Genomic DNA, 144179 nt, shown 5'->3' on the forward strand with positions numbered 1-144179 from the left:
CAAACTCATATCCATTTCATACACTACACATAACCAAATTCTTCAAAAAAACAACAAAAATGAATCCTAGAAACAACTCGAACCACCCATTCCCTCATTTCGGTCAATTTCATGGTTCGCAAAACCAACCGAACGTATACATGCAATGGAACCCGAACACCCGAAACCAACTGAACCAAAACTATCAGCTTTCTTTTCCCGACCCGAACTTAAACATGTATGCCAACTACCTCATGCCCCAAAACCTCATGCCGGCATTCGGGTATACCCAACCGAAGCCGGAGCTGGAGATATAAACGACACGGGACTCCGGTTCAAGCCAAAAGCTGGCGACCCATAAACACAAAAAAAACAAAAAAGATCCATACAAGCAATGAACCGAGGAGGAGGAAGTAGCGCTAGCAAGGGCTTGGATCGTCGTTTCGGAGGATCCCGACGATGAGTTGAAAAAAATGCACGAATATTATGAATATTAGATTTTTTTTTTGTATTTCTTTTTTAATTTTAATGTATTTTTATTTAATTATTTAATTTATTGGGTTTTTATTTGTTTAGTTTAATTATAAAAATAAAATAATAATAAATGGTGATGTGGCAAAGGAGGGGCTATAAAACCATTACACCCTAAAAACAAATGTTTACCCTTTGCTGACTGCGCCCACGTGTCGCAATTCCCCCCAATTGTAGCTCCTTCACTACACATAGGCTAAGTTTGAGTTTTTCTTTTTAATTTACTTTTCTAATATGTGGGGATCCACGTGCAAATCTATTTACCCTTCGGGTTCGACTTCTCGACCGCCATGATACAATAACTTCTCAATGCATGAGAACCGGATGGAATCCGTAAACTCTCGCTCTCTGTCGAATTTGAACCTGGGATTAAAGCCCAGACTCGTCACTTTACCAAGATCTCTTTCTAACTAACCCAAATGAGAATCGCACTTACGTCTCCACTTAGGAAGGGTAGGCATCTTACCATTAGACCAAATTCTTAGGACGCTTGAGTTTGGTTAGAGCCAATTTTTTTATAAACTTGAGTTTAAATGGTTTATTATGATTAATTAATTAATTTATTTATTTCTAATGGTATTAATTAGTTTTACGTATTTTAAGAAAATTCTTAAACGAGTCTATGTTTGGCTTGAGTTCGTCTAGTACCATAATTTATCACAATCTTAGCTTTAGCTTTAGCTTTGCTATGCGAAATGTAACTAATATATAGAAGTCTAAATGAGATTAGCTTAACAATACACGAAGCTCGATAACTAAACGAGTTTCATTTGAGGCTCGAGCTTGAAAAAAACTCGACTCGTCTCGAGTTTTTTTTGATCGATTTTGCCAGAGTAGCTCGCGATGTGCTCGATTCATTTGCACCCCAATAAAGAGTAGGAAAAACTTTTGAAAACCATACAAGTAGTTTTTTCACAAAGTCAAACTAGTTAGGGTTAAAACTTTTCTAGTCAAAAAGATATTGCTATGTTGCAGTAACGGTCCACCGGTTCAACATGTAATCATCATAACCGGGCAACTAATTTGAAGACTACTCAAAAGGGATCAACACGAAAATAGGTATCTTGATGCATGGGTGAAAGTATGTGTTTATAGGATGTAATCTCGTGCGTTTTATTTGTTTATATGTTTCGAACACGAGTACTTTGAGTGGTTTAATCTTTACAGGTGTGCGGAGCTTACAGAACTAATTTGGAGCATTTATGATGAAGTGTAAATGAAATTAATGATATATTATACGATAGAGAATTGAAAGACGAAAATGTGGCCGCAAATAGGGAGGAAAACGGAGTTGGAATGAAGATATTAGAGTAGAAGGGGCACTCATGGGTATTACCCATGCACCGGTCAATCACGAACTGCCATCTCATTTCTACCCTCTTGTATCCATAAATCACAATATCACTGGCGACACCTACCCACAAATACCCTAGAACATTTATATGTAATAATAATAATTAACACACATTTATGTCTTCCAACATTCATATATTCTTCATGGCAAAGGTTTTCCATGAATTGCAATTTGGCAATATACCCACATGGGTCGGGGTGGGTTTCCTTTGTGGGTTGGAACCCATAAAGCTTACCCTTGCATGTGCCCCTTCCCCTCTTATAAAGAAAATGATGTTCGAAAGTGATTCGTGCTCACCTAAAGTAAAACGGGCATATCAGGTATAGAAATTGAGTTACAAAACCCATAATATATGAATTTTGGGTTTCTCAACGAGAAGAATATGAAAATGGTATAATGGGAGCCGTGAGGCAGTGATTAACGTAGGATACGGTGGCCTGGCCTTAACCTTTGGCCAGGTCTGACAGGAATTGCTTTTTGGGCTTGTTATCTACCATATTTAAGCCGGGATAAACCCTAAATCGAGAATCCTTCATACCCTAGCCACAGATGACGACTTTAGAGCAATTCTTCACCATATTAACACCTCTCAATCACCCAATCATCCATGGTTTCATCCTTTCTATCGATATTCAAGTCAATCATGATGCATAGGCAAGGCTAAACCACTTGTGACCACTTCAGGTCTAGGGTTTGCATATGAACTGATTATTTTTATGAACATTACATGCATTCAGATGTAGTTTTGATTAATATTTTGGTTGATGAATCTATATGTTTATTGGAATTGATTAAACAATTGTGTTTTAGGAACTTTCGTTTATCATCAATTATTTGGTTTGTGTTTGTCACACCCCGACCAAAGGCGGCGGAACATGCCGGGGTGCAATGGATTGCCCAAGAACACAAGACACTATTTAAAGTGACAATATTTAATCAACTCATTTAAATTCATAAAATCATAAAAGAGTCACGTAACCTGATCATACAATAACCGAATTCAATCATAGCAAATAATATATTGTTGGTTTTGCTAATATCCTAATGGTCTTGATAACGTTTTTCTTCAAGTTCTCGAGTCAACCTAAAGTCAAACATGTAACATTGCATAAAATAGAATTTGTCAGCACAATGTTTGGTGAGCAATTATATAGTTTTGAACAATAAGTATATAATAGGAAATTCCACAACTTGCATACAAAACAATAAATAATAGCAACAATTTAGATAATGAAATCGCTAATAAGAATACATTAGCGTGTAACATCCCGAAATTTCTAAGATAATGTTAATTATATTATTTAATAGTAGGGGGAAGTTTACTCGGGTAAGCGGATAAATAAATAAATAGAGTAGGAGCTAGTATGGGTCGAGCTGGTGATGGTTAATAGATATGGGTTATGGACTTGGGTCATGAAGGAAAGAAGAATGAGACCATGGGCTTAAGCCCATGATCCATAATTATAAAAGCCTTAATCACCCAATTATCATTCATTTTTCTCATACTCCATACACCACCCAAAACACACACTTAGCTCCCTCTCATCCTACTCTCTCTCTAAGCCGAAACCAAGAAGAAGAAGAAGAATTGATTTCTGACCCGAGGTAATGATAGTATGATATTGTAGAGATACAACCCGTTAGATTTAGTCACGAAACGACGAGCCGACACCGTTAAACCATTGAAGTCACAAGATCAAGATGGAATCGGGTATAAACCGAACCTAAGATGAGCTTAGGGATTACCCTAGCTCAGATCTGGATCGAACGGGACGAAAAACGGTGGCCAAACGAGTGAGATCACGCTTTTCCGGCGAGATTCACGTGTTTCCGGCAACGGCGGCGCCGGAGGTTATGTCACATCAGATGTGACGTCTGACAAAACCCTAACCCTAATTCGTTACGGAATTCTAACGAATAAGCGGTAATTCGTTAACGAAAGGGTAGCCAGTTCGTTATGGCAATTCGTTATGGTGGGGGAACGAACTAGAAGCAGCTCGCTAAGTTATTCGTTAAGGAGAAATGACGAATGAGGGTAACGAATCAGACCATGTTAGCTGATTTGTTACTCGCCCATTCGTCATGGCAAGATAACGAATTAGCTCACTCAGTTCGCTAAGTCAAGATAACGAACTAGGCAGTATTTTGATAACGAATTAGGCAGTATTTTGATAACGAATTGATAACGAATTAGACAGCTCGACCCCAGCCAGGGGCTCTGCCCCTTGGACCCTGCTAGGGGCTGTCGCCCCTAGACCCCGCTGCCAGGGGCGCTGCCCCCGGACCCTCGTTCGTTGTGGGTTATGAATAAACGAGAAACGCGATATAGATAGTGATAGTTAATTGATACGTGTAATTGTTATACAGTTAGTCGTGCACGGCTCAAGAAAGGAATAACTACTGTCGGTGAACGTAACAGAATTCAGGTGAGTTTCTAGCCCCACTTCCTTGCTATGTTTTCGGGGCTGTGTGCATACTCGATGTGAAGTGTGAATACACTTACCTTAAGTGGTAAGTGTATGCTATAGTGTAAGGCCCCGAACCCGGTGACCCTACTTTAGCGTCGGATTTACTCATAAACACAGTTCTTCAAATCAGAGTTTATTAAAACTTTTCGCGGAATATAAAACATCAATCATTTGTTACAAAACATTAAATCTTTTTTTGATACCATAACACAAAACTTTATATTTAAAACATCTTTACTTCTTTCTTCAGATGCCAGCCGTTCAATCCATGCCGTGTGTCATCCTCATGCTAACTCTATAATCAGCTCACCTGCGTGCATACTAAAAGTCAGCTACGCTGAGTGAGTTCTAGTTAATTGAACGCCATACAATACATACACATACATACATATCCGTAGATACATATCCATACTTCACTAGTTACCCTTCTGTTCTACATACATACTTGCTACCATACATACATACATATCTACAATCACTAACCTCAGTCTACCGAGAGTACGTTCATAGTTCACCGTCTATACCTGTACTCAAGGTCGTGAACACGTACAAGGTTCGCAGTCCTTACATATGTTCACCATTTATGGTACGTACAAGGATCGCGGTCCTTCCCTATACCATAGTACATCCACAACACGTACAAGGTTCGCAGTCCTTCCCTATGTTGCAACCTAATTCATAGCACGTACGAGGTTCGCAGTCCTCCCCTATGCTACAAAATCAGCACGTATAAGGTTCACAGTCCTTTCCTATGCTGAAATACATCCACAACACGTACAAGGTTCGCAGTCCTTCCCTATGTTGCAACCTAATTCATAGCACATACGAGGTTCGCAGTCCTCCCCTATGCTACAAAATCAGCACGTATAAGGTTCACAGTCCTTTCCTATGCTGACACCTATCTACATTACGTATAAGTTTCGCAGTCCTTATCTACGTTTACATATATCATCTACTTCACGTATAAGGCTCGCAGTCCTTAACTACGCCATCACCAGCCGAGTCAATGCCCGACAGAAGCTAGAGGGATTTGCCATCCTAACTTACTATGTCGAACGTAGAACTCACATGCCATTCGTGTACCTAAATACACATACTTACATTATAACATAAGAACACTCTAGGCATTCTTTACCTCATTCATTTAACAACCATACCCCTTGTCGTTACGTGCAATATCCGAAGATCGTTCACGCCCCGACAAGTATTCATTTGAAATATTCATACATCTACGATATATAATATTCGTACCTTTATTTTTAACCTGACAGTACGCGCAATATCCGAAGATCGTCCGCGTACCGACAAACAATCATTCATATCTATCACACATATCACATATGACATACACTTATCACTTAGGATAAATGTATTAACAACACATCGAGTATGCACACAGCCCCGAAAACATAACAAGGAATGGGGCTAGAAACTCACCTGAACACGGTTACGTTCACCGTTAATCGTAATCCCTTTCTTCAGCTGTGCACGGCTGACTGTATAACAAGTACACGTATCAAACAACTATCACTACTCATATCATCTTTCCAGTCTTAACTACTACCCACAACGAACGGGGGTCCGGGGGCAGCGCCCCTGGCAGCGGGGTCTAGGGGCGGCAGCCCCTAGCAGGGTCCAAGGGGCAGAGCCCCTGGCTGGGGTCGAGCTGCCAGGTCAGCTTGGAAAAATTTTATTTACATTAACTGTCTTAACATATTTTCCATTAGGTTTTAATTTATTTTCTAAGCGAACTTAACTTTAGGCGAAGTTAAACCTTAAGCGAACTTAGCTTTAGGCGAAGTTAAACCTTAGGCGAACTTAGCTTTAGGCGAAGTTAAACCATAGGCGAACTTAGCTTTAGGCGAAGTTAAACCTTAGGCGAACTTAGCTTTAGGCGAAGTTAAACCTTAGGCGAACTTAGCTTTAGGCGAAGTTCATCAGGCGAACTTAGCTTGCAGGCGAAGTTGTCGTCTGCAGGTTCTGTTCGCTCTTAAATCCTTCGTTCCTTAACCAAATAACTCGATTTAGGTACCCATGGAATCGTCTGACCAGCGCCTACAAACCCCAACTATCAAATCGACCTAACATCGATGTTTAGAGGGTGCGATTTAGGCATATAGGTTACGGGTCCTTTTTATCAATCTATTAACCCATCAAATCATAACCATTTTCAGTAAGTTTAGCTTTGTTGGATTCGTTTTTACCATACAAACTCAGATCTACCATTTCTCAAATCAAACCGAACCTATACGAACGATTTCTAACCATAAACGTACCTTGAACGAGTCGAACTTACGAACACGAGCTGGTCTTGTTGCTTTGGTTCGTCACGACGATCTAGCACCAACTAACGTTTACTCTCTCTCGGATCCTGCTCGTTTATGGTGTGTGTGTTTTTGAATGTGTAGAGATTAGAATGGAAAGAGATGAGGTTTAGGGTTTTATAGTGGTTTAGGGGATATTTATATCCCTTAAAGCCCATGGACCTAAGGCTCATTCTCATTTAACCCATCTCAATTAATCTACACTAGCCCGACTCATACCAACTCCTACTCTATTATTTATTTCCCGAGTCAACTTTCCCTCTATTATTAAGTAATATAATTAATATCATTTTGGAAATTTCGGGATGTTACATATAGATGTTATACGAGGTAGCTATTATATAATGCTTGTCGGTACGTGAACGATCTTCGGATATTGCACGTATCGCCAAGGATAGTGATTGCCAAGTGGTTGTTAGTGTGTATGAATGCTATGATGTGACTTGCTTATTATGTAAATAATGTATTGATATGAAGTGTGATGTAGACAAGTAGAGGTAGAGTGTGTTAGAAGTGGCAAGAGTCTAGTAAGAGTGTTAGTGGTATGACGATAGTACGTGGTAGGGTAAGCCTATACGTGACTTCGTTATTAAAGTGGCATAACGTTGTACGTTATTAAAGTGGCAAAGTGGCATAACGTTATTCGTTATTAAACTGGCTAAGCGGTAGGGGTAAATAAGAGGTTAAGTGGTAAGGTGAGCAGGTTAGATAGTGGGCTATGTGTCTTCGGATACGTATATAATTGCATGTAGTGGTTGTATGATAAGTTGCTTGATTAACTAGAACTCACTCAGCGTAGCTGACTTTTAGTATGCACGCAGGTGAGCTGATTGTAGAGTTACATGAGGATGACACATGGCATGGATTGAACGGCTGGCATCTGAAGATAGAAGAAAAGATGTTTTATATAATGTTTTGTGTTATGGTATCAAAGAAAAGATTTTATGTTTTGTAATAGACGGTTAAAGTTTTATATTCCGCGAAAGTTTTAATTCACTCTGATTTGTAAGAACTGTGTTTATGAGTAAATCCGAAGTTAAAGTAGGGCTACCGGGTTCGGGGCCTTACATAGCGACACCTTTGTTATAAGGGGATGCCAAATATACTCGGATTTATATAAAATCGTTAATATGAATACATTAACGACACCTTGTTATAAGAGAATGCCAAATAGCCTCGAATTTATATGAAATCGTTAATAAGAATACATTAACGACACCTTTCTATAAGAGAATACCAAATAGCCTCGGATTTATGAATCAACCAACCAAAAGCGATAAACACATTAGCAAGTAAAGTATACGATAAAGTTTGTGGTTTTAGACTCAAGTATAAAACATTAGTTTGAATAGATATGCAATATCACCCCCAAAACGAAAGATAGAAAACGGGGAATGAAAGTACTCACATTCAAGTAACAAACTTGATTGGTAAAATGACTAGTAACTGGAAGGATGAGGTTTAACGAGCAAAGCCTAAATGATAGGAAGTTTTGTATTAGAAAGGTTGTCTAGGAAGTCTTTAAATAAAGTAAAAGAATAGGAAATACAATCAATTTAAAGTTTTAGGTTTAAAATGTAAATATTTAAGAAATTATAATAATAGTCCTTTAAAATATAAGTTTGCTCGAAACCGGGTTAAAGTATCTAGCCCTTAATTTTACTCAACCTATGTCAAGTAATAAGGTGAGTAAAAATGCAAAAATGCAAGTCCCTTTATAACATAGATACTAAAACAGGTTTTAACGAGTGTTCGGGTTGTTGATTCGGGTCTTGGTAATTGGTCAAACCAAAAGTCAACTTTTCAAAATAACAAATGTTATGAGATAACTCAATAAAATTTAAGAAGACTTAACCAAGTATGTAGATATATTGTCTTAGAACTAACAATGTCCGTTAAGAGGGTGTTCGGTTTTGTCGGTCCAAACTTTGTTATAAGAACAAGTTGGATTCAACATTCCAAGTACTTTGAGAAAATAATTAAAATCAGTTTATAAATGATTTTTAAATAAATATACAAGTCTTGATAGCTATAAACACACTTGTGTGTCTTACGCAATGTTTTCAGACCCGGCCCGGACGTCGACCCGGAAGCCTTACCGGGTCAAAGGTCGGACCGACCCGGGAGGGCGAACCGGTGCTTGACCCGGATGACGTCATAAATAAATTAAATATATATTTATTTTTATATATAATTCATATACATATAAAAAATAATTATAACAAAAAATAATAATAATAACAAATTTTAATGTTTATTTATGTTACATACATTGGATTTTGAGTATATATGATTTATATTTGATCAATAAAAATAACAAGGAAGCTTGGTTGGTTGGCTACTAGGTAATTATTAAAGTTTTTGTCTAGGAAATGACTCAAGTTCGAATCCCATCATCCACATTTCATTTTGAATTTAAGGAATATATAGGTTTTACCTGTTGGCCCGTCGGGTCACCCGGTCCGGGCCGACCACCACCCGCATGACCCGGCCGGGTTTTTCAAAAACGGCCCAAATACCTCAACCCGGCCCGGTTTAGAGACCGGGTCCCGGTCAGACCGGTCCGACCGGCCGGTCCGGGCCGGGTTTCAAAACACTGATCTTACGCGAGTGAAATCGGTTTAGTTCGGTTTCCAACTCGGAATAAGATCAAGAATGGTTACCATATGCGCAAACATCAACGAACTTGTATAAAGTTTAAAATGATGACACTTCAGTTTTACAACCAAAAAGTCAATAATAAAGTCTTTAAACGAAAGTTCGGTTTTCAGTTCAGATCTTGTTTCGAGTTAAGACCGAGGTTAGATTCTACAAGCCCATAACCATGGAACTCATAAAAAATGATTTTAGAAAGTTAAATTTAACATAAAGCATGTTTATAAAATTATTTAACAAAACTAATAAACAAAGTTCGGTTTACGGTTTGAAGCTATTTACGGTTAAACCGAGGCTAATCTCTACAAACCCATAACCATAGAACTCAATAAATATGATATACAAACTAAAATGAGTAGAAGTTAAGCAAGGTTAATAAGCATAAACAAGTTATATAATATATATATATATATATATATATATATATATATATATATCAAGGACTACGTAAGTCCTCCATGAAGCCTTGCCTTACGAGGCCCGACACTCCACCGACCGAGACCGAAGAAATGACCACCAAAGGTAACAAGGGGTATTATATTATATATATGTTGTGCCATAAGTTATAATTAATAATATGGTTGTTAAAATCAAGTATTATGGTCAGTTTGACTTTTGAAAGTCAAACTGCTAAGAACAATGAAAACAACCTTGTAGAACCTTGAATTTGAGAGAGAAGATTAAGTATGAGCAGGGATTAATGAGGTAGGAGGGTGTGTGTATATAAAGGATAAGCTTGAAAGGGTCTAGCAAGAGATCTAATGTATAAAATTCGGATTGGGTAATAGGATGTAAAGTATAAACAACAATCAACAACAAGTTGCTGATCTGATGGGCTTCGCGCTACGCGACCAGCCTCCCTGCCCTGACTGCGCAGCGCGGCATGATCCGGGGTGGGGTGGGTTGGTCCAGCTCGTCTTGCGTGGTTCGTTTTGCGTCCCGAAAGTGCATTTTCAATGTAATTTGAGCGTTTTAAAGGCGTTTTCGAATCCGTAAAAGGGGTTTTTCAAATTGAATAAGCGGGAAAGATTTAGTAACAAAAAATCCAATATTTTATGTATTTGAAATGTTCGGGATATAAATCGGGTCGGGTTACATGATAAACGAATACACAAACGAATAAAAATAGGACCCGAAATTGACGAATGTCACAGTGTTCATCAACATTTAGGGTTAAGTTTTTATCGTCATTAAACCGTTTACCATTAATTATTGATATATGCTAAGTTTTATATTAATGAACTGGTAATTAAGTAGACCATGTTCAGTTGTGTCAATTTTTCGGATTAAGTTCTATGAATCATCATAAACAAACTATTGAGTCTAGTAATCATTTATATATTCTAATACACGAATCATGTCTATGTGATTTCCCGATTTGTATAAATAATTGTCAGTCAGTATATTGCATATCCCGAACCTGAATTATGGTCATTGTTTTCATATTATTGTTTTACAAACTACTCTTAAACCGCTTGACATTGTTGAACTTGAAAGTACTGAAAGTGTAAAATCGGCTAACCCCTAACCTGAATGGTTTTACAGCCCTATGATAATACAGTATACCATAGGAGTGTGTAAAACCTCAGTGATTGAATACCAAAATAATCTATCATCTACTTCATACTCTTCAAATTTTCAAATAATTAAACTAATACAACAAGTACAAAGTAAATCATAATCGATTCTTACAATGCAGATGATGTAGTTGTAGTCATCAGTACAGTCACATCAGGTCTCCGTTCAACACACCGCTTAATCATCGAAACCACACACATTCCTTCACCTGTTAACCATTTTCACAGTCGTAATTAAGTAACTCATGAACATCATTACATTAGGGCTACAAGCAAACACAACCGAACTGAACAAGGCCTTGTTTGTCCATTAAGGTTTTATCAAAAAAGCAAACGGTCCACGAACACAAACAATACTTTATTTAATCTGGCTAACCGAAAATGGTGAATGTCAATAGTTAGGTCTGGCTACCAAGTTTGTGTTGGTGTTTTTTCTAATACTCATATTCATACGTTAATTTTACATATAAATTAAACACATAATACTCTTTTGTTTTATAGTTAATATCAATGTTGTAAAACTCGCTAGGTGGTTCCTAGGCGGTCGACCCCCTTGTAGGGAGTACTCGACTTGTACTCGGACATGATAAATATAACATAAATTAATTGTTGGATATTATATGTATGTTAAGATAAGTATAATTAATGTCAAAATAAGCATAATTCATATGAAAAAAAAACATAATTTAAAAAATTCATGTTTTGTTTTTATTTTTAATTATATTACTAAAAAATAAAAATAAAAAAGTTAAAAAAATTACAAAAAATAATAAATAAATAAATTTTTTCGGCCGAGTTGACCTTGGAGGCCGAGTAATCCCGAGTACTCCGACTTTTGACCGAGTTGGACCTTGGCGAGTAATTGCGGCCGAGTTGGGAAAATGCGGCAAGGTTGATGTCTGAGGACCTTGGAATCGCCGATTCCAAGGGCTTGAAACCCGACTTTTACAAAACTGGTTAATATCTTTGCTTAAATGTATTTGATAAGATTAGAAAAGTCATTAACAAGTATTAAATATCTTGCGAACAAACAAACAAACATTAACATGCATAAGAACAAATTATCGAAGGTTCACAAACACAGTTGAATAAACATAAAGTTGGTAAAACGTTCAGTTCGTTTGCAACCATAATTACACTATGACGAACTTGGAGAATCAAATTCTTATTGAATTAGAAAAGGTATTAAAAACCTTTAATGAAGAAACACAAACAAGCAAACATTAACGAACACTTTTTCAAACGTTCACAATGTTCATTTATTACCTAATCGAACAGTTCGCTGAACTTTCTGATCGTTTACATCCTTAATTACACTTAAAAATAATCAAATATAATAATATGAAGCAAGTAACTGATAATAATAATAAGAAGTGGTAGAACCTAATGAAACAGCGTGGAACCAGATGAGTGAACCATTAGGACGACAGAGAGACGGTTGACCGAGCCACTCCGGCCACCGGAGAGGATGCTTGAGGCCGCGGAACTTGCGCCATCGGAGATGAAGGTTAATTAGCGGTGTTAGGGCATACGTCGCTGCTCTGTAGATCCTATAAACCGTTTCACCTCTTTTACTCGCGACCATTGTTGAATTTTGTTTTCAGTTCCACGACTAATAACGCGGAATTTCTGTTATTCCTCGCGGTCAGGCTCGTTTTGATCTTTTTTTTTCCAACTATATGTAGGGTTTGGATTAAATATAAATGACATTAACGTGTTAATTTATAATTATATATACAAAATTAGCACGTTAATTCCATTTGTACGCTAACTTTCCCGTATATATTACTACATTCGTCCCTTTAAAAGTGTCCATATTTTCTTTTTAGTTTGTCTCATTACAAATGTCTACTTTTAAAATTTATTAATTAATTTTCAAATTTCTAATAAAAATGCAATTATTCAAACTTTTTTAAATTTTGTCTTTTTATATATGTTAAGTGTGCGATATAGTAATTTGTTACGAAAAAAGTGCTATCATTCAAACTTTCTTAAATTTTTTGTTTTTCAAATCTTGACACTTGTAGAGGGACGGATGGAGTAATAATTAATAACTGATATATTTATTTTCTTTGTTATGGTTATATAGTTTGAGAAAAGCAATAAATGAGTTTATGTTTGGCTAAAACTCGTGTAGTATCTTATACAAGTCAAAGCTCAAGTTCAACTGAATTGTGCGGTTTGAAATTAATAAATAGTTCAAAAAAGGAAAATTTAAAGCCATCAGGCTCGCTAACGCTTGACGAGCCGAAACGAGCATCCCATACAAATCTCAAGCTTGCGCGTGATAACCAAATGAGCTTCATATGAGGCTCGGCCTCTTAAAAGCTCGACTCATTTCAAGCCTTTTATCAATCCGATCCTGAGTAGTCCGCGAATAGCTTGGCTCATTCGTACCCCTAATAAAGAGTTGAAAAGGTTTTAAATATCATACAAGTAATTTTTTACCAAGTTAACCCGGTTAAGATTTGGGTTGAAACTGTTCTAATCATAAACGATATTGTTATGTCGACGTAACGGTCCATTGGTTCAACGTGTAATCGTTGTAACTGGCTGGCCAATTTAGAGACTACTCAAAAGAGCTTAACCAAACTATTGGCCTCTACGAGTCTAGGTTTAACTAGTTCAACTGATCGGTTCGGTCTCACTAAAGCATATGTTAGTGCATCATTGAAGCGACCGGTAGTCACTTATCGTACCTTTAATTGCATGTATAACAAAATTCATTGTTTTATTAAGTTTTATTAGAAATTCATATTCATTCAACATGTTGTTTCTCCATTTGTCCCATCTGTAACTAAAATGGAAACAAGTATTAATCATTTTCATTGAATAATTGAATAGCAAGTTCTGTCACTAGCCTTTTCAAATAGCAAAACTAAGTTATTTAAAAAATGCATTCATAGATCTTATGTCATAACATTACTGTCGATCCCGATTATAGTTTGTATATATTAAAATTTGAGTTATGTATTTCTAACACATTTTATAAAATAAAATAGTTTTTTTTCAGTATACTTATCAATATGTGTGAAAATATAATTTGTTTTATCAATGAGCTATCTTGACGAACTTTTTATGAGTCAAGTTAAGATCAACATTTTAGCTCCACTAGTTGAGCCCTAGCCCAGTTCGACTCGTTTGCAGCCCTACTTCAGTAACCGGGTGATCATACTGCTAGACATCTTTGTGTTTTAATCAACTCATAACTACCCATGCATGCACCGTTATGACTTATGAGTACGCTTTATAATAAATGAAATCAAAACACCAAGTTAATTTATTAATAAAAGAAAACTCAAGGGACGTCAAGAGTGATGGCAACGTATGAGATCTTATGTCCTTAAAATCCACTTGCTCATGCATGCTATATAAATCATATTACATCCAAACTCATCCTTCATCCAAAACCATGGCATCCAAAGATTCCATAATCACCAAAGAAGTTGAAAAACATGCAGAAAACAAGATCGTTGCCGTTGCTACTGATGACAACACCGCCACTGAGGAAGATGTTGTGAAAGATGCAAAAAACAAGATCGTGGTTGTTGCTTCTGATGACAACACCGCCACTAATGAAGAAGTTGTGGAAGACGTAAAAAACAAGATTGTGGTTGTTGCTTCTGACGACGACGTCACCAGTAAAGAAGACGTTGAAACAGAAGCAACAACCACCAAAGTCGTTGCTTGTGACAGCAGTGATCGCATCAGTGAGAAAGAACAAAAGGATGAGAAGGAAAAAGAAGTTGATTTAGGTATGTCCATGGATAAACTTAACCTTGGTCCCAAAAAGAAACTACTTCTGCTTCCTATCGGCGGGTTTCTTGTTCACCGAGCTCATCGTCGTAGGCCAAAAACCATCCCAAGAAAACGCCAACCGGATTTCTCCTCCGGAAATTTTATGAGTGTGTAAACAATTTATATTATTCATTTTTTATGTTATTTGGGAATATTTATATTTTTGTGCACTAAAGAGTTTATATGTTATGTGTATATGTATATACATTCTACAAGAGACCTTTCTGTAAAGAGTTTTTGAAGTTTTGTTTTGTGAGATTTGAAGTTGGAATTTGGTCATCTGCTATGGAGTAAGTATCACAAAATATATGTTTTTTTTCTTTTATTTACATTATTTGGTTAGTGTTTGTTCATTTAAGTTTAATTGAACAAATAAGTAAACACGATAACTAAACCAATTTTTGTCTTTTTATTAGAAAATACTTGTGTTCTTTAAACTTAACAGATAATAGATAAACGAAATCAAAGGAATAATATAATAAATAGTATAAATCTAGTATTTTTTTTCTTATATATATGATAGTTTGCAAATTTTGTGTTTGGTTACTTAACTAAATAAGATAAAATCTTGTTCATGTTGGATATTCAGTTTTAGTCTATACAAGTTGTCATTATTTTTTTTCATATATATATATATATATATATATATAAATATAAATATATATATATATAGAGGTTTAAGTTCAAGAAAGAAATCAAATTATTGCAATAAATGAGATAAATGAATATGAGCCATTAGTTTTATTTTAGATTTTAAATATTTAAAAATATATAAAAAAGGTAAATGCAATAATAAATGCACTCTCTCTCTCTCCAATTAATACAACTAATATAACCATAATAAATCTAATTAATATATCTAACTAATTTAACTATAATAATTAAAAAGATAAAAACACTACTTTAGTTTTATTTTTTATTTACGCATTCTTCATTTTATTCAACATAAATACAATTTATTCATATAAATACTATTCTTTATATTAAAAAAATAATTTCCACTCAATTTATTAGCATGTTTTTTAACACTAAATATCAAAACATAATATATATATTTTTTCAATTGGTATGCCTTTAAAAATTATTGTCATAAATAATAATAAAAAAATATCATACAAATGTGTCTATTAAATGTAAACAATAAATATACAACCTACACAAAGTTATATAACCTACACTTGTTTTGAGCGATAAAAATGTACAACATAAAAAAAGCATACAACTTACATATGTAATTCGACATCAACAATTATATAAACTACACAAAGATACACATATCCTACACATGCGTAGGTTATATGTTTTTCATATGTAGGTTATATGTTTTTTTATTCTTAGAACAAGTGTAAGTTATATGTTTTTGTGTAGGTTGTATATTTTTTATTGACATTTAATGCAAACATGTGTAAGATAGTTTTTTGTATTATTCATCACAATGTAATTACGTGTTGATGGATATTGATATGTTGAGTTTGAAGAAATTGGTTTTGAATAAAAAGAAATTATTGTATGAATAAATTGTATTTGTGTAAGATAAAATTTTCGTGTGTAGGTTATATGTTTTTTGTGTGTAGGTTATATGTTTTCGTGTGCGTGTGTATTTCATTGATGATAAATTTGTGTGTAGGTTATATGTTATTCGTGTGTAGGTTATATGTTGTCTTATTCTTAGAACAAGTGTAGATTATACATTTTTATGTAGGTTGTATGTTTTTTGTTGATTTTTGATGCAAACACATGTAAATAGTTTTTTGGTATTATTCATTATAATGTAAGTATGTTTTGATGGATATTAATATATTGAGTTGAAAGAAATTAGTTTTGGATAGAAAGAAATTTTAATGTATAAATAAATTATACTTGTGTAGGATAAAATTCAAGACACAAATAATAAGTTATAAAATAAATGAGCTCTTAATATTTTTCAATTATAATAATTTAATTAGTTATATAATTAAGTAAATAAGTATTATGGTTTATTAGTTATATTAATTGAAGAAAAGAGAATGATTAATATTTTCTTTATTTAGCTTTAAACATTTAAAACTTAAAAACAAAACTAGTGGTCCATATTCATTTCTTGCATTTCTTGTAATAATATCAATTTCTCTCTTGACCCATCCCCTATATATATATATATATATATAAATTAATTTATGGTTTTTTTCAGGCATAACATAAGTGGAGTTCTAAGCGAAGTAATGGGAGAACTCAAAGGCAAATTGCTGTTTACTTGGGTGAGTTAAAAATCAACATGATTACAACTTAGACCAGTTTTCTTGTTAATTATCCATTAATATTATCTTTTTATGATGGTTTGGATGTTTTAACGACACTTGTTAGGATCAACACGAGTGCACCGAGACGGATTATAAGTGTTTGGACGACAAATACAAGCCAATTTTCTTTAAAGAACTCAAGGATGTATGGGGGAAAAAATATATGAATCTTCCTTGGTCTAATGGAGAATACTCGGCGTCTAACACGTTGTTGATCACCGATCCTGTGAAGGCCCTTTTGAATCCCGTATCACTCTTTATATACATCTTTCATTTACTTACAAAGTTACAAGATTAGTTACATCTATATACGTATGTGTGCTTGTGCGCTCATGTGTTAATATTGTTGACACTTTTTTTATGATGCATTTGTTTTTTTTTTCAGCCAAACACAGCAATTTCTCTTGCAGATTACAATCCAAGAAATAACCAAGATGATGTTTTAGGTAGTTAATTACGTGGATTTGTTTAGGGGTGTTCATTAACCGTTAAATACATACTAGCCAAATCGTAAAAAATAAGCAAAATGTTTGGTTTAATATCTAAACGGGTTTTAAGTTCACATTTGGTTCATTTTACAATTTTGAAATATTATAGATGTATTATATCATATTACATCTATATTATTTCAAAACTATTCTATGAACTTTAGTATTGAAATCTTAAAAAACCAGTTCAACCATCAAAACCGAACTATTAAACTTAAACTTCTGAAAGTATAAAACCGGCTAACCCCTAACTAACCTGACCGGTTTTATGATATATTTGGCAGGACCGAATGGTGAGCTGCGGGCATTCTTGGACTGGCTTGCAGAAGCTAAAGATGTTCAGACATATGTGAAAGCTCACCCGATCGGGGAGCCAGCAATAAAACCGTCTCATGCTGATTGGGACTTTTATTCCGAGATAATCAGTGTTTACGGCAAGAACAAGTGATCTGAATCGTTCAGCTCGAGAGTGGTGTTTGGTGTTCTCATAGTATTTTGATTTGCCAGTTGTCTTTTCCTTTTGTTTGTTTTTTTTTGATTCAAACATGGTATATGGTGAAGTTCAGGATCTGAAACTTTTGCTACTAAGTTTTGTTGCATCAGTTAAATAATATAATTGTGGTGCATCATGCATGAATACACTGTTGGATTTTATGGACGTTTCGGGTCAAGTCAATGTGACCGACCCGAACGTGGCCCGGACAGAGTTACACCAGGGGTAACGAGATAAAGGCCTACTTAAAGGTTAATTAGGCCCGACACATAAAATAATGGACAGGGTTATGGACTAGGCTTTGTTTGTTAATTGGGCTCAAGCCCAATTGGTTAACTTGGATAAAACTCTAATAATAATACTATATATATAATAAGATATTATTATTTTAAGATAACCTTAAAAAAAAGCAACCCTAGCTGCCCACTAAAAACCGGCGCCGTTTTCCGGCCACCGGTTTTCCGGCGAGAACTTTCCGGCCACCGCATACATCACACAGCCATTACCTATCATACTTCAGTCACCACAAGCTTCATCGCCGCTCTAACCTAGCCCCAGTGCTGCTAAAACACCACCCACGTTTTTCCGGCGAAGCTGCAGTTTCGGCGAACCTGCAACTCCGGTAAACCCGGCTTTCCGGTGACTGTTTGCTGCTGATTTCTGCTGCTGTGCTGCCGTTTGCTGCTGCCCGTTCTTGTCCTCAACTGCCGTCGCTAAACAACCCATCGGAATCTGCCGCCGCCGTCGTTCACAACCGCCGCCGCCGCCGGATTTTGTTTGGGTGTCTATTGTGTCATCTAGCTCTCATTGTTAACCCCTAGGTGTCTTCCCGGTTTGTGTATAACCGAGGTATATCGACATACCTTAACTATGGTTGTTTATTTACTCGTTTATTCGTACTCGTATTGTTGTAATCGGATCCGGGTTCGGGTTTCCGTTTATGGTTCGTATACTCGTTTATATCCGCTGCGTTTTATTGTTCGTTTATGAGTTTGATTATTAATATTGATTAATAATTATCGAAACGAAATTATTACTAAAACGGGTTCAAATAGTTTAACCGTTTTGTATCGAACCACCGTTGGAACCCAACAGTGGTATCAGACCGCGGTTACAACGTACGAGTCGATCCCGGTTCGTTTAAAACCGGATCTACATCTTAAACTTTAAATCGTTTAAAGTTTATAGATCTAGAATTATTTTCGGGTGATTTTGGATTGGTCAAAGTTTTGTTTATTTTATTTGACCAAGTCAAAACGACCCGAAATTCGTTTATTGTGAATATGTAAATCCGGCCCCGACCTATGTGATTGATTGGTTGTGTTTGGTGTTTGAGCTTGTTTTGGCCATATGGTTGGTTCAAAAGTTGTAAAAGGGTTATTATTTAATTTTCGGTTTTCTTTTGGCCATAAAGATGGTTCAAATTTGTAATAGGACATATTAATGTTAGTTTATAAATTTGTAATTAATAAGACGCGAAGATAACCGAGGACGAGCTCGAGGACCATTTTGGAGTTAGTGGGAGTTCGGGCAAGACGACGGGATGCACGGCGTAGTCCATCCTTGTGGTTGTTTTTGTTGTGACCCCTTGACCCGATTGGTCTCCGTAATTGGCTCTAGCGAGACCGATCAACTTTTGGCCATAAAGGATTTACATATTTTTTATTTGCTATTGTGGTTGCTTGGATTGTTTATAATAGGATTATAATATCACCGACCTAATACCAAATATATTTGAAAATAAACATTTTTTTTATTAACCGATTTTGTTTTGCAAATTAAAAGCGTTTTGATTTCCAAAACTAATAAGTTATTGTAACTTAAAATTGGTTAGTCGTATCGCTACAAACTTAGTTTTGATAGGTTATTTAAAACTAAGTGTCCTGAGAGATGAAAGGGTTCATCTATGCGTCGCGGTAATAAATACAGTAAAATTTGACTTTTACTCTATTTGGTAATTTTAAAATTTATCCCAATTTAAAACCAATAGTTTATGCCAATCCTACTACAAGTCACACTTGAGGCATACTGCGAAATTTCGAGTGTTTGGAGTTACAGCACCGCACTTGTTTTCTAGCCTATCCCATCAAAGTGAAAGCGCTTCGTTGACACATCCGGCCCCTTTCACACGTCACGGTACTAGGACAACTATTATTTTACTCTCCTGTTACGTGCTAAAGCTGCCTGGAGACTTAAAATGGGCAAAGATGAGGCTAAACGTATCTATACAGACAATCGTTGTCTCTATAGGCCTCATAACCGAGAGTTGTGCTCTATTCACAATTGGCAATCGTTGTCAGTCTGCCAAACCACTTATTAATGTTGTGTGCTACAGCTTCCTTTAATAACTGGAAGCCAGATTCTCATACTCCTAATTAATTAATGTTATTGGGTCATTAATAATAGGACTACAACGTCGAAAAACCTATTAAATTTACTTTTGCTTAATTAATCAGATGTCGTCAAACGAAATTTCACCCTACGCCCTTAAGACTATCCTTGAGAAGGATAAACTGAATGGTACCAACTTCATCGAATGGCACCGCAACTTAAGACTTGTTCTCACCATGGCAAAGCGCCTGTATGTTCTCGATGGACCTGTTCCAACCGAGCCTGAAAACAACACAGCCGCTGCACGAAAAATTCTTGACAAGCATAAGGACGACTCAGCTGAGCAACTCAAGGGCATGTTCCAGAAACAAGCCCGTCAAGAACGTTTCGACACCATGAAACAACTCATCAGTTGCAAGATGGCAGAGGGGTCTCTCGTCAGTGCTCATTTTCTAAAGATGAAGGGGCACATCGATCAGCTCAAGAAACTTGATTATCCCATGCCCGATGAGATGGCATCGGATTTCATTCTCAACTCTCTCCCCAACTCATACGACCAGTTCGTAATGAATTTCAACATGAATGGTTGGGTGAAGACAGTGTCGGAGCTTCATAACATGCTCAAGACGGCTGAGATGAACATTCCTTCTAGGACCAATCAAGTTCTGATGATTCGATATGCTGGTGTCAAGAAGCCAAAACCAAAGAATCAAGGTTTTAAGGGAAAAGGCAAGAAGAAAGTTACTGTTGCTGCCCATGTTGCCACCAACACTAACAAGGTGGTTGCAAAGAAAAAGTCGCCACCCTTTGAGGAGCGCAAGTGCTTCAAATGCAACCAAATGGGGCACTGGATGAGAAACTGCCCCGAGCACATTGCTGAGATCAGAAAGAAGAGAGCCAATGGTGAAGGCTCTTCTGGAGGTATTTCCATATACGTTATTAAACTTTTCACTGTCTCTAGCAACACATGGGTATTTGATACCGGATGTGGTTACCACATCGTTAATGTCTTGCAGGAGCCTGAGAAGTGGAGGAAACTGAATAAAGGCAGCATGGAACTCATCGTTGGAGATGGGAAGAGAGTACCAGTTCTGGGAACTGGAGTATTTCATTTTGCTTGTCCATCTGGCCTAGTTTTTCCTTTAAATAATTGTTTGTATGCTCCTGGCTTGACCAGAAACATCATTTCAGTTTCGTTTTTATTTGAACAAGGATTTAAGTATGTTCTTATTGGCATGGCTATTTCTGCTTACTTAAATGATATCTTTTATTTTGAGGCTAAACCTCGAAATGGTATTTATGAGATTGATGTTCAACCTGACAATAACGTATATCATCTTTCAAAACGTATCAAGACTAGTGTCAATGATACTTTTCTATGGCATTGCCGACTTGGCCACATAAGCAAGGCAAGAGTTAAAAGGCTCCAATCCGAAGGTATTCTTGAATACACAGGACCAGATTCTTTTAACACTTGTGAATCTTGCTTAGCTGGCAAACTCGCCAAAGACTCATTCACTAATAAAAGTGAACGAGCAAATGATCTGTTAGGACTCATACATACTGATGTATGGGGACCTTTCAGAACCATGACTAGAAACCATGAAAGATACTTCGTTTCTTTTATCGACGATTATAGTCGATACGCTTATGTGTATCTTATGAAACACAAGCACGAAACTTTTGAAAAGTTCAAAGAGTTTCAAAGCGAAGTGGAAAAACAACTTGATAAAACCATTAAGATACTTCGATCAGATCGAGGTGGAGAGTATCTCAGCACAGAGTTCATCACTCATCTAAAAGAGCATGGAATTGTTTCACAGCTCACTCCACCTGGCACACCCCAACTTAATGGCGTGAGCGAGAGGAGAAATCGAACTTTGCTAAACATGGTTCGATCGATGATGTGTAGAATTAACTTACCTCACTCCTTTTGGGGTTACGCCCTTATGACCGCCGCCCGCATTGTCAATCTAGCTCCAACTAAGAAGATAGACAAAACACCATATGAGATATGGCATAAGGGAAAGAAACCCAAATTGTCTTATCTTAGAGTATAGGGATGTGATGCTTATATCACAAGTGTGTCTGATGACAAACTTGATCCCCGCGGCGAGAAAGTTATTTTCGTCGGATACTACTACAAGAGCGGTTATTACTTCTTTCATCCTGATACAAATACAATTTCTGTCAGGAGGAAGGGCTACTTCCTTGAAGAAGAATTTCTTAGTCAAGGAACTAGAAGTAACATTGTCGATCTTGAAGAAATTCAAGAACCACAACCAACTGCTGAGGAAGTTGGAGAGTCTGATCAACAAGTTGTTGTTGCTGATACATCAGACGTGAACACATGCGTTCGCAGAAGTAGTAGGACTCCCGTACCAAATTCTAGATACTTATGTCATCTAGATGGTCCTGAAGTCTTATTAGTAGCCGAATCTGGGAACGAGCCTACTAACTACAAGTCTACAATCTTGGATCCGGAATCCAAGAAATGGCAAGATGCCATGAACGCTGAGATGCAATCTATGCATGATAACCAAGTTTGGAACTTGGTTGAGCTACCCCCCGATAGTCGGGCAGTAGGAAGCAAATGAATTTTCAAGAGAAAAACCGACATGCATGGAAATGTGCAAACCTATAAGGCACGGCTAGTTGCGAAAGGTTTTACTCAAACTCAAGGTGTTGACTATGATGAAACCTTTTCGCCCATTGCTATGACTAAGTCAATTAGGATATTGCTTGCCATTGCTGCATACTATGATTATGAGATATGGCAAATGGATGTCAAAACCGCTTTCCTTAATGGACATCTTTCTGAAGATGTCTATATGGTTCAGCCTGAAGGTTTTGTCGATCCAAAATATCCTAATAAGGTTTGCAAATTGAACAAGTCCATTTATGGACTTAAGCGGGCATCTCGAAGCTGGAATCTTCACTTTGACGAGAAAATCAAAGAGTTCGGTTTTGTCAAAAACGAAGATGAACCTTGTGTTTACAGAAATGCTAGTGGGAGCACTATATCATTCCTCATCTTGTATGTGGATGATATACTAATCATTGGAAACGACATTCCTATGCTTAAGCAAGTTAAGCAATGGTTGGAATCTTGTTTTGCAATGAAAGATCTTGGAGAAGCCGCTTATATTCTGGGAATAAAGATCTATAGAGATAGATCTAAGCGGATTCTAGGGCTAAGTCAAAGTACTTACATAGACAAAGTAATGGCACGCTTCTCAATGGAAAACTCCAAGAAAGGAGCTGTTCCAATGACTAAGGGAACCGTGTTGAGCAAATCGCAATCTCCGGCAACGGACATTGAATCTAAACGTATGCAAGCAATTCCATATGCTTCTGCGGTTGGCTCTATCATGTATGTTATGTTATGTACTAGACCTGACGTCTCGTATGCCTTGAGCATGACCAGTCGTTTTCAACAGAGTCCTGGCATTGCCCATTGGACTGCTGTGAAGAACATTCTAAGGTACTTGAATAGGACCAAATACATGTTCTTGGTGTTTGGGGGAGTGGAAGAGGAGCTCACTGTAAAGTGTTACATTGATGCTAGCTTCCAGACTGACCGAGATGATTCTCGCTCACAGTCGGGTTTCGTTTTCACTCTCAATGGAGGAGCTATTTATTGGAAGAGCTCCAAGCAGAGTGTCATGGCGGATTCTACCACCGAATCTGAATATATAGCCGCATCTGATGCTGTTAAGGAGGCTGCTTGGATGAAGAAGTTCATCACCAATTTCGATGTGGTTCCGAGTATTCACAAACCAATCGAGATATTATGTGATAACACAGGTGCTATTGCTCAAGCCAAAGAGCCAAGGTCTCATCACAGAACCAAGCACATTCTAAGGAAGTTCCATCTTATTCGAGAAATATTGGAACGAGGTGACATCGTGATAAGCAAAGTAGACACAGATCAAAATCTAGTTGACCCGTTCACTAAGCCAATGACTCAGGACAAACATGATCAGCATAGAGATGCTATCGGGCTTAGACTTACTAGTGATTTATTTTGATTTAGTGTTTGGATGTATGAACGTTTAATCAGTTGTACTTTTATGTTCACTTTTGATTTAATGGTTAAATGAAAACGTTGAATAATACAACTGTGTTCATTTTAATACGTTTAATCCATGAATATTGTATTCTAAATTATCCGTAGTCGATCAGACTCGTGGTAGTGATTCTGAATTAAGACTATTCTGACTTTGGACTCAAGCAGTTGACTTCCAAACTCACAGACCTCATTAATGACGTTGGATGTAACTCGCATCAAGTCATCTTCATGGATCTTGATCATAAGATGTCTTGATAATAGTATGCTCATTTAGTATCCTTAGACCTGAGATACATATTAGAACTTTCGTTTACCGAGTAATATTCTTTGATCATGTCAACCGTTGTTGCGTAACTGCCAGCCATAAAGGCATTGGTTGGGAATGTTCTGGAGTTCAGTGGGAGTTATATGTAGTCAAAATGGGATTCTGTACTCTTACATTTAAATGTAACAGTTAGACATATTGACGCCCTCGATGATTCAAACTGGTAAAGTGTGAGGCCTCACCCAAACTTACTGTGTGTTTGAATTGACCACTTTGACTCTATATCGAGAACTAAAATAATTGAACACTATATGAGATTGATTTGATCCATGTCTCATTGTTCAATTAATGTCTTATACAGAAAGGATAGATGACAACGATTACTATAAATTCATTATCTTGCAATAAGGTATTCCAAGATACTTTGGTTATGGATTTAAAATGTCATATTCGGTTGGGGACAGTTATGTGTAGCTAGAACGCCTCTGGCTGTCATCGTTGTGATACTTGACCCAAATACGTCCAAGTGGGAGACTGTTGGATTTTATGGACGTTTCGGGTCAAGTCAACGTGACCGACCCGAACGTGGCCCGGACAGAGTTACACCGGGGGTAACGAGATAAGGGCCTACTTAAAGGTTAATTAGGCCTGACACATAAAATAATTGATAGGGTTATGGACTAGGCTTTGTTTGTTAATTGGGCTCAAGCCCAATTGGTTTACTTGGATAAAACTATAATAATAATACTATATATATAATAAGATATTATTATTTTAAGATAACCTTAAAAAAAGCAACCCTAGCTGCCCACTAAAAACCGGCGCCGTTTTCCGGCCACCGGTTTTCCGGCGAGAACTTTCCGGCCACCGCATACATCACACAGCCATTACCTATCATACTTCAGTCACCACAAGCTTCATCGCCGCTCTAACCTAGCCCCAGTGCTGCTAAAACACCACCCACGTTTTTCCGGCGAAGCTGCAGTTTCGGCGAACCTGCAACTCCGGTAAACCCGGCTTTCCGGTGACTGTTTGCTGCTGATTTCTGCTGCTGTGCTGCCGTTTGTTGCTACCCGTTCTTGTCCTCAACTGCCGTCGCTAAACAACCCATCGGAATCTGCCGCCGCCGTCGTTCACAACCGCCGCCGCCGCCGGATTTTGTTTGGGTGTCTATTGTGTCATCTAGCTCTCATTGTTAACCCCTAGGTGTCTTCCCGGTTTGTGTATAACCGAGGTATATCGACATACCTTAACTATGGTTGTTTATTTACTCGTTTATTCGTACTCGTATTGTTGTAATCGGATCCGGGTTCGGGTTTCCGTTTATGGTTCGTATACTCGTTTATATCCGCTGCGTTTTATTGTTCGTTTATGAGTTTGATTATTAATATTGATTAATAATTATCGAAACGAAATTATTACTAAAACGGGTTCAAATAGTTTAACCGTTTTGTATCGAACCACCGTTGGAACCCAACAGTGGTATCAGACCGCGGTTACAACGTACGAGTCGATCCTGGTTCGTTTAAAACCGGATCTACATCTTAAACTTTAAATCGTTTAAAGTTTATAGATCTAGAATTATTTTCGGGTGATTTTGGATTGGTCAAAGTTTTGTTTATTTTATTTGACCAAGTCAAAACGACCCGAAATTCGTTTATTGTGAATATGTAAATCCGGCCCCGACCTATTTGATTGATTGGTTGTGTTTGGTGTTTGAGCTTGTTTTGGCCATATGGTTGGTTCAAAAGTTGTAAAAGGGTTATTATTTAATTTTCGGTTTTCTTTTGGCCATAAAGATGGTTCAAATTTGTAATAGGACATATTAATGTTAGTTTATAAATTTGTAATTAATAAGACGCGAAGATAACCGAGGACGAGCTCGAGGACCATTTTGGAGTTAGTGGGAGTTCGGGCAAGACGACGGGATGCACGGCGTAGTCCATCCTTGTGGTTGTTTTTGTTGTGACCCCTTGACCCGATTGGTCTCCATAATTGGCTCTAGCGAGACCGATCAACTTTTGGCCATAAAGGATTTACATATTTTTTATTTGCTATTGTGGTTGCTTGGATTGTTTATAATAGGATTATAATATCACCGACCTAATACCAAATATATTTGAAAATAAACATTTTTTTTATTAACCGATTTTGTTTTGCAAATTAAAAGCGTTTTGATTTCCAAAACTAATAAGTTATTGTAACTTAAAATTGGTTAGTCGTATCGCTACAAACTTAGTTTTGATAGGTTATTTAAAACTAAGTGTCCTGAGAGATGAAAGGGTTCATCTATGCGTCGCGGTAATAAATACAGTAAAATTTGACTTTTACTCTATTTGGTAATTTTAAAATTTATCCCAATTTAAAACCAATAGTTTATGCCAATCCTACTACAAGTCACATTTGAGGCATACTGCGAAATTTCGAGTGTTTGGAGTTACAGCACCGCACTTGTTTTCTAGCCTATCCCATCAAAGTGAAAGCGCTTCGTTGACACATCCGGCCCCTTTCACACGTCACGGTACTAGGACAACTATTATTTTACTCTCCTGTTACGTGCTAAAGCTGCCTGGAGACTTAAAATGGGCAAAGATGAGGCTAAACGTATCTATACAGACAATCGTTGTCTCTATAGGCCTCATAACCGAGAGTTGTGCTCTATTCACAATTGGCAATCGTTGTCAGTCTGCCAAACCACTTATTAATGTTGTGTGCTACAGCTTCCTTTAATAACTGGAAGCCAGATTCTCATACTCCTAATTAATTAATGTTATTGGGTCATTAATAATAGGACTACAACGTCGAAAAACCTATTAAATTTACTTTTGCTTAATTAATCAGATGTCGTCAAACGAAATTTCACCCTACGCCCTTAAGACTATCCTTGAGAAGGATAAACTGAATGGTACCAACTTCATCGAATGGCACCGCAACTTAAGACTTGTTCTCACCATGGCAAAGCGCCTGTATGTTCTCGATGGACCTGTTCCAACCGAGCCTGAAAACAACACAGCCGCTGCACGAAAAATTCTTGACAAGCATAAGGACGACTCAGCTGAGCAACTCAAGGGCATGTTCCAGAAACAAGCCCGTCAAGAACGTTTCGACACCATGAAACAACTCATCAGTTGCAAGATGGCAGAGGGGTCTCTCGTCAGTGCTCATTTTCTAAAGATGAAGGGGCACATCGATCAGCTCAAGAAACTTGATTATCCCATGCCCGATGAGATGGCATCGGATTTCATTCTCAACTCTCTCCCCAACTCATACGACCAGTTCGTAATGAATTTCAACATGAATGGTTGGGTGAAGACAGTGTCGGAGCTTCATAACATGCTCAAGACGGCTGAGATGAACATTCCTTCTAGGACCAATCAAGTTCTGATGATTCGATATGCTGGTGTCAAGAAGCCAAAACCAAAGAATCAAGGTTTTAAGGGAAAAGGCAAGAAGAAAGTTACTGTTGCTGCCCATGTTGCCACCAACACTAACAAGGTGGTTGCAAAGAAAAAGTCGCCACCCTTTGAGGAGCGCAAGTGCTTCAAATGCAACCAAATGGGGCACTGGATGAGAAACTGCCCCGAGCACATTGCTGAGATCAGAAAGAAGAGAGCCAATGGTGAAGGCTCTTCTGGAGGTATTTCCATATACGTTATTAAACTTTTCACTGTCTCTAGCAACACATGGGTATTTGATACCGGATGTGGTTACCACATCGTTAATGTCTTGCAGGAGCCTGAGAAGTGGAGGAAACTGAATAAAGGCAGCATGGAACTCATCGTTGGAGATGGGAAGAGAGTACCAGTTCTGGGAACTGGAGTATTTCATTTTGCTTGTCCATCTGGCCTAGTTTTTCCTTTAAATAATTGTTTGTATGCTCCTGGCTTGACCAGAAACATCATTTCAGTTTCGTTTTTATTTGAACAAGGATTTAAGTATGTTCTTATTGGCATGGCTATTTCTGCTTACTTAAATGATATCTTTTATTTTGAGGCTAAACCTCGAAATGGTATTTATGAGATTGATGTTCAACCTGACAATAACGTATATCATCTTTCAAAACGTATCAAGACTAGTGTCAATGATACTTTTCTATGGCATTGCCGACTTGGCCACATAAGCAAGGCAAGAGTTAAAAGGCTCCAATCCGAAGGTATTCTTGAATACACAGGACCAGATTCTTTTAACACTTGTGAATCTTGCTTAGCTGGCAAACTCGCCAAAGACTCATTCACTAATAAAAGTGAACGAGCAAATGATCTGTTAGGACTCATACATACTGATGTATGGGGACCTTTCAGAACCATGACTAGAAACCATGAAAGATACTTCGTTTCTTTTATCGACGATTATAGTCGATACGCTTATGTGTATCTTATGAAACACAAGCACGAAACTTTTGAAAAGTTCAAAGAGTTTCAAAGCGAAGTGGAAAAACAACTTGATAAAACCATTAAGATACTTCGATCAGATCGAGGTGGAGAGTATCTCAGCACAGAGTTCATCACTCATCTAAAAGAGCATGGAATTGTTTCACAGCTCACTCCACCTGGCACACCCCAACTTAATGGCGTGAGCGAGAGGAGAAATCGAACTTTGCTAAACATGGTTCGATCGATGATGTGTAGAATTAACTTACCTCACTCCTTTTGGGGTTACGCCCTTATGACCGCCGCCCGCATTGTCAATCTAGCTCCAACTAAGAAGATAGACAAAACACCATATGAGATATGGCATAAGGGAAAGAAACCCAAATTGTCTTATCTTAGAGTATAGGGATGTGATGCTTATATCACAAGTGTGTCTGATGACAAACTTGATCCCCGCGGCGAGAAAGTTATTTTCGTCGGATACTACTACAAGAGCGGTTATTACTTCTTTCATCCTGATACAAATACGATTTCTGTCAGGAGGAAGGGCTACTTCCTTGAAGAAGAATTTCTTAGTCAAGGAACTAGAAGTAACATTGTCGATCTTGAAGAAATTCAAGAACCACAACCAACTGCTGAGGAAGTTGGAGAGTCTGATCAACAAGTTGTTGTTGCTGATACATCAGACGTGAACACATGCGTTCGCAGAAGTAGTAGGACTCCCGTACCAAATTCTAGATACTTATGTCATCTAGATGGTCCTGAAGTCTTATTAGTAGCCGAATCTGGGAACGAGCCTACTAACTACAAGTCTACAAGCTTGGATCCGGAATCCAAGAAATGGCAAGATGCCATGAACGCTGAGATGCAATCTATGCATGATAACCAAGTTTGGAACTTGGTTGAGCTACCCCCCGATAGTCGGGCAGTAGGAAGCAAATGAATTTTCAAGAGAAAAACCGACATGCATGGAAATGTGCAAACCTATAAGGCACGGCTAGTTGCGAAAGGTTTTACTCAAACTCAAGGTGTTGACTATGATGAAACCTTTTCGCCCATTGCTATGACTAAGTCAATTAGGATATTGCTTGCCATTGCTGCATACTATGATTATGAGATATGGCAAATGGATGTCAAAACCGCTTTCCTTAATGGACATCTTTCTGAAGATGTCTATATGGTTCAGCCTGAAGGTTTTGTCGATCCAAAATATCCTAATAAGGTTTGCAAATTGAACAAGTCCATTTATGGACTTAAGCGGGCATCTCGAAGCTGGAATCTTCACTTTGACGAGAAAATCAAAGAGTTTGGTTTTGTCAAAAACGAAGATGAACCTTGTGTTTACAGAAATGCTAGTGGGAGCACTATATCATTCCTCATCTTGTATGTGGATGATATACTAATCATTGGAAACGACATTCCTATGCTTAAGCAAGTTAAGCAATGGTTGGAATCTTGTTTTGCAATGAAAGATCTTGGAGAAGCCGCTTATATTCTGGGAATAAAGATCTATAGAGATAGATCTAAGCGGATTCTAGGGCTAAGTCAAAGTACTTACATAGACAAAGTAATGGCACGCTTCTCAATGGAAAACTCCAAGAAAGGAGCTGTTCCAATGACTAAGGGAACCGTGTTGAGCAAATCGCAATCTCCGGCAACGGACATTGAATCTAAACGTATGCAAGCAATTCCATATGCTTCTGCGGTTGGCTCTATCATGTATGTTATGTTATGTACTAGACCTGACGTTTCGTATGCCTTGAGCATGACCAGTCGTTTTCAACAGAGTCCTGGCATTGCCCATTGGACTGCTGTGAAGAACATTCTAAGGTACTTGAATAGGACCAAAGACATGTTCTTGGTGTTTGGGGGAGTGGAAGAGGAGCTCACTGTAAAGTGTTACATTGATGCTAGCTTCCAGACTGACCGAGATGATTCTCGCTCACAGTCGGGTTTCGTTTTCACTCTCAATGGAGGAGCTATTTATTGGAAGAGCTCCAAGCAGAGTGTCATGGCGGATTCTACCACCGAATCTGAATATATAGCCGCATCTGATGCTGTTAAGGAGGCTGCTTGGATGAAGAAGTTCATCACCAATTTCGATGTGGTTCCGAGTATTCACAAACCAATCGAGATATTATGTGATAACACAGGTGCTATTGCTCAAGCCAAAGAGCCAAGGTCTCATCACAGAACCAAGCACATTCTAAGGAAGTTCCATCTTATTCGAGAAATATTGGAACGAGGTGACATCGTGATAAGCAAAGTAGACACAGATCAAAATCTAGTTGACCCGTTCACTAAGCCAATGACTCAGGACAAACATGATCAGCATAGAGATGCTATCGGGCTTAGACTTACTAGTGATTTATTTTGATTTAGTGTTTGGATGTATGAACGTTTAATCAGTTGTACTTTTATGTTCACTTTTGATTTAATGGTTAAATGAAAAAGTTGAATAATACAACTGTGTTCATTTTAATACGTTTAATCCATGAATATTGTATTCTAAATTATCCGTAGTCGATCAGACTCGTGGTAGTGATTCTGAATTAAGACTATTCTGACTTTGGACTCAAGCAGTTGACTTCCAAACTCACAGACCTCATTAATGACGTTGGATGTAACTCGCATCAAGTCATCTTCATGGATCTTGATCATAAGATGTCTTGATAATAGTATGCTCATTTAGTATCCTTAGACCTGAGATACATATTAGAACTTTCGTTTACCGAGTAATATTCTTTGATCATGTCAACCGCTGTTGCGTAACTGCCAGCCATAAAGGCATTGGTTGGGAATGTTCTGGAGTTCAGTGGGAGTTATATGTAGTCAAAATGGGATTCTGTACTCTTACATTTAAATGTAACAGTTAGACATATTGACGCCCTCGATGATTCAAACTGGTAAAGTGTGAGGCCTCACCCAAACTTACTGTGTGTTTGAATTGACCACTTTGACTCTATATCGAGAACTAAAATAATTGAACACTATATGAGATTGATTTGATCCATGTCTCATTGTTCAATTAATGTCTTATACAGAAAGGATAGATGACAACGATTACTATAAATTCATTATCTTGCAATAAGGTATTCCAAGATACTTTGGTTATGGATTTAAAATGTCATATTCGGTTGGGGACAGTTATGTGTAGCTAGAACGCCTCTGGCTGTCATCGTTGTGATACTTGACCCAAATACGTCCAAGTGGGAGACTGTTGGATTTTATGGACGTTTCGGGTCAAGTCAACGTGACCGACCCGAACGTGGCCCGGACAGAGTTACACCGGGGGTAACGAGATAAGGGCCTACTTAAAGGTTAATTAGGCCTGACACATAAAATAATGGATAGGGTTATGGACTAGGCTTTGTTTGTTAATTGGGCTCAAGCCCAATTGGTTTACTTGGATAAAACTATAATAATAATACTATATATATAATAAGATATTATTATTTTAAGATAACCTTAAAAAAAGCAACCCTAGCTGCCCACTAAAAACCGGCGCCGTTTTCCGGCCACCGGTTTTCCGGCGAGAACTTTCCGGCCACCGCATACATCACACAGCCATTACCTATCATACTTCAGTCACCACAAGCTTCATCGCCGCTCTAACCTAGCCCCAGTGCTGCTAAAACACCACCCACGTTTTTCCGGCGAAGCTGCAGTTTCGGCGAACCTGCAACTCCGGTAAACCCGGCTTTCCGGTGACTGTTTGCTGCTGATTTCTGCTGCTGTGCTGCCGTTTGTTGCTACCCGTTCTTGTCCTCAACTGCCGTCGCTAAACAACCCATCGGAATCTGCCGCCGCCGTCGTTCACAACCGCCGCCGCCGCCGGATTTTGTTTGGGTGTCTATTGTGTCATCTAGCTCTCATTGTTAACCCCTAGGTGTCTTCCCGGTTTGTGTATAACCGAGGTATATCGACATACCTTAACTATGGTTGTTTATTTACTCGTTTATTCGTACTCGTATTGTTGTAATCGGATCCGGGTTCGGGTTTCCGTTTATGGTTCGTATACTCGTTTATATCCGCTGCGTTTTATTGTTCGTTTATGAGTTTGATTATTCATATTGATTAATAATTATCGAAACGAAATTATTACTAAAACAAGTTCAAATAGTTTAACCGTTTTGTATCGAACCACCGTTGGAACCCAACATACACATCATAAATTAATCTTACAAATTTTGTAACTTATAAAACCACGTACTTAAATAATTATGAAAATTGGCTGTTAATTACTCGTTAATTGCAACATGATTATAAACGAATGACATATTCTATCATATTGTACAAATTATAAAAGAAGATAATTTAAGCTCCGTCTCCATTGTGAATAAATTCATCTACCCGTTCCTCACCAACTCCATGCTAAAATAATTAAGTGCCAGCTTATTAAAGCTGAGCAAGATAAAGTGATAAGAAGTGAAACAATTAACCATATTATAATTGCAAGTTATGAATCAAACAATATATATACAACATATTCAAACGCTCATCCTAAGGCCACGCCTAGCTTTCGTTAAGCAATATATATAATCGTTATATTTTCATCGAATAGTATTAATCCTTTTCTTATCTTTATCACGTTGTATTATTTGTTATCATTTCATAATCTTTGCATCGCCATAAACCGTCGTGGAGGCTAGGTGTGGTCCTTGGGTCACCTGATCAGAAATCCATGTGTAACAATATATTTTTTTATTTAAATAAAAAATGACCTAGCTTGACTAGCTTTTTACAAGCCAAGCTAAAGCTCAACATTTCAGTTGGTTAAGATAGTGAGTCAAACGCGAGACGAGACTGGCTTAACTCATTAGCAGCCCTAGCTAGTTAGATAAGCGGGTGATCGAAAACCTAGCTAAATAAGGGAAAGGGGAGTACGTCTCAACAATGAATATTATTGTTCATAGAATATTAGTAACCATTGTCTAATAGTTCATGTAGTACTTGAAAAATTATTTTGAAACTGAGCTAAACAAGTACAATCATTAAACTTATAACTTTATTTAAAAACCTTTATATTTTTTCTTATAAACCAAATATCACATGTTTTGATCAACTCCATCACTACCCATGCACCGTTAATAAATGTAATTAAATCACCACATTAATAAAAAAAACTCGTCAAAATTGATGGCACCGTATGAGATCTCATCTCCTCAAAATCCAGTTGCTCATGCTATAAATCATATCACATCAAAACTTATCATTCATCGAAACCCATGGCATCCAAAGATTCAATAACCACTAAAAAAGTAGTTGAAAAACATGTAGAAACCAATAATATTCCCATCAGTAAAGAAGATATTGTGAAAGATGCAAAAAACAAGACCATGGTTGTTGCTTCTAGTAACAACACCACTGCTAAAGAAGATGTTGAAACGGAAGCAACGATCACCAATATCGTTGCTTCTGATAACACTGATCGTATGATCAGTGGAGACGAAGATAATGAAAAGGAGGCATTAAGTAATTTAGGCGTTTCCATGGATAAACTTAACCTTGGTCCCCAAAAGAAACTTCTTGTGCTTCCTGTCACCGGGTTTCTTGTTCACCGAGCTCGTCGTAGTCGGCCAAACAGCAACCCTAAGAATCGAAAGCACGATTTCCGTTTAGGAAATTATAAGAGTGAGTGAACAATGCTATTCACTTTTGGATGTGGGAAATCTAATATTTCTTGTTTTCTAACACGTTTATTATGTTATGTGTGATATATATACAGTTTACAAGAGGCCGTTTTGTTAAGAGTTTTTGAAGTTTTGTTTTGAGAGATTTGAAGTGGGAGTTTGGTCGTCTACTATTAAGTCAGTATCACAAATTATCTATAATTAATGCTCTTTTATCTGCTTCTTATTTTGTCACTGTTTGTTTATAGACACTCATTGTTATTTCTATATAATTTAAAAATTATTTTATGCTTTCTTAGGGATAACATTGGTGGAGTTCTGAGCAATGTTTTTGGTGAACTCAAAAGCAAGCTGTTGTTTACTTGGGTGAGTTAAACATCATCTTAATCTTTTCTTAATTTGAACGGCAAAGCAAAGAGTTTTATTAAAAAGACGCCAAAGCAAGTCATTAAGACGCAAAGATCCGTTTATAAAAATGTACAAGTAATATGTTAATGAAATAATTTCTTTATATATAGAGGTGTTACAAAGACTCAACTGATAACCACAACCAAAAATATATGTTAACTTGCATTACTCTCTATATTATTCATGCAACACTTGTATACTGTCTATTATCTTTTATTTAAGATTTTTTTTTGTTTCAACTACTTTTGTTTGGGTCAAAACCAATGTACCAAGACAGAGTTCATGTGTTTGGACAACAAAGACAAGCCAGTGTTCTTGAAGGAAGTCCAGTCAATATGGAATAAAGAGTTTAACGGATCATACTCTGCGTCTAACACGTTGTTGATCTCTGATCCTATCAAGGCCCTTCTAAATCCCGTATTAATCTCTATATACTTTTGTTTATAAGTTACGTTAGTGTGTGTGCACGTGTCTAAGTAGACGTTATTGTTGATGATATATGTGTTATATGGCAGCCAAACACTTCGATTTCACCTAGGAATTATGATCCTAAAAACAAGGAAGATGATCTTTTAGGTCCAAATGGCGAGTTAAGGGTATTTTTGGAAGGGCTTGTGGATGCTAAAGATGTTCAGAGTTATGTGAAAGTTCACCCGATAGGGGATCCGGCTATAACTACTTCTCATGCTGACTGGGACTACTATTTCAATATAGTTCGCGTTATGAGCACCAGGGATCAATCCAATCAGCAATCTACAACTGACCTGCCCATGGCCGAGCCTGCCATTGATCAGACCGTGACCAAGCCTGCCATTGATCAGCCCTTGACCGATCCTGCCAATGATCAGCCCGTGACCGAGCCTGCCATTGATCAGCCCGTGACCGAACCTGCAGCCCATTGCCGAGCCTGCAACTAATCAGCCCATGATCGAACCTGCAACTAACCAGCCCATGCCCGAACCTGCACTTAGAAGGAGCACCAGGCTAAGGAAGCAACCGGCTTATTTTAATAATTATGTAACATATAATAAAAAGTAATCATTCAAATGAGGACCACTAAAATACACATTGTAAGAAAAGTATGAGAGAGTGAGTTTGTTATGAGTATTGTTATGAAATTGTTTTCTTCTTGTTTCATTGTTTTGTAATTCTCTTCTCAAAATTTCCATTAACTGAATTAAGTATTCTCCTCATCAAGTTTATTCTTTTGCATTGTGATTGCTCATTATCACTTCTATTAGCTGATTATACCCTATACAAGTCCTCGATGATAACCGCAAAGCACTTCAGGAGATTTCTAAAATTTTCCGCCACATCGTCATGATCACTTTTTATTTAAACACAAGTGTAATGGATAATGCCCTTAATGCTCTGACGGGTGGTCCATTGGACAACCCTTAAGTGATTTAAGACCGTTAATAATCATGCATTTAATCGGCTTATTTTGTGGAATTAGTTGACTATGTTTACTCGTATAATTGCAGGTAGGAGAAGTTAGAGGATGAAATTACGAGAACGTGAGCAAAAACGATGAAGAAAACGGACTTGGAACGAGAAAATTATGACGAAAACAAGGAAGCTATGTTAAAAGCCACTGTAGCTTACGGTAGTCACCGTAAGCTACGGTGGGATCTAAAGAAAAGCTTACCGTAAGGCAGTTTTGGCTACCGTAGGTGTTTTGAAAACCAACGTAAGCTACGGTGGCCACCGTAGCTTACGGTGGGCCCGATGCTGAACCTTGTAACGACTTTTATAACTCGTTTTTCGGATGGCTTTTGGCATTCTTATCATATCTTTTGATCCTAGAGGCGATTTTAGGGTGAAATAACATTATTGTGAATGTGGTAATCATTAAAGACTCGATTTTGATTCATATGCAAACTCTAATTGAAGGAATGATGAACCGAATCATGCTCGGCTAAATCCCTTTGTGTTTTCCCTCGGATTGTAAGGTTTATTTATGAATGTTTGATTGAATGTTTATGCAATTTATGAGATAATAGTTTGATCTTATTGATTTCATTATTATGGTGTTTATGAATTGATTGATAGATTGTTAATTTATTGAATTCGTGTTCTTAACCGTCAGTTCTTGGTGCTTTAAGAAATCGAGATTAATCGGGAGAGATTCGGGGTTGGATAAACTAACTGGTTTTTGAGTGATTACCTTGCGTTGTATAATCCAAGTACTTGATCCTCGATTATCGCAATCGTTTACATAAGCACGAACTTTATTTATTGTTTATCTCAGTTTAAACATTAACTTTGATATTCATAGAAACCTGAAACTGAGGGAAGACATGTTTTCTCTTATTGTTTTAAAAGTCGTTAAGTTGTTTTCAGTTCTTTTTGTTAATCAAATCAACTAACAAAATACTTGAATTTATATTCTGCATTTAGTTTAATATAGATTAATTACAAAGCTACTTAGTAACACATTTTCCACAAAGTCTATGTGTTCGACACTCGTTTACCTCTATCTAATTAGTTGTATTCGGTTTATTTTTGAGTGAGTCTTCGACCTCACGTCAAATTTTGGCGATGTTTCCGGGGGGTAGTGCGCAACGTGTGTTAGATTTAGTCGTTTTTGTTTGTTATTTTCGGGTTTACGCCGGTTGTATTTGTGTGCAGGTACTTACAGGTGTATGCATACTAGAGGCTCTAGCAGGTCATCACCACTAGTTATCGATCTTAATATTGAACGAACACTTCGAAGAAACTGAGTCCTACTTAGGGAGAACAAGCTTCTTGGTTCTCCAACTGCATCGAATAACATCATGGAATCACCAATTCCCACTTCGGGTCAAACATTGCCATCTACACCTCCACCAATTTCACCTCCACCAATTACTAATACCATACCCATTACATCAAGTGAGTTGAAACCAACTCACACAACCGAACCCATAAATGCTCAATTCACCTACTCAACATTATCAACATTGCCACCTCTTATTAACCCTTTTCCTACCTTTGATGCATCACCATCATCTCAACAAAACCAACAACCAACCTTTCAACAACCACACTCAAGTTACCAATATCAACCACCACCCAATATTCAAGAACACAAGGTGATGGTTACGAGTATGGTTTTGATAGTGAATATGAGGGGTATGAAGTGGAAGGTTACTATGCGGGAGGTGATGGAAGTCAAAGGGTAAATCTGGGAAATTTTGCTTATGGTCAAGGGCAACAACCGGAACCGGTGCAAGAACTTAATAGACAACCACCGCCAGTTTTCCAACAACAAGCTCAACAACAAGTGGTTATTCAACAACAACAAGCTCCACAACAAGTGCAACCACAAGGGCAACAACAAGATCAACAATTTCAACAACAACAAATGCCCCAACCACAGTTTCAACAATTTGCACATCCATCCAAGGCCCGTTTATAGGCAAATGGGTCAACCGAGAGTACCAATGAGGGTACCAAGAAGGCATGCAAGAGAGATGGTAAGGGGGATTGAAGCTCATTTCTGACCAATAATTACTAATAATCCATCTTCGGTGGTTATTCCTCACAATCAACAAGGCAGGACATTTGAGGTGAGAACAAATTCCTTCCAAAGTCCACCAAAGTATAAGGGTCTAGCAACGGAGGAACCTTACTTTCACTTGGAGGCATATGACTCCATTTGCAACACTATTGGGGTCAAGGTTTTACATCGGATGAGGTTAAGTTGGTCTTATTCCAGTTTTCGTTGGAAGACAAGGCAAAGAGGTGGTTTTACACTTTGCCTTCAACATCCATCTATACTTAGGCCGAGATGCAACAAAGATTCTTGGAAGAATTTTACACGGCTCAAAAGACCAATGATGCAAGACGAAGTTTGAGAACTTTCCAACAACAATCGGGTGAGATGTTTCATGAAGTATTTGAGCGGTTTAACATGATGATTAAGAATTGTCCTCACCATTGTATTGCTCTTTGGGAATTATTGAATGCTTTTCTATAAGGGTTGAGCATAGAAGATGAGCGGGATTTGAGATTGATTACAAATGGTACATTTGGTACTAATTATGAACAAGATGATTGAGCATTTTTGGAGCAAATGACGGTCACATTAAAGAGAAAGGCTCAAACTGGAAGAAGAGAAAGACCAGTAATTGGAAGACCACAAGTACATGCCGTGGAAGATGGAGGGGTACAAACCACTAATGATGTTTGTACGAATTATAATGAGTTGGGTCATGCTTCGGAGGTATGTGTGGTAAGTCAAGTACAAGTGGAGGAGGTGAATGCACTTCAGGGGGGAGGTGGTAGGAATTACAACATAAACTCCAACACTTACCACCCCGTGTTGATAAGTCACCCAAATTTTCGATATGTAAATCCGGCTACTCAATCCAACCCGAATTTCCAAGGGAATCAAGGAAATTATGTTCCTCGTCAACAATATAACAATCTAAGTAATGTTTATGGCGGGAATAATCAGGGGTTTCAAGGTCAAAGGAGTGGTGGTCAAAGTGGGTCCGCGGGTCAAAGTTCCTCAAGTGGGAATGAAGTTATGGAGATGCTCAAGGTGATGCAATAAGACATGCAAAGGAGAAATCAACTTGATGAAATTCGCATGCAAAAGGATGAGGTCCGTGAGAAAGCCATTCAATCATTGACCACTCAAATGGGTCAACTTACAACCGATGTGGCGAATTTGAAGAAAAACATCTCGAGCTTAAAGAAGGGGAACAACGTGCATATCAATGCAGTAAGTCTTTTACCTAATTTTGGAATTTCTAGTGTTCAAGTTGATCCAACACCACAGCTTGTTGAGGGGTGGTGGAGAATATTAGTGATGAGATTGAAAATGTGGGTAATTATGAAACAATTTTTTAAAATAACTCTGAACTAAAACCGAATGAAACATCTTTTTGTGAAAATTTTCCTTGTGATAAATATTTAAATGACAAATTAACCAAAATAAGGGATGAGAGTGTTGATAATAATACTATCTCGAGTAAACTTCAAGACCCAGGAGTGCCCCTTTTATCAATCCAAATTAGTGAATTTAAAACTGATCGGGCATTGATAGATTTTGAAGCTTGTGTTAGTATCATGCCCAGTAGTTTATATGATCAGTATGAGTTTGGTCCGCTACAAAAAGTAAACACCACCGTGGTTTTAGCGGATCAAACCCATACACAATTTTTCGGGGCATGATATATAATGTGATGGTACATGTGGAGGATTTATGTTACCCAGTTGACATTCTAGTATGTGATTATGATAAAAATGTAACTAACACGCAACCCATGGTCATATTGGGTAGACCCTTCCTTGCCACTTCACTTGCAGTGATTGATTGTGCTAAAGGGACATTGGGAATTAAATTTGGGAATCGTGATAAACAGTTATTATTAGTTGAAAATACTGCTGACCCTCTTGTTGACAAGGAAAGCTCGAAGGCGGATTTTGTTACCAAGTGTGTATCCTTGACCAAGGATCACACGAAAGTGGAGTGTTTTGTGATTGACAGGTCAGTTGAGAAGAAAGAAGTTGAGCATCAACAGAGTGGGAAGGTGGCAGAAAAAGGTGGCCGACCAAGGAAAAAGAAAGTGAGACATCCACCTAACCTAAATGATCCAGGGCGGATAATGGGGATGTTTGGGCCTGACCCTGGTTTGCCAGAAGACTGGCAGCAGTTTCTTGAAAAAGAGCGTGCTTATAACGAGAAGGCTGCACGGGAGTGGGCCAGTCACCAACCTTGAATGTTATAAAAGTTTCAAAAAGGTGGTAATTGTACATTTTTCATATTTTTATTTTTCTTTTATAATTTCTAGTTTGTTTGTTATTAATGGTATTTTAAGCATACCATCTTAGCAAAAACCAAGTGTGGGAAAATTCTTTTGGATTTCTCTTCAACACGGTGTTGGGGACAACACGGGTTTTTCATGGGGTAGGGTAATTTAATATTAAAAAAAATGGTTCAGATTCTTTAAAAACCATACATTGAGGACAATGTATCCCAAGTGTGGGGATGTGAAGAAATTTTTAAGAAAATTTCACATTTTTTGTTGGTGGTTCAAAAGATGTGTTGAGATAAAGGTCTCTTTTCATGGTCATAATTCCCTTGTGTGAGCGTGGCAAAAGTTTTAAAAGAAATGGTAATATATTTACAGCCAAGAGTGACATGTTTTTGTTTATTTATTTCACGTAACATGTCGGTAACAAATTTTAGGTTGGAACTTTATACCACAGATTTTCATGGTTGGCATTATTTGAAGATAACAGTGTGACCCTTCTTGTTAGACCTTAGCTTGGCATTAGTGCAAAAATGATAGAGGCATTTAGGTATAGGCTCGTCTGGATGAGTGCGAGTGTGGGTTTTGGGGGTTGGGTCTCATACATTATACATATGAGCGTGGTTAATGAGAGGGGCGGGGGTTGGTTCCTTTAGAAGCAATTTCTTGGGACTTATTGTTTATCAATCAACCCTGTTGTTACATTTGCGAGACGATCCAGCTTAGTAGGCTATTTCTTGTAATTGCATTGTTGTTGGTAATTGATATGAGTATTTCGTATTATGTTTATTAGAATGTTGAGATTATGCAAAAAAAAAAAAAAAAAAAAAAAAAAAAAAAAAAACCTGAGATTCATTATTCAAAGTATGGAGATTCAAAAGAAAAAAAGAAAAGAAAAAGAAAAAAAACGTTAGTGGTGTATATAGTTGTTTATTTTATTTTTATGTTTTCTTAGAATGTATGTAATAAGCCGGATCGGATCGCCTGAGCAACTTTCAATATTCCCATTCCATACCCGAACATCTAGCCCTGTTACAACCCATGATAAACCCTCTTGATTTGCACGACTGTCTATGCATTTATTAGGTGGAGGTTCGATAGTTACACAAGCCTGTTATAGTAGATTGGCACACGTGAATTTGGGTGGACTAGCACATCTTGCTAGCTTTGAGAAAATTTATTGAGTAGAAAGTTCAAGAGGGTGTGTTGCGTGAAAGAAAAACAGGAAACGTGTTAGGTTTGGTTGGATTTCTATGTTTGATAAATAAATGTGTTAATAGTGCAAATACGAAACATGTGGGAATAAGGTATGACTTGGGACCTTACTCGAGATGTGTTTTGTTGAATGAGTTAAAGTTTAACTTTGAATGATTGAGTTGCTTAAGGGCGAGCAACGGGTAAGTGTGAGAATGTGACGGGTGGTCCATTGGATAGCCCTTAAGTGATTTAAGACCGTTAATACTCATGCATTTAATCAGTTAATTTTGTGGAATTAGTTGACTACGTTACTCGTATAATTGCAGGTAAGAGAAGTTAGAGGATGAAATTACGAGAACTTGGGCAAAAACGGTGAAGAAAACGGACCTGGAACAAGAAAGTTATGACGAAAACAAGGAGGCTATGTTTAAAGCCACCGTAAGCTACGGTGGGATCTGAAGAAAAGCCCGCCGTAAGGCAGTTTTTGGCTACTGTAGGTGTTTTGAAAGCCACCGTAAGCTACGGTGGGCCCAACGCTAAAACTTGTAACAACTTTTATAACTCGTTTTTCGGACGGCTTTTGGCATTCTTATCATATCTTTTGATCCTAGAGGCGATTTTGGGGTGAAATAACATTATTGTGAGTGTGGTAATCATTAGAGACTTGATTTTGATTCATATGCAAATTTAATTGAAGGAATGATGAACAGAATCATGCTCGGCTAAATCCCTTTGTGTTTTCCCTCGGATTGTAAGGTTTATTTATAAATGTTTGATTGAATGACAATAGTTTGATCTTATTGATTTCATTATTATGGTATTTATAAATTGATTGATAGATTGTTAATTTATTGAATTCGTGTTCTTAACCGTCAGTTCTTGGTGCTTTAAGCAATCGAGATTAATCGAGAGGGATTTGGGGTAGGATAAACTAACTGGTTTTTGAGTGATTACCTTGCGTTTTATAATCCAAGTACTTGATCCTCAATTATCGCAATCGTTTACATAACTATCGCAATCGTTTACATAACCACAAACTTTATTTATTGTTCATCTCAGTTTAAACATTAACTTTGACATTCATAGAAACCTAAAACTGAGGGAAGACATATTTTCTCTTATTGTTTTAAAAGCCGTTAAATTGTTTTCAGTTCTTTTTGTTAATCAAATCAACCAACAAAATACTTAAATTTATTTTCTGCATTTAGTTTAATATAGATTAATTACAAAGCTACTTCGTAACACATTTTTCACTAGCTCTCTGTGTTCGACACCCGTTTACCGTTATCTAATTACTTGTATTCGGTTTATTTTTAATTGAGTCTTCGACCTCACGTCATGCTCTCATGCATATGAGCTTTATTTTATAAACGCTCATACCCTTATATAGTGTCCCTAGGGATGGTGTAGAGGCTTTATCCACCCATATAATACTATCCTCGATGGTGGTTGGGGGGGCATCAAAACTTCTCCATAGTGCCACGTCAGTGCCACGTAAGCACTGGGGGCATCGATGCTCCAACCATTAATGCCCTGATGTGGTTAAAAGCCCATTGGCGCCCCTATTTTATATATATATACACACATATATATGTATGTGTGTATGAGAGATGAAGGAGAACGGTTCCGGGGCTTCCTGACCACCCTCACCAAGGGCGCCCCTTGGTGGTGTTCCGCGCCTAACGGCGCCCCGCCAACCACTCTTCTGCGGCCATAGCGATGGGTCTAATGCCTCTGTAATGCCTCATTACACATGGTTTTATAAGATACAAAGAATGAGATTAAAACCCAATTAACATGTGCTTTAGATCCAACTCCAAATGACCGACCTTGTTATAGATACCCTTAATACTTTTGTACAAGAAATGACAAAATTAAATGAATCTAATTTATTACCTAATTCAAATCATGGGTGTTCATGAAGGATTAATCTTGATAAATGCTTAAAGTTTACAAAGTTTGAGTTTGAGTCGGTTTAGTTTTTTAATTAGGAATAAGTTTTGGTTATTTTTATTAATTTATTTGGTTTCCTAGTTTGAGTCTAATTAGGTTTCTTGGTGAGCAAGTCATAGTTTTAGTATAAATAGATGGTTTAGGGTTATTGTATTTTGTGTGGTTTTCATTCTTAATAATATTGAAAGAGTCGTAAGGAGTTCTTACAAAATTATCAGTGTTGTTCATGTTGCTCGATCCAATTAAGTCCAACAATTGGTATCAGGGCGCATAAGAAGATTTTTTGTTTGAAAATCAACTCATCAAAGCTTGTGAAGAATTTATCATTCGAAGCTGTGTAGAAAGAAAAAAGAAAAGTTCACTTTTCTTTGTTAGTTACAATTACCTAGGATAAGAAAAGGTGATTAAAGAAAGTTGTTTTTTGTTTTTTATATATATTTTGTTGATCTTGCATCAGAAAAAAAGTTGGGAGGTGTGATTGGTGATCGAGAATTGGGAAATAATCAAGAAGGTATGTGACTTTATTCGGTAGAAGAAAATTATTATAAAGAACCTTAAAAGTCAAAAGGCTATTAATTGAGCAAGCAGAAGAGTTAAGCAACCGAACCAAAGATGAGAGAAACAAACAAGGAATAAGATCGAACGCACCTGAGAAGACAGATTGCAATAGTGTAGCAATCAAACATTGAAGAAGATGATCGTATCTGTATGAACGATCAAGAAGAAGAAGAAGAAGAAGAAGAAGAAGACTGTATTTGTGTGAACGATCGAGAAGCTTAAGCAACATCAATCTATGTGATTCGTTGAAAGAAGAAGACACAACGTTAATCTGTGTGATTCGTTGAAAGAAGCAACAACGTAAATCTGTGTGATTCGTTGTGATCGTATCTGTGTGGGCAATCATAGAGGACGATCTGTGTGACGTTAAGAAGATTCGAAGAAAAGAATGGCTGATAATCCAAACAATGCAAGGAATGTCCGGTTCGAGAAAACAACAACACCTCGTTTCAAGTACCAAGGTTGACAACAACGAACTATAACACTTGGACAATTCTAATGGGGTCAGTTTTGGATGCATAGGGGTTGTGGGAGACAATTAAGTCGGTAATCGGTGGGGCCGTTGATGAAAAGAAGAACAAGATTGCAAGAGCAATTCTCTATCAAGCTTTACCAGAGGATATACTTCTTCAAGTTGCTAGGAACCGAAGTGCGAAAGACATATGGGTAGCTTTACGTGTAAGGTTTCTTGGTGTTGATAGGGTCCAGAGTGCACGTTTAGCAAGTTTAAGAAGAGAATTTGAGCAACTCTGAATGAAGGAGACAGATACGATTGAAGAGTTTGCTGGAAAGTTAGCCGGATTTGTTTCAAGATATACTAGTCTTGGTTCAAATCTCGAAAATGAAGTGTTACTGCGAAAGCTGTTAGATTCGATGCCAAAGAAGTATCTTCAGATTGTTGCTTCTATTGAGCAATATTCAGATCTTCACACCATGCCATTCGAAGAAGCAATAGGCAGGTTGAAGGCTTATGAGGAACGAATCAGAGAGCAAGATGAGACAGGTGATAGCGGACAAAGTAAGTTGTTGCTAACTAAAACTAATGGACAGGAAAGTTCGAAGAAAGAAGAGGATGTTTGTGAATGTTGTGGACGAGGGAAAAGTGACCATGGACATGGCCGAGGTAAAGGACTTGGCGTTGGACGAGGTAGAGGTGGTCGGTTCCAACCCAGTGAAAATTAAAAGGAGAATGGTATGGGTCGAGGTAAAGCTCATATCAGATGTTACAATTGTCTCGAGTATGGTCATTTTGCATATGAGTGCGCAGGCCAAAACCGAAGGAAGAAGCTACTAATTTGGTTCGTGAAGATTTGGATCCAACACTATTTTGAAGAGTAACGAGTCCATATCAAGATTAAGGGGGTGAATGAAGAATTAATCTTGATAAAGTTTAAAGTTTAAAGAGTTTGAGTTTGAGTCGGTTTAGTTTATTAATTAGGAATAAGTTATGATTATTTTTATTAATTTATTTGGTTTCAAAATTTGAGTCTAATTAGGTTTTTTGGTGAGCAAGTCTTAGTTTTAGTATAGATAGATGGTTTAGGGTTATTATATTTTGTTTGGTTTTTGTTCTTAATAATATTGAAAGAATTGTGAAGAGTTCTCACAAAATTATCGGTGTTGTTCATGTTGCTCGATCCAATTAAGTCCAACGGTTCAGTATTCAAAGCATACTCAATATTTGATTTGAATTGAACACGTATTAGGTTTTTAATTATTCGGATTCAAATCAATAACCCATTTTCGAATATTGAATTTTGAAAATCGAATTCAACTTATGTACGTGGTTTATTTCACATATAAATATTATTAATGATCTATGTATTTTCAGCTTTTATGTTTTCCAAAATTCAAATAAACCTAATAAATTATATTAACTTTTCAAAATCAATATATAACAAAGAAAGAAACTCAAGAGTCGAAGCGTACGGTCGGTTAAAAGAAACTGCTTCATAAGATCCAACATCTCCTTTAAATCCCAAAACAAACTCATACGTCATCAAAAAACCATGGCATGCAAGATTCCACAATAAGTAATGAAAAACATGTTCAAAAAGATTCAGATTCCAAGAATCTCGATGATTCTCACAACACTGATCGTGTCAGTAAATAACAAGAAGATGGAAAGGTAACTGGAAATGATTTAAGTATATTCATGGATAAACTTAACCTAGGTCCCAAAAAGAAACTACTTGTGCTTCCTATCGCCGGGTTCCTCATTCACCGGGCTCATCGTAGCCGGCCTAACAACAGCCCTAAAAACCGTCTGCCTGATTTCTATTCAGGAAATTTTAAGAGTGAGTGAACAATATTATTGCTCACTTTTTGGTGTGGGGATATTTATATTTTTGTTTACTAACATGTTTATATGTTATATATGTATATATAGTTTACAAGAGGCCGTTTTGTGAAGAGTTTTTGAAGTTTTGTTTTGAGAGATTTGAAGTGGGAATATGGTCATCAGCTATGGAGTTAGTATCACAAATTATTTAAAATTAGAATGTTCTTTTATTTACTTAAATGAACAGATCGATTTATGTGTTCTGTGTTAAGAAAATATTTTTGTATTTGTTAATTTTATAGATGAATGAACACTAAGAAATGAGTATAAATTAATGAACATTCATGAAAAAGTATAAACATTTTATGTTGTTTTTTTCTGTTACAGATGTATTATATACGGAGTATAAATTTTATAATATGTGAACATTTAGTTTAATAGAATGTTAATGGAATTTTTATCAAAAGGATTATGATCTATGAATGGTTTTTCGGTTTGTTTACATATGTTATTAAAAATTGGTTTTGTGTTTTTATTTCAGGCATAACATTGGTGGAGTTCTGACCAATGTTTTTGGTGCACTCGAAAGCAAGCTGTTGTTTACTTGGGTGAGTATAAAGTGATTAACGAAATATGTAATTTACTTTTTAATATATATATATAGTGTTACAAAGGCTTAAATGAATAATTACAATCCAACAAATAAATAACTTTCATTGATCTTAATGTTATTCACTGAATCACTGTAACACCTTTTTGCCGTCTAATCTTATATTGAAGGTTTTTAACAACTTTTGTTAGGATCAAAACCAATGCATCAAAACAGATTTCATGTTTTTGGACAACCAAGACAAACCGGTGTTCTTAAAAGAACTCAAGTCAATCTGGAAGAAATACAATGGAGAATACTCTGAGTCTAACACTTTGTTGATCTCCGATCCTGTGAAGTCCCTTCTAAATCCTGTATTACCATATATATACTTCATTTATATACTTACAAGATAAGTTATATATTTAATGTATTGACACCTTTATTGATGATATATGTGTTTTCTTGTAGCTAAACACTTCGATTTCTCCTAGTAATTATGATCCTGAAAATAAGGAAGATGATGCTTTAGGTCCAAATGGCGAGGTAAGGATGTTTTTGGATGGGCTCGCTGATGCTAAAGATGTTCAAAGTTATGTGAAAGCTCACCCGATAGGGGATCCGGCTATAACCTCTTCTCATGTTGATTGGGACTACTATTCCAAGATTGTTTGTTTTTTTGGCAAGAAAGAATCTAGAGCTGGCTAGAGCTTATATGACTCGTTAGACCAAAAGGGTGTTAATTTTTGCGATTTGTCTATCAGTTTTATCTTTTATTTTTGGTTTATAATTTCAAACATGGAACGGTTAGGATTTGAATATTTTGCTTCTAAGTTTGATTGTCAAGTTCATTACACTCCCAAATATGTGTTCATACTGGATTTCAAAATGAACCGAAACTGTTTAAAACCTGAATCTGAATTGGTGTTTTTTAAACTGGTTCTGGAAATCTAAATTTGTGCCAATCTTATCCAATAAAAGATAACAGTTCGGTTTTTTTATATGAACCAAAAATAAAGCGAATTCAAATTCGGGCTCATTTGGGGTTTGAAATTTTTAAATTCGGTTTGGTTTGGTTTTCGGCGTTGACAAAAAAAAACACCTTCAAACCAAACCAAACCAAGTTCGGTTTGGTAATTTTGAACTTCCTTAATTCAGTTCGGTTCAGTTTTTGATATTGACCAAAAAAAACTTTCCAACCGAAATAAACAAACATCAAACTGAATTTAAATTTGGTTTTTAGTTCGATATTGAACTTCCTAAATCTGGATGGTTCAATTTTCTGTGTTAACCAAAAGAACCCTCAACCTAAAACCAGATAAACCCAACTACTTACTCTAGCTAGCATAAGATGGTTACTACAATACACACTTTCCGTTTGTTTAGAGTTTCGACACTGATAAGTAGGTCAATGATTCTCTTAATTGCATAACATTTTGTCCTAAAAATAACTAAAGTTAAAGTAATGGCGAGGTAAGGGGAGCTTCTTTTTTCCTGATAAAGGTGATAAAATTCTCGTCACACATTATTTCAATGTACATTTTAACTTACAATTGACCTGCCCATGGCCGAACCTACAATTGACCTGCCCTTGGCCGAGCCTGCCATTGATCAGCTCATGGCCGAACCTGCAACTAACATGCAGCCCATGGCCGAACCTGCAACTAATCAGCCCATGATCGAACCTGCAACTAACCAGCCCATGCCCGAACCTGCGCTTAGAAGGATCACCAGGCTAAGGAAGCAACCAGCTTATTTGAATAATTATGTAACATATAATAAAAAGTAATCAGTCTAATGAGGACCACTAAAATACACATTATAAGGGTATGAGAGAGTGAATTTGTTATGAATATTGTTATGAATTTGTTATCTTCTTCTTTAATTGTTTTGTAATTCTCTTCTCAACTTTTCCATTAACTGAATTTAAGTATTCTTCTCATCAAAATTATTGCATTCATTGACCATTGCCACCATGCTTAATTGCTGATTATACCCTATACAAGTCCTCAATGGTAACCGCAAAGCACTTCAGGAGATTTCTCAAATTTTCCGTCACATCATCATGATCACTTTTTTTTAGTAAAATACATATGTAATGGATAATGCCCCTAATGCTCTCACACATATGAGCTTAATTGTAAGCACGCTCATGCCCTTATATAATGCCCCTAGGGATGATATTGGGCTTTATCCACCCATATAATATCTCATTACACATGGCTTTATAAGATACAAAGAATGAGATTAAAAACCAATTAACATATGCTTTTGATCCAACTCCAATCTCCATCATTACCGACCACGTTATAGAGACCCTTAATAATTTTGTCCTAGAAATGAAGAAATTAAATGAATCTAAAATCTAGTTATTAAGTTTCACCTAAAATCAAATCAAGGGTGTTTGGTATTCAAAGCGTATTCAATTTGAATTGAATACAACTTTGTATATAGTTATTCGAATTCAAATTCAAATTCAAATTCAAATTCACTAACCGAATTTCGATTCCAATATAAATTTCAAATATCAATTTCAACTAATGTGTTTTTTTTAATCTAACTATACTATTAAACCAATAGACTTTAAGTCAACTTGTCCTATTCCTATTGGTGGTTTCCTAAACTTTCCATCTATATCTACCACTTTTCTAATTTTCATGTGAATAAAATAAATCAAAATTAAACTAAAATAATCTACAATCAATTTTCTTTAATGATTAATAATTATAATTATTAATTATGAATTTGTATTATTTATATTATTTCTATTATTATGTATTCATTATTCATTATAACATAATTAACCTAAAACCGAAATCAGTTATCTCCTCTTTCACGTCTCCATCCTCTTCCACCGATCTCAACCTTCAATTCATTTATCCGGTCAATTCACCGTCCACCATCGATGAAGCCGTTCACCAGCCGGACATTTAATCTACAACATATCGGCCTACCCATGACTGTGTTCACAATCCATCAAAGTTACCACTGGTCACTTAAATCATCAGGTTTTATTATTTGTATTTTGATTTAATTGAAACTATATTCTTTTTTTTTATTTCATACAATTTAGGCTTCCCACCAGGTTTAATTTATTTTACTATAATTGGTTTTAATTTTAGATTTATGAAATTTGACCGATTGACTAACTAAAATTTAACCATTGAAGTATAAATCTAGATCCGTAATGAATTTTAGATATCAATTTTAATTATTTTGTATTTATAACATAATTTAACAACATTACATTCAAGTATTTCAAATTTTGAAAATCCCCTCATTAAGATCTCCTAATTTCGTCCATAATTTAAGCTAATTCAAAATCCCTAATTTTATGTTTTTAATTAATTACATTTGTACATTCCTTCTTTATTCAACTCTCCAAAAATTCAATTATTTACTACTTATGTATAAATACTATGACTTTGACACAAAAATTCTTACACTATCACACCATATTTAACAAAAACGAATTTGTATGTTTGTAAGGTTTTTTGTTGTGCTTATATAATTCATTTTGTTTTTTAGTTTTTTTTTGTTAAAAGTGTTATTGTTCCGAAATTAATAATTTGTTTATTTTTAATTTGTCACCATTAGGAAGATGGAGCCGACAAACATCACAATGTTGAACTAATTGGATGTGCTAAACAGTGATTGTGTCCTCAAGGTGCGTATTTTGAAACTATGGTGTCTCAAGATAATTCAAAGCCCGGAGAAGATTGATCGACAGAAATGATTTTGCAAGACGATATGGTTTTGTTACACATTCATTAATTTTACTATATCATTCATACGATTTTGTATTAATGTTAATAATAATGTATCAGGGTAACATAATTCAAGCTTATGCAAGGGAGGGTTGCATCCCCAAGCATGATGTGTGGCTTGGAGAGAATAGGTCGTTGATTGTTATATTGATGTTCCATTTACGCACGCAAATATAAGTTTGGCTAGACGGAATCCTGGGTATAAGCCGATGACGGATTTGGCGACCGGGTTGAAGAAGTTTGTTAAGTGGTATCTTTGGTATTATGGCCATGATCAAGGAAAACTAAATCTGTACATTCATATTTTTGATTTGTGTTTTAGTTTAGGATATTTTTAATTTTATGAAAGAAGTAAAAGATCTCATGAGCATGATTCATTGCTTAAAATGAGGATGGCTCAAAACAATATTCTCATTTTGTTTTTCTAATTTAACCGAATAAATATTAATTGGTGACTGTTAACCGAATATGTATTAACCCGGTCAAACTCGATCATTTCCCTTCAAAAACCGGTTTCAACCCTAACCAGCTGCGGGAAAAGTCGGGTTTGACTTTTTTTGACTTAACCGAACTGGTTTCAACCTGACTTGCTTTGGTCCCAGAACTCGACTTAAACACCAAAATGAACCAAATAGGTTCAATGTCACATGCAACTTATATTAAATCTTGGTAACTGCCCGATTAATACTTTTTTTTATGTTTGCATACACATGTCTTTTTTACTCTAGTATTGTCTTTGGTTATTAAATCACCAGTTGAATGACCTAACCCAGAACGAAGCTAAGTTAGGAGCATGAGGTAAAATACTATTTGAACGTGTTTAAAGCACCACTTTGAATGATCACTATGAATTTGTTGGTTAGAGTTTAGAAATATATTTTTTTTAAAGCCTTGACTTTTTTTTATTGTCGGAATATACTTTTGGCCACTCTTGACATTTTAGAGTTATTAATAGAAATCCATATTGGTCAAATGTTTCTTATATGGTACACATTCTCTATTGAAATTCAATGATGTTATTGTCTTAATGGAGGTTGTCAAATATCATGGTTTGTTATTTCATGATATTGAAAAGGGTAAATGGTCAATCACTTTGTTTGGACTTTTGGTGAACTTTTAAAGATCGGAAGTAATTTAGTAGTTTATGAGTTTTATATTTTCAAGTTTTAAATTATGTTTATAAACATTGTACTATGCAGTATATGAATTCTATATTTTGTAAGTTTATGTTTTTTAAGTATTTCCTTTCCATACGAATATGAATTTTAATTAAATATTATCTTGTCGTTAAATAAAACATATTAAAAAATATCTTGTCGTTTGAAATTATATGTGTTTATTGGACGATTTTTATTTTTCCACTCGTGACGTCCACGGGTCAATAACCTAGTATTCAAATAAATCTATTCAATTACGTTCACTTTTCAAAATTAATTCAGTTGTTTAACACCAATAACTCAAACACCATTATAATAAGGGAAAATTCTGGACATGGTCCAAAATAAGAGAAAGAAATTGAAAATAGTCCAAAGTATGTTCCATTCTGAAAATAGTCCTTCCAAATCTATCTCCCACGTGAGATTAGGATTCGTGACGTGAGATTTGGGTATCCTATCACAAACTGACACGTGTCCTTTCACAGATAAAGTTTCATAGAAATTTGACTTGGCCGATAGTTTTCAAGTGAAAATAGTTTTATGAAAAGCCATAGGTTTGGAATGAAAGTTGTCCGTCACGTGAAGTTTCAAAGTCATCGTTATCCGCGTTTTTTTGAAATGCATCTTCTCGGACGCATTCCAAATGAATTTCGTCAGCTACGTTAAATTTCAAAAAAGTTGGAAAAAACGATACGTTTACAAAAAACATAGTATTTGTCCGATGATTTTTAATAAAGTAAAAAAAAACCGATTAGTTTACAAAAAAGTTTAATACAAACGATAATTTAGCTCTGAATTTTATCTTCTCAGTTGATTTTCATTAAAGTTTTATAAAATCTGAAAAATTTGTATTTTCCTTAAATATTCTCCCACTTCAACCAAATTATATTGTAGAACAATGAAATTCAAAAGGACTTTCAAGAAAAGACAAGATATCCATCTCCATCATCTTCAAACAATCAAGGTTCATACACATTTTATGGAGCAGATTCACTCTCATCATCAATATGTGGTTCAAGATACTTGAAACCAACTCAGTCTTTACTTGAGGAAATGGTTGGAGTCAGTGGGAAGGATCTTGAGTCAACCAACAAGTCATATGTTAGGAAGTTATCAGGTTCTGATGAACATGGGTCGTTAAGTTATGATCCGACAAACCCATCACCCAGATCAATAACTTCAACCTGATCACCTCTCTTGAATTTCATTGTTCTACAATATAATTTGGTTGAAGTGGGAGAACATTTAAGGAAAATACAAATTTTCGGATTTTATAAAACTTTAATGAAAATCAACTGAGAAGATAAAATTCAGAGCTAAATTATCGTTTGTATTAAACTTTTTTGTAAACTAATCGGTTTTTTTTTTACTTTATTAAAAATCATCGGACAAATACTATGTTTTTTGTAAACGTATCGTTTTTTTCCCACTTTTTTGAAATTTAACGTAGCTGACGAAATTCATTTGGAATGCGTCCGAGGAGATGCATTTCAAAAAAACGCGGATAACGATGACTTTGAAACTTCACGTGACGGACAACTTTCATTCCAAACCTGTGGTTTTTCAGAAAACTATTTTCACTTGAAAACTATCGGCCAAGTTAAATTTCTATGAAACTTTATCTGTGAAAGAACATGTGTCAGTTTGTGATAGGATACCCAAATCTCACGTCACGAATCCCAATATCACGTGGGAGATAGATTTGGAGGACTATTTTCAAAATTGAACCTACTTTGGACTATTTTCAATTTCTCTCTCTTATTTTGTATTATGTCTAGAATTTTCCCTTATAATAATCAAATTTTAATTTTTATAATAACAAAGAAAGAAGCTCAAGAGTGGAAACGTACGGCCGGTTAAAAGAAACTATTCATGAGATCCAACATCTCCTTTAAATCCCAAAACAAACTCATACTTGATCAAAAAAACCATGGCATCCAAAGAAAAACATGTTCAAAAAGATTCAAATACCAAGAATCTCAAAGTTGTGTCTGGTAACAACACACCTGATCGTGTCAGTAAACAACAAAAAGATGAAAAGGTAACTAAAACCGATTTAGGTATATCCATGGATAAACTTGACCTTGGTCCCAAAAAGAAACTACTTGTGCTTCCTATCACAGGGTTTCTTGTTCACCGGGCTCATCGTAGCCGGCCTAACAGCAACCATAAAGTTGACCGCTTGCCAGATTTCTATTCAGGAAATTTTAAGAGTGAGTGAACTGTATTAGTATTATTATTATTATTCACGTTTTTAATTTTGTTTACTAAGACGTTTATATGTTGTGTATCTATAGTTTACAAGAGGCCGTTTTGTCAAGAGTTTATAAAGTTTTGTTTTGAGAGATTTGAAGTGGGAATTTGGTCATCTGCTATGGAGTTAGTATCACAACTTTTATTTTTAGTTTACTTGTTATTTTGTTATGTTTGTTTAAGTTTAATCTAACAAATAAGTTATAAACACGGTTACTTAAATTAAAGGATTTTTGTGGTGTGTGTTAAGAATATACTTTTGTTTGTGTTTGTTAAGTTTATAGAGGAATGAACTTTAAGGAATGAGTATAAACAAACATTCATGAAAAAATATGAATATTTATCAAAATAGTTTACCATTAAAGTATAGTAAGTTAAAATATACGTGAAATTCATTTCTTATATAATTTTTTATGTTGTTTTCTGGTAATTTATGTATTATAAAATTCTATATATGTATGGCATATGTGAACAATTAGTTTATAGAACGCAAATGAAATTTCTGTGAAAAGTTTATTAAAGCGATTATATGATTTTTCCAGGCAGAACATTGGTGGAGTTTTGACAAATGTATTTGGTGACCTGAAAAGCAAGCTGTTGTTTACTTGGGTAAGTCAAGCATCATCTTGATTACACACCAGATCAGTTTTGTTGTTGAAGTGATTAACTAATCAAACCTAATTTTATTGTGAGATGTGAAAATGCATGAATTTTTTTTAAAAATATGAAATATTGGATGTAATGGTTTATAGGAGAGAGAGATTTTTTTTGGGTTTTTAGGTGTTCCGCCATTTCAAATGGCGGAACCGACCATGATAACATAATCTGTCAGAAGCTGTCTGGTGACATGGAAGTTAATTTTGTGTTCCGTCATTTCAAATGACGGAAGTGAACAGTGACTTTATGACACCTTTTATAGCATGTTTTCTTGACCACATATTTAAACTAACACACTATTCACTTCCGCCATTTGAAATGGCGGAAGTGAACAGTGACTTTATGACAACTTTTATAGCATGCTTTCTTGACCACATATTTAAAAACTAACACACTATTCACTTCCGTCATTTCAAATGGCGGAAGTGAAACAAAAACCACTATTTAATATGTGGTCAAGAAAGTATGCTATAAAAGGTGTCATAAAGTCACTGTTCACTAATTAACTTCCATGTCACCAGACAGCTTCTGACAAGTTATGCTATCATGGTCGGTTCCGCCATTTGAAATGGCGAAACACCTAAAAACCCAAAAAAAATTTCTCTCTCCTATAAACCATTATACCCCTCTAATATTTCCTATTTTTAAAAATTTTTCGAAAATGCATATGTATTATTTTGGTGAAATATATAAAAGTTACTTCTTTTTATGTAAGGGTGTTACAAAGACTAATCTGAATAATTACAATCTAACAAATCCTGTAACTTGCTTGAGTGTTTATATTATTAACTGTAGGTCTGTAACACTTGTTTACCTTTTATTTAAGATTTTCTTGTCTTAACGACTTTTGTTAGGATCAAAACCAATGCACCAAGACTGATTTCATGTGTTTGGACAACAAAGACAAACCAGTGTTCTTAAAAGAACTCAAGTCAATATGGAAGAAATATAATGGAAAATACTCTGCATCTAACACGTTGTTGATCTCCGATCCTGTGAAGTCCCTTCTAAATCCTGTATTACTACTCTATATATACGTCATTTATATATGTTTACAAAATAAATTATATCTTCATGTTGACGTTATATGTGTTTTATTGTAGACAAACACTTCCATTTCTCCTAAAAACTATGATCCTGAAAACAAGGAAGATGATCTCTTAGGTCCAAATGGTGAGGTGCGGATGTTTTTAAATGGGCTGGCAGATGCTAAAGATGTTCAGAGTTATGTGAAAGGTCACCCGATAGGGGATCCGGCTATAACATCGTCTCATGCTGATTGGGACTACTATTCCAAGATAATTCGTTATTTTGGCAAGAAAGAATCTGGTGATCACTAGAGCTCATCTGAATCATTTAAACTAAGAGGGTGTTTTTGTCTACCTATTTATCTTCTTTTTGTGTTTGGTTTATAATGTCAAGACATGTAACGGTTAGGATTTCAGTATGTTGCTTCTAAGTTTGATTGTCAAGTTCACCACACTCCCAAGTATGTGTTCAAATATTGGATTTCAAACTGAACCGAAACTGTTTAAAACTAGAATTTGAATTGTTTTTATTAACTGGTTCTCTACATCTAATTAATTTGTACCAACCCAATCCAATAATAAACAACGGTTGCTTAATTTTTATGTCTAAACCGAAAACTAAACCAAATTCAAATAAGTTTCAAATCACGTTTGAACTTCTTAAATTCTGTTTGGTTTGGTTTGGTTTGGTTTGGTTTTTGGTGGTTGGCCAAAGGCGAAAAAAAACCAGTTAATTTGGTCTGGTTGAATTTTTTGTGTTGATAAAAAGTAAAAAATAAAAAAATTCTAACCGAACAATACCAAAACACCAAATGGAATCATAAATTCGGTTTGGTTCAAAATTTTGGTGTTCACCAAAAAACCTTCAAACCGAAAACCAGAGTAAGCACTCCTACTACTTATCAATAATACAATTCACGCTTTATGTTTGTTCAGCGACATTGAATAGTCGGTCAATGATTCTTTTAATAGCGTAACATTTTGTCCTAAAAATAACTAAAGTTAAAGTAGTGGTGGGGTGAAGGGGACCATTTTTTCCCTGATAAAAGTGGTAAAATTCTCTTGTGACAGTATTTCAATGTACTTTATAACTTTAGTAAAATATAAGAAACAAACACAAATGCATTATTGAAGCCAGGAAACTTGAGGGACTGAATATGATATGTTTGATAGTTAAAGGTTTAAAGTTACAAAGGTGTTGATATAGTTACACAAGTCGTCTCACTCGTCAAAAAGATGAGATATTTTCAAGTTTGCAAATGTATTAAATCCTTGAATTATTTCTTCTTAAATTATTGTTACCAATTTTATCAATGATGAAGAAGATGTTGTTTCTGATAAAGATAACACTGATCGTGTTAGCCAATACGATAAAAAATAAACAGGAATCGGTTTAAGTATATCCATGGATAAACTTAATCTTGGTCCCAAAAAGAAACTTATTGTGCTTCCTATCGGTGGGTTTCTCGTTCACCGAGCTCATCGTCATCGGCCAAACGCCATTCCTATAATACGCCATCCGGATTTCATAACTGGATATTTTAATAGTGAGTGAACAATATTATTCACATTTTAATTTTGTTTAGTAACACGATTATATGTTATGTGTATGTACAGTTTACAAGAGGCCGTTTTGTCAAGAGTTTTTGAAGTTTGTTTTGAGAGATTTGAAGTGGGAATTTGGTCATCTGCTATAGAGTTAGTATCACAAATTATTTAAAATGTTCTTTTATTTACCTGTTATTTTGTTAGTATTTGTTAGTTTAAGTTAATTTAAGAAATAAATAAACGGATGCTTGATATAACGGATTTTTGTGTTGTTTATTGATAAAAAATATACATTTTTTAAAAAACGGCTAACTCTCATAGTCTTTAGATCGATCTGTTTCTAAATCTAGGACAATGTTTTAATGTTTTTATGAGGCTATAACTCTCAACATTATATCTTGATATCACTGAATTACTGAAAATGTATTTGTTTCTGTTGAAAGATAATAAAAAAAATGATTAATGATAAGATATAAATTAGTGAAACAAGTATTTTACCTTAAAGAACCTATTAACTAAAAGAAAATGAAACAAATATGAAAAGAATTGATTGATTGGTTACACTTCTCTTAGTTTTCTTGTAACCTTGTGGTTTTCTCCTGAACCCTCCTCAAAAGATGTACATGAACGAATAATTTATAGAACACAAAGGATTAAACGAATTTTTTTGTTCTTTTATAAATAAATAACATAAAATATTGTTCATATTTATATTATTTAACAAATAAAGATAAATGATCTTTCATGTCAAAAGATTCATGAACGATTTGTTGAATGTTTGGTTCGTTTATAGATATACTCTTATATATTATTAAAATTAATTTATGTCTTTCTTCTAGGCAAAACATAGATAAATTTCAGACCAATGTATTGGGAGAACTCAAAAAGAAGCCTTTGTTTACTTGGGTGAGTTTAAAATCACCAATAATACAAACATGACAAGTTTTCTAGTTTATTAGTCTACTACGACTATTACTATCACTACCACTAGGGCAACTTTGATGTTTTAACGACACTTGTTAGGATCAAGGCCAGTGCACGGAGACAGGTTTCATGTGTCCGGACAACAAAGAGAAACCGATATTTTTGAAAGAACTCAGGCATATATGGAAGAAAAAGTGAATTTTTTTCAAAATTGGTGTGTTTGTTAAAGTTGTTTCAAAAATGGTATGATTTTAAGAGGTATTTGAAAAATGGTGTAACCGTGGTTTGAAACCACGGTTTGGGTATTTATTTTTTAGAGTGTGTCAGATGTGAATTATACAAAACAATATTTTAAATAAAATAAGGCAAGCTGTGGTTTTAAACCACGGATTGCATAAAATATTAACCTAATACCACATATTGAGACCACAAATTTGGCTACAATCCGTGGTTTCAAACCACGGTTTGTATTATTTTAATCAAAATGTATTGTTTTATGAAATTCCATCTGACATGCTAAAATAAAAGAAGACAAACCGTGGTTTCAAACCACGGTTACACTATTTGTGAAAAGGTTCAAAAACCAATACCATTTTTGAAACAATTTATGTAAAAGAAACCATTTATGTAAAATTTTCAGAAAAAGTATATATCTGGTGCATGGCGTGATAGAAATTACTCCGCGTGTAACACATTGTTGATCTCTGATCATGTGACGGCCCTTCTGAATCCTGTATTACTCTATATCTACTATACTTTTTATTAGATACTTTAAATATAAGTTACATCTTTATATGTATGCATGTGCGCGAGTCTTTCCTATTTGATACCTTTATTGATGTTTTGTTGCAGCCAAACACTTCGATTTCTCTTGCGAATTATGACCCTGAAAACAAGGAAGATGATCTTTTAGGTCCGAATGGTGAGATGCGAGTGTTTTTGGATGGGCTTGCGGATGCTAAAGATGTTCAAAGTTATGTGAAAGATCACCCGATAGGGGATCCGGCTATAACATCTTCTCATGCTGATTGGGACTACTATTCCAATATAATTCGTTCTTTTGGCAAGAAAGAGTCCAGTGATCACTAGAACATATCTAAATCATTCCGACCAAGAGTATATGGTTCGTATTTGACTACCGCGGTGCCTTTCTTTTTGTTGTTTTTGTGTCTGTGTGTGTGTGGTTTTCTTTTGGTGTTACAAGTTCAGGTTCTGAAACTTTTGGTTTCCGTATTATCCTTGTAATTTCTTAACAAGAAACACGAGATTCTTGACCTTCTAAAGTTAACTGTACGGTTAATTGTCTAGCATTATATTTTACTTGCAAAAGATACATTGTGATTATCATCTAGGTCATAACATAGCCTAGCTAGCTTCAATCACATTATGTGACTGATTTCTGGCGAAAGATTAGGGTCATCTTGAATAATTGTCATTGGGGGTATAAAGAGATTACTAATTTTGACCAAATATAATACTTTCAATTTTTAACAGCAACAACAATTATAATGTGCGTATATTTTTAAAGGATATATATAGTTTTAAACAAATCTAGTTTTAACTATATAAAGTGATTGATATGTCAACCAACTAAACACCATAGACAAGAGTATCTATCGACTTTGTACAGTAGTATAATATTGTTATAACCTAGTATCCAACCAATGGGCACGGTAGCTCCTAATACTCAATTTTTTCTATTGTTTGTAGAAAAATATATAGATAAATGGTGAAGAAACACGGATCCACTCCCCGGGTATGGGTCCTGGATCCAATGAGTCCACAGGGTACAATACGGTAACTACTAACACGATATGAGTAAGACTTCCCAAAGTCCAGTGACCGGAACCTGCAAAACAAACACAGTGAGTCTCGTTACAGGAAGGACAAGAGGGGGGGTCTTCCTGTAACCACCCTCCGGCGTGAGAATCAGTAACGTTCGTTATGAAGAAAGTACTGAAGTAAATAGACTAAGTGTAGTCAGAATGTAGGTGAGTGAATGAATACCTCATACCATTTGACAAGGTATTTATAGTCGAAGGATGAAGGAAGATGATTGGGGCAGCTGTCCTCTTCTAGAAGATCTTTGATAACCGCCTGGGCACGTGTCCTCTTGTGATAGGTTGGGCTATACGTCTCATGTGCATGAGTATAACAACCTGGACACGTGTAGCCCAATTATAGGATTGATCGCACCCTGGCCATGTGCACGGTTATAACAACCTGACCAAGTGTCCTTTGTTCATTGGTTGATATGTCACGTATTCCCCAAGTAAGAATCATGAACCTTCTTCTAGAGAATTAATTGGTGACAGCTGTCCCGCTGGCATTGTCCTCCGGTTGTTTAGGCGGACAGATGTCCTGTCCTGCGGATGACTTTTGAGGACGCCAGGATGCTTCCGCGTGTGTTATGAGGACGTTCCTCCTCACTCGTGATATGCGGATGATTAATGTGTCCCACGGGTGGCTTATAAGAGGATTCTCTGTGACCCGCGGACGGTACTTAAGGGTATTTGGGTCTTTTTGGTACCCTACCTCTACAAGTCCCCCCAGTCCGGTGTTTCTTCCGTGTGAAGTCTTTATGCGAGTGAAATTCTGGACTTAATGTATGTTGGGGATTTTTGTCATTCGGACTTTAGGTAGAAAATATCTTCTGTTGGTAAAGATAATCATGAAAAAAGGACAAGTTGACCACTCGCAGGCGCGTGAACAGATGATGGAACGTTTTTGACGGCTGTCACTGTACCCGACTGTACAACTTTTTCTCTTTTTCGAATTTCCCGCGTGACGTGGCAATCACTGGTTGGGTGATGATGTTCTCTCTCTACTGTTTATATCCCATTGCATTAATTGCGATGGGTATAAATAGTGAGAGATATCTTCTAATTGAAGTTTTATCGTCTTTATTTCTTAACCATCTTTTTGCTTTCTTTCTGATAAAGCACTGAACTTTCTTATATCCTCTCATCAAATCTTCTATAATGTCGAACGTTCAAACTGAGGTTGACGAGATAGAAGTTTCATGGGACTATTCAGAGTATGAAAAGTTGTTGGAGACGTACGGTATTCAACCTGAATGGGGACCGGAATTTCCATCTCCGGGTTCTATAGCCAGTTTTCCACCACCTGGGAAGATGGCTTTGTATGCTGATTATTTTGCTTATGGGAATTTTCGTTTACCCATAACAAAATTTTTTGAGAGATTTCTGACTGCTTATGGGATCTATTTATCCCAATTGCACCCGCGTGCTATGATGCGAATTCGTCATTATGAATTTGTATGTATAGCACGTGATACGGTTCCCCACATAGATCGATTCCCATTTTTTACCGTCTTACTAACCGTAATGGTTGGTATACGTGTCAAGGGTTTTCCGACCGAAGTCTTGGGTATGAAGGTGAAAAGTTGCCTACAAACTGGCGTAGCAAATTCTTCTGGATATCTGAGGATGTGGTGCCACTGTCCATGGTTCGTCGTCCTGTGAATTCCGCCCTTCTGGAGGTTATCACTGATGCTTATGAGGATCAAGTATGGTATCGTGTTCTTACCATGGAACCCTCACCCATGCGTGCGTTGCCGGAGGAAGCTTTAGTGTGGGCAGGCATGAGCCGGTTGTGGCCAACGGAGTTTATGGAGCCCATTTTTGTAGATCTGAATGAGCGTAAGTTGCCTTTTATTGCCTTTTCATTTTTGTGAATACTTTTATGATCAAGTTTCTATCTTTTTCAGGTTGGAGTTCCATGTTTAACGTTCTTTTTGGGAATCGGGGTTGTGTCCGCAAGAGTATCCGCGAGGCGGGGGACCGACCTATACTTGAGAAAACCAAGTCCCAATTTTTGTTTCCGAAGAAGGTTCGAGCTGAACCTGTGACTTCCGATGCCACCTTTGAAACAGGTGCGTATGTTCTAAACCCTTTTCCCCTTACTACCATTACTTACGACGGAACGCTTGCCATCCTATCATCAAGTGATGATGATGGGGATGTTTCTCAGTCTTCCGCTTCGGAAGAAGAAAGAGACTCTGATGAGGGTGCTTCTGAATTTTCCTTTGTCTCGTCTTTATTAGTAGAACTGGAGAAAAAGAGAGCTTTCTTAGCTTCTCAGACAGGTCGAACAGGTATGAAGGCTGCGGATGCTGAGGTGAGACCATCAAAGAAAAAACGAAAAATTCACCGTCCCAAGAAGCCGCAGTACAGCCTTGTTGAGCGTATTGACATTGTTGAAGGTACGTGTCATCTTTAAATACTGTGTTCTTGTATGAGTGTTTGGCTAAGTACGACTTTGGTATGTAGATCCACTGATCTTTGGTGAGGATACGTCTGAGAAGCTATCTACCCCAACTCCTTATACTGAAAAACCATCATCTCCTTCTCCAAGGGAAAATGATGAGATTAAGTTGTCTACTCCGCCAAGTGACCTTAATATAGAGGGTCAGTCGACCCTTTCTCCAACTGAGACTATTGTGGAAGATAGGGTGTCGACCCCGCCAGCTGATACTTCAACGGAGGGAGCTAATATTTAGTCTGAAACTGATACTCGTTTTGACTATCTTTTTCAGGCTAGAGGTGGTACTGCTGATCAGCAGAACAATCCTGCTGTGAATGAAGAAAATGTTAGGAATGTGGAGTCTCCTCCTCCACAACAATCTTTTTCTGCCCCAGCTCGCCTTAAACCTTCGGGTTCTCGGTACTACGGGGATACGGGCCTAGGTGACAATCATGAACTGTTTGTTCCTCCATGGAATATTACCAATGGGTCCCGATTTTCTTATCCTAGGACCTGTATGGACTTTGTTGAGCATTGTACGCCTCCTGCCGATATGACGTATCAATATGACCTTTCCCGCCATGACCTTCATATGAATGTTGCTTATCATCTGGCTAATGCCTTAGCCGGTAGCCAGGAGGTCTTAAGTGAGTGGCGTACTCTAGGCGGGAAGGTAGGGGAAGCTCGCCGGGCGGCCGAGGTTGCCAAGAAAGAAGCTGAGGAGCATCGTATTGCTGCCCAGACCGCTAAATGGAAACAATCTGACGTGGAAATTGCTCTTAAGAGTGAGAAAGATCGCAACGCTGAGGCTGCTCGCCGATGGAAGGAAGCGTGTGAAAAGCAAAATTCTGTTCTTGAAGCTGCTCGAGCTAAGGCTCAGGGGGAAAGAGACGAGTTGACTCGTGCTCAAGAAGCTAACTCTTCATTAGAGAATCAAGTAGCCCTTCAAGGTGCACGGATTCACGATCTTGAAGCGGAGCTAAAGTTGCAGAAGGAGCGGGCCGAACTTAAGGATCAAAGTGCTACTGAAATCCAGGCTGCCTATGAATCTCTCCTTCAAGCTCATGAGGAAGCTACTGCGGAAACAAGGAGTTCCGAGCGCGTGCAGAACAAGATCGTCAATGGTTCCTTACTTGGGGAGTTGACGCTGTAAGTTATGCTTTATCACTTGTTTTACTCTCACCATTTGATACTGGGAACTCATGCTTTTGTCTCAACAGGTTGTCCGCCATATCAAAGGAAGTAAGGAGCTAAATGACAGTTTTGCCAATGTGATGGCTGCTTCTTCATCACTTGGGCGTGTTACGGGTTTCCATGAAGGAGTGAACTACGCGCGAGGTAACCGCACATTTAAAGATCATCCGCTCTATGGCGTAAACGTCAAACAAGATCGTGTTAATCGGGTTAAGGAGCATGACACTTTAGTCTTTCCTCTACAAGATGTGCTTCCGGAATTTGCTTCCGCATATGACGGCGTACAACTTTTGAAGACCTATCTTGGGGAAGACTCTGAGGATGACTCTTCGGAAGACACGTCATTGAAGGCTCCGGAAGGCCCATCGGCTTCAAACCCTTAGGATAAGCTTAGATGTTTTGTATCTTGTAATTTTTTCTTTTCCTTCTTGTAATTATTTTTGGATAATTAATGAGGACGGTTTCTTTTGTCATTTGTGGATATTTTATCTGTCTGGTGGAAATATCTTTAGAAAATACTTTTAATATTTTACATCTCTCTTTTGAGTGTTTGAAAGTTTTGGATAACTATGTTGACGTGGCGGAGAGAGAAAATTCTTGAGGGCAACTGACAAGACATGTATGACGTCGTTTAACAGCCTTTTTGCACTATCTTGAATTTCCCGCCTGACGTGTCAGCCATCCGGTGGTCCGCGGTTTCTCTCTCCTCTGTCATTTTATGGATCGCATTAATTGCGATGAGTATAAATACAACCCTTGCGATCTCCATTTAAACTTTATCACTTTCAGATTTCTTCTAAACATTCGAGACTTTTCACTCTTCTCTGAGATTTCTTCCTCCTCCGAGGTTTTCTTAATCTTTTTAAAATTGAAATGGCTAAAGAAAAGAAAGGTACTCCTACTATCAACGAGGTTGAAGTCTGCCTTAAAGAAGAGGATTATAATGACGTTGTTAATGTGTACGGACTAACGACGGAGTGGGAACCGGAGCGGCCTGTTAGTGGTTCTATCGCCACTAATCCTCCTCCGAAGAAGATGGCTGTCTATGTGGACCATTTTACCACGGGAAACTTCTGGATTCAGATTACCAAATTTGTCCAATCGGTCTTAACAACTTATGGGATTCATCTTTCCCAGATCCATCCCTTGACACTTCGAATTCTGTTGCCAGACTTGCAGCCTTGAACTGACTGTTGGCATGTTCGTCGTTTTTTATAAGATGACCTTCCGTGACGGATGGTACAGCTTTGCGTCTGTGGAAAAGAGGGTTATAGGCACGGAATGGCTCCGTAGCCTCCATGGCTGGAAACCCAAATTTTTCTGGATTCGGGAGGATGTCATTCCTTTCGCGATGCATAACCGAAAGGCGAAAGAGGTTATGCCTGTGGTTGCGGCCTCCGCTCATGAAGATCAGTCATGGTACCAAATGCTGATCTCCACACCAACTCCCATGCGCCCAATCCACGAAGGAGCGATGGTGTGTGCAAAGATGAGCCGCCTATAGCCGTTTCCAAATCTGGAACCGTACTACGAGGAGACCAACAAGAGTAAGTTTTTTGTTATCTCTGTTTTGTCATCAAGTATTTTCTAACTTGTTTTCTTGCTTTGCGTAGGTGAAGGTTCCGCCTTTAGCACTTTGTTGGATCGCGAGGGAGGAATGATGGTGCGCCGTCCAATCGATAAAAGGGATGCGTCCTTTCTTGAGCGCACCCGTTCTAATTTTGTGTTTCCTACAGCTTTCCGCCCGGAACCCAAAGTTTCCGAGGCGATGTATGCCAAAGGTGAGGCATATGTTAAAGATTGCATCCAGAAAGGTGAGGGCATTTTGAAACCCAAACCTGTGACTGCTAGTACTTCTAGCGGAGTGATTGTGCTCTTCTCGTCTAGCGAGGAGTCATCACTTTGCGGAGAAGTATGTTCAATTGATGTTAACAAAGTTATGGGCTCAGCTGCAGGTCTCACCCGTCAACGAGCTGCGTCCCACCAGACATGTAACACCCCGACCGAAGGCGGATTATACATCGGGGCGCCACATATTGCTTCATTACTCGCGACACTATTGGTGTCAATATTTATTAATACACATTTTATCGCGCACGCGCAGCGGGGACAAAGATAACATGAATCAACATAAATCAATATATTATAAAGCATAATATTCGAACAACAATAACATGTCTTGATACATTTTAATCTAGGTCCAAAATAAAAGAACTTCCTACGTGTCCACAAGCTTCAAAGCAGCTACAGCAAACCTGAACATGTGTTAAAATAAACGTCAAACACTTGCGTGTTGGTGAGAAATCAAGTTTAAATACAATACATAGATAATCATAAATCCGCGCGCAACATGTGTATATCTGATGTTTAACAAGGGTGTAATCAGATTGTGATCAAGCCTAAGATAGATAGATCATAGCTCATAGTTCAATCCGTGCTCCCAATTGAGCACAAAAACGAGAAAACATACTGTGCAAGTGTAAACAAAGAAAACCGTAAACGATAGGTCTCCCGTGTTCATCCAATGGTACCATGAAAACTTCGGAATAGGCCGAACAAAGCGGTTAATGATACACACATACAAATAAACAGCCAAGTAAACGTCCTCAACACATGGGATACTGCGCGACTAAAGTTCATAAACAGTTTAAGACTCAAGTTTTGTATGAACACATGAACATCCCAAAGCATTTAAAATAAAAAGGGATTAGATACGAGATAACTCACTTGATAAAGATGCGATGATAGATAAAGCAAGAACCAAACAAGCAAGTTAACCTATAAGTAAAGATTACGGTTTCAACGATCGGTTTTAAGTCTAGATTATAAGTTAGCATAAATAATAAGTAAATTAATATTTATATTAAAAAGTTACCGGAAGACAGGGCAGAACAGGGGAGGAAGACGAAGGCAAGAGAGGAGGGAGGCGGCTGAAGAACAACGGCAGAGAGCAAAAGGGAGGAAGAGATAATAAGTGTAGTGTGTGAAGTGTTAAGAAAATAGTATTATATTTATAGGCAAACCCTAGGGGACATAAACCCTAGAAAAGATTTCCAAAAGTAAAAGAAAAGATATCAACAGTAAAAAGATTCCCAAAAGCAAGATCTCAAAAGATATGGCAGCAGGAAAAGGGGAAAAGCAAAAGGGAAAGCTGTCAGGGAACAGTAAAAAGCATGGGCGGTTCAGGTAAAGGTACTGGATAAAGCATGGAAAAGCAGATCTCAAAAGATAATGTCAGTCACTTTTTCTACCAACCAATGGGGTTGGTGCGCATGCTGCGCCGAAAGTAACTATTCAGACATAAGATAGGTTAGGTCAAAAGCACAGAAGATAAGACACTTCAAAAGCATACAAGCTGGATAAAACAGAGGACTTAAAGGTCTAGCGCGAGAAGGCTGAGTGCGCGAGCGCGAAGGCTGGCACAACAATCCTTAGCGCGCTGCGGGAAGAATCACAAATCCTTAGCGCACTGCGAGAAGAATCACAAATCCTTAACGCACTGCGAGAAGAATCACAAATCCTTAGCGCACCGCGGGAAGAACATACATTCTTAGCGCGCTGCGAGAAGAGTTCTCTTCACGCATCGCTGGAACAAGATGTCTTCACGCAGGCTTCCTTGTAAGGAGTCTAGCGCGTGGAGCTGCAGACATCCTTAGGCGGGAAGAACCAAAGGACAAGCAAAGAAGAGAGGGTTCAAGGCTTAAGGGTTAAGCAGGAGGGCGGGACGGCGACAAGACAAAGAGGCGGGACGACAAGAAAGACAAAGAGGCGGGACGACAAGAAAGGAAGGCGGGACGGCGGAAAGAAAGGGGAAGAGAAAGGGGCGGGAATGAACAAATAAAAATAAATATATTTAATTTTAATTAAAAAGTTAAATTTACAAAGATTAATAATAAACTTTAAATCATAAAAAGAAACGGGTACCTGGGTCGGGTCGGATTCGGGCAGTTGTCACAGTCTCCCCTACTTTAAGAAATTTCGTCCCGAAATTTAACTCGAAGTAGGATGCGCAGAGAAAAGGTACGGGTACTTGATCTTCATCTGATCTTCCCTTTCCCAAGTGAACTCGGCTCCGCGCTTGGACTGCCAACGAACTTTAACAATAGGGATGCGACTGCGCTTGGTCTTCACCTCGCGATCCATAATCTCAACAGGCTTCTCAACGAAATGCATAGATTCATCAACTTGAACTTCATCAAGTGGAATGTGAAGGTTCTCGTCAGCTAAACACTTCTTGAGATTGGATACATGGAACGTTGGATGCACATTACTGAGCGCGGGCGGCAGGTCAAGTCTGTAGGCAACTTTTCCCACACGCGCGAGAATCTTGAATGGACCAACATAACGAGGAGCAAGCTTACCTTTCTTCCCAAAGCGGACAACACCCTTCCAGGGCGACACTTTGAGGAGAACAAGATCACCAACTTGAAATTCGAGAGGCTTCCGCCTACGATCTGCGTAACTCTTCTGTCGGCTTCTGGCAGTCAGCAGTTGATCACGGATCTTGGCGATTTTATCGGTTGTCTCTTGAACAAGTTCAGGTCCTGTGATTTGAGCTTCACCCACTTCGCTCCAACAAATCGGGGAGCGGCATTTACGACCGTAAAGTGCTTCAAATGGGGCCATACCGATACTGGAATGATAGCTGTTATTATAAGAGAACTCAATCAAAGGCAGGTGTGAATCCCAATTACCTCCAAAATCAAGAACACAAGATCGGAGCATATCCTCAAGAGTTTGAATAGTTCGCTCAGACTGACCGTCAGTCTGAGGATGATATGCCGTACTCATGTCCAAGCGAGTTCCTAGCGCAGATTGGAGAGATTTCCAAAAGCGAGATATAAAACGGCCATCGCGATCGGATATGATGCTCAAAGGAGTACCATGGCGGCAGACAATTTCCTTGACATAAAGCTGCGCGAGTTGCTCAACACGGTAGTTTTCACGAATGGGCAGAAAGTGAGCAGACTTAGTCAAACGATCCACTATTACCCAAATGCTATCATGTTTGCTTGCTGTCAAAGGTAACTTGGTAATAAAGTCCATTGCTATACCTTCCCACTTCCACGTAGGAATTTCTGGTTGTTCGAGCAAACCAGATGGGCGTTGGTGTTCAGCTTTCACTTTAGAACAAGTCAGGCATTTAGCTACGAACACAGCAATATCCTTTTTCATACCGGGCCACCAATAAGTTATGCGCAAATCCTTGTACATCTTATCAGTGCCAGGATGAATAGAATACCGAGATTTGTGCGCTTCACACAGGATATCAGCGCGAAGATTCTCATCACAAGGGATCCAGATGCGATTGAGATAGCAAAGAATTCCACTCAGATTAGGGACAAAATGCGCTTCCGCGCCACACGCTAACTCGGCGCAAAGGTTGCCATTGCTGATGGATGCGCGCTGCGAGTCGAGAATGCGCGATTCAAGATCGTTTAGGATCGGCGCGAAATGAAGCTGGGTGCGCGGCAAGATACAGTTAAGTTGGCAGGGTTTTCGGCTGAGCGCATCGGCTACCACATTAGCCTTACCAGGATGATACCGGATCTCACAATCGTAATCGCTGATGAGTTCGTTCCATCGGCGTTGTCTCATGTTAAGTTCCTTTTTATCAAAGATATGCTGAAGGCTTTTATGGTCAGTGTAAAGGATACACTTAGTACCATAAAGGTAGTGTCTCCAGATCTTCAAGGCAAAAACAACTGCACCAAGTTCGAGGTCGTGAGTTGTATAATTCTTTTCGTGAACCTTAAGTTGCCTTGATGCGTAAGCGATAACCTTGCCTCGTTGCATAAGAACACAACCGAGACCTTGGTTGGATGCATCGCAATACACGACAAAATCATCATTACCCTCAGGTAGCGCAAGAACAGGAGCTTCACACAACAAACGCTTGAGCGTCAAAAAGGCTTCTTCTTGCTTCGAGCCCCAAATATACGGTTTACCTTTGTGCGTTAGAGCTGTTAAAGGCAAAGCGATCTTCGAGAAGTTCGAAATGAAGCGCCGGTAATAACCAGCTAAGCCCAGAAAGGAACGGATCTCAGAAGGAGAGGATGGCGTAATCCAGTTCTTGATTGCTTCAATCTTGGATGGGTCGACATGAATACCCATCTTGTTTACAACATGACCAAGAAACTGTACTTCATCAGACCAGAATTCACACTTGGAAAGCTTAGCATAGAGTTGCTCGGTTCTAAGCTTTTGCAATACCAATCGGAGATGTTGCTCATGCTCGGCCTTGGTCTTAGAATACACCAGAACATCATCGATAAACACGATCACGAATTTATCCAAGAAAGGCCTACACACCCGATTCATTAGATCCATGAAAACGGCGGGTGCGTTGGTTAGACCGAAGGACATGACCAAGAATTCAAAATGGCCATAACGAGTACGAAAAGCAGTCTTCGGGACATCCTCATCACGAACACGCAACTGGTGATAGCCAGAACGGAGATCGATCTTGGAGAAACAAGAGGCACCTTGGAGTTGATCAAAGAGATCGTCAATACGCGGTAAGGGATACCGGTTTTTAATGGTGAGTTTGTTCAACTCGCGGTAATCAATACACATGCGAAACGATCCATCTTTCTTTTTAACGAACAACACCGGAGCACCCCAGGGAGAAGAGCTAGGGCGAATGAATCCTTTAGCGGTCAACTCTTGAAGTTGGCTTGCCAATTCTTGCATCTCAGCGGGCGCAAGACGGTAAGGAGATTTAGCTACGGGGGAAGCACCAGGGACAAGATCAATACGGAACTCGACTTCACGAGCGGGAGGGATACCAGGAAGATCATCAGGAAAAACTTCAGGGAAATCACGCACAACAGGGATATCGCGAAGCTTCTTCTCTTCAGCAGGTTTAACCACATGGGCTAAAAATGCAACACATTTCTTCCGCATGAGTCTCCGGGCTTCAGCGCAAGACATAAGCTTCAGACCGCGGGAGGGTTTCTCGCCAAAAATATGAAGATCACCATCTTCACGAGGAATGCGAATCAACTTCTTGGCGCAAATAACTTCGGCGCGATTATGCGAGAGCCAATCCATACCAATGATAACATCAAAACTTCCAAGAGGCATAGGAATAAGGTCAATCAGAAAATCGTTTTCGTTAAGGTTCAGCGTGCAATCTTTAATCACAGCGTTTATTAAAATAGTTTCTCCATTAGCCAATTCAACTGAAAAATTTTCTTTTAAATCGCTGCGCGGTCGCGCAAGCTTCTGCTCAAACGCGCGAGAAATAAAACTTCTATCGGCGCCAGTATCAAAAAGTACAGATGCATAGCGTCCGTTAAGTAAAAATGTACCATTAACTACGTCATTATTCGCTTGCGCTTGGTGCGCTGTTATGTTAAAGGCTCGGCCTCGCGCCACTTGGTTCGAAATTTGGTTCACCGGATTCGCTTGAGTAATCTGGACTTGTAGCCTCGGGCACGCGTTCCGGAAATGACTGGGATCACCGCAGTTATAGCACGACCTGGGTCGTGGATTCTGGTAAGTTGGTTGTGGGTTATGCGGGTAGGCTGGTGGTGTTTGCACAATTGGGTTGGCTGAAGGGACTCTACAGTACTCAGTAGTGTGACCAGCGCGGCCACATCGGTTACATTGTCGACACGGGGTTTGAGGTGGGTGATGAAGTCTACAGGTTGGGCAGAAGGGTTGGTTTCCTGTGTAAGGTTTCTTAGTTGGCGGGGCAGGAAGTGCTGGAGTGGTTAAGGCATAGTTGTGGACTGCAGGAGGTGCTGGGTAGGTTGACAGTGGGTTAGGCGCGTAAACTGGGGGTTGATAAATGGGTTGCTGGACAATGGGAGGGTTGGTAAGCGCATAGGCTCTGCGCTTGCGTTTGGGGTTATTATGGTGTGAGGGTTCTGGTTTGGTTTCTGATGGTTCAGGGACAGTCTTGGTGGGTTTGGTCTTCTCAGCTCCCCGCAGGAACAGGGTTCCTGCTCTGACATGGTTGTCGCTGAGCACAGCGGCCAACTCGATGGCGTCAGAGAGGGTTGCTGGGTTTCTGGCCCATACGGAGTCTTGAATTTCCATGGGGAGACCCCCAAGGAACTTCTCGATGGCTCGGCGGGTAGGGGTAACAAGGTGAGGGACCAGTAAGCTTAGCTCGTGGAAGCGCGTCGCGTACTCGCGCGCTTCACCGCTGTACTGCTTCAAGTTCCAGAATTCTTCCTCCAGGCGCTTTACTTCGTTGGGAGGGCAGAATTCTCGCATCAGGAGATCCTTAAATTCTTCCCAGAGCATGCTAGAAGCAGCTTCTGCGCCACGCGCATGAGCTACTCCATTCCACCACGTAAGCGCCCTAGATTCCAGGACACTTGAGGCATATAGGGTTCGTCTGTCTGAAGGGCATTGGGTATGGAGGAAAGTGTTTTCAATCTTCTCGAGCCACTGGAGCATCACGGTGGCTCCTTCGAGACCTGTGAACTTTGGAGGTTTACCCGCATGAAAGGATTTAATGTTGTATCCGGAGGTGTTGGAATTGTTTTGGTTTAAGGCTTGGGCTATTGCGGCGGCCATTTCCTGGGAACGTTGCTGCATACGCCTGCGCGATGCTTCTCTCTGGCGATAGCGAGCTGATAGTGGAGGCATTCTATAAAAGTTTTAGTTTTAGTTAATAACTTGGTTTCAGCGCAAAGTATAACCTTATAAAACTTGTTTCGCGAAGTTACATGCTATCAAATGCTGAAGTAAAACATGAATTTAAATGCAAACTTAATACAGATAACGAATTCGAATTGGGAATCGACAATTCATGTATCACCATGACTTTCCGAATTCTCGATTTAAAATATACGAGTAAATAAGTATTGGAGATTGACGATTCATGTATCACCATGACTTTTCAATCTTCAATATAAAACATACAAGAAATAAGCATTGGAGATTGACAATTCATGTATCACCATGACTTTTCAATCTTCAATTTAAAAACATAAAGTAAATGGGAATTGAAAGTCAACTATTCATGTATCACCATGACTTTTCGGATTTTCAATTCCAACAAACGAATAAAAATCGAAAGATCGCGAAATAAAACATAAAACCACACGCTGCGTAAGCGCCAGCATACATAATAAATAACGAGTAATTAGCAATAAGCGCTGCGAACATGAGATTTCTCTCATGCGCGAGAGGGGACTCTTAGGTTTTCTAGGTCGTTACGTCTAACCACCTATCCTAAAGTCAACGAGCTCTGATACCAATCTGTAACACCCCGACCGAAGGCGGATTATACATCGGGGCGCCACATATTGCTTCATTACTCGCGACACTATTGGTGTCAATATTTATTAATACACATTTTATCGCGCACGCGCAGCGGGGACAAAGATAACATGAATCAACATAAATCAATATATTATAAAGCATAATATTCGAACAACAATAACATGTCTTGATACATTTTAATCTAGGTCCAAAATAAAAGAACTTCCTACGTGTCCACAAGCTTCAAAGCAGCTACAGCAAACCTGAACATGTGTTAAAATAAACGTCAAACACTTGCGTGTTGGTGAGAAATCAAGTTTAAATACAATACATAGATAATCATAAATCCGCGCGCAACATGTGTATATCTGATGTTTAACAAGGGTGTAATCAGATTGTGATCAAGCCTAAGATAGATAGATCATAGCTCATAGTTCAATCCGTGCTCCCAATTGAGCACAAAAACGAGAAAACATACTGTGCAAGTGTAAACAAAGAAAACCGTAAACGATAGGTCTCCCGTGTTCATCCAATGGTACCATGAAAACTTCGGAATAGGCCGAACAAAGCGGTTAATGATACACACATACAAATAAACAGCCAAGTAAACGTCCTCAACACATGGGATACTGCGCGACTAAAGTTCATAAACAGTTTAAGACTCAAGTTTTGTATGAACACATGAACATCCCAAAGCATTTAAAATAAAAAGGGATTAGATACGAGATAACTCACTTGATAAAGATGCGATGATAGATAAAGCAAGAACCAAACAAGCAAGTTAACCTATAAGTAAAGATTACGGTTTCAACGATCGGTTTTAAGTCTAGATTATAAGTTAGCATAAATAATAAGTAAATTAATATTTATATTAAAAAGTTACCGGAAGACAGGGCAGAACAGGGGAGGAAGACGAAGGCAAGAGAGGAGGGAGGCGGCTGAAGAACAACGGCAGAGAGCAAAAGGGAGGAAGAGATAATAAGTGTAGTGTGTGAAGTGTTAAGAAAATAGTATTATATTTATAGGCAAACCCTAGGGGACATAAACCCTAGAAAAGATTTCCAAAAGTAAAAGAAAAGATATCAACAGTAAAAAGATTCCCAAAAGCAAGATCTCAAAAGATATGGCAGCAGGAAAAGGGGAAAAGCAAAAGGGAAAGCTGTCAGGGAACAGTAAAAAGCATGGGCGGTTCAGGTAAAGGTACTGGATAAAGCATGGAAAAGCAGATCTCAAAAGATAATGTCAGTCACTTTTTCTACCAACCAATGGGGTTGGTGCGCATGCTGCGCCGAAAGTAACTATTCAGACATAAGATAGGTTAGGTCAAAAGCACAGAAGATAAGACACTTCAAAAGCATACAAGCTGGATAAAACAGAGGACTTAAAGGTCTAGCGCGAGAAGGCTGAGTGCGCGAGCGCGAAGGCTGGCACAACAATCCTTAGCGCGCTGCGGGAAGAATCACAAATCCTTAGCGCACTGCGAGAAGAATCACAAATCCTTAACGCACTGCGAGAAGAATCACAAATCCTTAGCGCACCGCGGGAAGAACATACATTCTTAGCGCGCTGCGAGAAGAGTTCTCTTCACGCATCGCAGGAACAAGATGTCTTCACGCAGGCTTCCTTGTAAGGAGTCTAGCGCGTGGAGCTGCAGACATCCTTAGGCGGGAAGAACCAAAGGACAAGCAAAGAAGAGAGGGTTCAAGGCTTAAGGGTTAAGCAGGAGGGCGGGACGGCGACAAGACAAAGAGGCGGGACGACAAGAAAGACAAAGAGGCGGGACGACAAGAAAGGAAGGCGGGACGGCGGAAAGAAAGGGGAAGAGAAAGGGGCGGGAATGAACAAATAAAAATAAATATATTTAATTTTAATTAAAAAGTTAAATTTACAAAGATTAATAATAAACTTTAAATCATAAAAAGAAACGGGTACCTGGGTCGGGTCGGATTCGGGCAGTTGTCACAAGACAGTGGATCAAGACGATGCTACCACTGTAGCAGAAGGTAAGAGGCATGTTTCTGAGGATGTCACTGCTGAGAGTGATCGTCCGGTCGTTGACGCGGGCGCCTACAAAGTGGCGGGCAAGCGCAAGGTTAATCCGGTAAAGGTTGTCTCCAAGAAGGAAAAATCTAAGAAGACAAATCCTTCCGCCTTGGAAGCCCGGTTGGAACAACTTGATGCAGAAGACTCATCGTTATGTACGCAAAGTCCACCTTATTTTTTTATCTGTTTTGAATTGGAATGTTTCTAACCCATTGTTAATGCATTTCAGTGGGCCTGGATAACCTTTCTGAAGGTGTTTCCGGTTTGAAAGATTCACATGTTCGTCCGCCACCACCATTTCATAATACTGTCAAGGACCCGGTTATTGTGGCGGATGATTCCCCCTTGAATACGAAGGGGGTTGACGACACTAAGCATGCTAGGGAGTCGCCTCCTCATAATGTTTACCACTTCAGGGATCAAGGGGGTGTGAGCACATTTCCTTACGCTTCTCAAACTTCTCCCACTCCTGAGGAGGAAGACTCTACCCCGCATCAACTTAATTGGTCTTTACGTCGGGATTCGACATTCCGTGACGTGGACACATGTTTTGAATTTCTGCGGGAGAGTCTTCCGCATGGTGAAAAGGAGAGACGTCGCCTTAGTATCCGCCAAGAATTGCTGAACTCCCATTCTTATTACTTGGTGAATACTATGTCCACTACCCATTAAATAACCAGGGACTGGTTAGCGATGAATGAGCAATGGGACGAACTGGCGGCCTCTGCTTCCGATGCCAAAGATGAAGCCCTTAAGGCTATCAACGAAGCTAGGGAGATATAGCCAAAGATGAAGCCCTTAAGGCTCATTTCTTAAATGATTCTTTACGAGTTCGTTGATGATATAGGCAAAGAAGAAGAAGAGTTACAACTCATAACATAAGGTTTTCTAAACTCAAATGATTTGAATAATGCTATAACTTATAACCAAGCAACATCAAATTCTGAAACTCTACCCACTATCGCCAGCGCGATAAGCGAATTATGTATAAAGATCATACAAACCCATAATGAATGTTTTAAACAACGATTTTCAATACGTTTTGCAAAAACACACAAATTCAAAACTTTAGTAAATAAGGATCAAGCACTCATATTTATATTTATAAAGAACAATCATGGCTAAGAATTTCAAAAGCATAAACACACAATTTGGTTAGAATCTCGATTATGCAACACACACACACAAATTTAGAAATTGTCTTCTAACTTAATCTGGTTATAATTGTGTAGAATGCCATAATGGAAATGTCAAGGGCCAATACTGGACAAACTATTATGAAAACCAGTCGCTAGGGTTACGCATGGTTCGGTTTTGAGCTAAACCCGAACCAAAAGCCGAAATGTCGGTTTTTATGTTACTAAAAGCCGTTAGATTTTGTTAAATAATAATGAATTGATTATTATACATTTGGGCTAAATTATCTAGGTTAAACTCTATATTAAACTATTATAAATTACTTAAAATTGAAAAAAAAGATAATAATAAAAGTCTGTAAGTTCGGTTTGGTTCGGTTACTTTGGTTTTAGTTACACGCAAAACCAAACCGAACGTGAAAGTTCACGTTTTACGAAAACATAAAACCAAACCTTTGGTTTTTGTATCGGTTCATTTATTTCAGTTTGGTTTCTTCCGTTTCAGATCGGTTTTTACGGTTTCATACACACATCAACAAGTTAGGTGCAATGGAAGCTAGAAAAGTAGAGGGACTGTATATGACCTATCAATAGTTGAGGGTTAAATTTAAAAAAAAAGTGCTAACTAAAACTCACAAGTCATGAAGTCATCTCTCTCATCAAACACATGAAATATTTTATAATCATATAAATCAGAGTTTATTATAAGTCGTTTATTGTTACCAAATAATATTATTTATTATTAATGATGAAGAAGAAGAGTGTTGGTTCTGATAATGAAAAAGAAGCAGGAATGGATGATATAAGTATAGAATCCATGGATAAGCTTAACCTTGGTCCCCAAAAGAAGCTTCTTGTGCTTCCAATGGGTGGGTTTCTAGTTCACCGAGCTCATCGTCGCCGCCCAAACACCATTCCTAAAAACCGGCTGCCGGATTTCTCTTCTGGGAATTTTATGAGTCAGTAAACACTAAACAAAACAATATTATTATTATTATTATTATTTGCTTTTCAATGTGGGATTTTTATGTAAACTGTGTCGGGTTTATTTGTGTCGTGTTCGGGTCAACCCACTTTATATCGTGTTGTGTTCGGCTCGTTTTAAAATCAAGCTGAAAATTTGAACTTAAGCTTGGCTCGGTTTAGCTCATTTTTTTTTATTAAATAAATTTCAACTAGATACAAAATAAGTTCATAACTAGTTCAAACGAATACAAAATGCATAACGAGTTCAATTGAATACAAAATAAGTTAAAAATAATACATAATCGTATAAAACTGATTACAGAATAAGATCATTAGTGTATCCGAATCTATTAGTGAAGAAAAACTTGTTAGTACAACTACATAGGCCTGAATTATGATTGCTAGAAATGTGTATTTAACAATTTAAACGATTAATTACTGCGATTCATGTAAAACCTTTTAGTAATTTGTGTAACTTTAATTGTATTAGTGTATTTCTCTCATTCCCAATTAACAAACTTGAGTTTATGTATTTAGCTTGATGTTAGAATAGGCTATTAGGAAGAAGAATTGTTAAGAACTAATAATTAGAATATCTAACTTTAAAATTTTACTACTTTTCATCTCTAAAATCAAAATATTAATTTCTGTAAAAACTTTTAAATGGGTTAACGGGTCAACCAATCTTTTTTAAATGCTGTGTTCGGGTTGACCCACTTTTTAAACGTGTCATGTTTGTGTTGACCTGTTTAAGAAAAAGGGTCGTGTCAGCCCAACCAAAACCTGTTTTTTTTTCCGTTTCATGTCAGGAATTGCCGGTCCTATTTTTATATTTCTGTTCACTAACGTGTTATAATATATGTGTATTTACAGTTTACAAGAGACCATTCTGTGAAGAGTTTTTGAAGTTTTGTTTTGAGAGATTTGAAGTTGGGATTTGGTCATCTGCTATGGAGTTGGTATCACAAAATATCTGAATTTTTTTTATTTACTTGTCATTTTGTTAGTATTTGTTCGTTTAAGTTCAACTGATAAAAATAAATAAACGGGTAATAAAAACAAACTGTTTTTTTGTGTTGTTTGTTAAGAAAATAAACGAACAAAGGAATGGATATTATTTTCATAAAATAGCTTATTATAAAGCTAAAATAAACATAATATTCTTTTTCTTATATAATTGTTTATGTTGTTTTTTTGGTTGTTTAATGTACTTTAAAAATTATTTATCTACGTAAACAAGCATACATGAACGGATATTTTAGGAACACGAATGATTAAATACTAACTTTTTTATGTTCGTTTATTTAACTAAATAAAATTGTTCATGTTTATTTGTTTGACAAATAAAAAATAAAGAATTTGCCCGCCAATGGTTCACAGATGGTTTGTTGGATGTTTGGTTCGTTTATATATAATCATAATTATTTTTATCTATTATTAAAATTAGTTTATGTGTTTTTTTCAGGCATAACATAGGTGAGGTTCTCACCAATGTGATGGGAGAACTCAAAAGCAAGCTTTTGTTTACATGGGTGAGTTTAAATCACTTGGATTACAAATCTGACCAATTTTCTTGTTTTCTGTCTTTTATGATCTTTTACGACGATGTTGATGTTTTCACGACTTGTTAGGATCAAGGCCAATGCACGGAGACAGGTTTCATGTGTTCGGACAACAACAAGAAGCCGGTATTCTTGAAAGAACTTAAGCATATATGGCAGTGAAGAAACACTAATTGACCCCGGGCAGATTACGGATAATCTGGGGGTTAAATAGATGTTTCCCACGAGGGGTTATGTCCGGCAAAGATGGTTCTTCTGGTGACCTGCAAAACAGACACCGTGAGCTGGTCACTGAGAAGGGGGGGTACCTCCTTGTGACCACCCTCCGGCGTGAGAATCAGACTAGATTGCTCTTGAATATAAGTGTATATTAAGAGATTGCTAGAGAAGATAAGATGTGATAAGGTAATGTAATGTGTCCATACAATTCCAAGGTGTTGGAGTATTTATAGCCGAAGGTAGGTTTCCAAGAAGGTACAGCCGGCTGAATAGTATTCCTGTTCTGCCAACTGTGGGCTACGCACATGCCATGCTGGCAGTTGATGGGTAGGCAGCGGCTGATAGGGACCAGGCCGGCTGTGTACCATTCCTTTTCCACCAACTGCAGGCTATGCACGTGCTACGACAGGTTGGTGAGTAAGCAGCGGCTAATAGTGACAGGGGTTGGTGAGTAGGCAGCGGCTGATAGTGACCAGGCCGGCTGTGTACTATTCCTTTGTCACAGTGAGCTGTCGCTGCTTTGGTCAGACCTTTTGTCCATACCTCGTCAGGTACAGTACAAAAGGTCCTCCAGTAGCGTACGGACTGGCTCATTTGGGCGGGAGTATTCCCGGCTTTGGGCGGGAGTGTTCCCGGCTTGCTCACTCCTTCTTCAGGTGACATTACTGAATTATTTAAGAGTTAAGTGCCTTGTGCGTGTAGCCTTGCTGCGCAGGTAGCCTTCCCTGATGGCTTGTATCCGCAGCTGCGGGAACAGGCGGGGTACTTCACCATTGGGAGGCTTTTCCTGCGGGAACAGCTTGCGTACTGCGCGTAAGGACGTCACGTCTCTGAGCATGGTGGGTCCTGCGGATCCAGTTGGTTTCTGCGCAGACGTCCCTCTTCAAGGTGAGTCTTGCGAGTTTAGCTTTTGCGCAGACGTCCCTGTTGAAGGTGAGTCTTGCGGGTTCAACTGCGCAGACGTCCCTCTTTGAGGTGAGTCTTGCGGGTCCAACTGGGCTCTGCTGGGACCTACCTCTTCAGGCAGAAAAAGTATATATACGGTCCATGGTCTGAAGGCGAATACTCTGCATCCAACACTTTGTTGATCACATATCCCGTGAAGGCCCTTTTGAATCTTGTATCACTCTTTATATACATCTCTCATAAACTTATGCCTGTAAACGAACCGACCGTTCCTGAACAGTTCGTGATTTGTTTGGCGGGAAGTTCGTTTATTTAACAAATGAACGAACATGAACATGATTTTTTGTTCATTTAATTAAATGAACAAACATAAGCAAACATTTTCTTCGTTCATTTATGTTCGTGAACGTCCGTTTATGTTCGTTTAATTATGTTTGTTCATTTATGTTCCTTTAAATTTTAATAAATAGATAAGCAATTAGATTTATATAATAAGAACATAAAAGGGGTTCGATTAAAATAAATATATATATTTACTTGGCTATATTTAATGGAAAAAAATCGTGATCGTCCACTAGATTTTGTATTCGTGATCATCAATCATGTCCATTTAATTGTTAAACTTTGTTTACGTTTGCGAACTATTCTTGTAGGTTTTAAATAGATGAACATGAACAAAAAAATTGTTCGATTATATGTTCGTGTTCGTTCGATTCATTTATAAGTCTACGTACACTTACACGATTAGTTATATCTAATTATCAATATATATATTTGTGTTTACGATCGCGAGTGTGTAATGTTAACACCTTTAATGATGATGATACACGTGTGTTTTGTCGCAGCCAAACACTTCGATTTATCCTGGGAATTATGATCCTGAAAACGAGAAAGATGATGTTCTAGGTAAATTTATAGATTCATTAGCTTATTTTTGGAAAATGTTCGTATTCTAAATATGTGAAATTTTGATTAGGCCCAAATGGCGAGTTAAGGGCGTTTTTGGACGGGCTTGCGGAAGCTGAAGATGTTCAAAGTTATGTGAAAGCTCACCCGATTGGGGATTCGGCTATAACATCTTCTCATCCTGAATGGGACTATTATTCCAAGATTATTCGTGCTTTTGGTAAGAAAGTATCCGGTGATCACTCGAACGCGTCTGAATCATTTAGATCAAGAGGGCAGTCCTAAAATCATACTCTTAAAATCATGTAACTCGAACATGACCCCATTTATCAAAATAGGTTAAAAGGGTTGTCATGTTTAACAAGTTGGCATATAGTATAAGCGTTGTAATCAAGTTGTAAACATATGATGGTTTGAACTTCAGGTGTTCAAAAAAACCGGTTTGGGACCAGTAAACCGGTTTACAAACCAACCCAAAACTAGCTTGGGCGTAATTGGTATTCAAACCACCCCACCCTTAGGTTCGTATCACCAGTTTGCACTTCGGAGAATCATACCGGCTTAAGACCTGACCCGATTTGAAAAAAAGAAAACATTTTTTTTGCCACAAACCGGTTTGTAACCTACCTATACCGATTTGATAGATTCAATTAATTTCCTCGTAATCTGGTTTATAACCCGAAATGGTTTTGACCAGCAGTTGACTAAACCGGTCCAGTGTATAACCCGAACCGTTTTGGGCCCATTAACCGATTTGAACACCTCTAGTGTGAACTTGTAAAATATATATTCTGTGTTTTCTGCTACTTTAAGCAGGTTGGGTTAATATGTTTGAATTTAATAGTATACAGATGTGAGCTTTTAATTTAAGCACGGTCAAATCACCATAACTTTTTATTAAATGGATTAGACAAAACTAAAACAATCCATAACCTCATTATTAAAGGAATTAAGTGAATAAGTGATACGATAACATGCTAAAAGTCATTTTAATATATTTGAATACTGTTATGCGTATATCATTCTAACGTGAAGCCGTTAACGACTTGTCACTTGGCGTGGATCTGCCAGTGATGTTTCCATTAAGGCGATGCTGGTATTTGGTCGGTGAAGAATCCAAAGGAAGCGAATTTGAAGCAACAAACGGGGATGCAGTTTTCTGGCATCCCAAGTTCCCAACTGCATATCACAAATGTACTTTGACACTATAAACATTAGAATAACAATTATTAGACATAACATGCTAGTGATGCTAGAGAGTGATATGGAAAAAAATATATGCAGTTATGGTAATTATGAATGACTAAACTTGAAAATATAATATGTAAGTTTTCCGCAGCATCCGTTTAAATAGGGACGAGTAACTCCCGAAAAGAAAATAAGAAGTGTTATGTAATAGCAATAAATTAAATACATTATTACAAAAAAATGAGATATGGTTTGGTGATAACAACTACACCCATGTTTTATCACAAGGGCCCATGTTCAAATAAAATCCACTCCACTAACCTATAATCACTATACAACAGTTGGATTCCAAACCACCTTCTTCTACAACTTGTACGCCTACAGGTAGGTACTTGAACACATTCAAAATATACACTCCACGACCTTATTTAACAACAGTTATATTCCAAACAACATTCTTCTAATAACAGGGTTTTACAACCACACCTAACTCTGCCACTAAATCGGTTAACATGCTTTAGCACATAAGTTTCATCTTGATTCCCCACCAGTAATTTCATTATTTATGATCGAAGTCTTTATTTATAGTATAATATAATAGTACTAACGCTATGTGTTTTTTTTTTCACAGTCACGGTTTGTAAGTGTGGAAGCATGACAAATTCTTTCTTTGTCGTAGTTGAAACTCCTAGAGATCCACTTTTGGTACATATTACATTAATTTCTTAAATATTAAGTAAATTATTTATCTTACTAATATGTTAAATATTTTAACATGTCATTTCAACCTATATATTATTGCCAAAAAAGTTGGTAGGACTTTATGGTGGCAGTTTTAAACTTTTTCCTCGAACCATCATCATTGAGCATGACAGCCTTTTTAAATGGAACGTTGCATTACCGGTATATGGGAAAAAATGCGCGGTGAATGGATGGGATAACATAAATAAGGATTTAAATATTGTTTGTAACGAAAGTATTATATTTGTTAAAAGTGAAAATGAACTAAAGTAGACAATTAGATGCCCATGTAAGCCATATTGGGAAACTGCTATTCGGCAGCTTTAGTATACTACAATCCAGAAGACATGAAGGACATTTGGGAATTTAACATTACTTAGATTTTTGTATTTTTTTTTAAGTTTAATTAGCATGTTCATGCAAGTCATAACTGATCATTCTTAACAGGCTATATCAAAAGAACACGTGCAATCCCACTTTGATGGCCAATTTCAAGTTGAAGTATTTAAAATGTCTTTTTAAGAACACCACAACTGGGAAGTCAGAATCAAAGTTAAAGATGGAGACGTTGTGTTTGTTGATGGATGTAAATCAAGTTGTGAAAGACCTTCGTTTACAAAATGACAACCTACTTTGGTTCGTCTATAACACTATAGGTACAATTGATTTGAAAGCCTATGACAACAATGGTTATGTACTTAACATTCCCATCTACCACCATTGTTGAACACAAACTTGCAAAGGTCGTTGACGCTGAAAATGATAATTTTGGTGCTCCTTCTGTTAAAGAATCTTATGCGTACATTGGGTTTCCTAAAATGATTTAGAAGATTTTTGGTAGTCTTCTCCTTACATAATTAGTAATTAGTCATTTGTATACATATATTTTATAACTTCTAATAATATTTACCATGTTATATGGTAACATTTTTATTGTTTTAGCGATTGCCTGCTAAAGTTTCACGCGCTGCTAATCTTGGTAAAAGACGCATGGTTAAGGTTAGGAATTTGCTAGGTGAAGAAAGTGTGTTCTAAGTTAAAGCAGAAGAGCACAAAAGATACACATGTTAGTCTATAGTAGGGTGGAAGGATTACATTGTTAAGAATTACCTAAAACTTGGAGGATGATGCACTAAGAATTCTTATTCTTTCTATATTTTTTAATATGTTATGCTATAAAAAAAACCGAACTTACCAATGCGACGTGCATTTTTTTTGCAACGTTTCGATGGAATTTTTATTCTATACCGACTATCAGTTAAAATGTAAAAGTTTACAATGCAATAATGTACAAGTCAATTAAGCATTATTATAATATAGTTGGTAATTACAAACTTCAAATTACACCACTGGAACAATTGGTGAACTGATTTTCCCTTTGAAGCTTATTAAAGTATAAATAAAATTCTTATAATCATAACTGATGTTAAATGTTAAATGAGGTACATTATAATTTCACATATTTATTTTTACAAAACATAATTAAAGCATGATAAACCAAAATCACATTCCTTTCTATATTTTTAACATCGCGTCTACTATTTGTTATATAACCAATATGTAAAACATCATTCCAATTCAAAGCACATATATTTTGAATAGATGATTTTCTTTTAAATCATTTATGAACAAAATGAGAAAAAATGTTGAAATCAATAATTAAAAAATCACGAAATCCAAAAAAAACTATATATAGAGTAAATATACACACATTTTTACTTCAAAAGAATATATGCGTTACGATGACGGTCAGAAATGTATAATCATGTAAAATAAAATTTAAAATTTCATCTGTTTAACATGGCATTACTTCGTTGATTAAATTCATTCATTCATTGATTAAAAGAACCAACATATCATTTATTTATTTGATAACCGCAATGAAAGCGTCATGCCTTTTCAAAATCAATGCATTTTATTTAGTTTATGAATCAACACATCTTATTATCTTAAGGTCCGCGGTAACATGTGTTGAACAGTTCTCTTACCATTATATAAAGTTTTTTAAAAGGTGATCTAGTTTATGGTAAAAAGAAGTTGTAATTGTAATCTATATTTAAATGCGAAACAGCTTCAAGTAAAAAAAATTGTAACTATAATATATACTATATTAAAAAATATTGTAACTTAAATTTTATTTTCATTAACTGTCTTAACGCATTTTTCATTAGAATTCTAACTTATTATTTTATTTGCTAATTAAGAAAGTTCGAGGGCTTTTTTGTAATTAATCCAGTTTATCACAAGTTCAGAGACCTTTCTGTCATTCTTTTAAACTTCTATTTCGTCTCAATCTTTTAACGAATGGATCTCATAACGAATGAATCCATTCGTTACTTTATAACGAATTGACTATTATAACGAACAGGTCCTTATATCGAATTGGACCTTATTCGTTTGGTCTGGTTAACGAATGACCCTTCTGTAACGAATTGAACCTTCTAACGAATGAGGGCTCATTCGTTATACCTTCGTTAACGAACTACTTAACGAACTGCTTCTAATTCGTTATCTCCTTTTAGCGATTGGTCATAACGAATTGGGGTTAATTCGTCATCTTTTCCTAGCAAATTGGCATAACGAATCGGAGGTTAATTCGTTATGTTCCCGTAACGAATTAAGGTTAGGTCAGAGAATGTCAGAAACATTCTTTGACACCCTTAAATGCTCGTGCCGCCCTTCCGGCGCCATTGTGCCGGAAAACCGGGCAATGGTCAGAAAAACATGTTTTACCCCATTTTACACCGTTTTTCACCGTTTTTCGTCCCGTTTGATCCAGATCTGAGCTAGGGTGACTCCTAAGCTAATCTTTTGACCGGTTTATACCCGATTCCATCCGGATCTCGTGAGTTTAACGGTTGAGGGTGTCGGTTCATCGTTTCGCGGCTAATCTAGCGGGTTTGGGTCCATTCAACATCATACTTTCATTACCTCGGGTCGGGATCGGTTTTCCTTCTTGGTTCGGCTAGAGAAAATAGAGAAACTAGAGAGAGAGCTTAAGTGTGTGTTTTGAGTGGTGTATGGAATATGTGTAAATGAATGGATTAAAGGTTAATTATTGTTTATATATGATGGGTCATGGGCTTAAGCCCATGGTCTCTATCTATTTCCTTTTTAACCCAAGTCCATAACTCACATCTATTTACCCAACACAAGCCCAACTCATACTTTATTTATCTAAACCGATAAACGACACACTATTAAATAAACGAAACTTATGTTATTATTCTTATCAAAATCAGGATGTTACAGCTGCAAATCTTGGTAAAAGACGCATGGTTAAGGTCAGGAATTTGCTAGGTGAAGAAAGTGCGCTCAAAGTTAAAGCAGAAGAGCACAAAAGATACACGTGTTGGTCTATAGTAGGGTGGAAGGATTACATTGTTAAGAATGCCCTAAAACTTGGAGGATGATGCACTAAGAATTCTAATTCTTTCTATATTTTTTAATATCTTATGCTATAAAAAATCGAACTTATCATTGCGACGTGCATATTTTTTTCAACGTTTCAACGTAAATTTTATTCAATACCGACTAATCTATTAAAATGTTCAAGTTTACAATGCAATAATGTACAAGTCAATTAAGCATTATTAAAATATAGTTGGTATTTACAAACTTATAATTAAACCGCTAGAACAATTGGTGAACTGATTTTCCCTTTGAACCTTATTAAAATATAAATATAATTCTTATAATCAATAACTGATGTCAAATGAGGTATATTATAATTTCATATATTTATTTTTAACAAAACATAATTAAATCATGATAAAACAAAATTACATTCCTTTTTATATTTTTAACATCATGTCTACTAGTAGTTATATAACCAATATGTGAAATATCATTCAATTCAAAACATATATATTTTGAATAGAGGATTTTCTTTTTAATTATTTATGAACAAAAATGAGGAAAAATGTTTAAATCAAGAATTAAAAAATCAAGAAATCCAGAGAAAACTATATATAGAGTATATATACACACATATTTACTTCAAAAGAATATATACATTATAATAACTGTCAGAAATGTATAATTGTAAAATAAAATTTAAAATTTCACTTCGTTGACTTGTATGTATACATTACATGAAATAAAATTTTATTTTAAATATGTATGTATAAAATTTCACTTCGTTGACTTGAAATAAATATGTCAGAAATTTAAAATTTAAAATACACTCACTTAAACTTTTGCTCTAATCAGGTCACTTAACTTTTAAAATTGTTTCAACCATAGATATTTTACCTGATAAGCAGGTTATTTAGACTTTTCTTTTAAGTATTTTACTTAAATAGCAGGTTATTTTGGTTTTATTAAATTTAATTAAATAAAATAATATTAATATAATATATATTAGAAATCTATCACTCTACTCCCTTCCCACCGGCCGGTCGTACGTCAATAACATGTTCACGGAGTACGATCTCCTCCGCTGCGTTTCCGCCGCTCCAGTGAGGCTACGTCTGTTCGTTTTCTTTCCGGCGACGGTCATGGCCACCACTCTGGTTGCATTGCGGCCCGTGAACAGTTCCGAAGCTACCGGTACAGTCATCGAAGAACAGGAAAATGCGATGCTGATTCAGCAACTTTCGGCACCGGATAACATTACAGTGACACGTGGCAGCTACGTGACGTCGGTTATGTACCAAACGTCAAGCGGTTATTTCCAGGTCGGACCACGGAGAATGGGAAGATGGTGTATGGTTATGTGTCGGGTGGGAACCGGGAGCAGCCGGTGGTATATCAGGTGGTGGTGGTGATTTCGGCCGGTGATGGTCGTTAAAGTCTTGGTGTATGGTAACTTTTGTGATTTATCTTATTTTATTTAATTAATTATAATAAAACCAAACTAACCTGCTAATCAGGTAAAATATCTATAATTGGAACAATTTTAAAAGTTTAGTGACCTGATTAGAACAAAAGTTTAAGTGAGTGACCTGATTGAAAATATTTTGAAACTTAATTACTATTTTATAGATTTATCCCAATAATTACAAGTGTTAAAAATATATTGTAGTCTCAATTGAAAATTAAACCAAAATGAAGCATCTAATTAAGGGCACGTAACTAAGTTAGTGTTAACTTACCACTACGTACCAATGTCCACAATATATATCTCACTAACCGTTTATAAAATTGGTTCAAATTTCCGGTCTATATTTCCTAACTTAAAACAATCATGTAAATACATAAAAAATTATATGAATAAAATCACACACCAAAACATTAAAGGAATTTATATGAATATCTTTGTATTAACAACATACGAAACAAAACATAACACAACCATAAAAGACACAACTACGTCGCTAAAGCGTCTAACAACACGAATGAATACATAACAATCCAATTACAATATATTAAAATTTAAAACATAATGCCAAGTAGAAGAACTAAAGAATATGGAGACAAAAGACTCTCTGAATACATTCACCCGTAAAATGCATTGAAGTATTTGTTAGAAAATGAGTAAGAAAAGGCCTTATTCTCTAAATCAAACTCATAAACGTCCCCAATTCACTCATCATTAGTAGCACCGTGGTTGACTTCACATGAATGACATAAAAATTCGGTAACATAGGACTAAAGTCAATTTGGGAACATAGAATAACTTGGTTCATTGTTCACGTTCCATCCTCCACATATCAACCGAATAATTAAAAGGCCTATAATATATAGAAAATAAGTGAAGATAATCATCAACGTTAACTAACGCACCGTGCCAACAAGTTTCATATGAAAAAGATGGAAGGCCAACGTTAGTTAACATCTCCAAATTCACATCAAAGCGTAATATTAACTTCACGAAAGCACTCCAGAATTCACCAACCGTGAAATATGAAGAAAACTTTTGACGGATGGAGGGTCAAATAGAAAAGGAAAGAAGTGAAAACGAAGATGAACATGGAGAAGGTGGAAGAAACAATCAAAGAGCACATCATAAAGAATAACTACATGCTAGATAGGATTCTTCTCTCCGGAACATATGAAGACCGTGAATAGGCAATGGATTATACGACGCAACAACTGCGTCAACTAAGGATGAACAACATGTCCGAAACATTTATTAAATTGAAAAACATGCTCGAAAAGTAGACAAAAACAAACAGGGAGATTCACATGTTAGGTTGTTAGATGTAATATTTTGTTGTCTTTTGGTTGTCTTGTTTCTAGTCTAATATTTTCCTAGTTTTTGGAAGGTAGTAAATGGATATATGGTTGTAAAACAAAAGCTTATTAATGTATCTAAAAGGTTTTTAGCAGAAAATGAAAGGCCACATTTGTGAAACCAGTTGAACGATTAAGATGTTACCGAATCAAACTCAACAATTGCTTAGGATAAACAAATATAATATAAAACTAATGTTAAGATTATATCACCAGCGATATTCAACCTACAAAATTAAGAGTGTGATTTTGGAAGAAGCTTGATTTAGGGTTGGTCGCCGTAGATCAAGAGCGAGATAAGGGAATTGAGATTATAAGGCTCGAGTATAAGATAGGTATAGGATCTGGTTTTAACATTTAATTATTATAATCCACCCCTTTTGATTAATTTGGCCTTATGCAACATTGGGCTTATGTGATCATAGTTAATAAATTGGGATTAAGAGCCAACAGAAAGTATGATTGTAATACATGACCTAAACATTTGCTGAAACTTGTCATGTTATAAAATAGGCTGATAAAGTAAGGATTGTAACATAAACATAAGATAACTTAAGAAGCCAGCACAAAGACACAAAACAACATAAAAAAAACCAAAAAAAAACTACAAAGCAACAACTTAAAGCTTGACAACACGATAGTGGCAGTTAATGAAAACTTTTGAAATGTTTAGTCCTTTGAAGAAACTCTCTAATTAATCAGCCATATCAGCAGTTGCATATTTGGAGGGTGCCGAATTATAATCAAATGGGATGGTAGCATCGACACTCATATCAACAAACTCAATGGATTCCTTAGAAGTTAGAACTGTTGATTTCGACAATGTCATTCCATTTCCATTCTAGCAAGATCCTAGTTCATTTTCTTTTCTTCTTTATAGGACGGATCTACAAAACATAAAGAACTTGTATGTTGGAAGTTCATAAACTCAATAAACCATAAACATATTAAAAGTTGAATAGATGAACTTCATGCAAACTACCTCGTCGCTGAACTCGCGAGATAGCTGTGACTTGTACGGCCCGTAGGGTTTGGATAATGCAACCTCAACACTCTCACAGAATGTTGTTTGAAAATAAGCAAGACCACAAAGCAACAAAAGAAAATATGCAGAGTGTACATTATCATTGCAACTAAAAATACAACATTATCATTGAACGGCATGTCAACAAATTTATCATGATAAAATATGCTACCATCATAAATGAAGGTAGCAACTGCAACAGAATTTTTCGGTGTTGCAAGAATCACCTTCTTGGCTGATGATGAAGTAGCGCCCAAATGAAGTCTCTCTCAAACTTTGGCATGGAGAGAAAGGAATACCATTCTTTGCACTATGCCCTACATCGAACTATGTCTTTCGCTGTTAGTCTTGCTAAAATATGAAACTCCAATATGGCAACCAGAAGATACGTCATGATATCAGTATTGCAACAAATATCACAAGTTGGTAAATAACTATTGTTGCAAACATTTGAATAACAATTTTTAGACATAACATACAAGTGATGCTAGAGAGTGATATGAAAAAAAGAGATGCAATTTTGGTAATCATGAATGACTAAACTTGAAAATATGATTGGGTGTAAGTTTTTCGCAACATCCATTTAAATAGGGACGAGTAACTCCACAAAGAAAATAAGAAGTGTTATGTAATAGCAATAAATTAAATACATTATTACAAAAAATGAGAAATTGTTTGGTGGTAACAACTACACCCACGTTTTATCACAAGAGCCCACGTTCAAACAAAATCCACTCCACTAACCTATAATCACCATACAACAGTTGGATTCCAAACCACCTTCTTCTACAACTTGTACGCCTACACGTAGATACTTGAACACGTTCAAAATATAATCTCCACAACCTTATTTAACAACAGTTGTATTCCAAACAACATTCTTCTAAAAACAAGGTTTTACATCCAACTCTGCCAATAGATCGCTTAACATGCTTCAGCACATAGGTTTCATCTTGTGCTGAAGCATGTTAAGCGATCTATTGGCAGAGTTGGATGTGGCTGTAAAACCCTATTTTTAGAAGAATGTTGTTTGGAACACAACTGTTGTTAAATAAGGTCGTGGAGTGTATATTTTGAACGTGTTCAAGTACCGACCTGTAGGCGTACAAGTTGTAGAAGAGGTGGTTTGGAATCCAACTGTTGTATCATGATTATAGGTTAGTGGAGTGGATTTTGTTTAAACGTGGGCCCTTGTGATAAAACGTAGGTGTAGTTGTTACCACCAAACCATTTCTCATTTTTTGTAATAATGTATTTAGTTTATTGCTATTACATAACACTTCTTATTTTCTTTTTGAGAGTTACTCGTCCGTATTTAAATGGATGCTGCGAAAAACTTACACCTTCTCATATTTTCAAGTTTAGTCATTCATAATTACCATAACTCCATATCTTTTTTCCATATCACTCTCTAGCATCACTAGTATGTTATGTCTAAAAATTGTTATTCTAATGTTTGCAACAATAGTTATTTTTTGCAGTACTGATATCATGACGTATCTTCTGGTTGCCATATTGGAGTTTCATATTTTAGCAAGACTAACAGAGAAAGACATAGGTCGATGTAGGACCGTGTGCAAAGAATGGTATTCCTTTCTCTCCACGGCAAAGTTTGCGAGACTCCATTTGGGTGCTACTTCATCATCAGCCAAGAAGGTGGTTCTTGCAACACCGGAACATTCTGATGCAGTTGCAACCTTCATTTATGTTGGTAGCATATTTTATCATGATAAAGTTATTGACATACCGTTCAATGTGCATCCGTTTGAGTTTATCACCATTGGAAGTGTGGATGGCATGCTATGTGTATGCCTAAAAAAACAACTCTCGAATGTCAATTTGGAATCCACTAACTAGTTCCAAGCGAGATTTGCCAACCTCTAACGATAACGGTTTCTTCGAAGCAACATCTGAAGCATTTACTTTCTGTTTGGATTCTTCTAACGAGTACAAATGTTTGCATGTGAAACACGGGGTTCGCGAGTCGGTTTGCATTTATTCAACCGGATCTAATTCTTGGAGAGAAATAATGGTCATTAAAGAGGCTCTTTTCCGTAACAAAAATGACAAATGGTCCTTGGGTACTCTTTGTCGGGGTGGAATATATTTCACGGTTGGCGAATTTTGGAGTGCTTTCGTGAAGTTAATATTACGCTTTGATGTGAATTTGGAGACGTTTACTAACTTTGGCCTTCCATCTTTTTTCATATGAAGCTGGTTGGCATGGTGCGTTAGTTAACGTTAATGATCATCTTCACTTATTTGCTATATATTATAGGTCTTTTAATTATTCGGTTGATATGTGGAGGATGGAATGTGAACAATGAACCAAGTTATTCTATGTTCAATGCTTCAATACATCTTACGGGTGAATGTATTCAGAGAGTCTTTTGTCTCCATATTCTTAGGTTCCTCTACTTATCATTATGTTTTAAATTTTAATATATTGTAATTGGGTTGTTATGTATTTCATTCGTATTGCTAGACGCTTTAGCGACGTAGTTGTGTCTTTTATGGTTGTTTTATGTTTTGTTTTGTTTCGTATGTTGTTAATACAAAGATATTCATTTAAATTCCTTTAATGTTTTGGTTTGTGATTTTATTCATAGAATTTTTCATGTATTTGCATGATTGTTTTAATTTAGGAAATATAGGCGGGAAATTTGAACCAATTTTATAAATGGTTAGTGAGATATATATTGTGGACATTGGTACGTAGTGGTAACTTAACACTAACTTAGTTACGTGCCCTTAATTAGGTGCTTCATTTTGGTTTAATTTTCAACTGAGACTACAATATATTTTAGCACTTGTAATTATTTTAACTGTTAAGTTTTATATAAACCTTTTTGTTTTTTAATATATGTTTTATAATATTGTATATATTGCAGTTGCAATATTTTTTTTTACTTGAAGCTGTTTCGCATTAAAATATAGATTACAATTACAGCTTCTTTTTACCAGAAACTGCATCACCTTTTAAATAACTTTATCTAATGGTAAGAGAACTATTCAACACATGTTGTCGTGGACCTTAAGATGTGTTGATTCATAAACTAAATAAAATGCATTGATTTTGAAGATGTGTGACGCTTCCATTGCGGTTATCAAATAAATAAATGATATGTTGGTTCATTTAATCAATGAATGAATGAATTTAATCAACGAAGTAATGTCATGTTGAACAGATGAAATTTTAATTTTTATTTTATGATTATACATTACTTACAGTCATCGTAATGTATATATTCTTTTGAAGTAAAAAATGTGTGTATATTTACTCTAGATATAGTTTTTTATTTTTGGATTTTGTGATTTTTTAATTCTTGATTTCAACATTTTTCCTCATTTTTTTCATAGATAATTGAAAAGAAAAGCATTATTCTAAATATATATACGCTTTGAATTGGAATGATGTTTTTTTTACATATTGGTTATATAACAAATAATAGACGTGATGTTAAAAATATAGAAAGGAACGTGATTTTGGTTTATCATGCTTTAATTATGTTTTATAAAAATAAATATGTGAAATTATAATGTACCTCATTTGACATAAGTTATGATTATAAGAATTATATTTATATTTTAATAAGCTTCGAAGGAAAAATCAGTTCACCAATTGTTCTAGTGGTGTAATTTGAAGTTTGTTATCACCAACTATATTATAATAATGCTTAATTGACTTGTACATTATTGCATTGTAAACTTGTACTTTATAATTGATAAGTCGGTATTGAATAAAATTAACATCGAAACATTGCAAAAATATGCATGTCGCAATGGTAAGTTTGGTTTTTTTATAGCATGATATATTAAAAAATATAGAAAGAATAAGAATTTTAAATAAAGTTGTCAAATTAAGTATTAAAGATGAGCGGGCAATCATGTAAGAATCTTTAAAATTTACAGAATGTTATTCTTAATTTTGTTCATCACTCTTACTTTATATATACTGGATATAGAGATAGAGATTAGTTGTTTCTAAAAAAATATTGTTAACACGATCTAAATTTTTAACATATTTAATGGTTGCTTCCACATGTAATGCGAATGGGAATGTGGGATAGTGTGGGCATGGCTAGTGGTGGGTTTAACATTATGGATGTTGGGAAACCTTACATCCATCATTTTTTTCAAGATTACCCATAATTACAATAACCGCATAATTACAATAACCACATCAGCCATCTTTTTTCCAATAACTCTCTAGCATCACTGCATCAGGTATGTCATATCTAACAGTTGTTCTAATGTTTGCAATAATAGTTATTTACCAATTAACTTGTGTTATTTGTTGCGGTATTCTTATCATGGTGTACATTTTGGTTGTCATATTGGAGTTTCATATTTTAGCAAGACTAAAAGCGAAAGACATATGTCGATGTAGGACCGTGTGCAAAGAATGGTATTTCTCTCTCTCAACGCCAGAGTTTGAGACTTCATCGGCGTACAACTTCATCAACAACTAGGAAGGTGTTTCTTGCGACACCGGAAAGTTGTGACGCGCTTGCATCCGTCATCCATGATACCCCATTCTTTTATCAAGATAAAACCATTGAAATACCGTTCAATGCACGTCCATATGAGTTGATAATCTTTGGCAGTTTGGATGGCATGTTATGCGTGTGCGTAAACAACGGTTGTCAAATGTTAATTTGGAATCCACTAACCGGTTCCAAGTGCGACTTGCCAACACGGTTTGTTCAAAGCATGTTCTTATGTTGGTTTCTACAGGGATTCTTTAAACGTGTACAAGATTTTGCATGTAAAATGCAAGGGTTTTAGCCGGTCAGTTTTCATTTATTCAACGCGATCGCATTCTTGGATAGAAATACAAGTGGCTAAAGACATTGTTTTTCGTAACAACACTGATGATTGGTCATCGGGTACCTCTTTGTCGTGATGGGATATATTTTACAGTTTGGAATTTTGGATAAATGGTTAGACGATTAGATCCTACGAACTTAGTAAAAAGAAATTAATTGACGTACCATCTCGTCAAGAGAGTTGTCTGATGATTATATTTTTTAGGCCCAATTACAAATTTTGTCCTTTAAAATAAGACGAATTACGGTTCGTGTCCTTTTCTAAGTTTCCTTGCAGGCGGTGTACTTTAAACTTTTTTTTCCTACAAGTTTTGTCCTTTACGCTAACTGGGTTAGAAAAAGTCAGTTAAATACCCTCACGTGAGACGCATGTGAGGGCATTTTTGTCATTTCGTATGTACCTGCAACTAAGCCCTCTGTATCACTCTTCCCCCTCTTTTTAACCCAACCCCACCTTCAATCGATTCAATTCCCCGGCGACGCGACTCAATTAGGGCTTCAATCAGGGCTTCAAATAGGGCTCGTGTCCGACGCGACTCAATTAGGGCTTCAATCAATTAGGGCTCGATGCGAAATTCAAATACCAGGGCTCAATTGATGATGGCTTACTGTGTTTGTGGCAAGGTAGCAGTTGTTCGAACTTCATGGACTGATAGAAATCCAGGTCGTCGGTTTTTCTCTTGTCCGGACATGGTAAGTGTGTAATTCGATTTAAGTTCCAGTCAATTGTTTATACTTCATGTTTCTCCTCTTTTCCAGACATCGGATTGCCCCTTTCTTGGATGGCGTGACCCACCAATGTGTGAACGGGCATTGGAGATTATCCCGGGCTTATTGAAATCGAAAAACATGGTTGAACAAAGTTTAGAGAGTTATAAAGAACAAGCAAGGAAGATGAAGAACAGATTGGTCATTAGTTGGATCATTTTCATTGCAATTGTAATTGCAATGAAAATGTAACTAGTTGACTGAATTTGAAGTTGTTGACTATTTGTATTTTGACTTTATTAGTTAATTTAGGACTTTATGCAGTTTAAGTATTATGTATTTTGACTTTATTTTGGATGTAATTTTGGATCCCTTTTAAGCAATGTATCATCAGTTTATTTTGGATCTTTGGTTAGTTTATTTTGGACTTTTGGATGGATTGTATACACAATCTGCACATTGTGCACTATCTACACATGATGCACAATCTGCACATTGTGCACTATCTACACATTATGCACAATCTACACATTATGCAGAATCTGCACATCATGCACAATCTGCACATTGTGCACTATCTACACATCCATCTACAACATCCATAAACCAAGAGATGAATACTGCATAATATAATCTGATCTGATCCAAGGGCAAATAAGTAAAAACTGCCAAACCATTAAATTAAGTAAAATCTGATCCAAGGGCAAATATGTCCAAACCCTTAAAATAAGTAACATCTGATCCATCCATCTGCAGTTATGCACAACCATTACCATACCATGAAAAACTTCAAAAACATGAAAAACTTAATACATCCATAACAACTTAATACATCCATACAAGTGTTTGAAAAACTTAAAATAAGTCCAGACAACAACTTAATACATCCATACCATGAAAAACTTCAAAAAAAGTCTAACAACTTAATCTGCAAAAACAGTCATAAAAATATCCATACCATAAAGTCATAAAAACTACAAAAACAGTCAAACAGTAGGCACATTAATCTGCAACATTTTTCATGCATGATCTCTTGTTGTGACCCTTTTGACCACATGTCCCACAAGTGTTTGATCCTTTTGGCTTTGTCTTTCTCACTGCCTTCACTTTCTGGCCTTCACCCTCCACAGCCTTTCCCTTGCCCTTTGCATCAACCTTTGACTTTTTCCTTGAACCACCATCTTCCCTTTCCACTGCTGACTTTTTCCTTGATTTCTTTGGCCTTCCAGTTTGCTTTTTTAATTTAGGAGCTGTGATCTGGATTGGGACTTGTGATGTGGGCCACATACTCATACCATTGATGGGATACACCTTGTAGCTATACACTGCCTTCCACCTATCCATTGTGTAAATTGGTTTGACAAATGTTTCTGGCCTGCCAACAGATCTGTCATGTGCACCCTTCACCCAAATACATGCCACCACATGTCTACAAGGTATCCCAGTTATCTCCCATCTCCTACATGCACATGTACTTGTGCTCATGTTCACTACACACTGATCACCATATGGACCTGTTACCTGATAATGATCCTCACCGTTCCAATGCACAGAGTACCTATCATCCAAATATGTAAACCATTCACATCATTTACAAGACAAGTAAATATTCACATACAACTCACCTGCTTGCTTCCTTCTTCACTGACTCCATAATTTGTGTAGCATATGGTGTTAGTAACCCTGATGACCTATCAATTACCTTCAACACAGTAACAATCTTCCTCATCACATATTCTCTGATGTATTCCAGCAATGTGATAATAGGCTTGTCCCTTCCATCTACCAGCTTTGAATTGAAACATTCACACATGTTGTTGGTCAACACATCAGACATTGCTCTACCTATTATAACAAAAAACAACAGATAAAGGACAAAACTTGAAAGATATGAGAGAATAAAGGATACAAAATTAAAAACTTACCAGAGAAGTGTGACCTTGACCATGTTTCTGGTGGGATCTTAGATACCCAAAGATGACACCTTTTGTTCAAGTTTTTTAGGTTGTTCATCTCTCTCTCATATTGTGTAGGTGATGTACATCTAGCCAGCTTCCAAAGAGCATCCCTTAAAAGCTTTCCTTTGAAGAGTGATCTTAGGTTATCTTCAATGTGCCTCACACAAAACCTATGCTCTGCAGAAGGAAACAACTTATCTACAGCCTGTATAAGACCCTTTTGCCTGTCACTCATAAAGGTAAACTTGGATCTGTTGTTTATATCCAAGTCATCACCAAGGCATTCCAAGAACCATTCCCAAGAGTTCAATGTTTCAGCTTCAACTACAGCATATGCAACAGGGTAGTATCCATTGTTTGGATCTAGAGCAACTGCTGTTAAAAGTTGACCAGGCCAAGCACTTTTAAGGAAAGCCCCATCCAGTCCCAACAGATCCCTACCTATTGCTTTGAACCCCTTTTTCAAAGACCCCAAACAGATGTATATCCTCTTGAATTGTCTTGTCTCAGATGTTGGATCTGAGCATTCTTCTAATTCAAGCTTCACTGTTGTATCTGGATTAGTCCTCTTCAACTCTTCAATATAATCCCTCAATAACCCATATTGGCCTCTGAAATTTCCAATTATATGTTCCCTGGCCAACATCTTTGCCCTATAAGCTTTCATCTCAGACACACCAACTTCAAACCTCCTTTGAAACCTTTCTTTGATGGATTTAACTTTCAGCTTTGGGTCATCTTGAAGATCAGTAACCAAATGGTTTGAGAGGAACCCGGCTGTGCAAGCATAAATTTCCCTAGATTGAAGGCATTTATGTTCATTTATCAACCTTGTAATTTTCCATGAAGCTGTTCTCTTTTGGTATGACAACAACAGTACCCAAGGGCATCTAATAGCAAGTGGGTCTTTCCTTTTTCCCCTACCCCAATACTTTTCTGGACTGGTCCCTCATCTTTATTAGCACTGCTAGATCCAACCCCCTGCACTTCCATATCTCCTTCACACACAGCCCTGACCCTTACCAAATCATCTTTTCTTATCATAATTTGTCTTCTTGTTTCAACTGCATGTGCCTTGATCATATCCTTCACCTCTGCTTTTGTACCAAAAACTTGTCCCACATGGAAAAGATAATCCATGTCCCCCTCATTTCTTTGTTTCTCATTATACATCCTATCATTATCCAACATCACATCATCCATTTCTATGTCCAAAACCTCTAAACTACAATTTGCATCCTGCTGTCCAACTTCAAAATCAGTATGCAGTCTGAAATCCCTCATATCTACATCTACATCATGTATTTCACCATCTTCATAGTTGAAGTCACTATCTGAATCACTTTCTGAATCTTCATCACCATCCCTAGTTTTCTTAACATTTTTAGATTTCTTTTTGTTCTTAGATTTCTTCACATTCTTTGGTTTCTTAACTGGACAACCCTCTAGATGTTCATCATCATCAGAACTCTCATCTCTCATTTCATAGTTAGAATCCCTACTATCATCAGTTCCACTTTCATCTGAACTTGAAGACTCATCTCCACTTTCTTCATCTGAAATTGAAGAATCTTCACTATCTTCATCCCCACCTCCATCCCCACCTCCATTGTAATCCATATCCACCTCATTTGTAGGCTGCACACCATATCCACCTCCATCCCCAACTCCATCTACATCACCATTGTAATCAATCTCCACCTCATTTGTAGGTTGCACACCAAAAGCATCCTCTCCAAACATAGGGTCAAATTCTGGATCCTCATGACATATATCAATCTGGTCTTGTTGTTCAACAACACCAACATTATTCTCTTCTTGAACATTCACATTTGCATCCTGTTTGTCTTGTTCCACAACTACCTCATTTGTGCTATCTTGCCATTCCAACAACAACATTTTCTTAACTGAGTTTGCTTTATCTAGTACGACCTCGCTTGCAAGAAACTCCTCATTTGTTATCTCTTCAATGGTAAACTTTGAGGTTGAGCAGAAGTATGTGTGTACAGAGGTGAACTCATGCTCAACATACACATTCATTAACTGATTAAAAGCTCCAATATACTTAGCAAATCCCCTAACATCATCATCACTTCCCAAAGCTCTAAGCCCCCAATCCAATTCTGAACCCGGTACTACATAATGGTAGAATCTAACCTTATCTGTAGGATAGGATAATTCAAGCAAGATTCGATCAAGCTCGTGAACTGAAAACTTGTCAATATCTAGCATGTCAACAAAATGGACAACGGCTCTGTTATAAACCCGTCCAGGAAATTTAGTGAAACTGCCACCATGGTGCATCTTGATCGTGAACAAATGTGGATTATTTACTATACAAACAAGATTAAACAGCTGTTAGTTAAATAAACCCAATTATAAACCCTAAAGTTTTAACTTACCATAAAACGCATCAGCATTTGATTGTTCATCAGCTTCACGAATGTAGAATCGAGGATGAGGAGGATCATCCATCTTACGTGTTTAAGTTCTGAGAATGATGTGCAATTGATTGAAGCCCTAATTGAGTCGCGTCGGACACGAGGGTTTAAGGTTTTTAATCGCCGGGAATTGATTCGATTGAGAGGGAGGGGGAAGAGTGATACAGAGGGCTTAGTTGCAGAGATATATGAAAGGACAAAAGTACCCTCACATGCGCCTCACGTGATGGGATTTAACTGACTTTTTCTAACCCAGTTAGCGTAAAGGACAAAACTTGTAGGAAAAAAAGTTTAAAGTACACCGCCTGCAAGGAAACTTAGAAAATGACACGAACCGTAATTCGTCTTATTTTAAAGGACAAAATTTGTAATTCTATCTATTTTTTATCCATAATAAGAGTCACCTAGCAACACAATAAACAATGCATTTGAGAAGTGGTATCTAGAATTCAATATATAGAGTCATAGCCACTACCATAGCAGTTGAAACTCCACTTCCCAACTTTTAGGAGATAGTGGACGTACGTGTTGTGTGAGAAGTAACCGCTAAAAATAAAAACTAAAACTGTCTAAATATGTTTATTTTTAATAAAAATTCATTTACTTTATTAAATAGAAAATTTGAATTCAGCTTATTTGTAGGAGAGCATGATAGAGGACAATAACTAATACCCGGTTGAGAATTTTATTTGTAACATTTTACTCTAGAAAAAAAATGTTAATAAAAATTATAAGACGTATTTAATCGTTGGTGCAATTAATTAAATATTGTACCTAAATATGTAAATGCTTAAATATGTAAACGTTGAAGACGCATAAAGTACCTTTGGATTTGGAATACATACAACATGATCTGGCAGTTTCTGTAAGGCGTTAATAGCGGCTCGTAGGTCATTTTGGTGCCAAAAATGCCGTACCACCTAAAAGCAGTAACATCATAGCAAGGTTCAGTTAACTAATGGAAAATATACTGCATGGTTTAAACTTACCTGGAGTTTTGTGAGGTGAGATCGAAGTGTGCTTAAAGACAAATCATGATCTAGCATCAAAACTTCAGCCAGATCATTGCTATTTTCAATATTGACCATCATATCTCTCCATGAGTTCTGTAAATTATCCTCCTACCGGTTGTCAAAAAGTAAATCTATTTAATACTATTATTATTATTATGGTGCGCATAAAATGGAAATAAGCGACCCGTAACTAAAATAACGACATAACCAAACTGAAATTACCCAACCCACAAAACCAGAAAAAAACTAATTTTTTTATGGAGTTTATGGACCATAATTTTTATTTTGAATGTTAAGTAATTTATAAGAAAAAACAATTAATGGTGTAACCCAAAAGTATTAGGACCAAATGTGTTATTAAATAACAAAGAAATTTAGGCCCAAATTTACTATTTTCAACCTTTTTCCCAGGTTTTAAACAAAACTGCTTGGCGTCTCTTTCTGTAAGCTAATATTAATCTGAGTCGTTTTAACTTTTAAAGTCTACCAGGTGGTTTGGGCATCGCCCGAAAACCAAACGCCTAAACTATTTAGCATTAACTCAATACAATACGTAATGAACATCCCGATACTGATCATGTTATTTTTATTTATAATACTCATATATTCTACATATTACTAAAAAAGATTCATACATAATAGTAGTTACCTTCAGTGCTTGTAATGTCGAACTTTACTCCACGGTCAGTTTATACAACATCTTGATTCATTGTTATGGTATCATACAACTTTCGAGACTTAATCCCGCTGCACCTTTGCTCACCTTCGGAGACGACCAAAAGGTAGAGGAACAGTAACAACCGATGTTCGCAATATTTATCCAAGAGCTAGGTTAAAATCTTTGGATCTACATGCTCCATCAAACCTGCATGCAGAATGGTAATTAACAAAGTACTACTTATAATTCCTGCTAGCAAATTCATTAATCTTTTAAAAATAATAATAATAAGAACAACAACAACAACAATAATAATGACTTACTACATAATGTAGCAGCACCATCCTTCACTTGTCATCCGAATAAGAATCCAAATATGCATATCACATGGTGTGGGACACACTCCATTCTTCAGTTCAATTTTGATCTGCAAATAATGTTGATAGATGGGGTTATAAGTGGGTTCAAATGAGAAAAACAGAGGTTTAAATCAACTATTTATGTACCTCACAGTAAAACTGCATATTCCACAAAAGAAAAAAGAAAGATTATTTTGAAATAACAGCTAAAGATCCATATCCAACTACTAAATTTCACTTGAATATACACAGTATAGTATTTTGTTTGCATTTCAAAAAAAGAATGCAACTTGTACACAAAAGGTTAAACGAAAGACCGAATATGTCACATAAAAAAACTCAAATATACCTTTGTCTTTCATTAAGTTATTGAGATCTGAAATAAACTTTGGAAAGAAACGAACTTCATTACCACACATCTGAGGAAGAAACAACAATAAAAAAGATACATGATTCATCATTCCAGTATATATTGTGAGTTAAGATATATAAGTTTTTATGCAATCAAAGCAATATTGTAAACCTAATATAGAAAATAAAATCACCTCAGGCGCGCTGCCATCCAAATTAAATATCCTCATAGTAGTAATCAGTCCCATTACTTGAAGGCATTGCAAATATTTTACTCAATCTGCTCCAATGTGGCATCAATGGCTGTAACACCCCAACCCGGAACAGGCTGACGTGTCACTATTACAGATCAAATCAATGCCACAATCCAAAAGAACAACAAAAAAATCAAAGCAACCTAAGTCATATTATTAAACCAAAATGAATTAACTTTTAAAAGTTGAACTTCATTAGTCTCTCTCATCACGGACTCCCCCCGAGTACTGAATTTCCTGTAACAAATAAGAAAAACTGTAAAGACGGACATGCATAAAGCAAAAATACACACTGAGCTGAAATTTGAAAATAAGTTGACACACAAAAAAACGATTCAGATATAAACTCGGAACCAACACCAAATTAGAAACAGATGCTTACCATAATCTGATATACGATCGGAACATAATAAGAGGTATATATATAATCATATTAAAACATATCAGGCCTATAACATAAGCATAAATAGATACTAAACTACACGACGGTGATGTAATAACAATAAACTAAGTCGTGTAAACAGAAGCACCCAGAGCCAAAGACAGAGGGGTACACAGCTAGCTAGTCCATGCACGTATCAGATGGTACGTGTGGCGTACACGCATTGTTCCATCCCCGAGAAATCAGAAGTCGAAAATCAGAACAAAACTATGACCGATCCATACGCCCATAAGTGACCCTAATACTACACAAGCACTAGTTAGAGACGCCGTGAACTTTAATTACGCACTGTCACGACAAGTGCCTTGTCGTTGACACCCCAACGACAAGTCAGAAAATGCTCGGGTGACAGAGTACTAAAGCTAAAACCATATAACTAAACATATTCAAAACCGGAACATGCAATAAAGAGTACAAAATAAATAATCTATTGCATGCTACAAAAATATATTATATAAAATAACATAACTCAAAATATAACTGACGCGTAATGAAAATCCGTGTAATGAAAATCCGTACTACAAAGTAACGGAATAGAGTCAATACTATGAGTAAACGAAAACAGAAACCCTACTACGAGATAATAGAATATAATTAATACTATGAATGAACGAAACCAGAAACAGTACCTTAATCTTAATGTAGCCAAGCACAGCAAAAACATGACAAGTAAATTTATCTCAATAACCACCAGATCCTACACTTTATTAGTTATAGTTTGAATTAGACTACAAACTTGAATTATGATTTCTGATTTGTGGACCGATTAATTTCCGACGACCAATTGATTATGAGATTCTTTATAAGTTTCACATGGCAAGAATGACCCCTCTACTTCACTTCTAAAATAATTTCATGATTTACACTTTAAACCATCAACTTTGGTGTTTACATTAGTTAGCTCAAGACTTTAACATAAAATAACCCAACTTATCATTACTATTGGCTAATAAACTAGTATTCATATCTAAAATATTCTATTATTAACGTTCTATCGCTTCTACGAGATATTAACTCTGCTAATAGTTCGACATTTTGAAATTTTCGAATATTACAATGGCACTGACCAGTTTTTAGCACATTGCACTTAAGTACTAATGATCTGATCACCTACATTTGCGGCATATAATTTGAATAAATACTAAGTTTACAACTAAAACCAACAAAAACACATGTAACAGTTGAACAATGATAATCAAATTCTGAATGATAATACCTCATTAGGCGGAGTTGAAAGAAAGTAGGTATCTGGTATCGTGTGACGGAGGCATCTATGATCGGAATAGCGGAACTATTGTTGGATTGAAGCCATGTTTCGAAGTCTGAAGGGTTTAAAATAAGAAAATCACAACTCGCGATTGCAGTACCTACAGTTAACACCCAATGTAATGTGATTAAACCTTTGTAGTGTCGTGGTGGTGACGGATTCGTGGCGAATATGAGATAAATGGTAACCACCATGAAAACTGCTTAAAACTGCTATATTAGGTTCTTTCTAAGGCTCAGATTTAAGGAAATTGCAATTACACCTGTCTTCACTTTTCTCCAACCATATAATATATAATTAGTACTCAAACCTTTAAAGTTTTTTTAAAATAAATTGTTTACTGTATTTTACTTTTGTTACAATACAAAATGATCTCCCAACTGCCGTAAATATATTTTACATAAAAAAAAAAAAAGGCAAACACTCAAATATGCACCGACCCATGCCACAATTTTGCTTACATAATTTTGTGGTCGTTACATTTGTTTAATTGTTTTAAGTAAACCATTGTTTGTTGTTGAGTTTAATCATGCCAATGAATTCATATCCCAACTAACATTTCAAGAGTGGCTTCTTTCATCACCCAAAATACTATTTTAATATATAGTTTAGAGTAATTTATTATATCGATTTATTTGTATAATACTAATTATTACTATAGCAACTAAATATTGAATTGATAAGTTATTAAACTTACATAACATGATACCATTATTTTACCTATCACAATTCGCATGCATCTAAATATATGATTAGAATATGTATTCCACTAAAAGTTACAATTGGTTTTATATATTTAAGTTACTATTATTAATTTGATATTAATAGTATTAATAATAATAATATAAATTTACAACTTGCTAAAAAGACTTTTTCATCACTAAAACCGGAAGGCTATAAATACCTCAAAACAACTACAAATACATGCATTGCATGCCTCTTATTCCCTCACTCACATTTCTCACTTCTAATCAATCTCTGCATCTCAATCTCAACAAAGAAGCATAATGGCCACTATCAAATCAGTAATGGCACGTCAAATCTTCGATAGCAGAGGCAATCCTACCGTCGAGGTTTGTTTGTTTGTTTGTTTTCCGTAGATTCATTTGATGGCTCACTCGCATTTCGACGTTGTTCTTTCGAATTTAGATCAATAGACATCTACAATCCGTCTAGCGTTAGTAGGTGATAGGGCCTAGGGGGTGTGCATGGTTCGGTTGGGTCGTTTTGAGCTAAAATTGAACCAAAAAAACGAAACTTTGGTTTTTGAACTTTTGAAACCGTTCCGTTACGGTTTTTTTTTTCGGTTTTGTCATTTTATATTGAAAAATTATTGGCCCAAAAAAAATGGTTAGACCTAAATCATTTTACTAATTGATAACTAATTAATTATTATGCATTTGGCCTAAGATATTTGAGTTACATATTTATTAAATTATTCTAAATTACTTAAAATAATAAAAAAAATGAAAATCTAGAAATTCGGTTTGCTTAGATCTTCGGTTTTAATAACATGCAAAACCAAAACCGATTTGTAAGTTCGATTTTTAAAAAACGTAAACCAAACCATCGGTTTTTGTTTCAGTTCGGCTGAAACCGAATAAACTGTTTTCCTGAAATCTGGATGTTAATTTTGGTTTGATACAGGTTGATGTAATTCTTGCAAATGGTACATGGGCCCGTGCAGCTGTTCCTAGTGGTGCATCCACCGGTAAGTTCTATTTCTCTCACGAAACAAACTGTTAAAGAATACCTCGGGCTCGTGACTTTCAGCCCCCTATATAAAAGTGCAAGCTTCGCCACTGGTTCGTGGGGAGGCCAACATACGCGAAATGTGGGGCCCTTTCAGTTTTTTTTATTAGATTTTGTGAAATTGAAATTAATTTGATATTTTTAGTTTTTTTGAAATTTGCAAAATGTTTGTATATATTTATAAGATTTTGTATATTAATATATTTTGTAATTTTCTTTTAAGAAATTGTGAGCTTTTAAAAAGAACTGTAAGCTTTATAAATTTTGCAATATTTTTAGAGAGTTTTTATAAACTTCTAAAAATATATAAATACATAATGGTTCTGATGTGTAATATGTGAGGATGAGTGAAGGATGGATGGATTGCTTAGGGGAATCCTTGTGATAAATAATGTTTAGGGGTGAAAATGAGCCAAGCGGAGCCGAGCTCGAGCCATGCTTGCCTCGTTTATTATTCATTAGTTTATTTATGTATACTTTTATCTTTTTATATATTTATAATTATAGCTTTTTTTATAAAATTATATACATTATTTAGTAATTTTATCATAATTTTATATATGAAAATTATTATTATTATTATTATTATTATTATTAAAAAATATATTTACTATATTAGATAAAAATATAGAAAAAGTATGCTTGTTTAGGCTCACAGGCTTACTCAAGCCCGAGTTCATTCATTTAAAAAGTTTATTATTATGCTTGAGCTCGTTTAAGAATGAGCCGGACTTGAGCTTTTAACGAACCGATCTCGAGTAGCTCACAAGCGGCTTGGATCATTTATATCCCTTCATTATATAGATTGCAGTATTCATACATTTAATTTGTAATTTGTAAGCAACTATAGTATTTGGCTAGAATTTTTGACATCATAATAAGATATGCATGTAATTCTTGTCTTGTAGGTGTCTATGAAGCACTTGAATTAAGAGATGGAGGCTCAGATTACTTGGGAAAAGGTGTCTCCAAGGTGAGTTAACAGTTTGGATTAATGTCTTTTTATCTATCTACTAGACACATCATGATGCTGAATAAATTTTATTTTACATTCTATGATTAGGCGGTTTCCAACGTGAACACTGTTATTGGCCCTGCTATCGCAGGCAAGGTTTGTTTCATCGCTCTTATCCTTTAATATCAATCTGAATACTGTTATTTTCGGATTTAAAAACCATAAAAATGGTGTTTTGGATCATATAATATATTAATAATGATTGGAATGTATGTTAATGTTACAGGACCCAACTGATCAAACTGGTATTGATAATTACATGGTTCAAGAACTCGATGGAACTAAAAACGAGTGGGGTTCGTGCAAGCAAAAGGTATTGTTCCAAATGTTAAATCGATTTCTTTTAGGCCAGTAAACGAGCGAACCATTGGCGGGAACTTCAGTTATGTTGAACATGTACAGACAATTTTATTCATTTAGTTTAACGAATGAATATGAACACATGTCTCGTGCGTTCATTAATATATTAATTTGGCTTTTTACACTTGTTAGAATTTAGTCTTGTTTTAATTACTTTTTAGGCCAAAACATTGTTATTCACATTTACTTTTAATTCGTTTTAGCTCAATTGTGTTATGTTCATTCATCTATGTTCAGTTATGTCCGTTCGTTTATACTGTTAACAAACAAACATAAACACAAACACATTCGTTTTCTAAACGAACGAACACAAACAAACATGAACATCTTCCGTTTGGTTCGCTTAAATGTTCATGTTCTATCGTTTGTTTGGTTAGACTTTAACGAATGAACATGCTTGTTCATGTTCGTTCAGCTTGTTTAAAAGCCTAATATCTTTTCTGAATTCTTGCACAAAATTTGACATTAATCATACATTGTTTAGCTTGGAGCAAATGCAATTTTGGCAGTGTCGCTCGCAATCTGCAAAGCAGGAGCTAGTGTAAAAAATATTCCACTTTACAAGGTGAATCTATATATTTAATCTTTCTGCTCATTTTATTTTGAAGCAAATTGATATGTTTTGAATTGGAAACTTTGTGGCTTTGTGCAGCATATTGCAAACTTGGCTGGCAACAAGAAACTAGTATTACCGGTGCCAGCATTCAATGTTATCAATGGTGGATCACATGCTGGAAACAAGCTTGCTATGCAGGTATACATAGGCCTGTAAACGAACTGAACGTTCAGTGAGCCATTCATGTACTGTTCGGCGAAAAGTTCGTTTTTGTTCGTTTTTTTAGCAATTGAATGAACATGAACAACTATTATTGTTCATTTAACTAAACGAACAAACATGCACACGTATCGCGATCGTTCATTTACGTTCGTGCACATTCGTTTATGTTCGTTGTTTACATCCGTTCATTTACATCTGTATATATCCGTTTATTTATATTCTTCATTTACCGTTTGTTTAAATGCTCATGCAAATTATTTGTTACTGATTTAATTTAATTTCAAACCAAACTGATTTTTCATATTTTAGAACTGCTAAACCGAATTTTAGGAACAATCATTTGGATGCGAGGATAGTTGTCTTTTAAACTTTAATTTGGATATTCACAGTTACTTTTAATTGGTTCATTTATGTTCGTAAACTGTTCGTTCCTTTATGTTTGTGAACTGTTCGTTTATAATGTCAACGAACGAACGTAAACGAGCATGCTCATTTTCTAAACAAACGAACATTGAAGAAGAAAATCTGTCTGTTTATATGTCCGTGTTGGTTTATTCACTTAAAGTTAAACAGCCATTTACAAGCCTAGGTATACATCTTGAATACATATGGTCTTTGTGATATACCGAATGTTTGTTGAAAAAAAGTCACTTTTTTTAGGAATTCATGATTCTTCCTGTTGGTGCTTCAAGTTTTAAGGAAGCCATGAAGATGGGTGTAGAAGTATATCACAATTTAAAGGTTGGTTCAACAGTTGAAACATATTTCTTGAATCCAATTATAAATTTTTATTCTGCACATTGGCTTGTGATTGCTAATCGTATACACGCGTTTGCAGTCGGTTATTAAGAAGAAGTATGGCCAGGATGCAACAAATGTTGGTGATGAAGGTGGCTTTGCACCTAATATTCAGGTAATCATGGTTACAAATTGTTATATATCATCTTGCCATTTAGTTTAAGTTTCTTGATTACCTTTTAATATGATATTGGTTTTTTGAACTTTAGGAAAACAAGGAGGGCCTTGAGTTGCTCAAAACAGCCATTTCTCAAGCTGGTTACACAGGAAAGGTGAATACTTTAAAAGTTAAAATGTTAATATCACTTGTTTGCATTAAAGTGTTTGGATGGATGATATTATGCAAAAGGTAACACGTCAAACGGGTTGAACTCGGCCAAAGTGTACTTTTTATGCATACAATCTTTTTAATGGTTTTATCCAAAATAAATAGTCATATTTACTGCATAACGTGTATCGGGTCGACCCAGCCCGCCTGTTTTGTCCTGCACATATATATCACCAATTTTGACCCGTTTGTAGGTTGTGATTGGAATGGATGTTGCTGCATCTGAATTCTATGGAAAAGACAAGACCTATGATTTAAACTTCAAAGAAGAGGTGTGTTTCTCATACATATATTTTATTTAATAGTGGATGAATGTTTGTTTCATTGATACCTCTATGCAGAACAACAATGGGTCTCAAAAAATTTCAGGAGTGCAGCTAAAAGATCTTTATAAATCATTTGTGAGCGAGTACCCTATCGTGTCGATTGAAGACCCGTTTGACCAAGATGATTGGGAACATTATGGCAAGATGACTGCAGAATGTGGTGATAAAGTGCAGATTGTTGGTGATGATCTTTTGGTCACTAATCCAACGGTTAGTTTTATCGTTTTACATTATAAGATCGATTTCATATATATCCTTACAGTTTGAAAAGTTTCATATATATCCAACCAAAACTAAAAATATCACATATACCCAACTTTAATATATTTATACTTAGTGACCATTCTACCCCTTTCCATTATACCTGTTTAAACACTATGTTTTATTTAAACACTATCTCAAATCGGCTAAATTGGGGACCTGATCCTTCTCGAATTGGATTAACCTATCAATCTCATATTATAATTTCCGGGTTCTATCAAAATTTCAAAGTTATATAAAATAAGGTTAAAATGGTCATTTATGAAGTTGTTTTTAATTTTAATGAGTTGGATATATTTGATAAACTCTTTGAGGATAATAAAAATCTTTAACAAACTCTTTGAAGATTGACGTTATCGATGGCAGAAATCAAGGAATAAATTACTTTAGGATTTTTGGAATGTTTTAATCAAAACTACGTAGTTTTGAGGGGTTTTCCGTCTAAGCTTATACGCGTGACAGCACAGTATTCACTTTCCCCTTGATATTTTAACTACTTTTATTAAGGCATATATGATATTTCTATTTTTGCATGGGTATATATATATGGTATTTTTCAAGTTTGTATACACTTTGACCGTTTGATCAAAATATTTGTTGGATATTTAAATTGTGATTTCAGAGAGTTCAAAAGGCGATTAGTGAGAAGACATGCAACGCCCTTCTCCTCAAGGTATAATTTTAATTTATTAAATTATTTTTGGGTTATTATTTTGATATTTTCTCATATTGTTTTGTAATCATAGGTTAACCAAATTGGATCTGTAACTGAGAGCATTGAAGCTGTGAAAATGTCAAAGCATGCTGGTTGGGGTGTAATGGCCAGTCATCGCAGGTATATAAATAAATAATTTTATATGCTTTTACAGATTATTTTCTAGCTTCATTTTTTTATTTATTTATAAATAATTATATATGCTTTTACAGTGGAGAAACAGAAGACACCTTCATTGCTGATCTATCTGTTGGTTTAGCTACGGTAATCATTTTGATACGTGCGCATACATAACATGATACATACATATAAATATAGATGTAATTATATAAAATAATTCACTTATCAGGGCCAAATCAAGACTGGAGCCCCATGCAGATCAGAACGTCTTGCCAAGTACAACCAGGTCGGTTTTATATAAGGGTGTAAACAGTAAGTGTGCCGAGCTGCTCTTGAGCTACTCAAGTTTGGCTTGTTAAAAACTCAAATCGAGCTGAGCTTAAACGAGTTTTTGTTAAGGTTCATTTAATAAACAAGCTAATCGAGCTCGAGCCGGTTCGCGAGCTTAAACAAGTGTCTTTTATTTGTATAATTTTTATTATATATCTATATATTAAGTATTATTATATATAAGCATATGATAAAAATTAATAAATAATATATATTGTATTATATACGAAATTATAATTATGAATATATATGTGTGTGTGTGTGTAATTAATTATAAAAGTATATAAATAAAAATAACAAAATAATTAATAAATATAAACGAGTCAAGTTCGTGCTCAAGCCCTCTTAATATAAAACAAGCCGAGCTCGAGGCTAACTGAGGTCAGGCTCCGCTGGGCTTGGCTCATTTACACATGTAGTTTTATATATATATACATAATTACATTTGACTTTGACTAAATCAATTTGTGTTCAGCTCTTGCGAATTGAAGAAGAACTCGGGTCAGAAGCAGTTTATGCTGGAGCCAACTTCAGGAAGCCGGTAGAGCCGTACTAAATTTGCGTTGAATACGGTTGAAATAAACACCTAAGGGAAGAGTAAAATAGACCTGTTTCTCATAATAATTGTATTTTTAAAGTGGATTTTGTTTTGTGTTAACTGTTAATTAATCCTCTGGTCCATGGTATGTGTAGTCTCTAGCTGCATGATATTCTATTAATACTTGCAGTGTTTTTCACTTTTTTGTTTATCTATATCATGATGATTCTGTGGGATTAGTAAGTAGTTAGTTTTTATATATATAAAGAGTAAAAGAATTTGTGAGATTATGAGTCAATGACTCATAAAATGCCAACAATTAGAAAATGAAAATCAAAGAAATCATGTATTTCCACTCATTTATTGAAAAGTGTAACTAAAATGTACCTAAAAATTGTATAAACTTAGGAATACATTTTTCTCTGTTTGCTTGACAATACTGTACTGCTTTGCGGCTAGGGATGTAAACGAGTCGAGAAACTTGTGAGCTAGTCGAGATCGACTCGTTAAAGCTTGAATAAAGCTAATGTTAAAAGAGCCCAAACTTTATGTATTAAGTTTGACTAGGCTCGCGAATCCAATTTCATATAACTTTATTGAATACATTAATTAAGCATATAGTCACATAAAACTTGCTGAATTCAAAACTGTTTAGGATTTTATGTAATGATCATCGAATTATGATAAGAGGATGGGGTTTGGTATGTATAAACTTTTGTTCGTCTTTTGTTGTTTTTTTTTCAAGTATATGGATAAAATGATTATTTAGGTTAATTTAGGGGGCGTGCATGAGTCGATATGGGTTGATTTTGTATTCCAAACGAAATTTTGGTTTTTCAGTTATGGGAATGTTCGTTTACAGATTTACGCATGAATTCGGTTGGGTTGCGAGTTTATTTTTCTGTTTTGCATTTGATCTTAAAATGTGTGGGATGGAAATAAATGTCCAAAATTAATGAATTGGGGGACAAGAAACATTGTCCAAATTTAATGATTTGTGTAACAGCTCAACTACCGCTGCATTATAACAGTGTTAGTTTGGTTGGGACGAACCGCCATCGCCTCACGGATTTGCTTTTGGTTGCTCAAATTGAGAGACTTCAGAGAAGGTCACTCATCATGTTACTACTCCTACTTAAGCACGGTTAACTGTGACGTTATCCTCTCATCCACTACTGTAAAGCACCCAAAACGTGCTATAATGGGAAGGTATCCACCCCTTATAAATAAGGCTTTGTCCTCCTTATAAATAAATTTGATAGCATGTCCTTGCACCACAAGAGCATCTCAATTCTGATCGATCGTATGTGTGTGACCTCGATTGCGTCAAAGATTGAGACATTAGGGCTCCAAAGATGGAGTGTGGAGGGTTAATCGAAGATGAGGATTGTTGGGGGGGGGTTTAATATTGAAGGTCAAAGGGCTTAGTAGATCAATTGACTACTTAGTGGATGAAAAAATAGATGGCATTGACAAGGGAAACCTCTTTGCCTGCTTTTAAAGTATAGGGAAGCAACAACGTCATTTTAACTTTTGAGGTCGCAATATGCCCCCGTCTTATAACCACATGAATGCAAATAGGAATTATCTCCAAATAAAAATATACAGATTTGATTTGACTCAAAATCATTTACATAAACTTCCATGTAATAAAATCCTTTATATAACCAAAAAATACAACCTACGATTTTCTTCTTCTTCAATTCAGCACTTTCCACATATTCACACAAACCCTAACCCGAGCTTCTCTACACGATACCAAAATAGGGATAAGATCGGGACCGTGCCGGTACCGACCGGTCCTGGTCCCGAAAATCGCGAATTCTTGGTACCGGGACAGTACCGATATTAAAGGTAAAAATTCATGAAATACCGGTCTCGTACTGTATCAGTACCGGTCAACCGATACCAACACCGACTTTGCTCATTTCTATACCAAAATAATGACGAAAGCATTTAGCCTATTCGGTACATGTGTAATTGGGTATGTGTAGGTATTTTGTACCAATTTAGAATACGTCTAGATTTTATTAAGACTCTCCTTATTTAATATCTAAAAAACACCTCCAACTATATAAATAATCATCAACGAACATATTACAATTCACAAAGTATTGAACCTATCATTATATCAGTTATAACATCGAATTACAGAATCAATCATTATGGCTTACTTTGAAATTATGGTTATTAATTTTACTTTTGGATTTGGCTTTATGTTTTGGTTATGGTATTACCAAGATCAATCCTAATTTAGCGAATTTTAAACATGTCACGTACATGTATCTATACCCGTACGGCCGTACCAGTACTCAGATGACTCAACTAATTTGTTATATGTATTCGTACCATACCAATAAATTCACTACATGTATCCATACTCGTTATTATTAATTTTCGGTAATGTTCTCAACGTTCCAAATCTTACGTCCTTGACGGCCACGTAATTAATTGAATCATTTTATAATCGTAGTCATCACTTTCCCCAAATTCACACAAACCCTAACCCTAATCCTAACCAGAACAATAACAATGGCGGAGCATTTAGCCTCCATATTCGGCACCGAGAAGGACCGGGTCAACTGCCCATTCTACTTCAAGATCGGAGCTTGCCGCCAAGGCGACCGGTGCTCACGGCTCCACACTAAACCTAGCGTCAGCCCTACGCTGTTGCTGTCAAACATGTACCAGCGGCCTGATATGATCACGCCTGGTGTTGATCCGCAAGGCCAGCCGCTTGACCCCACCAAAATTCAAGATCATTTTGAGGTGAGTTGTTTAATTTATGCGTTTTGTAGAGTTTGTACGATTGATTGATGATTTTGAAACCCTAGGTCTGTTTTAGGAAGAATTTGATTATGTTGCTTATTAGAGAGAGATTCATAAGGTTATTAATTTACAATTTACTGAATAAATTATGCTTTGAATGGGGCTAATCGAGCTCAGTGTTAGCTTTATTGAGCTGAAAAATCAAGCTCGAGCTTGGCTCGTTTTAGTTTCAAGCCAAGCTCGTTAATTTTTTATATTTTAGTATTTATTTATTTATGTTTAATTTTACAAATATTGATTGATGTATTAAAAATATAATATTTAACATCGATTTATATAAAATTTATAAACTAGATGATTTATAACATTCTGTTTTTTATTTTGTTATTGTTTAATGTTTTAAAGCTATAATATATTAAAATGTATTACTTTGGCATTATATATTTATATTGTTTTATTTTTTCTTAATTTCGCATGCTATATTATTATATGTTAAAATGTGCGGTTTAATCTAAACGAGCCGAGCCGGCTCGTTTGGATTCAAGCTATTTTCGAGGGAGCTTCAAGCGAGCCGCGAGCCACGAACTTTTTGATCAACCCTAGTTTTGAGTTTTTGATTTTGAAACTACCGGCTGTAATTTCAGATGCTGTTTTGTTCTGTAAACTGTGCGGTGGTAATTAGGGGTGTTCGACAAATCAAATTTCAAATATCTGAAGTAATCGAATCAAGTTCTTCAGATTTTGGTTTTTTAAACCTGGATTCGAGTTTGAAGTAGATTCAACCAATTTGATTTGAGTTAGAAACTCTAATTCAGCCAAAAAGTAGCTGGAATTTGTGCTTGGGCTGGATATCAAATTAGTAGCCCAAGTATGATTAAAATCATCAGAATCCTTAATATTTGAATTCTAACTAAATTGAACTCTAATTTTGTATAATCTAATTCGAACGTTCGATTTCCAATTATTTGAATTGACTTTTGAGTTTTTAAGTCCAATTCAAATACGAAACACCCCTAGTGGTAATGGTTTCAAAATTATTTGTTAGATATGTCATTGATTTTTTTTTGAACAACTAATAATCTTCTCCTAAATCCACCTAGTTAACAGCTAATAATCTTCTCCTAAATCCACCTAGCCTGCCTACTAGTTTATTTAGAACTCCAATCGCGTTTGAGTTTGTGTATTAGTTTTCCTACTTCTAAGTAAATGTTAAATTCTAATCATAAGCATGATCTATTCATGTATGCTTCACTGTAAGTGTGACTTTCCTATGTAACCATACTATTAACAGGTGTTTTTATTGGACTATTCTCTATTTGTTTCAAATAATGAACCAAAAAATGCAGAACTGAAATGTTTTTTAACTGTTTATTTATGCCTGTTCACCTTCTAATTTATGTATATGCGCAGGATTTTTACGAAGATCTGTTTGAAGAACTGGGAAAATACGGAGAAATTGAAAGCCTAAACATATGTGATAACTTGGCTGACCATATGGTATGTTCCTTTCTACACATTAAATCATTTGAATATTTTTACACTAAAACATGGAAAATGATTTATGTTCACAATTTGCAGGTAGGAAATGTGTATGCACAGTTTAGGGAAGAAGAACATGCTGCAGCCGCTCTGCAGAATCTGAGTGGAAGATTTTACGCAGGTAAATTTATTAGTTTCATGTTAAGTTACCTTAAAACAACAATATTGCTGTCTAACATAAAATCTAAATTATTTTTCAGGACGACCCATTATTGTGGACTTTTCTCCAGTAACCGATTCCGTGAAGCTACATGTAGACAGTATGAAGAAAACGTATGCAACCGAGGTGGTTATTGCAACTTCATGCATCTGAAAAAGATTAGCAAGTGAGTTTACTTTTATACCCTTCACTAGTTCACGGTCATCTCTCAACTTTTAGTTTTCACTAATCACTAATTTATATATTGCATATATATTTTAGGGATTTGAGGAGACAGTTATTTGGGAGGCGTAGTAGGAGAAGTAGAAGCAGAAGCCGTAGTCCACCAAGGCACAGGAATCATGATGACCGCCCTTCAGGTGGCGGTCGTGGTGGCGGTTACGGTTACTCTGATCACCGCCACAGTGACAGAAGCAGGAGGCCTAGAAGTAGGAGCCCGGGAAGACGATCGGGCCGGAGCAGAAGCCCGGAAGGGAAGAGGAACCGGAGCCCAGTTAGAGAAGGCAGTGCTGAAAGAAGGGCTAAGATTGAAAAATGGAACCGAGAAAAGGAAGCAAAATCGGCTGCTACAACAGATTAAAGGTTAATCAACAATGATCAAGGGTAAAACTGGAATTATCTAAATTGTTTTCTTTCTCTGTTTTTGGTTATAGTGTGTTTTTGTATTTTAATTTAAATCAATGTGAAACAAATAAAGAAGATGAAAATTTTTAAAAAAAGGTCAAATGGAAAAAAAGTTACTTACTGCCGGCTTTTTGCTGTGCAGGAGTACAGGTTGTCCGGTCAACCCACCCCAACCGACTTGACTCGCTTCAACCCGTAGTTAAATGAACCGTTTTGACCCGTTACACGACCCGACCCATCTTACCACGTCTATATATTGCCTTTTCAAAACAGGATATTGTTAGGTTTTTCGAGTTTCGCAGGCCAGACTTTAAGAGTGGATTTTGGTGAAGGAATTTGATATTCATTATTTAAATTTAAAAAATGTGATCTTACTTAATTCACTAGTTTTGCAGGTTCAGGTATTAATACCTTAGGGCTTCTATTTACCTTATTTTAGTCACACATCATAATAATATTTTCTCTACATAAATAGTATTAATATTATTATTATTGTTATTATTATTATCATCATTATTATTATTATTACTGTTGAACTCTGATTTCCTTTGTATTACTTCATACATACATATGTACTTTAGAGCTGAGGGTCTCTCTGGAAGCCACCTCTTTATCCATGTGGATAGGGGTACGGTGTGCCTACATCTCACCCTCCCCAGACCCTACTTATAGCTATGCTATTGGTGGGACTTTACTGGGTATGATTGATTAATTGATTGATTGCAGGTTCAGGTATTCTGGACGGGTCCTTAATTTTTGCCGTTTATTATTATCTTTTATACAGGTTGTCGACATCTTAACCTTCATCTTCAGGACAAGAGGAAGTAAAGATGTGTATGCTACAGAGGTTTATTATTGTAGTTTTGTTTTTATGTATTTTGAATATTATATTTTTGTTTTTTCAGAATCTGTGTCCTTTCTGTATTTTGATTGAGAATCTTTTGTGCATTTAATTTATGTTTGATATTGAATTTTTTGCACACTTTTTTGTTTTTGCTTGAAAACTTGGTTTTGAAAACTGGACTGGAATTACCTATAATCCGAAAATGTAACGCCACTGGTTTAGCTTCGTTTGGACTGATAGGTTGGTTTGTTTAGTTGAACTAGTAAGTAGTAACCTGGGTTTAGAGCCATGCAGGCTTTTGGTTCAACTATTGCTAATTTTAAGTCAGCCCGAATCAACTTGTTGTATACTTTTAATTTATTGATGGACGGAACATGATTGCAAGGCTTTATTCGACACAGCTCCTTATTTTTGGAGTTCGTTTAGGATTGTCACAAAATCCTCCATGATCGCAGATAGTTCGATGTCAGCTAATGATGACATTATATCTCTAATCCGATTTATTATTAATAAATTAGGACAAGTTAGTGCATTCCTAACTTGTCCTAATTTATTCATTTGTGTTGAACCAAATGGTTCCAACCAGTTGGCTGTCTCGAAGTCTACAAGGGCTCGATTACAATATTCTTTTATCAAAAAACAGTGTACCAAAATCTAAAACCTGTAATCCCCATTTATACTAATTAGATAAACTAGTTTTATTGTTTTTTTTTTTTTTGTAAACTCATCAAGATTTTTGTATTCTTCATTTGATGTTTTTAACTCAAAGCAGCATTTGTTTTTTTCACTAGTATTTCAACTACATTGCTAGGTTGAGATATCTATTCTCTTTGTATCAGTATAGCTTCATTGTATGTTTTTATAATTTTATTAAATAATGCTTTTTTAAGTAGTTCGAGCTCTATGTGTCCAACCTTGATGTGTATGCGAACTATTTACAACGATACTTCTAACATTACAATGGTGCCCCCAAGCAGTTGTGACGCGTGAACATATTCTTTTTCAGAGTATTTTGCAATTGAAGTGTCCTTATCTAAGAACTGAGGGGTTGAATAAGTTACTTTTGATTTTTGGAGTTTTGGTTGTGAAGTTTAGTTGTAGTTGGAAAAGATAAACTAGACAAGCTTTAAGCACGGAGTTTAGTTAGTTTTACTTCACTGTTTCGGATGGCACTTGAAAATGGAGAGAGGATGTCGTGGGAGACTTTTCGGCTCAGTCAGCTAAGAGAACCATGGTCAGGATGGGAGACAAGGTTGTGCGCATTATAGGTCGTATACATGAATGATCGAAACAAATACACTTACACGGGAAACAAACATAAAACAGCAAGATTAAACGAATAATGAGTTGAAGTCATAAATGAAGTATTTTCTGGTTAGAAAATACACAATTTTAAATAATGGTTGCGCAAAAGTAGCAATTTATTGAAAGTCCATAGGGTTTTGGTATGCATACAAGAGCCAATTTAACACTCAAGTTTCTTTATTCGTGGTTATACCAGTAAACTTTAAGGAAGGCATCAAAACTTTCACAAAGCTATATAACTTTTATCTCATATTTGCAACCAGAAACTGCTATATCAAGAATCCACATACCATTAGATGTTGATCACGTAAGTGATACAATCTAAATCTATCAATGACCATTAAATAAACTTCTTACCTCTAAATTCATGATAACAAAAATAATAACTTGAAGCGGATTTTGATGACATGTCACACACAAATACAAACATGTCAAGTGGGCATTCCCTATGTCAACCACTAATGGCTGGTAGCATCAACTCGACTATCAACAAAATATTTCATTATAATTTAACATCATAAAGACTGAACTAACAGACAATTACACAAAGCTAATGTTTACCTTTCACACGCCCTGCTTGCGGTGCGCACATATAATGTATATATGTGTGAACCCTCGGGTGGGCAAAAGTGAAATTGCACTAATTTTGGCGTTATTTTACTAATTTCGTGAGAATAACGTTAAAAGTGACGGAAGGTTAATCAGGCATCATGTGGTGGCGTTGATAGCCGAAAGACAAGGGTACATGCACCAAGCAGCCGGTGTCCCGATGATTGAGTGCTATGTGCCTTATATCCAAGGCTTGATGCAAAACTACTATCGAGCCGTGGTCTCACCGGAAGCAGCCTCTATCCCTATGGGGTAGAGGTAAGACTGTCTACATCTTACCCTCCTCAGACCCTACCATAGCTTGCTATTGGTGGGATATACTGAGTACGATGATGATGATGATGATGTTTACCTTTCAAATAACCAAAAGGGGTATATCTGAAATACCTAGTAATTGCTCCAACACTCATTTAGTTAACACCTCTTACCGATCAAGCAAGAGTAAAGATTCCATGTACGGACTCACGCTAAGTGTAGTTGACCACTCTTTAATCCCAACTTCATTAAGCTGTTTTGAGAATGGTGTACAAGCTACAACTACTGCTGAATCATGATACCAATCTATCATCTTCATCACAAGTTCACCATTCCTCCTAAATTCCAATGGAATACATAATTTAGCAACCGACTTATATGGTTTAAAGGTAAATCGATTTATAAATGATCCCGAATCACCATTCTCCATCATCCACACTTTACAAATATTATCTCTTCTAAGATTCACACTTACCAAAGCAAGAGAACCATTCAGCTTTAACAAAAACAAATAATCGGTGTATAACTCATTTGAGAAGCATATTTCTTTAAATTCCTCGGTTGGCAAATCAAATGAAATAATAACGTTTCCGACAAGCCAATTAATAGACCCATCTATGGTTACCGAAGAATCACCGCAACCAAATTCAACAGAGTTGCCAGGCAGATTACCATACGAGCTTCTCCAAACCCCTGAACTTTAAAAACTTCAACTTGCCATCGGCTGCTACAACTTACACTTACATCTTTCAATTTGTTATGCGTATCATGAATATATACAATCTTAGGGTCACAAGTTACAGGACAAACCCCAAAGCCGAAATCAGTTCCATCTCCCCTACTTGGCATATCAATAGCAACTGATTTTCTAATAGATGGATTCCAAATAACAGCCACATCCGTTCCAGAAAAAGATTGCAAATCATCTTTATTTTGATAATAACCGAACAGGCAAACCAATCCATGGGAAGCCAAAATCACTATATATTAAAATTTGTCTTGTTTTTTTTTTTAAGTTTTATGTAAAATATTTTAGACATCTAATGATATGTAACTAAAATGTCTTCTTATTTTGTTAGGTTTGATCATAAGGCATCAAAATATGTATTAAAGAAAAAACTGGCATCAAAACATATACTTTAAGGGATCGTATTTTGTTTAGGGTCCAAGAATTTTTAAATATCTAACTTTCAGTAAATGTGGCACTTTTTCGTTTACATACAAGTACTAAGTGTTTATTTATACATTTATCATTTGAATTTTGTCTATCTATATTAACTATTCGTAGTTTATAACCATTATGTATCTCAGTCCTGTTACAAAATTTCAAAGTTGAAATACGTCGATTCCAAGTTTGGTTTTGGAATTATAAGCTATCTTATAAACAGTTGTGGAAACTTAAATGTTTGACATGGGGGTATAAAAGTTCAGTTTTGCTTATCTTTAAAACAGCGTAGGGTTGCATCGTCTAATGACTTTTAGGAACTTCCTGGGTGCTTCAAATGACAGGTGACCAAACGTTCTCTCAGAAATAAATGTTTAATTGTTTCAAAACTTGCTAGAACGTACTTTTATGCTAAAAGTACAGTTTATGCACCTTATACACATTTAATATTTTGTTATTCTAAACACGTTAATATTTTAAACATGTTAATTTCACCAAATCAGCATAAATCTGAAACGACAGAATAAAAAGCAAATAAATCCAAACATGTTCTTTCCACAGATCCACATCACTGAAAACATAAACTCTGGTGCTCTTTATAATACTAAAAAACAACCCTGCTTAAAACTAACCACACTCATTCTTCAACAAAATCAGCACCATCTTCATCTTCTCAAAGCATTTACTTGTGCTTAGCCTGGTTGTGGGACTGAAGAGCGCCATCCGACTTAAAGGTCCTGCAAAACAAAATACAAACAACTCAACAAATTAAATCCGGGATGACAAAGTCAAATTGATAATTCAACAAAATACCTGTATATATACATACATAAATACATACGCACATATACAGTTAAACCCTTCAAAATAAAACCAAAAACACTAGATAAATTCATGTAAAAATGACAGGTCAAACAGGTGACACAGCCACGACCCATTTATTCATTTGGGTTAACAAGTTTCAGGTTAAATTGATTATTTCACAAAGCCCTGTATGCATACACACATGTAGATCACACACACATACACAGGTAAACATAAGTTACATAACAAAAACAGAACAAACCTGTTGCATGGCTTGCAAGAATGTGCACCATCATTAGAAGCAGAGGCTGGGCTTTTCTGGTTTGATTTGTTAGCTGGAGTCTTGGTTTCCTTTTTAGGGTGCGGTGTTGCCACGTGTGCCTTTTTGCCATCTGTCAAAAACATGTATTTATAAATAATATATTTGATATCATTGTAAATTCACACTTTATTTAAATCTTTACCAGTCTTCTGGGGTGTCAATTTTGCCTTCTTGTCAGTTGCAGGGGTCTTCATTGCAGATTCATTAGGTCTTTTCTTTCCAGATTGTTGCTACAACAATAAAAATAATTCACCATAATGTCACATATTAATAACTATAAAATAGTAGAAAAACAAGAACATAAAATGTAACTAACCTTCTTTGGTGTCTCTTCATCCTCATCACTGCTGGCTTCACTATCATCAGATGAATCATCTTCATCACCCTAAAAAAAGTACCAAGAGTTTTTCAACAAAGAATCACTAAACCGGTAAGTTCATTTAAGTTTGTTTAGTTGTTCATTTAGTTAACTGAACAAGCATGAACACATGTCGCGTTCATTCATTTAAACTCATTTAAGTCGATTTATTTATGTTTGATAATACATACATAAAAATGTTTTGGACCCGTGAAAATTTAGTCTAGTTTTAATAACTTCTTAGGCCGAACACACTTACCCACATTTACTTTTAAATGGTTTTAGCTCAGTTGCGTTTATTTATGCTATGCTCAGCTATATTCAATTGTTTACGTTCGTGAAGCATTTAGTTGTCCGTGTTCCACCGTTATATTAAACAAACGAACACAAACACACTCCATTCTTGTCCATTTACAAGCCTAACTAAACAGAAATCAAATAAACAAAATTAAGATTTGTAAACGGGTTCAGGTTGTTTCAGCTCAAACAACCTTTAATTAACACTTATCAAAACAAAACGAGAATACATATACATAAAATTCAATTAAAAAAATTGCATACCTCATCTTCATCAGAATCTTCAGACATTGAATCACCTTCATCAGAATCATCTTCATCAGAATCTTTCTTCGTTTCTACAATCTTCACTTTCTGCTTACCATCTTTCTTCTTGGCAGCCACTGTGTTGTCTTCTGTCTTAACTTCCTGTTTGACCACCGCAGGGGTTTCTTTCTTTACCTCTTGCTTTCCTGCAAAACCAGCTTAAACGTTAAAATCAAGACTAATTCAATAACGTATAAAACGAAAAACAAAAATAACAAATTTATACCATTAGAATCTGGAAGTGGAATAGCATCTTCGTCATCAGAATCTAAACAAAACAACAAACATTAAATAAAAAACTAAAAAACAAATAAAGATTAAATAAAAAAATAACATAATAAATGTACACTAACCAGACTCGTCTGAATCAGTTAGCACAAAGGCAAGCCAGTCAAGGATGTAAACAACTGAACAACACTCACATTCTATATTAAAACAATTAGAACATAAAACTGACAAATACGAAAACATATGTGTGTGCATGTATCTTTGCATAAAGGATATGTCTTATCTTCCAAAGGTTGGTCAGCTTTGTATCCATAGAAGTAGACACTGCCATTTTTCCAGCTATGTGACAGCTGGAAATCTCTGTCAATCACCAAGTCAAATAGCTGTTGAGGCAATTTCTCAGAGTTAAGCGTTCCAAGAACAAGTTTTTTGTCATTGATGGTGATATGCAAGTAAACAGAATCACTTGCTTTGTTGTTCTTGATTTCTCCAAGACAAGCCTGCAGATATAAAAATTTTGTTTGTTTAAAACAATCAAAGCATAAAAACCAATAAAACTCGTAGTATGGAGAGGTTATATACCTGTGAAAGATGTATGACTTTGTCTTCCCCGAGTGTTACATCAAGTGGCTGGCCACTTTTAACCTCAGCACCTGCGAACAAAGCAATATAAGATTTTGCAACCGAATGTTATCGTCAAAAGTAAAAACAACGTGGAATCACATAATTAACATGCAAAAAATATATGTTTGGATTTCATATGATGCCATAGTTCATATGTTAACACAACCTATTGCATCATTAGTTTAAGGTTACTTAATATGAAAAATTCATATAATCAGACAGAAAAACAACAAAGTAAACTACAAATTTAAATGCACAAACAATAGTTCATGAGTAAACTACAAATTTAAATTTATCATAATTGATATTGCAATATATAAAGAAAATTGGTGCAAACTACTACTCATTGGAATACAAAAACAAAATCTAACGTTTCATTACATTAATGGTGTCTTTAAACGCAGAATTCATATAACTAGATCAACAATCACCCTACTAACTATGGATTCAAATGCACAAACATATGTTCATCAGGCAAAAATAGACCTGTAAAAGAACCAAACAAGCACAAACAAAGGCATGTTCGTGTTTGTTTATTTAACTTTAACCATGCAAACACAAACAGTTAAATAAACAGATCTTCTTGTCCATGTCCATTCGCTGGAAAATGAACAAGTTTTAAAAAAGTATAAATATGCATAGCTAAATGAACAGAATCAATAGTCGAACATAAACAAACGCTAACATAAATGAACAAGCAAAACCATATGTTCATGTTCGGTTAGTTACTATGCAAACATAAACGAACTTCCCACAGACAATTCACAAAGTGATTGCTGAACTTTCATGTCATGTAGAGGCCAAAGCAATTAAAATACAAATGACGGTGTACACAGCTACAAGTTGCAAACAAACTGAGCTAAATCTAAACCATCACTTCTTAAATCATTCTCACGACTATTTTTCTTTAGAATAGCACCCAAAATTTTCTTAAACAACCACAACTATACAAAATTAAACAAGCAAGCGTGTCAGAATATCCTTCAAATGAACCCTAACAACAACATCATATACACAAACTCATACATTCCTACACATTCCACGAGGAAAACAAAACTTAGGTAACAAGTGCCAGTGTACACAGACACAAAGTACTACCAATTTCAGCTAAATCTAAACCATTACTTGAAAAATCACTCTCGCAACATTTTTCTTCAGAATAACAACCAAAACTCTCCTTACACAAAATTATACAAGCAAGCAAGAAAGCGTATCGCAATATCCTCCTAATAAAACCTAATATAATAATAAAAAGAATAAACTCATACAAAACTTAGGTCACAATTAACAAAATCAAAAGAATAACACATTACAAAAGCAAATCACGTACATAATATCACACTCACAAACTCATGCATAATTCGTTAACAATCCTACTGATTCCGCAACGAAAACCTAACTAATGTCACAAAATCAAATACTCGAAAAGCAAATAGCGTACACATAATGACGAATAATACAGACGAGAAGAGTATTCAAGACGAATGTAAACAGGAAAACAATTCTTCATCGCGAATGAATAGATACAGAAAGGAAATAAGATAATAATATGATGTGATAATAGTAGTAGAGTAGGGATAGATGTGAATGGTTACCCCAAAACTCCATAGCAGGCGTGGTGATTTTGAGCTGCAGAGAAACAAGAGTGAAAATGAGCAAAACGTTAGGGTTTGGAGGAAATGAATGAATGAGGGGTTTATAAAGAGAAAGATGGAGGTGTCATACGGTGTGTCGCGGACCACGGTTACTTTTCAAAAACTGGAATTTTTGTTACAGTACACATAGGTTATTCAAGCACCCGGTGCTACTAGACAAGCCGTATAAGTTAAAATTATGTCATAATGTGTCGGAGTGTGTCTTGGTTTATAGAGGTCTATACGACTGAAAACGTTGTCAAGATACATTTGTCAATTATGCAGGGCTATACGACTCATAACGAACCGTATACACTTGTTAACACACCATGAAAGAGAGTGGTGTTCTAATATAACAACCCTTATTTTTGGCATAGGTTATTTACCATTTTGGTGTATACCTATATGTGACACTCACAGACTTAGAAAGGTTTGTTTCTTTGCAGGTCGATAACTTCATGCAAGTGACGTGCGTATTGATCATCGGTTCTAGTGTGAATAAGGATGTCATTGATGAACACGATAACGGTTTACTCAGAATAGGCCTCCTACACATGTGATTTATAAGGTATAGCTTGATCTTTAACAATAAACGAATACGAGATGTTAAGAGTGTGGATATGATCAAGAAAGAAGTGTTGCTTTGGTTAAAAACTAGATCTTTAGGTTTACTTTTGTTGTAATTGTCTCCTTTTGTTTTCGTATATTGTCTTGTTTGGTTTCGGTTCGGTTGGGCTACAAAATCCTTTTTATCTGGCATTAACTTGGAATCACGTGCATCTAACGCACCTTTTACTAAGATCAACGTAGTTGTATGTAAACCCAGAGCAATAGCATGATGAACCAAAAAGTCTTCAGGACCTATTGTTAAGAATAGTGAATTACTATTCTCATTAACAGCATTTAACCAACCTGGCAACCATATGCTTCAACCCGAATTGAATGTCGGGCCGTTCGTTGAAGATAAAAGTATATCGAACCCATATGAAGTTTTACCATGAGCAGATTGTATCCATTGAGCAAATATAGGTTCGATTAAGATTTGCTTTTCCGGAGTACCTACAAATCGGGTATTAGAAAAACTCGGTGTCACACCCCGACCAAAGGCGGAACATGCCGGGGTGCAACGTGATTGGACAAATACACAATACACTATTTAAAGTGACAATATTCATTTAACTCATTTATTTCAACAAATCGATAAACAACACTTCTCGTTTACACAAACAAACTGAATACAAGTAATAATTATATTGTTCGTTTTGCTAATATCCTAAAGGTCTTGGTAACGTTTTCCGTCAAGCACTCGAGTCAACAAAAGTCAAACCTGTAACATTTCATAAAATAAAGTTTGTCAACACAAAGGTTGGTGAGCAATTCATAAGTTTGAGCATATAAGTGTATAGTATGAAAATCCACAAAACTTGTATACAAACAATAAATAAGAGCTATAAATTGGAATAAATAGTTATCGCTAAACAAGTTAGCGACACCTAGCTATTGGCAATTAGTCTAGGATTTTATGACAGTTGCTAATAAGCTTACATTAGCACCACCTAACTACAAGGGGATGCCGAGTAGTCTAGGATTTATAGTTATCATTAATAGCATACGTTAACGACACCTTGCCATTGCCAAATGGTATAGGATTTATAGTTTCACCATCCAAAAGCTGTAAACACATAGTCAAATAAGCATACAACACCAAATCGAGCAATTATTCAAGTAAGGTATACAATCACGTTTGTGGGTTTAAGATGCAAGTAATTAAAGCATTTAGTTTGATAAATATGAAATGTCACCCCAAAACGAAAGATGGAAAAAGGGGTATGAAAGTACTCACCTCGATTGATGAACCGAGAAAATAAATAGATAAACAAATGAAGCTCGAATGGTAAACGGACGGATCCAACTTGAAACGATAAACACCGTAGCTAAAATAAATAATGTAATATATATTAATGAACTTGAAACCATAATAAAACTATATTGGAAACATTGAATGAGAAGGTTCGGTTGTTAATCAGGTTACCGGTTAGTTTGTTAATGGTTAGGGACTCGTACTAAATTGATAAATTTAAAGTAAAGTAATATTATTTTATTGGGCTTTTAAATAACTAAACCAATGTTAAAATAGAGACAAGACGGGTTTTAAATCAAGAGTTCGGTTTTCATAAAAATGAATTGATAATAAAGTTTATAATAGTATTATTAATGATAAGATAGTAATGATAATAATACTTCTAAAAGGTATGTTATATATATATATATAGAGATATATAAGATAATGATGCTAATAATAATAACGATAATTATTATTAATAATACTAGTATAGTATAGTACTAATAATATTAGTCAAAGAATAACGATCTTAGTATTAATTAAAATGTTGTTGATTAAAATAATAATAAATAATATTGATAGTAAATAATGATATCATACTCGATGTCGGTTTGATTTCTAAACGAAATTATAAAATAAATATAATAATATTATTGCTAATAATAAACAATAGAAATATAATTTTACTAAATAATAATAATATGATATTTAATAATATTAATAACAACTTTAATATTTATAATAGTAATAAATAATAATATCAATTAATAAATAAAATAGTATGTTATATGTAATAATACTAATAATAATCTTTATGTCTTGATATTAATACTAATAGCAACCGAAATTTGTTAAGTATAAAAATAATATTAAAACCGGTCTAGGATGAGACTCGAACCCGAGACCTCTTGTTCAACAACTTATGTACAAACCAACCGAACCAAAATAATTAAACCCATATGAACTTAACATATCCATTACCCGATCGTTTATCTTTTCCCGAATTCCGAAATAATTCAATACCCATCCATACTCGTTTCAAATAATATAACCGATAACAAAAACCATTATTAACAATTTAGATCCGAACAATTTATAAGCGAAACCGAAAGCACCAACGCCCAAAATTAGTTTACCTATTAGTCGTACACGAGCCGTGGCTCTATACCGAGGAATGACACGAGTCGCACCTGCCGGAGACGGAAACCGCAACTGGAGGGAGAGAGGTAGAGAAAGAGAGAGAGAGACGAGAGAGATAACCAATTCCGGCCACCAGCAGACGCGCCGGAAAAACGGGGAGAGAAAGAGAGGGAGCTGCGTGAGAGGGAGAAGCGGAGAGAGAGAGAACCAGATACACGGTTGCCAGCCTCCGGTCACCGGAAAAACGATTATAGGGAGGAAAGGGGATGCCTGAACGCCGAGGGAAATGAGGGGGGGTCGGAGGTGATGGAGCTCGCTGGAAAAGCGAGGCGGAGTGGGAGGGGGTTAAGGGGTCGCCGGAAAACGAAACCAAAGAGGGAAAGAAAGAGGTTTTGGGTGTGGGGGTTATCGGAGAACCGAGAGGGAGGAGGGAAGTGGTGGTGGCGTGCGTCGGAGATGGTGGTTGGGGTCGCCGGAGGCCTGCCGGAAAACGGCTGGGAAGATGGGGGCGGCTGGTGATATTAATGAGTTAGGTTTAGGGTTTTTCTCTTTATATACATATCACATATTTACATACAAGCCCTCCAAGTTCTACGTATTTTATGAAAATGTATTAAACTTAAGAAATGACAATATAGATTCAAAAAAAAATGGTAAGTATTACCCTTTACAATTTATAACTAATTTTTGTTAAATGAATAATGATTATTACACGCCTACATGACGGGTTTTGGGTGAATTAAGTACTTGAAAAATTTAAAGATCGACTAAAGTGATTAATAAAATTACCGGGTCAGGTTTACAATACAGTACAGGTTCAACGTATTATTTATTAAAATAAAACGCGAAAGAAAATCCAAAACCCGAATTTGACGAATGTCACACTCGGGTTCGGGTATGAAACCTGGTTAAGGTATGATCAGGTATTGGAAAATCGGGTATTACCAATAACCGGGTCAGGTTCGGGTCGAGTATTGGCTTGAAAAACCATACCCTGTGTACCTGGTCCAGGTCGGGTATTGAATCAGGTCTTCAATACCATGGTATTTGAATACCCTATTTCCAGGTATTGAAAAAACCCGTTTTATGGGTTTTGAATATCTTATTTCTGTGTATTAGAAAAAACTCATTTTCTACATTTTTCTTTTATCAACGGGCCTACTTCATTTTTTATACTAACTCAATTTTCTTTCATACAAACTTCAAAGTTCATTCAAACATATATAAACAACTAAACAGTGATATAAAAACCATATATTGTATGTGTTTTGAGTTGTTTTTTATATCAAAAGGGCTACTCTAAACAAGTATTTATATCATATACGTGCTCCAAAAGAGATCTGTTGGAGAACGACTATAGATATGTGGACAGCCACACAACAACAAGTGCACAAACACTAATAATCCAGGTATGCAAAAAACCCGGTTCGTGTATGCAAAAAACCCGGGTTTCGGGTATAACTAGGACCGGGTTTCGGGTATTATCGGGTTTAGATCGGGTTCGGGTTTCAACATTGAAAGTCATACCCTATCAATACTAGTTCGGGTATTAAAAACCCGGGTTAAAAAAAACGGTTCCGGCTTTTTTTCGGGTTCGGTTTCGGATTCAGGTTTTTTGTGCACCTCTAGGCTAGCCTTTACTGGATTAGCTTGTGGACCTTGTTTATAATACATAGCCTTTAACCGTTAGAAAATAAAATTTTGTTGATATCCCAAACTAGTTGCCGCTCATTAGATATTTATAATGTGCAATATCACAATTATAAAACCTATTCAAACTACTATTCATAGATATAAATGATACCATTAAATTGAAAACGATAAAATAATGATTTTCATTATTCATAGATATTTATACTACCAATAACGACCATATCCAACAAATCTCGCTAGTAATTGAGTTACAGGTAGGGCCTGGTAGTGACGCTTGACGAATCCAAAGGATCGGTTTTCCTAAAACTATCATCATAAACTCCGGAATTCCGGTAACTCACCATCACCTTCGACACCAAACTCCGCCAACTCATAGTTTTCAAAATCACTCCATATATCCTCCTGTTTCACAATAATCTCATCAACATCCACCACATTCTTTCCTTTTAATTCACCATCTTCATGATCAAAATTTCTTGATGACCCACCACCCAAAACGAGATTCAAATGATCGGTTTGATGTTTAACAAACTTCACGCTAGTTCTTGGAGACAAAACTCGAAGCATTTGCTTGCGTTTTTCTGTCAAAGATGACATTAATGTCGGGTTTTGAATCGCTTTTCCCAAAAACAAAACCATTTGCTTGTGTTTCTTCTCAGCAGCTTCGAGTTTTTGGTTTATTGATTCCATATTTTGACGCGTTTCATGGTTTCGGTTATTTAACTCGGTAACTTGTTGCATCATTTCCGTCTTCTCTTTGTGTAATCTTTGTATCTCAGCTTCTAGGTTGTTAACTTCTTCATTAGCTGAAAAGTTGTTCGTAGAAACCGAGTGATTCCCTTTACGCCTTTGAATGTTCTTCAATAGATTTTTGTGTCCTCGTAAGAAGCTTTGGTTTGCAAACTCCCATTTGTCGGGATTAATCTTGCGAAATCCCTAAATTTAATTAAATAATAAACACTAACACAAAAGAAATACTTTCAATCAACACGGTATAATGATAGAAATCGAGATGCATACAAGGATACGAAATCCCTTTCGAATTCTATTTAAAGATTCTAGGCATTTTTTCAAAGTAGTTGTTCAAATAACTAGTACGTTATACATATAAGTGAACTCAAGGAAAATCTGATAATATCTTTTTAGTGTTCGCTGGTGTGGTAAAACGAACTTGAACACAAACAAAATATAAATTTTGTTTTCCACATCAGTCCTAGAAAAAATAAAAAAATTCTAAAACTTTTAAAAAATCTATAAACCACCTACAAAATCCAAAAAGATAACCTACAATCAAAAACTTACAAAGGTTGTATGCAAAATGCAACAAAAAGAGACTAGTTACAAAAAAACCTATCAAAAATTGAAAGATGGACAAAAAAAAATGAAACTTTACAACCATACTAACACATTGAACTCATGATTTGAATATCAAAAGTAGGGATGAGTTTTTTTTTTCCAATATATACCGTACCATATCAGTACTGACCGAACGCAAGACGCAACTAGTATCGGTATTGGTATGGTTATTTTTTCTTATCGACATCGGTTCCATTCAGTTATGGTATTTTCGGCATTTTTAACGGTACCAAAACCGGTCGTATTGAACCGTAAAGGTTGGCACCGTCTTTGGTATGTTATTTTTCTCATTATCGGTACTTTTCGACACGGTATCCGTTGTCATCCCTAATAAAAAGTGTTCAATGGCAAAATATATCTACCCAACTATGGTTAAAGCAAAGATATAATGTATAATAATACCCACATATGTGTTAAGTTGTCTAACAAAGCTAGAAAAATTGTTGTGTTTGAAGTTTCTTGGCGCTATTATTCTAGAGAATTCCACCGGGTCCCACACGATAAAGCTCTGTCCGCTTATGGACCATGAGATAATCGGGTCTTGAACCGGGTCGTCCACCATATCAAATGTTTTTGACAAAAATGGTGGAATTTGAAGATAGTCCAACGGATTTGGAATCATTGTCGCTAAAGTCGTATCTCCTGTCATCAATCAAAATAGTAATTTGGATTAATTAAAAAAACTATAATAAAACTAGGTAAAAAAACCAAACCCGAAACGAACCCGAATTTTCCAAAATTCGGAACCTGTACCAAAAGTTTCGGATTCGGATAGTAGAATTAGAAAAGTTACTAAATAACAAATATCAATAAAAAAAATTAAGATATTTCAGATATTTCAAATATCCGAGATACCTTTTTAAAAATCCTTAAATATTCCGGATATCAGAATTTTCGGATTCGAATATTGAAACTCACTATCTGAAATTTTCGTGTTTCCGAAACTTCGATATCCTATTTTAAACACCCCTACTGAATACCCACCACAAGCTAACGATGTTGGTGAAACTGTGTCGGATCCCACCGGAGAAGATGAAGAAAAGGGATTCATTGAAGAGAGAAAGATGGTGCAATGTGTGAATGGACGGTGATGGAGAAATGGGAATATGGGTTTACAACTTTATATAGGTAATGTGTGTAAATATCTGGTGGCATTGGCGGTGAAGTTGGCCGGACGGTCATATTTGTACCACCAACTGCAGGGGTGGTTCAGTGGCAGCAGATATTTTGGTGTTGGAGGTGGCTTTAACCAATAAGAGTTTAAAGATCAAGAATCCAAGGCTGCAACAAGCAAGTGTCAGCCGTAACCAGCAAGAAAAAAACTTACATATTAAGGAAACCAATTATAGCATACAAAATAAAGCAAATAAAGAAAGAAAAAACATACAAAACATTTTTATTATTACATACAAGTATATAGTGTAGACTGTAGTAGTGTACTCTTGAGTTACATCATTAGAAATCAATAAAAAATTTAAAGAAAATAAATTTATAAGCACTTTAATTTTAATTTTAACAAATGTTAGAACTAAACATACTTGAATCTTAGTATCTAACTAAAATTGCTAACAAAATGATCTAATGGATTTACTTTGATCCTTACAAATGCAAGGTTAAATGGAACTTTAGATACAACAAAATTGTCAATTCTCGTATAAATATCGCGTCCGGTCAACTAGTTTTATTATTCATATTTCGGTATTGTCAACTTGAAAAGGTCATGCATTTTTTAGTTTATCATTTGAAATGAAGTTATGGATAAACATAGTAACATGCTCGTTTGTAGTAAAGGGTTGTAGAGAGTACATTTGTATTGTTCTTTGAACATATAGATTGATGAAATGTTATATAAAAAAATGCTTTTTAAACTATGAATGGGCAATTTTTTTTTGAGTATTGGTATTGTTCCGATACCGTAACAGACACCAGCTAAACATTATGAGTATCGGTATTCGTATGCGTTTTTCATGTTTTGCATTTCAATACCTTTTGGTTTATACCTTCCCTAGTTTGAGGCCCGTGTATTACACGGGTAATTGTTGAAAATTTTATACTTTGATCTTTAAGTGAAATATAGTCAACAAATTGATCATATATTGTTAATACAATTACAATTAAATTAAAATTACAGAAATTACATAACTAAGATTACACAAATATGTTACCAATAGGTAAAAACTTCCTTTTACACCATATTTGTGATTGTATTAGCCGGTATACATTGTTTATCAAAAATCATAATCTCTAGGCCACGTCTGTTTGTAACTCTTAATAAAGTAACATATAGGCTTGCTTATAACTCTTGATATAGCCAGTTGTCCGTGCGACAAAAAAAGGTCTACAAGTAAATACCAACTCTAGATAAATGACAATATATATCCATGATACTAATAAAAAAAATATTCATACATATAAAATATCATAATTATTAATTAATTAATATGATGTCATTTGAGAACATCTGCTCATGTTTATAAAAAAACATGATTATCCCAAAAACCATATACATGAACTTTGATGATATAATATATTCTTAGAATCTTTACAATTTAAAATTAATTGATCATGATAATTTGTTGTCACTAATATTCTGTGTATGACAGATTTTTAATTGACTTTATATTTTACAATTAAAAATTGTATAATCAAGCAACATAAAAATCGAAAAGTTAAATATAACAAAATGATTTATTTATTTCATATGAATGTAATTGTCAAGAAAATAAAAAATACATACTAACATTAAAACCATGTTCAAATAATAGTGATTATTCGAGTTAGAAGAATATTAGAAGACTTCATGTTGCATAAAGTGAATGTAGTGATTCTTATTTATAATTGTTGAAAGTAGGGCTGTCACTTTTACCCGTACATGAAACCCAACCCAAGAAAATGCGTACCTGAACCCAAACTAACCCGACCCGAGAAACTCGAACCCAAGAAAACACTAACTCGAACCTGAATCGAAGTAATTCGGGTTGGTTTATGGGTTCGAATTCTAGGTTTCAGGTCAACCCGAAAACTTTTAGTTTTAAAATCATATGTATTTTTGGATATTAAAGGCTAAGCCTTAGCCGCTGATGTTATCAGGATTTAGTCCAAGTCAATTGTTCTCATTCCACATACTATGAATCAAATATTTATTGTTTATTATTTTGAATTTAAACCATAATAAACACTTTAATTAACACTTCAAAATTCACGAATCGTCTCTTGTCAATCCATATGGAGAATATTTAGGGTGTGTTTGGGATTCCTTATTCAAATTCAAAAGGACTTATTGTAAAAAGGACTTATCAAATATAACTTTTCAAAAAGGAGTTTTCAGGAAAATAGTGTTTGGATTAACTTATAAGCAATAAGTCAATAGGTGATAAATTGATGGTGGTAGGGTTAAATTGATGGTGATAGGGATAGCTGCATGGGTTAAATTGATGGTGATAGGGATGTAGTTGAGAGCCACATATGTTAAATTGGTGTTAAATTGATGGTGGTAGGGATGCAATTGAGGGTCGCAGATGTTAAATTGGTGTTAAATTGATGTTGGTAGGGATGTAGTTGAAAGGTGCGGATGATTGAGAGCTGCAAGGGTGCCTTATCACCAAACCCAAATGTTCATAAAGTTGAAATTTCTTAACTTTTAAAAAACTTCTTTCTTACACTTGCTTAGAAGTTAAAACCCAAAAGAACTTATAGGTTACCAAACATCTTTTAAACTATTAACTTCTTCCAAAAGTTAATAAAACAAAAAGGAGGGTTTAATAAGGAATCCCAAACACCACCTTATTATATGTACTAATAGATTTAGTTGAAATAAACATATAATTTTAATGTCATATATTACTATATATGAAAATTGGTTGAAAAAAGGTGATGAGAGCTATGGTATTGACAAATGATAAAAATAGTAGGCTTTTATTAGAATAGATAGATTGTTTTCAGTTTTTGTATTTTCGGTATGATACATTATCGATCTCATCGCTAGTCTAAACAAAAAAAATACGAATTTTCTTTTTTCATCCTATCATTCACTTTCAATAAATATCTCATACACTAACATGTACAAGTTTACACAATCTACATCATTAAACTTTTTTTGCATACAACCTTCCGCTTTCAATAAATTTACGATACACTTAACACATACAAGTTTACGTGATCAAAATTGAACTCACGAATATAATTAGGTGATTAGAATAATCAATGTTTCAATTTATTATTTATGCATTTATTTAGGTTTCTCGTCTTGATTGCCAACTTATAGCACAAAATATATCTGATCAAATGTTTCTACTTATTTAAACCGCTAATGTGTATTTTTTTTCTTACTTCTGCTTCATGTCTCAAATAAAACTAGACACACAATCTTAAACCTTTTAGTTGAAAGTAGATGTCTTTACTACTAGATCAAACTAGTGATTTTTGATTAAGATTGCAGTCAGTTTGCAAATTTAGAATTTAATTATAGTCCCTTAATGAATGGGTGTTTCGTCAACTAGGGGCGAGCGAAAATAGAGCTCTTTGAAATTGAAAGCGGTATTCCCCCTTATATCCAAAATAAATAGAATCATGGAATTCTCTCCGAGAGCTGCTGAACTAACGACTCTATTAGAAAGTAGAATTAGCAACTTTTACACGAATTTTCAAGTGGATGAGATTGGTCGAGTGGTCTCACCGAATCGTTAACCGAAATCGAACCGAAAACCGACAAAACCGAACTGATATAACCGAAAACCGAATTAACCAAAATTAACCGAACCGAACTCTTCATTTTTTAATATTTTCAAGCCTTTTCCTCCTCTATTTTATGTATTATATGTATTAACAGTTTAATATTATAATTTTCATGTATTTATATATCTATTTCATGTACTAAGAGCATTCCCATTCCATTCTCCATATTTTGTGAGAGGAGTCTTCATTTTTTAGAGATGGTTAAAAGTGGTTGTGAGAGGAGAAGAGAAAAAATGTTACTGTTCATCGTTAAATTTGGAGAAACACATTGTTCACCTCTATAATTTTTTAATGTTTTTGAAAGTGGTTGTGAGTGAAGGAGATATAAAATGTAATGATAAAAGTATAAAAAAGTATTATTTAATTGAAAGTGGAAAAGAAAATATAGTGTTTTTTAGTATAATTATAGAGATGAAGATGGAGAATGGAATGAGAATGCTCTAATATCTCAATTTCATATATTTATACATTTATTTAATGTGGTTATGCATTCATTTCATGTATTTAAACATTCATTTATGTATTTTTAAGCAAAATTTTAGCCCAAGTTTGAAGTGTAACACCCCGACCAAAGGCGGATTATACATCGGGGCGCCACATATTGCTTCATTACTCGCGACACTATTGGTGTCAATATTTATTAATACACATTTTATCGCGCACGCGCAGCGGGGAAAATAAAATACATAAATCAAACATAAATCAATATATTATAAATTATAACATTCAAACAACATTAACTTGTCTTGATACATTTTAATTCTAGGTCCAAAAGTAAAAACGTCCTACGTGTCCACAAGCTCCAAAACAGCTACTGCAAACCTGAACATGTGTTAAAATAAACGTCAAACACTTGCGTGTTGGTGAGAAATCAAGTTTAATAGATAATCATAGATAATCACAGTAAATCTGCGCGCAACACGTGTATGTCTAGAGTTTAACAAGGGTGTAATCAGATTGTGATCAAGCCTAAGATAGTTCATAGATCATAGTTCAATCCATGCTCCCAATTGAGCATAAAAACGAGAAAACATCTGTGCAAGTGTAAACAAAGAAAACCGTAAACGATAGGTCTCCCGTGTTCAACTAATGGTACCAACGGAACTGCGGAATAGGCCGAACAAAGCGGTTAATGATACACACATACAAATAAACAGCCAAGTAAACGTCCTCAACACATGGGATACTGCGCGACTAAAGTTCAAAAAAAAACAAGTTTAAGACTCAAGTTTTGTATGAACACATGAACATCCCAAAGCATTTAAAATAAAAAGGGATTAGATACGAGATAACTCACATGATAAACGATGCGGTGATAGATAAAGCAAGAACCAACTTTAAACAAGCACAAGTTAACCTATAAATAAGATTATTGTTTTAATGATTTGTTTTAAGTCTTGATTATAAGTTAGCATAATTAATAAGTAAATTATAATATATATTACCGGAAAAGCAGGAAGAACAAGGAGGAAGACGGAGGCAGAGAGGAAGACGGCAGAGAGAGCAAGGGGCAAGGGAACAGGAGAGATTAAGTGTTTTGTGTGTGATGTGTTAGGAAAAATAATACTATTATTTATAGAGAAACCCTAGGAGACATAATCCCTAGAAAAGGGGAAAAGATCTCAAAAAGCAAAAGATATCAAAAAGCATAAGAATCCAAAAGCAAAAGATATCAAAAGATATGGCAGCTGCAGGGGGCAAGATAAAGCTGACAGGGCACAGTAACAGGCATGGGCGGTTCAGATAAAGGTACTGGTCAAGCATGGCAAAAGCAGATCTCAAAAGATAATGTCAGTCACTTTTTCTACCAACCAATGGGGGTTGGTACGCATGCTGCGCCGAAAGTAACTATTCAGACATTAGATAGGTTAGGTCAACAGCACAGAAGATAAGACAACACAAAAGCAAACGGCTAGATTTAAACAGAAGATACAAGGGTTAAGCGCGGGAAGGCTGAGTGCGCGAGCGCGAAGGCTGGCACAACAATCCTTAGCGCACTGCGGGAAGAATCACAAACCCTTAGCGTGCTGCGTGAAGAACAAGAATTCTAAGCGCATCGCGGGAAGAACATACATTCTTAGCGCATTGCGGGAAGAACATGCATTCTTAGCGCGCTGCGAGAAGAGTTCTCTTCACGCATCGCAGGAACAAGATGTCTTCACGCAGGCTTCCATGTAAGGAGTCTGGCGCGTGGAGCTGCAGACATCCTTAGGCGGGAAGAACCAAAGGACAAGCAAAGAGGGAAACAAAGCGTAAGGGCGGAACGGCGACAAGAGGGAAAAGAAGGCGGAAAGAGAGGAGGAAGAGGGACGGGACGGCGGAAAGAAAGAGAGAGAAAGAGGCGGGAAGGAAAATATATATTATTATTAAAAGTAAAATATAAGTATAAATATTAAATAATAAAAGAGAGATCGGGTCAGAGAAACGGGTACCTGGGTCGGGTCGGATCGGGGCAGATGTCACAGTCTCCCCTACTTTAAGAAATTTCGTCCCGAAATTTATCTCGAAGTAGGTTGCGCAGAGAACAGGTGCGGGTACTTGATCTTCATTTGATCTTCCCTTTCCCATGTAAACTCGGCTCCGCGCTTGGACTCCCAGCGAACTTTCACGATAGGGATACGACTGCGCTTGGTTTGCTTAACCTCGCGATCCATAATCTCAACAGGCTTCTCAACGAAATGCATGGATTCATCAACTTGAACTTCATCAAGTGGAATGTGAAGGTTCTCGTCAGCTAAACACTTCTTGAGATTGGAAACATGGAACGTTGGATGCACATTACTGAGTGCGAGCGGCAGGTCAAGTCTGTAGGCAACTTTTCCCACACGCGCGAGAATCTTGAATGGACCAACATAACGAGGAGCAAGCTTACCCTTCTTCCCAAAGCGGACAACACCTTTCCAAGGCGACACTTTGAGGAGAACAAGATCCCCAACTTGAAATTCGAGAGGCTTTCGCCTACGATCTGCGTAACTCTTCTGTCGGCTTCTGGCAGTCAGCAAATGATCACGGATCTTGGCGATTTTATCGGTTGTCTCTTGAACAAGTTCGGGTCCTGTGATTTGAGTTTCACCCACTTCGCTCCAACAAATTGGGGAGCGGCATTTACGACCGTAAAGTGCTTCAAATGGGGCCATACCAATACTGGAATGATAGCTGTTATTATAAGAAAACTCGATCAAAGGCAGGTGTGAATCCCAATTACCTCCAAAATCAAGAACACAAGATCGGAGCATATCCTCAAGAGTTTGAATAGTTCGCTCAGACTGACCGTCAGTCTGAGGATGATATGCCGTACTCATGTCCAAGCGAGTTCCTAGCGCAGATTGGAGAGATTTCCAAAAGCGAGATATAAATCGGCCATCGCGATCGGATATGATGCTCAAAGGAGTACCATGGCGGCAGACAATTTCCTTGACATAAAGCTGCGCGAGCTGCTCAACACGGTAGTTTTCACGAATGGGCAGAAAATGAGCAGACTTAGTCAATCGATCCACTATTACCCAAATGCTATCATGTTTGCTTGCTGTCAAAGGTAACTTGGTAATAAAGTCCATCGCTACACATTCCCATTTCCACGTAGGAATTTCTGGTTGTTCGAGCAAACCAGATGGGCGTTGGTGTTCAGCTTTCACTTTAGAACAAGTCAGGCATTTAGCTACGAACACAGCAATATCCTTTTTCATACCGGGCCACCAATAAGTTATGCGCAAATCCTTGTACATCTTATCAGCGCCAGGATGAATAGAATACCGAGATTTGTGCGCTTCACTCAGGATATCGGCGCGAAGATTCTCATCAAAGGGAATCCAGATGCGATTAAGATAGCAGAGAATTCCACTCAGATTAGGGACAAAGTGCGCTTCCGCGCCACACGCTAACTCGGCGCGAAGGTTACCGTTACTGATGGATGCGCGCTGCGCGTCACGAATACGCGATTCAAGGTTGCTTTGAATCGGCGCGAAGTGAAGCTGGGTGCGCGGCAAGATACAGTTAAGTTGGCAGGGTTTTCGGCTGAGCGCATCGGCTACCACATTAGCCTTACCAGGATGATACCGGATCTCACAATCGTAATCGCTGATGAGTTCGTTCCATCGGCGTTGCCTCATGTTAAGTTCCTTTTGATCAAAGATATGCTGAAGGCTTTTATGGTCAGTGTAGAGGATACACTTAGTACCATAAAGGTAGTGTCTCCAGATCTTCAAGGCAAAAACAACTGCACCAAGCTCGAGGTCGTGAGTTGTATAATTCTTTTCATGAACCTTAAGTTGCCTTGATGCGTAAGCGATAACCTTGCCTCGTTGCATAAGAACACAACCGAGACCTTGGTTGGATGCATCGCAATACACGACAAAATCATCATTACCCTCAGGTAGCGCAAGAACAGGAGCTTCACACAACAAACGCTTGAGCGTTAGAAAGGCTTCTTCTTGCTTCGAGCCCCAAATATATGGTTTACCTTTGTGCGTTAGAGCTGTTAAAGGCAAAGCGATCTTTGAGAAGTTCGAAATGAAACGCCGGTAATAACCAGCTAAGCCCAGAAAGGAACGGATCTCAGAAGGAGAGGATGGCGTAATCCAGTTCTTGATTGCTTCAATCTTGGATGGGTCGACATGAATACCCATCTTGTTTACAACATGACCAAGAAACTGTACTTCATCCGACCAAAATTCACACTTGGAAAGCTTAGCATAGAGTTGCTCGGCTCTAAGCTTTTGCAATACCAATCGGAGATGTTGCTCATGCTCGGCCTTGGTCTTAGAATACACCAGAACATCATCGATAAACACGATCACGAATTTATCCAAGAAAGGCCTACACACCCGATTCATAAGATCCATGAAAACGGCGGGTGCGTTGGTTAGACCGAAGGACATGACCAAGAATTCAAAATGGCCATAACGAGTTCGAAAAGCAGTCTTCGGAACATCTTCATCGCGGATACGCAACTGATGATAACCAGAACGGAGATCGATCTTCGAGAAACAGGAGGCACCTTGGAGTTGATCAAAGAGGTCGTCAATACGCGGTAAGGGATACCGGTTTTTAATGGTGAGTTTGTTCAACTCGCGGTAATCAATACACATGCGAAACGATCCATCTTTCTTTTTAACGAACAACACCGGAGCACCCCAGGGCGAAGAGCTAGGGCGAATGAATCCTTTAGCAGTCAACTCTTGAAGTTGGCTGGCCAATTCTTGCATCTCAGCGGGTGCAAGACGATAAGGAGATTTAGCTACGGGGGAAGCACCAGGGACAAGATCAACACGAAACTCGACTTCACGAGCGGGAGGGATACCAGGAAGATCATCAGGAAAAACTTCAGGAAAATCACGCACAACAGGGATATCGCGAAGCTTCTTTCCTTCATCGGGTTTAACCACATGGGCTAGAAATGCAATACACTTCTTCCGCATGAGTCTTTGGGCTTCGGCGCAAGACATAAGTTTAAGACCACTAGAGGGTTTTTCGCCGTAGATATGAAGATCACCATTTTCTCGAGGTATGCGAATCAATTTCTTGGCGCAAATAATTTCGGCGCGATTCTTCGAGAGCCAGTCCATACCAATGATAACATCAAAGCTTCCAAGAGGCATAGGGATGAGGTCGATCAGAAAATCGTTTTCGTTAAGGTTAAGCGTGCAATCTTTAATTACCGAGTTTATTAAAACAGTTTCACCGTTAGCCAATTCAACTGAAAAATCTTCTTTTAAATCGCTGCGCGGTCGCGCAAGCTTCTGCTCAAACGCGCGAGAAATAAAACTTCGATCGGCGCCAGTATCAAAAAGCATAGATGCATAAAATCCATTAAGCAAAAATGTACCATTAACTACGTCGTTATTCGCTTGCGCTTGGTGCGCGGTTATGTTAAAAGCTCGGCCACGCGTCACTTGGTTCGAAATTTGGTTCACCGGATTCGCTTGAGTAATCTGAACTTGTAGCCTTGGGCACGCGTTCCGGAAATGACTTGGATCACCGCAGTTAAAGCACGATCTGGGTCGTGGGTTTTGGTAAGTTGGCTGTGGGTTCTGCGGGTAAGCTGGTGGTGTTGGCGCAATCGGATTGGAGGGAGGGGTTCTACAGTACTCAACGGAGTGACCAACGCGGCCACATCGGTTACATTGTCGACACGGGACTTGAGGTGGGTGATGAAGTCTACAGGTTGGGCAAAAGGGTTGGTTTCCTGTGTAAGGTTTCTTAGTTGGCGGGGCAGGGAGTGCGGGATTGGTTATGGCATAGTTGTGGCCCATAGGAGGTGTTGGGTAGGCTGACAGAGGTTGAGGGGCGTATGCTAGAGGCTGGTAAGCGGGTTGCTGGACTATGGGCGGGTTGGTAAGCGCGTAAGCTTGTCTGCGCCTACGTTTCTGGTTATGGTTTGAGGGTTCAGGTTTGGTTTCTGCGGGTTCAGGGGCAGTTTTGGTGGGTTTGGTCTTCTCAGTTCCCCGCAGGAACAGGGTTCCTGCTCTGACATGGTTGTCGCTGAGCACAGCGGCCAATTCGATGGCGTCAGAGAGAGTAACTGGGTTTCTGGCCCATACAGAATCTTGAATTTCCATGGGGAGACCCCCAAGGAATTTCTCTATGGCTCGGCGGGAAGGGGTAACAAGGTGAGGGACAAGTAAGCTTAGCTCGTGGAAGCGCGTCGCGTACTCGCGCGCTTCACCGCTGTATTGCTTCAGGTTCCAAAATTCTTCCTCCAGGCGCTTTACTTCGTTGGGAGGGCAGAATTCTCGCGTCAAGAGATCCTTAAATTCCTCCCAGAGTATGCTGGAAGCAGCTTCTGCGCCACGCGCATGGGCTACTCCATTCCACCATGTAAGCGCTCTGGATTCCAGGACACTGGAGGCATATAGGGTTCGTCTGTCATGAGGGCATTGGGTATGGAGGAAAGTGTTTTCAATCTTTTCGAGCCATTGGAGCATCACGGTGGCTCCTTCAAGACCTGTGAACTTTGGAGGGTTACCCGCGTTAAAGGACTTAATGTTATAACTGGAGGTATTGTTTTGGCTCAAGGCTTGGGCTATCGCGGCGGCCATTTCCTGGGAACGTTGCTGTCTACGCATGCGCGAGGCTTCTCTTCTCTGAAATCGGCGAGATAGCGGAGGCATTCTATAAAAATTTTAATTTTAGTTAATATCTTGGTTTTAGCACAAAGTATAACCTCGAAAAGCTTGGTTTCACGGAGTTAGATACTATCAAAAGTTAAAGTAAAATAAATGACCCTAAATGCAGACTTAATAAAGGTAACAAATTCGAATCGAGAATCGACAATTCATGTATCACCATGATCTTCCAAATTCTCAATTTAAAATGACGAGCAAACAAGTCTTGGAGATTGACGATTCATGTATCACCATGACTTTTCAATCTTCAATATAAAATATACAAGAAAATGAGTATTGGAGGTTGACAATTCATGTATCACCATGACTTTTCAAGTCTCCAACCTCAGAGCATAATCGTAAATGGAAAGTGAAAATCAACTATTCATGTATCACCATGACTTTTCGGATTTTCAAACCCAACAAACGAATATGTAAGAAAAATCAATAAAAATCGAAATTCAACAAAAATCGAAATATCGCGGAATAAAACATAAAATCATATACTGCGCAAGCGCGAGCATATTCATAAATAACGAGTAATTAGCAATAAGCGCGCAAACATGAGATTTCTCTCATGCGCGAGAAGGGACTCTTAGGTATTCTAGGCCGTTACGTCTAACCACCTATCCTAAAGTCAACGAGCTCTGATACCAATCTGTAACACCCCGACCA

The 144179-nt window shown here is 36.4% G+C and overlaps 7 protein-coding genes, 1 long non-coding RNA gene and 2 pseudogenes across 10 annotated transcripts; 8 read left to right on the forward strand and 2 right to left on the reverse strand.

Annotated features, from left to right (window-relative positions):
• The first annotated feature begins 14247 nt into the window (after window positions 1-14247).
• On the forward strand, window positions 14248-14822 carry LOC143533809 (uncharacterized). Its single transcript, XM_077028470.1, has one exon. It carries the CDS (start codon window positions 14253-14255, stop codon window positions 14799-14801), a length of 549 nt encoding a protein of 182 aa, XP_076884585.1. The 5' UTR covers window positions 14248-14252; the 3' UTR covers window positions 14802-14822.
• Window positions 14823-14885: 63 nt separating this feature from the next.
• On the forward strand, window positions 14886-48191 carry LOC143533810 (uncharacterized). The gene is made up of 4 exons (XM_077028471.1): window positions 14886-14976; window positions 47300-47366; window positions 47560-47721; window positions 47819-48191. Exons 1-4 carry the CDS (start codon window positions 14972-14974, stop codon window positions 48053-48055), a joined length of 471 nt encoding a protein of 156 aa, XP_076884586.1. The 5' UTR covers window positions 14886-14971; the 3' UTR covers window positions 48056-48191.
• A 5998-nt stretch (window positions 48192-54189) lies between these two features.
• Window positions 54190-56771, forward strand: LOC143533808 (uncharacterized). The gene is made up of 5 exons (XM_077028469.1): window positions 54190-54484; window positions 54569-54650; window positions 55067-55133; window positions 56036-56197; window positions 56285-56771. Exons 1-5 carry the CDS (start codon window positions 54202-54204, stop codon window positions 56519-56521), a joined length of 831 nt encoding a protein of 276 aa, XP_076884584.1. The 5' UTR covers window positions 54190-54201; the 3' UTR covers window positions 56522-56771.
• A 1720-nt stretch (window positions 56772-58491) lies between these two features.
• On the forward strand, window positions 58492-59770 carry LOC143533785 (uncharacterized). The gene is made up of 4 exons (XM_077028455.1): window positions 58492-58538; window positions 58597-58663; window positions 59322-59414; window positions 59534-59770. Exons 1-4 carry the CDS (start codon window positions 58492-58494, stop codon window positions 59768-59770), a joined length of 444 nt encoding a protein of 147 aa, XP_076884570.1.
• Window positions 59771-77286: 17516 nt separating this feature from the next.
• LOC143533786 (uncharacterized) lies at window positions 77287-79232 on the forward strand. The gene is made up of 4 exons (XM_077028456.1): window positions 77287-77501; window positions 78382-78463; window positions 78974-79040; window positions 79140-79232. Exons 1-4 carry the CDS (start codon window positions 77288-77290, stop codon window positions 79230-79232), a joined length of 456 nt encoding a protein of 151 aa, XP_076884571.1. The 5' UTR covers window position 77287.
• A 1079-nt stretch (window positions 79233-80311) lies between these two features.
• LOC143533812 (uncharacterized) lies at window positions 80312-81372 on the forward strand. The gene is made up of 3 exons (XR_013135423.1): window positions 80312-80409; window positions 81041-81101; window positions 81172-81372. It is a non-coding gene; the product is annotated as an uncharacterized LOC143533812 (long non-coding RNA).
• A 23887-nt stretch (window positions 81373-105259) lies between these two features.
• LOC143533797 (enolase-like) lies at window positions 105260-111999 on the forward strand. The gene is made up of 17 exons (XM_077028460.1): window positions 105260-105584; window positions 106159-106222; window positions 107172-107236; window positions 107327-107374; window positions 107505-107591; window positions 108123-108203; window positions 108291-108392; window positions 109077-109157; window positions 109255-109329; window positions 109424-109486; window positions 109737-109814; window positions 109884-110078; window positions 110752-110802; window positions 110876-110964; window positions 111057-111108; window positions 111194-111250; window positions 111770-111999. The coding sequence occupies exons 1-17, from the start codon at window positions 105519-105521 to the stop codon at window positions 111848-111850; spliced, it is 1335 nt and encodes a 444-aa protein (XP_076884575.1). The 5' UTR covers window positions 105260-105518; the 3' UTR covers window positions 111851-111999.
• Window positions 112000-114275: 2276 nt separating this feature from the next.
• Window positions 114276-117848, forward strand: LOC143533813 (splicing factor U2af small subunit B-like; annotated as a pseudogene). The gene is made up of 6 exons (XR_013135424.1): window positions 114276-114601; window positions 116012-116098; window positions 116180-116261; window positions 116341-116466; window positions 116562-116903; window positions 117709-117848. The product of XR_013135424.1 is annotated as a splicing factor U2af small subunit B-like (transcript).
• Window positions 117849-121732: 3884 nt separating this feature from the next.
• On the reverse strand, window positions 121733-125697 carry LOC143533814 (histone deacetylase HDT1-like). The gene is made up of 10 exons (XM_077028472.1): window positions 125637-125697; window positions 124000-124070; window positions 123694-123917; window positions 123543-123559; window positions 123416-123457; window positions 123148-123335; window positions 122545-122613; window positions 122371-122458; window positions 122169-122298; window positions 121733-121839 (listed from the first exon to the last, which is right to left on the reverse strand). Exons 1-10 carry the CDS (start codon window positions 125647-125649, stop codon window positions 121785-121787), a joined length of 897 nt encoding a protein of 298 aa, XP_076884587.1. The 5' UTR covers window positions 125650-125697; the 3' UTR covers window positions 121733-121784.
• A 4926-nt stretch (window positions 125698-130623) lies between these two features.
• On the reverse strand, window positions 130624-132312 carry LOC143533787 (heat stress transcription factor A-3 pseudogene; annotated as a pseudogene). Its single transcript, XR_013135418.1, has 2 exons — window positions 132074-132312; window positions 130624-131247 (listed from the first exon to the last, which is right to left on the reverse strand). The product of XR_013135418.1 is annotated as a heat stress transcription factor A-3 pseudogene (transcript).
• Between the last annotated feature and the right edge of the window lie 11867 nt (window positions 132313-144179).

Source organism: Bidens hawaiensis, unplaced genomic scaffold (assembly GCF_021521415.1).
Source record: "Bidens hawaiensis isolate Kalapana, Puna unplaced genomic scaffold, B.hawaiensis_p1.1 tig00009917_1, whole genome shotgun sequence".
Classification (NCBI taxonomy): domain Eukaryota; kingdom Viridiplantae; phylum Streptophyta; class Magnoliopsida; order Asterales; family Asteraceae; genus Bidens; species Bidens hawaiensis.

Bases quoted from the DNA above. Each gene is read 5' to 3' on its own strand.
- LOC143533814 (XM_077028472.1), bottom strand. The intron at 123,336-123,415 runs GTATAAATTTGT...CTGGTTTTGCAG, and splicing joins TCCACTTCCAGATTCTAATG to GAAAGCAAGAGGTAAAGAAA. The intron at 122,299-122,370 runs GTAAAGATTTAA...TGTTTTTGACAG, and splicing joins ATTGACACCCCAGAAGACTG to ATGGCAAAAAGGCACACGTG.
- LOC143533808 (XM_077028469.1), top strand. From the start codon at position 54,202: ATGGCATCCAAAGAAAAACATGTTCAAAAAGATTCAAATACCAAGAAT. The intron at 54,485-54,568 runs GTGAGTGAACTG...GTGTATCTATAG, and splicing joins CTATTCAGGAAATTTTAAGA to TTTACAAGAGGCCGTTTTGT. The intron at 56,198-56,284 runs GTATTACTACTC...GTTTTATTGTAG, and splicing joins TGAAGTCCCTTCTAAATCCT to ACAAACACTTCCATTTCTCC.
- LOC143533786 (XM_077028456.1), top strand. From the start codon at position 77,288: ATGATGAAGAAGAAGAGTGTTGGTTCTGATAATGAAAAAGAAGCAGGA. The intron at 77,502-78,381 runs GTCAGTAAACAC...GTGTATTTACAG, and splicing joins CTCTTCTGGGAATTTTATGA to TTTACAAGAGACCATTCTGT. The intron at 78,464-78,973 runs GTTGGTATCACA...TGTTTTTTTCAG, and splicing joins ATTTGGTCATCTGCTATGGA to GCATAACATAGGTGAGGTTC.
- LOC143533785 (XM_077028455.1), top strand. From the start codon at position 58,492: ATGATCTTTCATGTCAAAAGATTCATGAACGATTTGTTGAATGTTTG. The intron at 58,664-59,321 runs GTGAGTTTAAAA...TAAAATTTTCAG, and splicing joins AGAAGCCTTTGTTTACTTGG to AAAAAGTATATATCTGGTGC. The intron at 59,415-59,533 runs GTATTACTCTAT...GTTTTGTTGCAG, and splicing joins TGACGGCCCTTCTGAATCCT to CCAAACACTTCGATTTCTCT.
- LOC143533809 (XM_077028470.1), top strand. From the start codon at position 14,253: ATGCTATATAAATCATATTACATCCAAACTCATCCTTCATCCAAAACC.
- LOC143533810 (XM_077028471.1), top strand. The intron at 47,367-47,559 runs GTGAGTATAAAG...AACTTTTGTTAG, and splicing joins GCAAGCTGTTGTTTACTTGG to GATCAAAACCAATGCATCAA. The intron at 47,722-47,818 runs GTATTACCATAT...GTTTTCTTGTAG, and splicing joins TGAAGTCCCTTCTAAATCCT to CTAAACACTTCGATTTCTCC.
- LOC143533797 (XM_077028460.1), top strand. From the start codon at position 105,519: ATGGCCACTATCAAATCAGTAATGGCACGTCAAATCTTCGATAGCAGA. The intron at 110,079-110,751 runs GTTAGTTTTATC...TTGTGATTTCAG, and splicing joins TTTTGGTCACTAATCCAACG to AGAGTTCAAAAGGCGATTAG. The intron at 111,109-111,193 runs GTAATCATTTTG...TTCACTTATCAG, and splicing joins TATCTGTTGGTTTAGCTACG to GGCCAAATCAAGACTGGAGC.